Raw genomic sequence first — 144,179 nt, 5'->3', positions numbered from 1 at the left:
TCATTGCAGATGCTCCAATCATGCCAGATACTGTTGCTGATGTTGCTTGGAATGCACGGTTTAGTTCCTCTAATGCAGCTAATGGATGCTGAGCCATCAACAACCCTAAAACTGTTTTTACTTTGTCAAATCTATCCAGCAGACCTCGTGCTTTCACTGCTACATTTAATTTTTCATTTTCTAATTCGGACAAAGAATCAACAATGTTACTGTAGTGATCATTAGCACATGTAATTGCAGATAGGCGGCACAACCAGTGTGTTGGACGCAGTGGGCGGATGTATTTAACTGGACCATTGTGGCTGTCTGACAATACAATATTTTCAAAGATTGTCTGACCTCTGAAGCAAGACACCGAGTTCATGTACCCACTGGATAGAATCTCGAATACATTCACAAGCTTCAACTGCATGTTGCATTATTAAATTAGCTTTGTATGCTCCGCAGTGAAAAAACAAAGCTGACGGTTGCTTCACTATTATTTTTGCCTGGCATCCACTGTACGCACCGTTCATGTTAGCGGCTCCATCATAGGTTTGTGCTCTTAATCCTGACAGTGGTAAATTAAGTCTAGTCAGTACATAAAGTATAGTCGAGGATATTGTTTCACCTGTTGTATTGAAAACACTGTACAAACCAAGAAATGTCTCATGGACGTCAAGGTTCTCATCTACGTATCGTACACATATTGCTTCCTGTTCGGCACCTGTAACATCTTGAGTGCCATCAACCATTAATGCAAATATTTTACTTTGCTGCACTTCGTGTTCTATGTTCCTCAGTATTTGATGGCCGCACATCTCCATTATTTCATTCTAAGCCTGGGGTGATGTGAATCTGGTTTTCTTTGACAAGTAGGCCGTCAACTCAGGATCTTCCTCTTCCAGGAGCTTCATTAACTGCAGGAAGTTCCCCTCCGTATCAGTATGTCCACGTAATGCTAAGCCTAGACGCAGTAAGAAACGTAAACTTCTGAATATATTGGCATGACTTCTTTTGCATTCTTCCTGCTGCTTCTTATTTCCATCATGTAACTGGACAGTCACTGGAGTTACATCAAGTGAACCTTCTGGAGATATAGTCAATCTGTGCTGAGAGGTGGATTGGTGTTCGTTGAATTTCTATTTTGCCTTTTTTCAGTTACAAAAAGCAGTGGATATAAAGGTATACTCCACTGGCCTCTCAAATTTCTCTGTAAAAAGGCCTCTATTTTCCGCCTTGGCACAGTGAAAGCATATGACTTTTTGAGTCTGATTGTCGAAGTGCAGCCATGGGAGCTCATCAAACCACTTGCCCTGGAAGTTGATATTTTGAGATTTTACTTTCTGTCGTAGTATTAGTTGTGCGTCTGGATGCTATGGCTTTCCACACTGTATCTGTGGAGTGTTAGATTTTTCATTACTGCACAAATTTGTTTCACAACTATCTGGTGGTTCATGATGTGCAATGGTTGAACAAGCATTTTCAGACTCGTCCTCTGATGAACATGGTATTTCCTTTGTATGGCAAGTTTCTATTTCTTTGCTTGAGGTTGTTAGATTATCTGCATCTACATTGTCACTTGTAGTACTAGTAATGGCTTGCAGAACTGTCTAATATCGGAAAGTTTCAGACACTTGCTTGTCATAATTGGAATTTGTTTCCGGGATGACTCAACAGGCTAAAATACAGTCTTTATTGAAAAACTTTAACGTACAACGAACGAAGATAGAACATAATAGAAGTAGGACAGAACTGTACAATGTATTTAAGTCGAACGCGCGAACCTCACAGTGACTACCGAGCTGACTGACGGCCTGGGCATCGCTGGGACAATAATCTGTGCTAATTACAACACAAGTTATTGCAAGTTTCTCGAAAAATACTTAAACAATCACAAATATATTATATTCCTGTTAAAACTCATCAAAAGGCAAACACGTTGTGATATAATGTCTATAAGCACGTCTATTAAATAAAAACACCTAAACAAAAACAAGCAATACAATTCGAGTTGAGGCTTCAGGCCGTTGAAATCGCTCCTTTTGTGTTCTAATTATACAAGAAAATACAATAGTTTTACCATCTATGATAAGAGAATATATTGTTCTTTTACCATAAATCACCAGCACTTTGTTAGAGGGTGGTGATAATCTGAAATTTCATGGATTAATGAAAGCCACAAACACAGGTCTAATGAGCCCTGTTGTAAAATCGAGGATCAGACTAAAGGGAGCGGAGGGGGGTGATGTAGGGCGCGTCTGGGTCCGAGCGGCCCGAATCTGTCGTTAACTATACACTACACGTACACTATGGTCAGCGACTTCGGCAACTGAGGAGAGTAAGGCGTTCGACAATAAAACCGGCTAGACATGCATAAGAACAAATGGCGTAGGAAACCCGCACAATATACACATAAGATTGATGCAGCTACAAGTTACAAATGGCCTGTCATATCTAGATCACAGGAGTTTACGCTTGGTAGTAATATTTTCGAATTTCTTGCTCTGTTCAATCTGTTGTGATGAAAATTTTACTTGATCTTACACTACGTACAAGACGTAGGTAGATTCTGTGATAGTGCATGCAAGCCTTGCATGTATACTTAGACCTACTGACTGATACTTACAAACTATCGCTTAGATCGAAAAGCTGAGAAGCACGCCTATATTAAAGATGTACATTTCGGCTGCTGAAAAAGCCTACATCTAGGCATAATTATGTAATTCGATTGGTAAGAACAAAACAAAATTTGTAGGCCTGTGATGCAATGAAACAAATCACAGACCAAACTGTAGGGGGGGGATGATTGTACGCACCATACCCTCCACCTAAAATAAAGGGGGATTTATCCCCCATCCTCCTAGGATCTACGCCCCTGCTCGTAACTGTTTACTGTACAAACAATACTAGCCACAAATTGGATATTTAGCAGCCTGACAACAATTGCTTTCATTTCAGACGTGACTTTGTTCAACAGGTGTCTGTGAAGATGTTGTCTCTGTAATAGAGACCGGAATGTTAGAAACCTCTTTCATCTAATATAGGAGTGCGAGAATGTTTGATGTAAGTTAAAGAACATTATTATATTGGTGCAACAGTTAACTACATCTTACAAGAGAAGTTCAGAGAGTGTGACTTACATGATACAAAAATCCCTGGAATATCAGTTTACGTCTTTTATTTATTTATTTAAAAATTGAAAAACGAACAATATACGTATATGTAAGTTGGCATAAAGATATATGACAACTTATATATTTATATATACAAAAAATAAAAACAACATTGTTATGAAACTGAAAAACCAAAATTATTCCTCTGTTATCTCGTTGTTATCTTTAAGTCATAATGGATGATGTCTATAACCACAGCATCCAGAAGCGTTCGGGCTATTCATTTATGAGACAAGATCAAAACGTGATGTCAAAACTAGCCACTAACTTAGGAGAATCAGTTTAGTGCTGGGAGTTGAGTGTTTGAGCCCATAACGTCCGGCATGGCCAGGTGGGTTAAGGCGTTCGACTCGCAATCCGAGGGTCGCAGGTTCCAATCCCGGTAGCACCAAACATGATTGTCCTTTCAGCTGTGGTGGAGTTATAATGTGACAGTCAATCCCACTATTCGTTGATAAAAGAGTAGCCCAAGAGCTAGCGGTGGGTGGTGGTGACGAACAATGTCGAGCAAAAACAGAAAGTTGTCGGACGAATACGTACACTATGGATTCACGTGCATAACGGAACATGATGGGAGTCGGCGTCCTCAATGTATGATTTGCAATGCCAAGTTTAGTAATTCTAGTCTAGCACCAGCAAAACTAAGAGAACACTCCTTAAAGCTGCATGGAGATGTGAAATACAAGAACACAACGCTTACTGAATTCAAGATAAAGAGAGCCAGGTTCGATGAAAAGGCGCTTTGTCTGTTCTCGGCTTTGTACCCATCGACAAACCGATCCTCACAGCATCGTACGAAGTTGCGTACTTGATCGCAAAGCAGGACAAACCACACATTATTGGTGAAGCACTCGTAAAACCAGCTGCGTTGATGATGGCGAATATCATGCTGGGAAAAACTGCTGAAAATAAGTTATCCCAAATTCCTCTTTCAAATGACACCATCAGCAGCAGAATAGATTACCTGAGCGATGACATTTTGGCTCAAGTAGTTGCAGATCTGATTTCAAGCCCAGCAAAATTCAGCCTTCAACTCGACGAGACCACCGACGTTTCCAATCTAAGCCAGCTTGTTGTATTCATGCGCTGTGTGAAGAACGACGAGATAAAAGAAGATTGTTTATTTTGTAAGCCTCTTACAACAACAACTAAGGCAGCCGACGTGAAGAAACTTGTGGATGACTTCTTGAGAGACAACGATCTTTCGTGGGATATGGTTTCTGCAGTTTGTTCGGACGGAGCTCCAGTCATGCTGGGACGAAACTTTGATTTTGGTACACTGGTGAAAGCCGATGCACCACACATCATTATAACGCACTGTGTTCTGCACAGACAAGCGTTGGCAACAAAAATCTTACCTTCAAAATTGGTAGAAGTATTAAAAATTGTAGTGGAATATGTGAACTTTGTGCGAAATAGTGCCCTGAGGCACCACATTTTCAAAGACCTGTGTAATGAAATGGGCTCTGAATTTGAGGTACTTCTGTACCATTCTAACGTTCGGTGGTTATCCCGGGGAAAGGTGCTGAATCGCGTTTTTGCCATGCGTGTGCAATTAGTCCTGTCTTTACGAGAGCACCAACATTGTTATGCTGATTGCTTCGAAAAGTCTGAGTTCGTTCTCATTTTGGCGAACATGGCCGATATCTTCAATGCTCTGCATCATTTCAATCAACAGATGCAGGGCGGTGAAGTCAACATCATTGAAGCGGAAGAAAACCTGAAGGTTTTTCAAAAAAAGCTACCGTTATAGAAACGACGAACAGAGAATGATAACTTCGCAAACTTTCCCCTGCTGGACGACTGTGTAAGTAAGATCGAAGATGTGTCTGAAATCGAAGACATTTCTGTACCCGGGGAACTGAAGCAAGCAATTGCCATGCACTTAGATGAGCTCGCAAAATCTTTCGATGGATACTTCCCACCAGAGAGTCATATCCAGCATGGATGAGACAGCCGTTCACGTTTAGTGTTGCGACAGCAGATGTCAATGATGAATACATTGACGAAATCATTGAACTTCAGCAGAGCCAGGTTCAACAGCAACTTTTCAGAACAACAACGCTCTCAACGTTTTGGTGTCACCAAATCGTAGCGTACCCTCTTATTGCTAAGAAAGCCCTTGAGATACTCATACCGTTTGTTACAACGTATCTTTGGGAGTAATCCTTTTCGAGAATGGTGGACATAAAAACGAAGAAAATGAACAGACTTTGTTGCGAAAATTATATGAGAGTGGCACTTGTCAAGGTGAAGCCGAGCATTTCTGAACTTGTCTCTGAAAGGCAACAGCAAAAGTCACATTGATTTGCAACAAATATTCATTGAGTTATGTCTTTGTTTTTGTGTGAAATTTGTGTTTTGTTGGTTTTGTTCTTTGAACACAGTGATATTGTATGCAACTGATGCATGGTTCATTTTATGAATAATAAAATATCTACTTATGTTCTGAATTTGAAAAAATCATATTTTATTTTTCCAATTACGAAGGGTTCAATGAATGCAAGTACGAAACTTCCGGGGTTCAGTACCTTCAACAAAGTTAAGAACCACTGCTCTAGTCTTACACTGCTAAATTAGGGACGGCTAGAGCAGATAGCCCTTGTGCAGCTTTGGGCGAAGTTCGAAAACAAAAAAAAAACACAAACAAACAAACAATCTTAGCGATAAGTCTCGGGACTTATAACAATAGAAATCTGATTTCGATACCCGTGATGGGCAGAGCACAGATAACCCATTGAGTAACTATGTGTTTAAAACTAAACAAACAAGCAAACAAATTATTGTTCCTCAAATTCAGAATTTATGTAATCTTTATAAGACATAACTAAGAAAGAACTGTTCCTGCTCTTATTGCAGTATTGTTTTAACTTACAGTGTAAAATTATTAAAGAAAGATCTAGAAAACACTTCCATTTCATTTTAACACTTTTTATAGAGAGAACAATATACTATGCGAATTCATTAATATGTTTGTGTAGGTAGGCTTAATCACATAAAAACTAATGATGATTTAAATCCCATTATGTATTATTAGACTGAAATGAATTTCCAGTGACGATCATGTATAATAACATTTTATTTGTACGTTACTTATTATATAATGCTGCCAAAGAGAACCAGACTCGTTATCCTATTGTTTTTATTACTACTACAATGCAACACTCCGCCAGCTGAGGCCTTTTGCATTTAAAACACTTAAGTAACTCATATGAATAACGATTTAAAATGAGTTAAACTTTATGTGCTCTAACTCAGCGAGGCTGAAGAGCTGTGCTGTTGAACAAAAGCTTTTTAGGCAATTTCAAACAATAAACAGTGTGTATATATAGTTGAAATGCTAATCTATATGTGTGTACTTTTAGTATTGGAAACACGCAACACAACGGTAAAAACACGAGATGATTTTAATTATCATCAGTTTTGCTTGTTTGCTTTTCTTCAGTAAACTGGTTGGTTTTCCTTCAGTATGCTAGCTTGTTTACCTTAAGTATACCGGCATATTTTCCTTCACCATGCTGGCGTGTTTACATTAAGTATGATGGCTTGTTTTCATGGCCACCTCATTTCATAACAACATGTGCACTTTTCTGAGTCTTCGATACGAAAATAAACGCTTCATTTTCTATGTTTATAAATCTTGTTGTTGTTTTTGAATTAAGCACATAGCTACTCAATGGGCTATCTGTGCTCTGCCCACCACGGGTATCGAAACCCAGTTTTTAGCTTTAAGTCCGCAGACATACCGCTGAGCCACTGGGGGGCGTTTATACATCTAATTACGTGAAGAAAACAGAAATGTAAACGAACTGAAATATTTGGTTTTAGGTTTTGCTAAACTTGCACTTGAAATATTTTCCAACAAAAGTAACAAAATCTTACGTTGTATTATTGTTTGTTTGGAATTAAACATAAAAATACAAAATGGACTATTTGTGCTCTGCCCATGACGGGTACCGAGAAATTGTCTCTAACGGTAGGAGTCAACAGACTCTGTATCATTGGAGGGCACCTTACTTTGTAACTTACCTTATCACAAAGTAGTTTTGACATAGAAAGAAACACTAAGTGTAATCACACCTAATTACGACATGTATCCGGTTTACCTGAGCAGAATAAGTTTCAATAACCGCTAATTATTCGGTAAATTTTCCAGGTATATGTTCTTCTCCAACATTATGAAACGTACACAAACCATAATAACTGAATTATACCAAAAATAAGAATAAATGAGTGTTAGAAGTCCGCCGACTTACAACTGTGCAATTTGTGGAGCGAGACGATAAGATAAATGCTTGTTTGCTTTAAAGGAAAGCTATGTTGGACTATCTGCTGCGTCCACAACGGGGAATTAAGCTCTGTATTTTAGTGTTAGAAGTCCATAAACTGACCATTGTTCCACCGGAAGACAACAAAATAAACAGATTAAATACAGAAGAAAACTACGTAAGTTTTTTTTCATTAACTTCACAATGGTTGTTCCCTTGATTTTTCCATCATATCTTAAGTGCCACTGTAACGAAATTAGCTCAAGTTGACACTTTAATTGTCAAGATGCTATGATGAGCCATGTATTAGAACACTTCTTAGTATCTACCTGTCTTCAGCAGAAGCACTTCTAACAAGCTGAATTCCTTTCCATCTTTTTCCTCAATTCCTCGACAAATACACACATACGTTTAACTTCAGACAACTATGGATACGAAATTCGTATCGCTGATAGGGCTTTAAGGTGAAGCTGTGTGTATGAAAGTTATGGTTACAAATTGTTCTTTTCATTTGTAACTCCTAAACAGGGAATTAGATGTCATATTTGATTGTTAAAAAAAGGGTTAGACTTTAAGCAGAATGGTAAAATTATGTTAACTTGGGCTTCCTTCATCTTCAACATAAACGCATACACAACTACTAATATTAAAATCATACAGTCCCACAGGTGTATTATAAACACATTCAACTGTAATATAACTCAGTCTCGTCATTTATCTGACGGATATGTGTAGAAAATCCAATATATTACTGGCGTGAAACACCAGCATCCAAAACTCTTCAAGATGGTGAAAATAGTGTACACATTCTTCCATTTTAAACTGTGCATTCCCTTGTCTCATGATTCTCCTCGGTGGACTCAGCAGATAGTCCGATGTGGCTTTGCTATAAAAAAAAAACACACATACACCCTTGTCTCATATTATTGAACTTTTGGTTGTTTACCTGGAATGTGGAATCAGTTGTGTCCTAGTGATTAACGTGTCAGGCTGCGAATCTAAGAGACGTTATGCTGCTAAAACTGTTTCGTTCAGTATATACTCTTTATATTATGCACGATAATTCAGTAGAGAGATTTTGCCAATTGCCTAGCTTTAACTACAGATTTAAATGGTACTTTCAGAACAGTAAAATACACATTATCATGAAGCAATCTCAGTGTAGCTGATCGAAAATCACGACTCAGAAGAGGTAAACAAACCAAAGGGCTGAAACGAAGAATCAACAAAGCTGGAAGAGGGCGTTCTTTACAGATGATTTCACATTATAATTGTTTGGCAAAATGAATAATAGTTTGTTTGATAGCAAAGAAGAGGACGGTTCCACGGTCAACGTACAACATCTAGAGTGGTGTATACCAGGTAACCAATGCATGTTTGGGCTGTAATTCAGTCCATGGTATTGTAGTTCACACATCTTTGGTGGCACCTTGACGGTTAACAGGTACAACACATTTTTTGCCTCTCATGTCATGTACTCAGAAATAAGACCTGTTGGACAGAAATTCACCTTCCAACAAGAAAGTAATTCCAAGCATTTAGCAAATATGATAAAACTACACCTAAAAGTAAAAGGAAGCAGTTGTTACATTTGCAGTCATGCTTTGATTGCATAGAATTACGATTTGTATTTGGCAATTAAAAAGGTCAAACAGCAACCACACAAATTGGCTTAATTAAAGGCAGAATAATGAGCGACACCTGGAATACCACTTCACAATCAATCACTGATAAACGTGTGGCAGCAAATAACAAGACATACCAGTCCATATTAAAGCTTATTCGATTTCAGTTTTGATAAATTGGCCACGTAGGTACAATTGATAAATATTTCTGTTTTTTGTATATGAAGAACCTGTGTGTTTTAATAATTATTTCCAATACCATATACACGTGCGTGTGCTGTTCATTTCAATCTCTCTTTTTTTCTTTCTTACCATACATATAAAAAATATAAATTTAAAATGTAAATCTGTAACAAATTTTAAAGTAATTTTTGACTGTTGAATTATTAGAACAATACCCCTTTATTGTTTCACAATTATTAAAGTAAAAAAACAAACTCAGATAGATTCCAAATTTATTCTAGTGTAGGTCACTGGGGAGAAATTGCTTTTTGACATTATTTATTTCTAAACAAAATTAATGTTTTACCTCTTTAGGCCTGTCGTGGTTACTCAAGGGGGATTTGTTTGTTTGTGTTTTTGGAATTTCGCGTAAAGCTACATGAGGACTATCTGCGCTAGCCGTCCCTAATTTAGCAGTGTAAGACCAGAGGGAAGGCAGCTAGTCATCACTACCCACTGCCAACTCTTAAACTACTCTTTTACCAACGAAGAGTGGGATTGATCGTCACATTATAACGTCCCACGGCTGAGAGAGTTAGCATGTTTGGTACGACAGGGATGCGAACCCGCGACCCTCAGATTACGAGTCGAACGCCTTAACCCACCTGGCCAAGGGGAGAAATACAGCTTCTCCTTTATATCGGCCAGCATGGCCAGGTAGTTAAGGCACTCGACTCGTAATCTCAGGATCCCGGGATCGAATCACCGTCGTACCAAACATGCTCACTCTCTCAGCTTTGGAAGCGTTATAATGTGACGGTCAATCTCACTATTCGTTGGTAAAAGAGTAGCCCAAGAGTTGACTGTGGGTGGTGATGACTAGCTGTCTTCCCTCTAGCCTTACGCTGCTAAATTAGGGAAGGCTAGTTGCAGATAGCCCTCGTGTAGCTTTGCGCGAAATTCAAAACAAAACAAACCTTTATTTTCATTTTTCGCGTGATAACAAAGTCAAATTACAGCACTGTCATCGAACTGGTACCTAAATTTACTTTATATTCTTCTGAAAATAATACAAGGTCATTGTCGATAGGTCGCAGTTCGAGGAGTCGCACATTTCTGTATGAACAATGCCCATAGTAGCACAGCGGTATGTCTGCGGGACTTACAATGCTAAAAAGCGGGTTACGATACCCATGGCTGGCAAAGCACAGATCGCAATTTGTGTAGCTTTATGTGTAACTACAGCTAAAACAAGAAAACCAACTGTATGAAACGGCATAGAAGTGGCAGGATGATTAGTATTAAACTGTCTCGGTTGTTCCATTAACTTTATTTTTTTTATCTAAAGCTCTTAAACGTGGCTTAGCTCTACAGTGGGAACACCATAATATTTCATTTCTCCCTCCATCCAACGTATTATGATAAAATCCTGGTCACAATAACTCTAAAGGCAGTTTGTTGTTGTCCAAAGCAATCACATCTTTACTTAATCAATTACTTCTGTTAAATCATTAGAAGAAGCTAAACCACACCCAACTGTCATTAATCTTCAACTCTATTACCACTTCTTACTCAAACTACATATTTTCTTCTGTGTTTCAACAATAATGTTTCTGACAAATCACCGGAAAATTCTCAGTTTAAAATCAATTTGGATTTTTCTTAAAACGTGGAAGAGGCTAATATTTCTTTTCTTTTTTAGTGCACAGATGAAGCGAGATTTGTTTTTTAAAAGGACTGGCAGAAGATTCTCTATTCTAAATATTTTACAAATGCAACATTAATAGTGGTGTATTTCCTATAGTAAACACAGCGATAAAACTTCAAACCAAAAATAAGCTAAATTATATTTTTATAAGGAAAATTCTGTTGATATATGAAATTTTAAAAATAAGTTTTATTGCTATAAATAGTCATTTAAGTGAGTTTTTTTGTCGTTTAAAAAAAAAGAAACACGTGCAACTCACGAGAAAGTAGACGAAATTTTCACAAAAGCATGTTAAGTTTTTGAGAAAGAAAGTCATACTTCTGAGAAAATAGGTCAGCTTTCTCTAACCAGTTCGCATTTTTGATAACCTAGTGATCAGTATGGAGGGCTTCAAATCTATTGGTTCAGAGTTCAAGGTGTTTATGGCTCTGTGTAAGCTCCGCACTTTCATCTTTGGGGCATTATAAAAGTGACAGTTAATCCTGTTATTCGGTTCAAACACCCAAAAACATCTTTTTGGCGGCAAATGCTGTTACCAGGCTATCTTTCTCCTAGTCAGAATCTCATTATTAAAAATAGCTATATCTGAAATCTACAAATTTCTATCCTTACCATATATTGGGTACAAGAGAAAGTAAGTCATATTTCTTCCAGAGAATAAGTGTAGTATTTCTAATGAAAGAGGTCGTATTTCTTTAACATAAATTGTAAAGAAGTGTGTATTTTAAAGTATACGGTTTTTGATAAATTTAAATAATCCAGCAACAATATTACAGTGTGTATTACTTGTTTAACTTAGATCAGAGAGGCAGTATGTATTTCTGAGATGTCAGAATCAGGAGTACTACAGCACCCCTCTTTTTACATATTTAACTTATATAGCAACTATAAATTATATTATTATATCAATATTCTGGGGATATGCACCCAGATACCCTAGACTGATCTGCCTTTGGCAGCATGGCATCTGATTGTGGCAGCTCCTTATACTTTCAGTATTTTACTGTAAAGTATGCATGTCTAGCCAAGCAGCCCCAATGTGTAATGCCTTCCTACATAACTGTGTTTTCTTTGTGCCTGAGAAACTTCAGTCACTAAGCAAGTGTTTTACAATGTATGGCGCTTGTTTAACATAAATCAGAAAGTGTCTGTATTTTACAGTGAATAAGATTTGTTAAATTTGGATTAGTGAGAAAGAATATCTCACAGTCTGGTGTTTGTTAAACTTGGATCAGAGAGAGCTTGTTAAACTTGGATCAAAGAGAGCTTGTTAAACTTGAATCAGAGAGAGCTTGTTAAATTTGGATCAAGGAGAGCTTGTTAAACTTGGATCTAAGAGAGCTTGTTAAACTTGGATCAAAGATAGTGTTTAGTTTATTAGGGTTTTAACTCGAATCAGAGAGAGTTTTTAATCTAAAGTATGTAGCATTTGTTAAACTCGGAACAGAGAAAGTGCTTGTTAAACTTGAACCAGTGTGTGTGTAATTTACAGTATGTAGTGTTGGTAGATTTGTTGGAATGAAAGAGTTCATTTTGCTGTGTGCTAAGTTTCGAATATTATCTGATTCAGAGGAATATTGATTTATCAGAAATCATTAATTATATTTTGTTAGAAAAATTTCAATGATCGTAATATCCACAACTGCTACTTATATAGATCAGATATAACACGAGACACAGTAAATTTTATATCTAATTTAACATACTAGTCTAGCTAGGACTATAAAATGTCATAAAACAAACATTTATAACACTTAATGCGCATTTTGTAATAAGTTGGCTCCATTGGATGTCACCGATATTCTCTTTTATAATCCAAGTAATTTTCCACAAAGTTAAGCCAGTTTAGAAACTTAAGTTAATTATTAGTTCACATACTAAGCTGACTTTGCAAAATAATCCACATAATATATAATGAGAAATATACTAATTTTTCATCAATACTGTAATTAAATTAACATTAAAGCAATAATCAAATATAACCTCCTTATAAATTCCTAAAAAAATAGTTATTTCATTTACACGCTAGCCCTCCATCCATAGTGGTATGTCTACATACTTCAGCTGGTAGAAACCAGGTTTCGATACCCATGGTGGGCAGAGTACAGACAGATATTTATCTAGCTATGCGCTTCACAACTCGTTGTGCTCTCTCTGACTTCCCTCTTCCCTAAAAAGCACAAAATGTCTACATTATTATCGTTACAAACGGGCTCTGTAGTTAACTTAGTTGTTTTTTCTTTAACTTGTAATACTTTTTAACCAACAGACATAAAAACTGCTTTTTTAATCTAACTATAGCGGTATTTATATCTGATCAGAGAACTGTTGAAAAAAATAGTTAATGGTTATCTATACCACAGATGAGGTTTTAGTTTCACGAAAAGACACATGGTGATAAGTCGTTTGAAATATATATAGCGAACAAACGTTTCTATGAAACACCTTGATCATGTTTAGGGGAGCTTATAGCCAGAATTATGAGTAGTAATTTTTGGTACTATTACTTTAGCCAAATAAATCCTAAGAGATACTACTTTTAATGTGTGTTTTTCTTTTCATCTAAAATAAAACCTTCATCCAACTGAGGATGAAATTAAATCTCAATACACAAAAAGAAAACGTAATATAAGCTTCGGCCATTTTCTCAAGAATATCTTCGCGGAAAACTACAGGTGAAAGCCATCTAAAACTACAGGAAAGAGCCATACAAAACCACAGGAGAGAGCTATCCAAAACAATAGGTGAGAGCCATCCAAAACTAGAGGGGAGACCTATCCAAAACTACAGGGAGAGCCATCCAAAACTACGGGGAGAGCAATCCAAAACTAAAGAGGAGAGCAATTCAAAATTTTGAATCGATGAACTAGAGGGAAAGGAGTCAGTCAAACAACACTTATCGCTATCTTTTGGGCTACTCTTATTAAACTGAGTAATGGAATTTGACTATCACTTGTATAACACACCAACGGCATCAAACTGCATTGCGCATTGGTTTTTATTGATAACAGAAGGTGAACCATGAATCATCGGAGTTACAACCCTAACAAACTTAACTCTAGGCCACGCCAGTCTCTCAAAGTACAATATTGTCGTATCATATTAACTTGTCTAAGCCTTAAACTCTTTAGAAATCACAATCAACTTAATAGAAATTCACAGTTGCGATACAAAATCCTTAAAATAATAAAAATCTGTTAAAATTGGTACTTTGATACAAAACTAAAATTAGAGAGCTTCTTAACCAGTGTACGGTTTCGCATGTGGTAGTTATTTTTTGTGAGCAATTACTACAGGCCTTCACCTAAATAGTTTATACAAATTTATACCTATACTAACACGGTAGATTTTAAACTAGCTTGATAGCTACCGATAAGCATTTATTCAAATAAAGATTTAATTCAAAACCATAACGGTTTAAAATAATAAAGTTATAAAACAAAAGTTCAAAAGAATTAATTCGGAAATCTTACGTCGGAGTCGATTTGATGTTTACGTCAATTTTATTTTGTTTAAAAAAAAACTGTTATGCAACTTCAACATTTCATGTTTATCATGCAAGGTTGGTATGTGTTTCACGAATGAAAATATCAATTTTATGAACTTACGAACTAATGTTAAAAGAGAGAATGTATAACAATATATTTGGTCTTTACGATTTAAAAACACCAGATTTCTTTCATTGTGATTTTTCTACATTATAATTATTATCGTTGTTATTATTAATTATATCATTTTTTTTCTTGTCTGCATATACTTATTGACTTTCTTTGCTAACTTCTTAGATGGTTCTATTTATTTATTTATCAACTTTATTTTCTATTATTTATTATAATACTTTTACTGGCTTCTTTCAGTTGTAATTTGTTTCACTTTTTATAAATTATTTTTCAACAGCTTATAAGTCGGATAACCTCTATTCTATAACTTACGTTTCCTCACATGGTATTTCAACAGAATTTTTTACAAAGAAATACATTAGAATACAGTTTACATGTATTTTCTGGTCAATAAATTTACACAATAAATAAAAATTTTTGAATTTATTGTTACAGCTAATTTTAGTGTTGGTGATTCTTACAGGAGAGCTAATCGATGCGCCAGTAGGAAGAGCTCTTTTCACAATCGTTCATGAACAAAATATTAAAATTTAACTCACATTCCTTTCCCAAAAAATAAAGCAATCTATTTTTTAACTTTTTATAATTTCACAATTCTCAATACGTGCGTTAAAAATTGTCTTCTATTGTAAAATATACTTTAACGAACACAAAAGGAAAGAGACCCAACAATTCTTCAAAAATTGGTTTAAGATTCCAGTCCACAACCAAACATAATCACTTATGGTAAGTACTTTTTATAACTTGGGTTTAAATTTTCTATGCATATCAGCTTACGGTTGTTTATAGTGTTTTCGCATATTCTGACCACAATTGTAAAGAATGTTTGAGTTGTTAGACACAAATTGCCTTTAGATAAATAGGTAAAAATATAATAACATTATTTACAAAACAAACATTCTCTCGAGTTTTTATTTTTGTAGCTACCCAATTAACTTTCAGTGAAGTAAAATTTCGCATCTATTTTCAGTGTTTATATTATAATGTTTTTTTCTCAGTGCAAAGCTACAAAATGGGTCATCTGCATTCTATTAACCATGTGGAATCAAGTCTCGGATTTTTACAAGTTTGTTGACTTGCCGTTGAATCTTCGGGAAAGAAGGATATTTTAATTGTAAATACAATAATTAAAGTTTCTTTGTTTTGTCTAAATGCACAAATCCATCATTGTTCATCTGCGCTGTAACCTGAATCTGATTGAACGTTGAATTTTGTTTTCTTTGTTTTATGAATTTCGCGCAAAGCTACACGAGAGCTGCCTGCGCTAGTCGTCCCTAATTTAGCAGTGTAAGACTGGAGGGAAGGTAACTAGTCATCACCACCTACCGCCAACTCTTGGGCTACTCTTTTACCAACAAATAGTGGGATTGATCGTCACATAATAACGGCCCCACGGCTGAAAGGGCGAGCACGTTTAGTGCTACCGGGATTCGAAACCGCGACCCTCAGATTACGAGTCGAACGCCTTTAGCTATCTGGCCATGCTAGGCCTACGTTGAATTTAAGTGTTATTTGCAAACAAACTTTCCGCTCGGCCTGAGAAGTATATAACGTACATATAATTTACGTGATACGGCAAAAAATATATTTTTGGCAAAAAAAAATTGAAAATCACCCTCACTGACCAATAATATTTTACCAAGTCTCTTAGCAACTGTTTACCAAGGTCTCTCAATAAAGTAATGTTTATTCAACAACAGTAAATGAGCGCCTTTTAGTTTAACTCTTCGTCATGTTTTTGTTTGTTTGTTTTTTAATTTCGCACAAAGCTACTCGAGGGCTATCTGTGTTAGCCGTCCTTAATTTAGCAGTGTAAGACTAGAGGGAAGGCAGCTAGTCATCGCCACCCACCGCTACCTCTTGGGCTACTCTTTTACCAACGAATAATGGGATTGACCGTCACATTATAACGCCCCCACGGCTGAATGGAGGAGCGTGTTTGGCGCGACAGGGATGCGAACCCGCGACCCTCAGATTACGAGTCGCACGCTTTAACACACTTGGCCATGTCGGGCCTCTTCGTCATGTGTCAATGGTTTGGTTGTTTTTTTTAACACCTATAATATTGCCATTAATTGAAGTATAAGAAATTTCTCGTCCATAGGTTATGAAACTTAGTATTCTTAAGTACTGGATATCAGAATTTCTTCCAGTGAAGTAACAACTAACTCTAGGCAGAAATTAAATTCGTAATTCCACTTGTCTGACTTTCCTTTTGTCAACAAGTTTCCATACAGACAATCTGTCTTCCCGTTTTAATCATTAAGAAACCGAACAACGACACTTATTTTTATCTTTTATATGATCGTTATTTACAAGATTACAAGAATATTTTATGTTACTCGGTTTCTGTATTGCATTAAATTACGTTGATGATAGTGAATTATTTCTCTCTGCTGAATTTTTAAGTCAAAGTTTTCTCAATATATTTTCATCGTAAAGAAAGTGACGACCTTTGTGTACAAACATAATAGCTTTCAGCTTCGATAAATCAACCTGGAAATATAATATAAAACACGTTTGTTTGTTTTTATCAAACGTTTTTGTGTTTTACTGTTTGTTTTGTTGCTGAGCACAAAGCTATACAGTAGACTATCCATACTATGCTCACAAAGAGTATCGAAGCTCGGTTTTTAGTGTTATAGGCTTTCGAACTTACCGCTGAAATACTGGGAGGCGTTGTTTTTTAACTCATAAAAGTGACGGTTTAAGAATAATCGAAATGATTGACGTTATTGGAGGTTTCCAAGATTAAGTTAAGTATACTAATGGGATTTTAATCAAAGAATCTCATTCTTCTTAATGTCTAGTATCTTTAATTTGGTATTTTTATATACTAATTTAGAGTCCTACTGAATAGGGTTTGTTAATTATTACAATTTGAAATGGTCTGAAGCTGAGTTAAATTGTAACTTGAATTTAGAAGTTAATTAAATATCGATATTTATGAAATATATGATATTTGTCAACAACATTGATACATACAGCTTTCTTACTTGAAAAGTATTTTTAATATATACAAAGAATAATATAGTTTATAATAACGGTTATTACAAACAGTTGTTACAAATAATAATTTATATACGAGAGTTTTACAAACTTACATATAATATACTGAGTCTTCTATCCGATCTGGAACTTCTTTAATATCTTATTGATGGTTCACGACGAGCGAGTAAATTCTGAGTTGATATCAGTACAATTCACTTACCGGCGAAATAGCTAGCTCTTCACTCATCACTCTTGAGTTCTTCTGGAGTTATGTGATGTCTTTAAGTCCTAAGTTAATCCGCTGAAGTTCAACGGTTTGAAATATTCGAAATCTATAAACGTTCCTGGTCAAATATCTGTAGTTTTCCAATTAATAATCGTTAATCACAATTACAGCTTCCGAGGTTTATACCATATCAAATGTATATAATGTCTCTTGGCACGTCGGTTTAGAATCGTTAGATGGAGTTCTCGAAATTTTAGTCGACAGCAATACTGGCACTCACTCGTGTTTACATACACACGTAGCACATTGTTGACTCTTACACTCAAGAATTTCCTGCAACTTTAGTGAATAGGCAGAAATTTCGCAATACAGATTTAACAATATAAGTTACATGTATTTCCATATATATATTTATCTGAAACAAACATCAATATTAAAATAAATATGTAATAGAATATCTGAAAAAAATAAGTTGGGTTTTGTTTTTGTGAGTGTTATGTTTAGAAACGAAACCGTTTTATGAGTTGAATCACAAGGGAAAGAAGTACTTAAATTAGGCTTTTTTTCTATAAAAAAAATACAATCATTAAAGAGATTAAATCAGAATAATCCATGAACTCCTAAATTTATTTTTCATCGTGTATAAATTCAAATAAAAATATCTAAAAAGGTGTCTTTTCGTAGAAACAAAACTGTGCTAATTGGAGTAAGAGCTCTTATTTTAAACAGTATGTTAATCCTTCTATGTTAAAAAATTCAGCATATAAGAAAGATCGACAAAATTAGGACCAATTTTGAAATACTGAAATAAACTTCACAGAACTAAAATCACGACAATATACTAATCACAAGAGAAATATTATGATTATGATTTCCACTTTTTATAATTTAAACTCATGTATTTAATACTTCACTGTGAATTTTAAGCGCATTATGTTTCTTCTTCCAGATCTGGACACTAGTTTTATGGATTTACACAGCAAAATTATACAATAAGATTTTTGACGGATTCAAACCAACTTCTTGCTATATGTACATTTTCGCACAAAACCAGAAAGAGTTGTTTGGGCGTTGTTTTAAATTTATGACAAGAGGATAGGTGACTCATGGGCTACTCTTATCTGGTTGAATACTGAGATTTGACTTTTAATCTTATAACACATTCGCGGTCCCATGGTTGGGATAGAGTTTTTTTGTGATAATATTATGTAAACCACGAATCTTCAGATTAAAATTAAGGGCATTATGAATCCGCTTCAGTAATTTGCTATACATGTATCGAATGTATCAAGATGGATTGAATTGAATTATGTATTATTCTGGCCACAGCAGATCGGTGTGAATTACAGTGGAGCGCTATTAAACCGCGAAACCGCTTAAGCCGCTGTAGCAAGTCTTGTGAGCGAGGATTATCGAGGTCGCCATTGTTACCGAATCACACCTCTCCATACATTAAAGTTAATCCGTGAAAAAAGTGATCAATAATTAAAGTATTATTTTTAATTCGATAATCCGATATAATGATCACACAATGGCCCGGATGAGGCTCCTCGGCGGAGCTGTTGGCGACTTCGGCTTTTCAGTCACAAAGGTTTAAGCCGCGGACCACTTAAGCCGCGGTTACGCAGGTTGACCCCCCAAATACCGCGGCTTAATGGCGCTCCACTGTATTTACCATCCTGACTAAAATGGATCAGTTTAAATTATGTATCTTCAATGCCAAGACGAAGATAATTTATGTACTAGACTTGCGATCTGTAAACCCAACCATCAAGCATGTTCGTTTCATTAGTTGTGAGGGTGTTATAATGTACCACTCAATCTCGCTATTCCTTGATAAAGAGTAGTCCAAGCATTGGCGATGGATAAATTAGGGACAGTTAGCGCAGACAGCTATCGAATAGCTTTGAGCGAAATCAAACAAAAAAGTGAACATGCCAAGAGGGGCCAGTTAAACTTATGTACTAGTCATCCCAGAATGAGAAGGTTTGGATTATAAAGCACAGTTAAGAAGTTTATTTTTCAAGAACAAGCTCACTGGTGTTATTTCATTACCAGAATGAACCAGTCGTTTCGAATGTGACCCTATTCACTCGTAAAAATTCGGCGTGTTAATTAAGCGAGACTTTCGAAGTTGTCAGAACGTTGTATACGTTGTTCATTCTTAATTGTTAACTAACTAGAACAATATAAGAAATGTGAACACGATGCTCATCCCTTTATAAATTCACCATGTATAATTCATAATAAATCTTCATTGCAACTTCAAAATCACTGTTTTAACCGTTAATCTATTTCAGAAAGACGAGAACATGAGCTTTAACCGATCTTAATGAAAAGCATAACATGTTTTAAACTTAAACAACTCTATTACCTATGCCACGTGGATGTAACTTGAGAAACGTAGTCAGAGAAATAAGCACAACTCCAGCGAAAGAAACAAACTAAGATATTATTCTCCACGTATCCACTTTTGTCAGTCTGATGAGCACTGAATAGAGCTGATGAACAAGACTTTCGTCTGGATATTAGGTTGATAAGGAAAAAGTGCATGTTTGCACCGATTTATTTTATCAAACTACCGCTAATGTTTGATTTGTGGCAAAAGCAAAACTGTAATTAGGAACTGCAAATTACCTTAAAATCTTTACATTTGACACCGGCCACAAAGTATTTTATAATGGTTTTTAATTACATTTATATATAACTCTTACAGATAAAGGAGAAAAAAACATTTTAAAATTTCGTGTTTTTTGTTTGTTTTAATCTCACACAAAGCTACACGAGGGTTACCTGCGCTAGCCGTCCCTAATTTAGCAGTGTAAGACTAGAGGGAAGGCAGCTATTCATCACTACCCACCACCATCTCTTGGGCTACTCTTTTACCAACGAATAGTGGGATTCACTATCACTTATAACGGCCTCACGGCTGAAAGAGCAAGCATGTTTAGTGTGACGTGGATTCGACCCCGCGACCCTCGGGTTACGAGTCGAACGCTTTAACCCATCTGCCTATGCTGGGCCATCTCATATTCAATAAGACTTAATGAGGCCATGATATTTTCCCTTCCATCGGACAATTATATTGAAACCCAAAATTCAACGTTCACAAAGTATTTAAATTAAAAGCTTAATAGCTCAGAAAAATGTTGAGTTGCTAACTAGCTGCTACATTTCATAAATGTTACTAATTCTTCAACAGGTTTAGGTTAATTTTATATTGGTTTAGCATACCAATTATCTTGAAGCAAATGAACCAGAATTTACTTTAACCGTTTTTTAGTGACTATTCATAATGTAACGTTTTAAGAGTATGACCCTTCCCCCAAGTGGCACAGCAAGAAGGGGGATTTACAACGCTAAAAATTGGTTTTCGATACCCTTGGTGGGCAGAGCGCATATAACCCATTGTGTAGCTTTGTGCTTAACTTCAAATAAACAAAAAAAAGACAGTCATGGTGTACCTTTGGTTTCGTTTAAGAAACAACACGAAGCTTATTAACATCTTAAACACATCCATGTGTCCATACTTCTACTGCATGCGAAACGGTCAGTGGAGAGAAAGGATAAATCAACTCTCTGAAGCACGGTGTTGTAAGACTACGGAAGGAGAAAATGATGGAAATTATATTAATATTTAGTTGATTTATTTTTAAGCTAATAATAATTTTTGACAGAATAAAAAACTCTTTGCTTAGGGGGGAATTATTCCTCCAAAATTAAATACTCCGTGCCAGGAAGCTCGACATTTTTCTTTTAAACTTGGGCAATAAAATTCAAACGACAAATCCCATAATCACAAACTGAGACTAAATCACTTTTTTCAGTCCTTTGCCATTGCGTAGGTTGTTAATCATATACAGATATTATTCCATCACATTAATTCATATTTTATCTGCACAATCGACGAACTAAAACATTGATATGTTTCTCCAACGTTACACTGACAACAAGAAAAATGTCATTTGAAATTTTAGAACACGACCCTGGTAGTTGTTTTCCTCTCTCTCTTTCTCTACTTACTAGTTTCTACTAATCCAATGAAACGGACCAAATACAGATATATTAAAAATTACTGAAAAAAGTACAATATACATGTTATATCATGCTTCAATGAAGATTACTATATTACAATGATTTTCTGTTATTCGTCCATTTTTCACCCATTAGACACAACTAATCGTGTGAAACAGTTCTTGTTGACATTTGAAGAAAAAATAATTGAATGTACTTCAACAAATATTTGGCTACAGATGAAACTAAATGACAAAAGACTGGTGACTACTCGCCAAAGTCACTGGAGACGACTGGCTAAAATCTGAATAATGAAATAAATTACAAACTGGTCACTAACATAATTAATAGCAAGAGACGTTTTGCTGGTAACAAAAGTAACTGGAGTTCAAATGTATGTTAATGAATGACCAGTTAGGACGGAAACTGAGTGATGGGAAATTATCATTTGATTGCTGAAAAAATAAATTACAAATGACAGTTAATTGATTCCAGAGAAAAATAGAGGCCAAGTAGATGCTCAGTTAGAAACATATACGAGGTCTGTTCAAAAAATACGCGGACTGACGTCATAAAACAAAATGTACTTTATTTAGAAGTTACAGGTCTGGGACCCCTTCAAAGTACTCCCCCCCCCAACGCACACACTTATACCAACGGTGTTTCCACTTGTGGTACGCTTCTTTTGTAATGTCCTCCAGCTCCTTCGTCGCATTTGCCTTAATCTCGGGAATCGTCTCAAATCTTCTTCCTTTCAAGGGTCTTTTGAGTTTGGGGAATAAAAAAAATCGCAAGGAGCAAGGTCAGGTGAGTAGGGGTTGGGGAAGAACAGTGATCGAGTGTTTGGCCAAAAACTCACGAGTTCTGAGGGCTGAATTTCGCAGCAACGCGGTGCATCTTCAATTTTTTGGTCAAAATCTCGTAACAAGATCCAACTGATATCCCACACTCTTCAGCAAGCTCCCTGACAGTCAGACGTCGATTTGCCCGCACCAGGGTCTTGATTTTGTCGACGTGTGGGTCGTCAGTTGACGTGGAAGGACGTCCAGGACGCTCATCATCTTCAATGAACTGTCGACCATCCTTAAAACGTTCATGCCACTTGAAACATGCCGTACGCTTCATAGTAACATCACCGTAAGCCGTGTTAAGCATAGCAAAAGTTTCAGTCGCAGATTTTCCAAGTTTAACACAAAATTTCACAGCAAATCGTTGCTCCTTCAGGTCATTCATTCTGAAATCCGCCAAACGAAAAAATCGCACTTCACTTAAAACCGCGTAGCTAATACACAAATGAAGATATCTGCAATCGGGAAGTAGCGGCGTAATCAGCTGATCTGTGCGAACCTAGCGACATCAAGCGGATTCCCGTGGAACTAACTGGAGCAGCGCAATTCAGAGAGTCCGCGTATTTTTTGAACAACCCTCGTATATTGAAAGATTCTCAACGTGTCACCGAGGAAATGAAATTACAAAAAACAAGTGAATGATTCTTGACGTATGATGAAGATCAAAATAGCTAACAGATTAGAAAACCGAATTAGCAATTGATCAGCTAGGAAACTAAGTGAAAATAAGCAGAAAACAGTAAAACATTGAAGTAAACAGTGACCAAATAATTGATTGGTTTAAAACCGAATGATGAAAAATTAGCAATTCATTACTAAGGAAACTAAATGAGAACAAGCAGTTAACTGGTTATTAAAGTGAATGAAGACCAAATAGATGATTGGTTTAAAATTGTATAATGGGAAATTATCGAGTGGTCTCGTATAAAATTTAAAAGCCAACAGTCTTATAATAGTTAAAGGAAACTAAAAGGTTAAAATGTCTGGTTGTTTTAGTATTTTCAGTTAAATAAATGGAAAATCAAATGTATGATTACTTTAAAACTGAATGACGAAAAATTAGCGATTGATCAGCTAGGAAACTAAATGAGAAATTGTTTTTAATAGTAAATGGAGATTAAATAGATGATTAATTAAAACATTCTCAAAGCATTTAAATTGAATGTTTAATTAAAAATCATTAGATGTTAAACTTTACGTAATATAAGGAAAAACAAATATTATTGTGGTGATAACAGGAAAGTTTTAAATTAAAATACGTATAGTATTTGCTTCTAAATAATTCATAATTTCGTCTCACAATTGATCATATTCAGAAAATTATATTTGAATTCCACCTGTTACTTTTGCTTTTTTTAATGAAACAATGCACCACATTGTTCTGAGAAACAACTTAAACAAAACAATGGTTGTACTCTCGCTTTTTCAAGTTAGAATTGTATTGCATTTCTGAATAAAGTTCGAAACCCTTGAAGTCTGTCCCTAAAGGCCACTACATTTATTCAAAATAAGTAGCTATTATAAGAGGCCAAGTTCAAACTCCTAAAACTGCCTTCATATTTTAGTTACTGATGCATTTAAAAGTTAAAGTTAATTCGGTTAATCTGCCAAGAGTAAGCTGCGGTTGCTATTGGCGGGTTGTTTTCCTTTTGTTCATCAGTTCTCCCTTTGGATCTCGCATAGTGGTTCAGAACTTAGAATCCTATTAAAGGGTGTACGATAGATTTAATCGTAGGTTCTACGATCAATAGCAGGAGCAGTCTGAGTTGTATTTACCATCACAAGAGATAAATGTATTGGTGGCCAATAACTCCTCAACGTGGCGCCACTTTACAGTTATCGCATGAGATGGAGAAATATGCAAATTCTTGGAATTCTGAATGTTATTGACTGTGTAGAAGATGAAAGCAGTTTGTTTTTTTAAGGATAAAATGTTTACAGCTTCAAGAGAGACAGGAATGACTATGAAATGTCAAGATACCAAACAACGTAACGTCATACTATGAAATGTCAAGATACCAAACAACTTAACGTCATATTTGTGCTTTTATTTATGATTTTAGAGAAAGTCCATTTCATTCAATTCGTTTTGTTTTTAATTTTCATTTATTTGAAGTAGGTATTTTTATTTCATTTTATTTATTTAGTAGTAAGGTCGTACATTCAATTTTTTTATTGTGTACATTGTGAATTTTGTTACTGTTTTCCAGCTATCTAGTTCTTTACATCACACATTAATCCTTCTGTTGAATAAGGGGCCTGGCATGGCCTAGCGTGTTAAGGCCTAGCCGTCCTTAATTTAGCAGTGTAAGACTAGAGGGAAGGCAGCTAATCGTCACCACCCACCGCCAACTCTTGGGCTACTCTTCTATCAACGAATAGTGGGATTGACCGTCACATTATAACGCCCCCACGGCTGAAAGGGCGAGCATGTTTGGCGCGACGGGGATGCGAACCCGCGACCCTCAGATTACGAATCGCACGCCTTAACACGCTTGGCCATGCCGGGCCTCTACTTGAAGCAGTAAGAAACACAAAAACCAAATCTCCAGGTGAAGACGAAATACAAGTCATTCTTTTAAAAAAGGGCACTCCGAAATTGTTTGACCACCTGAAAACACTTTTTAATCTATCTCTATCCTCAGGATACATCCAGGTTTCTTGGAAGCTCGCTAATATATTAATGTTCCATAAGGAAGAAAAGCCAGCAAATAAACCTAACAGCTACCGACCAATCAGCCTGAATAGCTGTATAGGCAAAATTCTCGAAAGAATAATCAGTAACAGACTCTCCACATTCTTGGAGATAACATCACAATTATCAAAATAACAAAATAGATTCAAAAAATTTAGACAAACGACAGATCATTTAATTAGATTAACCGAAACTATAATAAATCATTCAATAAAAAAGAATGCATTGTCGCTTGCTTCCTTGATATCGAGAAAGCATTCGACACTGTATGGCACGATGGTCTAAAGTTCCGAATGAATGAAATGGGACTACCGCATGGAATTATTCACTGGCTATCTAACTTTTTAGAAAATAGAAAGTGTAGAGTGAATGTTGAGGGTACCTTTCCTGAGTACTTTACTCCACATGCTGGTGTCCCTCAGGGAGGGGTGGTTAGCCCTATACGCTTCATCATGTACGTAAACAATATACCATTGAAGGATTCAAATCATGGATTCTCTTCACAGTTCGCAGATGACGTGGCAGTCTGGAAAAGTGCCGCAACACCCACGATAGCAGTCACTAACATACATCCGCAACTAAATAGAATAAGTGAATACTGACAACAATATAGAATAAAAAAAACACAGCAAAAACACAACTCGTAATCTTTACGAAATTGACAAAACACAAAAAACAATAGCCAGAAATATATATGAATGTCACACTACTTCAGACTGTCCCATCGGCAAAATTTTTAGGTCTAACCTATGATTCAAAATTAACTTGGATTAATCATATCAACGAAATTAGAAATAAAGTCTGGCGAAGAACTAACTATGCAAGGAGTCTAACTGGTAAAAGCAGTGGAGCATCTACAGACAACATACTAAAAATCTATAAAATATATATTAGACCGGTAATAGATTATGCAGCTCCAACATGGATAACAGTAAGCAATAAAATAATTAAAACCAAACTACAAACAATACAAAACACACTCCTCACAACTGCATACAGAGTTCCAAGAACTACATCATCTCAATTAATACACAGATATTCGAACATACTAACCATACCAGATAGACTCCTACATAGTACAATAACGTACTTCGATAAGAACTGGATGAAAAATGAATTACAAAGCGAACTAGATAGGTATCTTACACATGATGAAGTTAGTCCTAAACATCTCTCCCCCGTCAATTTATATTTTAAACATGAAAAATAAAAATAAATAAATAAATAAAAGTAATAAAAATGAATTAAAAAAAAAAAAGTGCCACCAACAAACTTGAAATTGTGCGGATAGAGCAAAATAACAACCATATGTGTACCACAATACATGGACATTGCCCTGAAAAGAATCAGAATAATATTCAGTTCACTCTGACCTAAAAATAGAATAATTACAAATTTCAATACTGCAAGACCACATAAGTACGGGGAGGAGGAAGAGGTCAAAGAGAATCTGACCCTCCAGAGTATGAACATATCATACCCAAACACCGAGAGCGTGTTCCAGGATAGGATTCCAATCCTCGGCTCTGAGATTGCGAATAAAGTACCCTAACCACCAGGCTTTGCCAGTCTCTAAGTGGTAATGAATGTAAGTACAGTATCATAAAACTAACACTAAAAGTAAATACAATATCATAAAGGCAACGACGAAAGCTAATACTGTATCACGGAACTACATTTAGATTCTTACTACTGTTTCAGCTGAGAAATGTAGATATTTACCGATTCACAACTTTCACAAATCGCTCATTGGCTCATCAGCGGATATATAACAGCGTTGAACGGAGTTTCAATTTTTATTATAACATTAGGTCACATCAGCTCCATAAATACTTATTGACCTTCACGTGGTTGGTATTTCTGGAAATTTCTTTCAAACTCGCACGAATTGCATTTTTTGATCACCAGCCGCGAAAAGGTCTAGAAGCGAGTAAAAATACTGAAGATCTTGTTGTTGTTTTCGTTGTTGTTGTTTCAATAATGGGAAAATTCACCTTGTCCAATATTGCCTATCATTGTCGACATAGTTTACCCTTGTCAGAAATAACAACTGTTAGTCATCTATAGATAGACATGTCTGCCTTAAGTACTAAAATGAGCTGTTCTCTTATTTAATCTTATTCAAATAAAGTGTTTGTCTCTCGGATTACAAGTAGAGTGCCTTAAGAGTGCCTTAACCACCTGGCCATGTCGGACCTCGGGTGATTAAAGCGCTCGACTTTCGATCTACGGATCGTGGGTTCGAATCCCCGTCCCACCAAACATGCTCGCTCTTTCAGTCGTGGAGGCGTTATAATGTGACGGTCAATACCACTATTCGTTGGTAAAAAAGTAGTACAAGTGTTAGCTATGGGTAGCGGTGATTAGCTGTTTTCCTTTTGATCGTTCACTACTAAATTAGGAAAAGCTAGCGCAAATAGTCCTTGTGTAGCTTTAGGCGAAATTCAAAACAAACCAAGTCAATGCTCTGAAATTAGGAATATTGTCTAAGTACTAGTATTAGTTGGCCTGTCATGACCTGATTATTAGAGCGCTCTAGTTGTATTATCATTTTTTTTTAAGTTTCGAGATATTACCGTGTATTTGTAAAATCGTTTGTACTTGGTCGCGCATTCTGGGCATGCATGGATCAGCACTGAACGTACCTAACAGTGAATAGAGGAAGAAAGATTCGCGATCCGTTGCACAATAAAGCGCTCTGCGCTTGTAAATGTGCTATAAGAATGGCGGTTACATTTCACTGTTCGATCAATCAAAAGTAACCCACCAGCAGAATACGCAGAAAGCCCTTGTGCAACTATGCACGAACATTTAGAAACAAGTATATAATCGATTACGCATCCAACTTTCTACTAGAGCAAATATTCAGCCAAATAAGTTTACATTATAAAGCACCGCTCTTCTGTTTAAGATGAGTTCGTTCTGAAAGCAGTAGTTTAATCTCCCTTAAGTCATAACCTTTATTTTTGAACTTACTTCACTGTTAATTCTCATAATCATCTCTAAATGAACAATCTAAACGAGATCATGAAAAACGCTATGGTCCGGCTCTCACTTTACAGAGTTGGTATTGTAATGTATTTCTGAATACAATTAAAAACCCTTGTAGCCTCTAGAGGCTATTAAATTTATTCAGAGCCATAGCTATTATAAAACACCAACATCAGGATTTAAAAGCTGCCTTCAAACTTATTTAAATGCAAGAAAGGTGCATGAGTTGAATTTTAAATAAACATTCAAGTAAATAGTTCCCAAAGACGTAAGCTGGATAAGTAACGACGTGCTAGTGTTTCATTAACAGTCTCATATTCACTGTTTAGGGACAATGAACTTCAGTGTAATAAGACGCAATAGTGCTGTTATTTGAAAAAAACTATGTATAATTATTCTGATCTTAGTTCTATAGAGCAATAAGTGTAAAGATTGCTGTTTTGTATTCTAAATTCTTACAAATACATAGATTAATATTGAAAATGAAATTCACGAAAAGAATGATTTAAGAATGTAAATAAATAAACTTACCGGTTATTCAATTTCACTTTAATTTATTAAATATATTGACAAGTATATTATACGATTTCATAAATAATCGCTTGAAATATATAAACTAAACTTACTTTATACATAATAAACATGAAGAAAAGTTTTGATTAGGAGTTAACTACTGGTTTGTTCTGAATTTTGCGCAAAGCTACTCAAGAGCTATCTGCGCTAGCCGTCCCTAATTTAGTAGACTAAAGGAGAAGGTAGCTAGTCATCACCACCCACCGCCAACTCCTGGTCTACTCTTTTACCAAAATAGTGGGATTGACCGTCACATTATAACGCCCCCACGGCTGAAAGGGCAAGCATGTTTGGCGTGATGGGAATTCGAACTCGTAACCTTCAGATTACAAGTCGAGTGCCTTAACCACCTGGCCACGCAGGGTCAATTTAGGTCATATGTCAAGTACTGGAAAAAAACGTTAAAAGAAAACACACGTTTGTTTTTATTGGCATGAGAATCGTATAATGATAGTTGTGGATCGAAAAGTCCAAGGTTCGAGCTTACGGTGTACCACTAAACACGTTCCTCTCTCTTTAGTAACGAGCTTGGTATAAAAGTTAGTCCATTCCGTTATTCGGTTAAGAGAAGGTTGCGTATGCTGCTGACGGGTTGTCCTCCTTTTGTTCAACAGTTTTAAATTAAGGTCGGCTATAAATAATACTTTGGGCCTCAAGTTCGTAAGTCGTAAAATAGTGTTATGCAGATTGAAAATTCCAAGTACTTGAGTGCGAAACGATAATCACAGAATTTTCCAAAAATTGATGTATTTATTCGTAATATCCATATCCGGTATGACTTACATTCCTATAGCCCTATAACACCAGTTAATGTTTGTTGTTATTACCTTACGTTTCACTTTTATCTGGCATAACCAGATGGTTAGGGCGATTTACTCACAATCTGCATGTCACAGGATCGAATTTACGTCACCCCAAACATGATCGCCCTTAGAGTCATGGGGGTATTATAATGTTACTGTCAATCCCACTATTAATTGGTAAAATTAATTGGTGGTGTTGACTACCCGCCTTTTCTCTCGTCTTACAGTGAGGGACGGATAGCTCAGATAGTTCTCGTGTAGCTTTGCGCCAAATTAAAAACAAGCAAACAACGTTTCACTTTACATCTTCATGAGGGACGTACCAAACGCAAAACACAACAGACAATAAAGTCGTTACTGTCTCTCTACAATTACATCTCCAGTAAACAGTAAATCAATGAAGTTGATACGAAAGTAATGTTTTTCAACCGCAAGTCGAAGGACGATTGTCGGTGCAAAGGGTTTCACGAAGAGAAGCAAAAGCTGACAACATATTGATAAGTACATCGTAATAGTTTTTCGTTACACTTGCTAGTCATCACAATTCACCGCCAACTCTTTTACCAACGAATAGTGGTATTGACTGTCCCATTATAACTCCCCACGGGTAAATGGGCGAGCATGTTTGGTGGAACGAGGGTTCGAACCCACGATCCACAAATTATTAGTCGAGCGTCCTACCATCCAGTCATGCCAGACCTCCATTATTAAAAGGTTGGATATTAAACGTTGTGCATCATAAGGAAAATAAATCTCCTTTTTCACGATAAGAGGAATTTTTGTATTAAATATGTATACAGGATTTGCTTCTAAATTATTCATAATTTGTCCGCATGCATAAAAATTATATTTGAATTCAACCTAGGTTTTTTATGTTGATTTTTGTTTTTTAAGGGCAAATTCTATAAAATTGTATTTTGATTATTGTGCGATAATTTGGCTGGGAGGTAGTTAGAAAGATAACACTTTAACTTTCACAAAGTAAACTTTCTAAAATTATTTGTTGTTGTTTTTTAAATGAACTATCCGAAAGTTTTTTGCTGTCTTATACTTTGCTTAAGCAATATGCACCTCTACTTCAAACATTTATAAAGTAATATTAATTTTTACCTTGTAGTTTACTTAACCAATATAAACTTTACATAATAATATAGAATTCTAACTTAAACTTTACATACTATATATCTTTAGCTTAAGCTTTAAACGATAAACACATGTAGCTTAAATCTTACCAAACAATGCATACATCTCTAGCATAAACTTTACTAACCTAAGTGTATCCCCCTCTCGGCGGCTCAGCAATACATTTACAGGCTTACTATACTAATAATCAGGTTACGTACGATATTCGCAGTGGGAATAGCATAGATAATCTACTGTGCAGCTTTGTGCTTAATAACGAGATAAAGAAACTGACCTAATTAAATATAGGATATATAATATAAATTTCATAAATGGATAAAACTTGTGACTCATCATTAAGCTTAGAGTTTGTAAGAGGTTTGGAACTCGATCCTATAATAGTTTCATGTACATTTATCAACTCAGATTTTACTTATACGTTTCTAGCTTTGAAAAGTTAACACTTCTTGAAACAAATTTTAGTTTAATTGTTTGTTTCTTGTTAAGCGTAATCCTTCACGTTTCACTGTCTGTGCTGTTGACACTGCATGGGCCAAACTCTGAATTTTCGTATCATATTCTCAGCTTCAGTTATACGATTATGGGTTTACCTTTTTTAAAAAATACGTCAGAAAATGAATTCACAGAGTCTATATATACAATATTGTCCCCTGGTGGTACAGCGGTATTTTTTGCGGACTCACACCGCTAGAATCCAGGTTTCGATGCCGATAGCGGACAGAGTACAAATGGCCCATTGTGCAGCTATGTCCTTAATTAAAAACACCACAAAAATACTGTATTTTCAAAACCTACAAAATTGCCTGTATATCCACAAATCTTTAGATCAATTTCTAATAACTACACTATACTTATATTTGTATAAACCTCTCAGAACTGCTCCAACTTTTGAGAGAAACTGAGTTTATTTATAATAGGCGATCTTTTACTTCGCTTTGCTTTATATGATCACCGAATGACCGTATATTCGAAAATGAACTGGTTGAGTTTTAACTAGTGCCTTTTTTAATTTGGCCAGGCATGGCCAGGTGGTTAAGGCACTCTACTTATAATCCTAATGGCGCGGGTTCGACTCCTCGTCGCATCAAACATCCTCGCCCTTTCAACCGTGGGGGCGCTACAATATTACAGTCAATCCCACTATTCGTTGGTAAAAAAGTAGCCCAAGAGTTGGCGGTGGGTGGTGATGACTAGCTCCCTTCCTTCTAATCTTACACTGCTACGTTAGTAACGGCTAGCGCAGTTAGCTTTGCGTAAAATTCAAAACAAACATTTTAACTTACATATGTCTATCTGTTCTTTTCTTTCCTTTATTCTTCATTTGAAGAATAAAAAAAATCTGAAAAAAGTGGTGTTGGGTTTAGATATAAATGTTCAGACCTCGATGGAAACTGATAAACGTTTATATATATTGCACGTGTGTGTTGAATGAAAAACATTGATTATTCTGGTATTAATTTATACTTCTCGTATTGTTATAGTTATCAGTAGACCACGTGGGAAGAACTAATAAATACTGTTTTTAATTTTCTTCGTACTCTCATAAACAAAAAGTAAAAATACGACATTTCAAAAGATTAATTCTATTTTGAAAGTGATATAAAAACAAACTCGAAAATTATGTAATCTAAACGATTTTTGAAGCTTATAAGAAATAAACTTGTGTTACATTACTGTTATCCATTAAACGTTCTAATTTACAATAGCTTATACCAAACATTAACTTCGAATGTATCGAAAGGTACGTTATGATGTTGAAAACAAATATATTTTATCTTGAAAATGTAATCAATAATGATAATTCATCCTTTTCAATAACTTATTGTCAGGCAGTAACAAAACCTAAAATGAAACAGAAAGTGATCCTCTCTCAGAATTTATTATTTTGGTGTTGTGATATTTGCTGAATGATGGCGTCAGCTAATCTTTCACATTTTGAAGTCACGAGATCTTTTGTATTATAGTTATCGAGCCTGAAGTAAGATGAAGTTAGAATACCTGAATAATGGTGAAGTCATCAGATCAGTTGCATGCTAATGTCAAAAGATGCCCTGATATTGACGTCATAAGACCTGCTTTATGCTAGGATAGTGCAATAACACTACTGAAAGTCTATGTTACTAGAAATGTATTAGGTTAACGTCATTACATTTGCTTTCTGCAGATTCTATCAGACGTGCATCATTCTGGTTCGCATAAAAAATGTTGTTTCACAAGAACTGCTGCAGATGTTGTTTTCTTGTTTAAAAATACTTATAGGATTTGATTTGGTTCCTCCTTTGATGTTCATTTACTTACCAATACGTTATTAAAGAGGCAACAACCACTAAGAAATACTATGTATAAGACACTCGATACACATGTACGAAGAGTAAAAATAAAAAATGAATGAAAATGCACATGAGAAAGCTCTAAGAAACAAACTCTGAAAAGCATCACTACACGCTCTTAGAAATATCATGTTAAAATCATGTACTACACACAAAGTTAATGGTAAGTTCTAAGAGACGTAATGTATCTCAGAACGGCTGGTATGGGTATTAACACTTTTACTACTAACGCAGAGAACAACGTTTCGACCTTCCTAGGTCATCTTCAGGTTAGCAGGAAGGTCGAAACGTTGTTCTCTGCGTTATTAGTAAAAATGTTAATACCTAAATCAGCCATTCTGATATACATTTTTATTTTAAGTGAGGTTCTCATCATTAAGAAACAATGTTTAAAGCACAACACACAAAATGGGCTATAAGCATGAACTCCACACACTGCAAGCTCTGAGAACACGACATTAAACGCATGCACTGCATACGGAGTGGACGACAATCCTTTGGAATCATGCAAATGTAAACATATTCCATTATATGTAGATATGTTCCAAGAACAACCGTGTTTGAAAACACTATTGATATGCATGAGATCTTTACCATAATTGACATCAGACACAAGTAGAACAATTAGACTATTCCCAAGATCTCATATCGTGTTGAGAGAAAGCGAAAGTTCCATTTTCAATAAATTGATAAATTGTTAGATTCTGTGCTAGTGTTTTGAAATATAAAACTGTACATTAACGAACTTATTTAAAAATGAAAACATACTTTTATCGGAGAACAAACAGGTTACGCGTTTTAAGTATGTTAAATGAACTAACCACACATCATTTTATTAGTTCGACAACCAAACCTGGCATGGCCAGGTGGTTAAGGCGCTCTATTCGTAATCTGAGGGTTGCGAGTTCGAATCCCTGTCACACCAAACACGCTAGCCATTTCAGCCATGTTACGGTCAATCCCACTATTCGTTGGTAAAAGAGTAGCCGAAGCGTTGGCGGTGGGTTGTGATGACTAGTTGCCTTCTCTCTAGTCTTACACTGCTAAATTAGGGACGGCTAGCGCAGATAGCCCTCGTGTAGCTTTGCGCGAAATTCAAAAACAAACAAACCCTGATCATGCTGGACCTTGAAATAGGTTTACTTATGAAGTATTTCTGATTGAACATTTCAGTAATATCATATTGATCAATATGTGTGTGTTAATCATTGATTCATTTATCAGTCGTATCTTTTCAGAGTTTATTGAACACAAATACTTCTTGCTTATATAAAAGAATCATATCAGGCAGATAAATCCAGGCTACCAAAAACACATTTATTTTTACATCAATTTAATCATGTGGTGCTTTGTAGGATAATTTCAAGCTTTTAGAGATGTCATTTTCATGGAATTGTAGGGTTAGTCATTATCGTTTCCTGAAACAACTGTGGTAAGTTTTATAACATAGATGTAATGTAAATTGTTATTAATATTAGTAGTAGTAATAGTATCAACAATAGTATTAGTAAAATATGCTTTTGAAGTGGTGATACACTTTCCTTAGTACAAACTGAAGCACTTCACTTTCAAAATTCAATTCAGTTTTTAGTATCTACGCGTTGTTCCATTTTATCATAGTATCACAACTGTTTCAGCTTTTAATGTTTTATATTCTTCTATATAAATTGAGGATTTAGCATTAAATACTGCCAACTCCTCTGAGCCGGATAATCCTTTCAATTCCCTGAGTTGATACACTGGTATAGTAAAGTAAGTAAGATTGATGTATTCGGGTGATTGATTACGCAAGAGAAAAACTGCTTTCTATTACACAGGACATCTTCGGTTTTGCCTCAAAAGGCAAAATACAAACCCCCAAACACCTGAGACCGACAATAACTATAAGACACAACACTGGCTCCTCCCAAACTTTAGACTTCTTCAGCGGTATTGGACATTTGCTCTCTGGAAAAAATACCTTGGGCGTTACACAACTCTTGCAGAGATTCAGATTTATAAGAGTTCATGGTGTTCAACTGCCACAAAATATATCATCGACTTTCGTCTTTAAAAGCAATAGTATTGGAGAAGAAACTTTATCTGGCAAGAGGAAAATCCATGTCACAAAAGACATCCTTATTCAGAGTGACGTAAGAGAATGAAATTCCAACAAAGACATCAATACCCAAACATAATAGAAGAGTATTAATCTGTTCCCATACCACATACAAGACCCAAGATATGTGAACAAGTATTCAATTTTATTGTAGTCCTTAATGTGATTCACTTGTATGTATATACATAAGCAGAGTTTATGGTATTTCATATACCCAAAATGTAAAAAAATATATATATACTACTCAAATATTTATTTATTTTGGTGAAGTTTCAACGCATATTTTAATTTCGATTATGATTTTTCTTTATAATCCATGCCTTAGCGACATGAAATTTATTATTGGTTGACTATTGACAACTTAAAGTTTCTTTCTTTATCCCGTCCAAGCACTGTTTCTTAATGGAAGAAAGGGTGTGTTTGAATGTCTCCCTATTCTCCTTTTTACACGATAAGAGTATATGTGCTCCTTAAAATTAGTGTCTATAGTAAAACCCTTCATTTAGGTAGAGTACTTGATATTATATTTGCACTTGCAAAATTGCTTCAACCTGATATATCTGGATGGACTGGTTTTAACTGCTTTCTCACAGGGTAGTTCTCTCTAGATCCATTGTTCATTATATCCCAGTGGTAAATACTAGCTCAACTGTGTTTGGAATTGTCAAATATATTATTCAACACTGTTTCGATAACAAACTTGAGCTCGATGGTATTCCAGTTTTAACAAGATAATAGAGTAAACCTTCAACAGAAGTTCGAAAGCCAAATGCCTCATGCTCAATGCAAGTGAAGTTGGGCTATTTCTTTTTGAAATTTTGAGTATCGATTATATGCCACCATTTATGTGTAAAGACCAGCCTTTGTATAGAATCACTTGACTTTATGCAATATACACACATCTATAAAGACTAAAGTTGAAATATTTGTTAACATTTTATTTTTCTAGTTTCTTTTAGTCCTCTGTCAATTCATCATTGGGTATATTAGTTACTAAATATATTACTAATAACCAATATATGTGAACATTTTTAATGCCATGTCAAAAAATATTACTAATGTATTTCAAATATATATGTATATATACATTTATATTACCATATTTTTATATACAGTACGTTTTATAAAGCTAGTGCTAATGGCCGCTCAACAAGAGTAATCTGAGTTGTTTGTTTTGGTAATTGAATTATTTTTGTTTTTTCAAATACAACTCAGAGATAAGTCTTCCTATAACATTAAAGATCATTTATTACAAGAGAATGCTTTAAAACAACTGGAAAAGGATCTTCTTGTCCTCCCAAAGAGCGTAAACAGCAGTACAAAACATAATGCAGGCTATGCAAAGCGTGCTTAGTTCTTCTGAAGATTACTGTGAACAGTGTGTTCTATCGCGCATTTCTTCAAAAGTCGTTGTGCCCATCCATGTGTGTTGAAAATAATTTACTTAAAGCAAATCAACGGAGAGAAGAAGTGTTCTCACTTTTACGAGGTGATTGAAACGTTTGACTCGTATTCTGAAGGTCACGGGTTCGAATCCCCATCACTCCAAACATGCTTGTTCCTTCAACCGTGGAGGCGTTATAATGTTACGGTCAATCCCATTATTTGTTGGTAAAAGAGTAGCCCAAGAGATGGCAGTGGGTGCTGATAACTAGCTACCTCCCGTCTAGTCTTACACTACTAAATTAGGGACGGCAAGCGCAGATAGCCCGCGCGTAGCTTTGCTCGAAATTCGAAAACAAACACTTAGTGATAATCGATTGCAGCTGTCAACTCAGGGTACATTCTATTCAATTCCATCGATGAAGCTGAAGATTTGGAAGACCATATGAGGCAAAAGAAAAGAGATAGTATTCAACAGTAACATGGGCTTCTTCACAAGGCTTGTTATTGTTGTAGAGCGTAGAGGATACGAAAGATATTCTGTCCCACAGGCTTGGGAGCCTGTATCTCATGCTCTAGCCAGTACATATGATCAGACAATAACAAAAACAAACAAGGCGGCTTTTCTTCATTTCTTGAAGTGAGAAGCGGAGCTCCATCTGCTGAGACACTCCCAACGAAGGTTATATGGATCACAGATATAAAGGCCTTTATGGCCCAGTATGGCCAAGTAGTTAAACGCTCGTTTAGCAGTCTGTGTATCTGTTCGAATCCCCTTTACACCGGACGATGCTCGTTCATTCTGCCACGTATGCGTTATAATGTGATGATCAGTCCACTATTCGTTAATAACAGAGCAGCCGAAGAGTTGTCATTTTATGAAACGTATCTTTCTTGCTGATACACGAAAATCTGAATTTATTATAGACATCTTCTTGTCCTACTATCAGTATTAAATGTGTGAGTGCGCCACACGTACGTAAAGTGGGCAACAAGCGATCAAAGTATAATGGAGATGAACTGAAGGCCCTCATACAATTTAGTAGGTTTCTTGCATCTAACAAAAATAGAAAGATGGTTTTTGGAATTTCGCACAAAGCTACTCGAGGGCTATCTGTGCTAGCCGTCCCTAATTTAGCAGTGTAAGACTAGAGGGAAGGAAGTCATCACCACCCACCGCCAACTCTTGCGCTACTCTTTTACCAACGAATATTGGGATTGACCGTCACATTATATCGCCCCCACGGCTGGGAGGGCGAGCATGTTTGGCGCGGCTCGGGCGCGAACCCGCGACCCTCACATTACGAAGCGCACGCCTTAACGCGCTAGGCCATGCCAGGCAAAATAAGAAGAGATTCTTCAGTTTATTTTTATTTGTAAAGTACACACTTGACATGTTTCGCTTGGTTTCAGGTCATAGATGGCATCGTCACAGTTACATAACTACCAGAATTAAAGATTACACATAAAAAAACAGGTAACTTTAATTATAAAATTGTTCAGAGTCCATACACGGATGTAACTATCACAGAAATTAGTCTTTCAGATGAGATCAAAGCAACTGTATTCATGCACACTGGGAAAAAATTCATAAACAGGGCATACCTTCCTCAAATAACATGCTGCAAATGGCCAAGGGCCTGGTAGGATAAACGCGTCCCTTGGCTTCCCTTATATTACAAGTTATGGCTTTGTAAATGCTTTAGCAAGCAGAGAAAAAGTAAAGAGCTTTAGAATAACGGAAGAGATCCCATCAGTCTTCTTCCAAGCAATCTAAGCTTTGAAGATAACTTTGAACTTGATTTGGAAAACTTGCCATCCTTCAAACATTTTGTTTGTTGCCAGATGCAATATGCTTTACCGATGCTTTAAACAAAAAGCCATTACTGTTATAACTAAAATGTGTAAATTATGAGGCAGTAATTTACCGCTGGAACTTTCTTCCACGAATTAAACCTCCAATCCCTCCTTGGTATAGTTGAAGGGTGGGGAACGTTTGACTTATTGGATGAAAGGAAATCCAGCTTGTGAGAATAATCAATTGTCGATGTAAAATATCAGAATGTGTGATAAGAGGTCTTGTAAAAAACTGAATCTTTCATGCACAGACCTGTGTTGTCGCGTAAACTGTTCAAATTTACCTACACAGTGACAGAGAATAGAAGTAACAATGATGTATGTTTTCTTAAACTTGAATTTGTGCCCCCATTTTTAAACCGATACTGGAATCGCCAAATATTATTCAATCCAGGTCATCAATGCAACCCTCACGTTAACTAGGGTGACATAAAAACAAGCTATAATAAATATTTTAAACACAGAACAAGTAGGGTTTGAAAAATGAAAAATATGGCAAATTATCACGATGTATCAAAATTGGATCCATTTTTACTAATCAACGTGTAACTTTTGTAAAACCAAAATGTGTGAAAGTTATTAAAATAAGTGTATATGAATAGAAAAAATAGTGAAAAAATGTATGTACCCAGTTTATATAAATCATACAATTTCTGTGATTTTTCTTAGATTTTCGCAACAGCCTAAATGGCCTCAGCTGTTTGCACAGTGAATCCTTGTGTTTATATATATTTTTTAGCTTGTTTGCTTTTATCGTTTTGAATAATTACACTTATGCAATCGTTATTACCATCTAGCTATTTATTGTAAAACTATGGACTTGTAAAAACTTGAAGATTGGTTTGGTTAGTTTTGAATTTCGTGCAAAGCTACACCAGGGTTATCTGCGCTAGCCGTCCCTAATTTAGCAGTATAAGACTAGATGGAAGGCAGCTAGTCATCACCACCCACCACCACTCTTGGGCTACTATTTTACCAACGAAGAGTGGGATTGACTGTCACATTATAAAATCCCCACGGCTGAAAGGGCGAGCATGTTTGAGATCCGAACCATCAACCTTCAATTTACGAGTAGAGCGCCTTGACTACCTGGCAATTCTGGACTTTGGTTATTGTTATGCACAAAGCTTCTGATTTATGTTTTTTTCTTGAACTGAAGGCCCGGCATGACCTGCTCGACTCGTAATCCGAAAGTCGCGGGTTTAATCCCCATCACACCAAACATGCTCGTCCTTTTAGCCGTGGGAGCGTTATAATGTTGGTAAAAGAGTAGCCTTTCTTTTCTAGTCTTGCACTGCTAAATTATGGATGGCTAGCGCAGACAGCCCTGATGTAGCTTTGCACGAAATTCCAAAACAAACAAACAACAACCAATCAACTTACCGAGCCACTAAGGGTAACATTGAAAAACTTTATAGAATAATCTGCAAGATTAATAACAGTGAGCCCGTAGTTCAGCAGTATAAATCATAGTAACTCATAAAAGAAATTCTAATGTTGGGTGTGTATTTAATTTTATGCCTTTTCATACAGAGTTGGTAACGGAATTGATTGTCAATTGACTTGTATTAGAAACGTCTAAAGATTGCCTAATTGTATTAAGGGAAAATAACAACTTATGTTTTAGCTTCAGGTACCTAGGATTTCAACCATAGCTACATATATTATTGATGCAGCTATAACGCTACACTCTGAATGCTTCAAGTTCTCAGAGAAAATATTTATCCTACCAAACAAGTTATGGCAACAAATCAGCGATGAATTTTCTAAAGACACGATTAAAAATCAATATACAAGTTTGTATCGAAAACACCTCAAAAACACAGAGCAAAAGTTACTTTCTTTGTCTAGATATCTTTTGCAATAAAATCCCAAAGGTTGAAGGCTTTACTTCTAGCTTTTGAAGAGACAATAAATCTGACTCATCCGCTGAAATAATTTGAAGTTCACATCAAACATTGACTACCAAATTTGGACAAGGGACTAATCAATTCATGATATTATAAAAACACGTATATTCAACAAGTCTTGATGCAAAATGGTAATAATTCCATAACGGGAGTGCTTTCGAAAGTTTTTTTTCTTCAGAGACAAAAGAAAACTCATCAGTGAGATAATTGCAGCTACAAAGTTCTAAAACCAAAAACTAGACCCAAGCCATACAGATTACAATAGTCTTATCTCAAGCATCACTTGATGCTTTCTTCCAAGAGATAGTGTATGAAAAGGATACTATTATTTCATAAGTGGAGCTGTTCAGACTACAGTACATCACTATATGAAGATTTTATCCTTCCTCTACCAATAGCCAGAGTTCAACTCTTAACTTTCGGATGAAAAACACAAAAAATAAAACCCATGACATGAAGAAGAAATTGAGACTGACAGGAGAAGAGAGAGACAAGTTTGCAAACTCTCTAAGACTGCGACATGTGTACAAAAACAGCAAATAAAGCATGAATTTGGAAGAGCAGAAACTAAACTCTTTACGATAATAGTACATTGATACTAGTGAAGATATAATGCTGACTCACTATATTTCCACATCTCATTATCATATCTTCAGGATTTTGTGGTAAATCAAAGAACTACTTTGAGGAACAATTAACAACATTGGATTTCAGTAGTTACATATATATTACTTATCACAACAACAACTTCAAGTTTACATCCATGTCAGTAGAACAAAGGTCGTTGTGTGTATTGATGCAATAGGCACTTAAATTAAAAAAATGGATAGAGAACTTGTATATTTAAACAAATTTTTCTCTGCCAGATTGTGGTCAGTCATGTTTACAGGTGTTTCAAAACTCACTTCATCTCGCTAGATGCTTTTTGAAAAACTTGACACTTTAGCGACATGAATGATTGAACGGAAAGAGTCTGGAGCACTTATGTCAAATGTGACAATTTGTGGATTTTCATTTCCTTTGATGGGAGCAAGCGCACCCTCATGGCATGACTTTTAGTGTGTATAATGCAGTACCACAGCAGTAGGTCTGCAGATTGACACCATAAGAAATCGGATATCGATACTAGTGATGGGCAGAGCATAGCTAGCCCATTGTGTAGCTTTGTACTAAATTCTACATAATCAAATCAACTAGGTACCGTAAATACACGTGTCAAATTTTCTTTGTTACTGCCGTTGTTTGTTGTTTATTATTAAATTTTCTATTCTCGTCAAAAGAATCTATCATCAGTAATTTATTTTGATTCTGGTTCTTATTAGCAATTTATTAATTCAGTTTAATATTTTTGAGAATTTCCAGTTCATAACATTTGTGACATAGTACGTATTTTACCATAAACTATTTTTTAAAGAAAACATCGAAATTTTTGAATTAGTCATTTCTGTATTTAACCGATTGATGAAGCCCCCCTCTGCCTGACTTGCATCTTTAGAGTATCGTGGAAACGAGTGTGGGAAATTAGGTTGGTATACTATAGAAACTGTGTTAAATATAATTTATTTTAATTACAATTTAAGATTTGTTTGTAATGAAAAGGCTTTCTCTAAGGTAATGAAGATTAAAAGGTTGAACATCAAAATACTATTTACTGGCTTCTAACTTTCAGCATATTTTCGTATAATTGTACTTTTTAAGTTCCACTATATTAATCGTTAGGCCTAACCAAATTAATATACCATTCGTTGACACCGTAATTTGAATTTTAAAGTTGACACAAGCGTCATGTTGACGTTTGTGAATACTGTTATCTAAAAATCAAGCTTATTTAGAAACGGTCTTTGCTGTTAATTACCAGTGAGTATGAGACTTATGAAGATTTATCACAAATTCTCGGAAAAATTAAAATACAGTTAGATTTTTCAAATGGATGCAAATGATTTATTTTACCATTGAAATTATGTTGACAATTTGTTCGTCTAATTACCGAAATCGATTGAAAAGAACTTTCAAGGAAAATAGTAGCATTTTAATGTTCCATGGAATTTCTCATTAAGTATTTAAAGGAAGTTGTTTTTTTTAAGCATGTGAAACAACTTTATTATAACCAAAAATTCTCGTTCTTAAAAATTTTGTTATAAGAAGGAAGGAAATTGCTAAGTGTTCAAAAAGAAGTGTTACTGGAATAAATGAAAATTTCCCATATAGTATGGCGTCTGTAGTTCATGTAAGGATGTAAGCATATCTTGCAATGAAATTGAAGATCTTAATTTTTTGATATATTAAGTGTGAGAGTTGTGTTTCTGTACGAAAAGTTTGATTATGTCATTTGTATCTTGAATTAAAGAGAAAAGAAAGGTTAACATTTTAATTATAACTATTTGAGTTATCATCAGTAATTATTTTCTCTCAAAGGAATTTAGATAAAAATGGCAGAAATCAATATATAAATTTCTACAAAACTTTATCTATAGCTATGCCCCTGCTATGAATCTCCTCGAAGTCAGGAATCTCATGCATAGTTGTCTTGATGCCATAGTATCCACCAAAGGAGTATATATACAAGATATAAGAATATTTGTTCTTTTTTGTTTTGATTTCAGGCTCTTTTAGATAATTAGATCTGTGGTACTACCACTAGCTTTAGGCTAGAAATATATGATAAAACAGCAAAATATGATGTGTTAAATTCTACATTATAGGATAACAGGCAAATGCTTGTTTCCAGTCTCAGTTATTTACTCTTTATGTTGACATGAATGACCAATGAGACATAACCACAAAAAATATTACCACCCTCACTGAGCACAATTTTTTTATGCTAAATATGTAATCTTATATAATAATATGACAAGCTGTAAAAATTCCATTCTGCAACAACAGTGACTGGCTTAACATGTTGAAGCATATGTCAGAGTTGAACACTGGTGTTTATAAAATTTAAGTTTTAGTGAAAATTGATTTCATTACAAATATTTTTGTAAAAATACCTGATCTTTAAAAACTTACTTTGGGTGCTATGGTGCTTAGATATAGTTCTGGTGTAAGTTTTGTAATGGATGTAATAATTTGCATTTGGACTGTTTAGGAAATTTGTTTCACACTTTCAAATAAACAAACCAACAATGATATGTTTGAGAACCAATTATTATATGTATAATGTTGGTTAGTAATATTGTCTTTACTCCTATGGATATTTTTGTAACAGTGTGGAACAATGTATACCTTTGCTTTATCAGAATTTTAAACACTCAGAAGTAGGAACCATCACTATGACAACTGAAGCATTTACAGATAGTGGTCGTATTTTGAAGATGGAGGTTGATTATTCAGCCACTGTTGATGACAAAGTTCCTCAGAGTGAAAAATTAGCCAAGGTTAGTTTTCTTACATTTTTTTGCTGTAGTTATATAAAGTAACTGTAAGGCCTTAGAAAAATATTATTTCCATTATGTTACCATAAGAAATCAGAGTGGACAAATAAACAGTAACTGTTATTAGAATTTGTATATTTTGAGCAGTTGTCACTTTTATCAACACCCAGTCATACACAAGTTTATAAAAAAAAATGCATCTGATAATTTCAAGTTTCAAAAACTTACAAGGAAGTATTTCATATTTAAATGCTTTGTTTTTTTACTGACATCAAATTTTTGTTTTTAAATTAGTTTAGCAAAAAAATTTTGTTGAAAGGAAATTCCTTGAAAAGACTTGTTAGAATTTTTATATTACCCTATTTTGCTTCTTGGAAATTTTGTTTTTAAGGAAGGAAAACTTTCAGAAGCTTTGGACATTCTGCTGACACTAGAAAAACAAACCAGAACAGTAAGTTCCTTATTATTTTATATTTAATTTTGATGACCTAAAATTGTTTTCCAAGTATTTTACCTTTTACTAACATATTTAACACGTGAACTTTATAATTCAACATCAAAAAATATTTTAACATTACAGGTTTATCACTATGTTCTTCTATTATTTTCTTTATAGAATAAATAAAGCTTTTTGTGCTTTGATGGAAAGAGTTTCACTTGAAGATGCCCTTCAGTAACATTAAAAATATAAAACACAAAGGAGAAATTGTAAAACAAAAATTATTTACTGTCATCAGAAAAATGTTGCTTTAAAAATAAGAGACAGGCTAGGCTTAGTTATAATTAAAAGAACTTTAGGGCATTTTGAATATATACTCTGAATTTTATAAAAAAAAAAAAGTTTTAAACATTAATAAACATTTCATACTGAAATAATAAAAGCATTCTATTGTGTACGTTCAAAGCAAGAATATTTTATCATAATAGTATTTTTAAAATGTATATACTCTCTTTCATGTTTTTATGTTGTTTATGTAGAATTTAACCAAGTTTAAAAAATAATTTCATACTTGTAACTTTGTATACATTTCCCACATGTCTCATTTACCATCAGGGAGCTGACACACATTCTACAAGTAAAGTACTTGTGGCAATTGTTCGTTTGTGCTTTGAAGCCAAAGACTATAAAGTTCTTAATGAAAATATTGTTTTACTGACAAAAAGACGCAGTCAGATAAAACAGTCAGTAACCAAAATGATCCAGGAATGTTGTTCATACGTTGACCAAATGCCTGATAAAGAAACTCAGCTTCAGTTGATTGACACACTACGTACAGTAACAGCAGGCAAGGTATGTGCTCTTTCATACTTTTGATACACCTGAATGTGACGGTATACTTTAGTACTAATTGTTTACTTTTAACATGAACAGTTTTTTTACTGAAGCTAGTGAGTATTTTTTGAAGACCTATGTTTGGTTAAAATTTTATTACTAGATTTTTAAAATTTTCCAAAAGATTTAAGGTAAAAATATTTTGAGTTACATGAGATGTATTTAGGTACAATTACATCAGTGAATGTATCAAAATGTCTATTGCTCTTCAAATATGTTATTGATAAATAATTTAAACTTAGTTTGTTGTTTCTAATGTAATCCATTCATATAAAAATTGTAAATACCTAGATTTTCTAAAGTTTTTTTTCATGTCAAATAAATCAAAAATATCTCTCGAATTGCAAAAAAAAAAAAAAAATCATAGAAATATGAAAGAATTCATACAGGCACTTTCATATTAAAGTGATGTTAGTTTTTTGTTTTTTTCTGACATCTGTATGTTTAAGCAAAGATTGGTGAAACAGATACTTAAAAATTGAAACTTTATAGGCTTTTTATCATTTTATTAGTTAAGAGCCTTAATGCAATGTAATGAAAAAATAGAATAATACTGGTAGTTATTACAAGACCATCTTAACTATCCTATTTATGCAAATTAATTCTGTTGAAGGATGTACATGTATGCATAATCACCATTATAATGTACATAAAGCATTATTCAATTTTTTTGACAGAATTTGTTATTTTTGTGTTTGTTCTCAATAGATTTATGTAGAAGGTTATGAGAGAAAGGTACAGTTGATGTCGACTGTACTCACAAACTAGCAAAAATGAAAGAAGATGAGGGCAATATAGAAGAAGCTGCAACAATAATTCAAGAATTACAGGTAAGCAAATGTAATATGATGCATACTTAATATATTGCTGTGCTTTGGATCATAAAGGGGACTGTGGGCACTGAAATGTTCTTACTTTATTCTGCATACCCCCATTTACAAAGAAAAATAAAATTGGAAAATAAATAATTTGATAAATAACCACAAATGGATGACTTTTCAACAGTCCCCATCACAGTCAGTTTCTGAATCGATATTTCTCATTTTGCCTTCATTATCTGAGAAATCCTTATGGCAGATGTCTCCTTTTTTCATTCAAAAGGTATTATAGGGGCTTGCTGGCTTCCCCAAGTCAGTAAAAAAGTTACACTGTGGAGGCATTTTGGTGGAAACATCCTCACCACAACACACTAAACGCCTATGAATTTGAAGAGCACTGGGGATATACCCATCAAGGTTACTCCCTATGCTACCCTGAATTCCTCAAGAGTTATTGTTGAGAAGAACTTGAGGAACATTTCCAAGTTGGAGACTTACTGGTTTTTCCAGCTAAGGCTTTTTTGTTTTGCACCGAATCTTCACTTGCAAAGAAGGAATTATGCTTCTTGCTGTTTTTTATGTTTACATCACCATTTCCACCTGCCACAGTCAAGGCAGACTATCTGAACTGCAAGGTATGGCCATACATTCTCACCTTTCTCAGGTGTTTCTGGTGTCAGGGATTCGGTCACTTAAAGACATCATGTCATGATGCTTTAACATGTGCTTGTTGTGGTGACAAAGACCATGATGCTTACAAGTGTGAACTGTAGCAGTTCACAGCTTTCTTACTCTAGTTCTTACCCTAAGTGGGTGGAGGAGAAAGAGGTTCAACATTTGGAGAATGAACAATATCTCCTATCCAGGGGCTCAGAAGTTATTGTCCCTCACCTCATCTTGGATATATGCTGATGTACTCCATACCAATGCTACAGTGGGAGTGCAGACAGATCTCTCCATTCCTCTAACAGGGTAATTAGTAAAGCACCTGAAGAATCTTTTTGCTCTCCATTGTTAAAAGAATTGATGAGTCTACATCTGCTCCAGTTTCTGTCCCCAGCACTTTTTTTGGAGACTCCCCACATCAACTTCCTTTGGCTACGGGTTTGGGTGTTTCCTTGAGTCTGTTTTCTTCTCCAGGCTTGAAATACAAAACCATTATTCATTCATGCTCTCTATTGCTGGGAATCTTTGTCCACAAACAGAGACCTGCCTACTCATCCCATGACAGAACCCATAGAGGTTAGAAGACTTCCTATCAAAAAAGAAATAAAATGTGGTCAAAAACAGAAGTGCTCTTTCACACAGTTCTTCACATAAGTAAAAACACCCACTTAGATACAATAGAATTGTTGGTGTTTTTGTTTAAATGTAGATAACATTAAGGATTTGGTTAATTCTTACCATCCCATGTGCCTCTCCTTACAGGAAACGTTTCTGAAACCTGCCGATGCAGTCACCTTTTAGCAGTTTCCTTTGTACAGGAATGACAGATAGTGTGATGGACAAGTGCATGGAGGGGTGGCACTGCTGGTCAATTAGTATGTGCCTACCCTGTCTTTACTGCTTGATACATCCTTGGAGGCTGTAGTCATCCATGTTTCCTTGGGTCATGCCATCATTATTTACTCTGTCTACCTGTCTCCTGGAGAGAGTTAAGATCAAACCTTGATGCTTTTACTGAACAATTGGTGGCTGTATTTTTAATCCTGTGAGACTTTAATAAACATAAATCCTTCTGAGGTGGTGCTGATATTGATGAGAGAGGTTGTTTCATAGAGCATATACTCTTGGATCATAACTTTTCTTTTTTAAATACTTGTTCTTATGTTTATTTTCATGCACCTAGTCAGTCTTTTACTGCTATTGGTCTCTCTATCTGTTCCCCTTCATTTTTCTCTTACTTTTCTTGGAGGGTTGACAAAGGCCTATGGGGCAGTGATCATTTTCCTCTCATTTTGAAAGAGACTGGCCATGGTCATTGCCACCTGATCTGCATGTCTCAGTGGAAGCTGGAATGGGCCAACTGACCCTCTTTCACTGCTCGGTGTATTCCTAAAACCTCGACGTGTGTTTTTTTGTTTGTGTGTGTGTGTGTGTGTGTGTGTGTGTGTGTGTGTGTAGAATCCTGCCTCCCACTTAGCACAGAAGGCTCAAAAATTGGTGTGGGATACCTTTCCTAGGTATCACACGCTTTAAACCTCATCACTCTTCAGTGGTCTTGTGCACATGTTTGGCAGATAGGATATGAAAGCCAGAGGGAATCTTGGAATAAGTACACAGCTATCATCTCTGATGGCCAGGAAGTTGCTAATGCCCAGAGCATTGCTGATACTCTCAGCAAAAGCTTTTTTCATGCATTTAGTACTTCTGCTTCATTCCCCCCTACACATACACCTTTTTTGCCACCTCAAGATTTGGGCAGAGCAGTTGCCTCTTTTCCTTTGGGCTGAACATCTCTATGACTATAATTGCTCCTTTACACTTGTGGAACTCAAGCTTCCTCTTCATCCGTCTGGCAGTGCATCAATCGAACCTGATGATATTCATTATGAGATGCTGTGTCATCTCTCTCCTGCCTATCTTGATATTCTTCTAGCTGTTTTTAACCAGATCTGGCAGGAGAATGTTTTTTCTGATGCTTGGCACCAGGCTATCATCCTTCCTTTTTACAAGCCCAGGAAGGATCCTGAGAATCCTTCAAACTATAGTCCAATTGCTTTGATCAGCTCTCTCAGAGATAGTTAATGCTCATCATGTTTAGTTCCTCAAATCAAACAACATCATATTGCTTACCCAGTGTTTGGCTGTCATCACTGTGGACTACCTTATTTGAATTTAAATGTCGCTCATAGAAGCATTTCTCAAGCAACATCTTGTTTGTTTTTTTCACCTTGAGAAAACTTATGATTCACTACATGAAGGTATGGCATTTTGCCAAACCTTTATTTATCTGGGTTGTGTGGCCTTTTTATAAAGATTAATGCCATTACTGAAAAACTTCCCCTCCTACCTTTGCAAATGGACTCTTATCTCAGTGACTTCCACATCTGTGTCTGTCATTGAACATGAAGTTTATTGAGTGGCAGCTTCAGACTCCCCTTGTTTGTTTACTGAAGTGGACCACAGCAAACAGTTTTACTTTTTCTCTCTCTCTCTCAAATCATTTGGATGCATTTTTGCCATTAACAGGGTATTCACCCAAACCCAAGTTCCATCTCAGTGAAGTTATGCTTCCTGTGGTTGCTGAGATAAAGTTCTTGTGGTCCATATTTGAACACAACCTGATTTTTCATTCCACACATCAAATGTACAAGGGTACTGAACATTCTCTGTGTCCTCACTTCCACTTCTTGGGGAGCAGAACGATGTTATATGCTAAAGTTTTATTGTGTCCTCATTCAATCAAAACTGGGCTATGGGTCTCTAATGAATGGCTCTGACAGAACCTCAACCATTCATCATCTGGAGCTTTCCATACTTATCTAATCCAGAGTTTATACACTGAGTCTTGTGAACCTCCTCTTTACCTCTGCCATTTGCATCTGTCTTTACTGTATGCTTCAAAACTTCAATCCTTACCACAGTATCTCACCAGGCATTGTATTTTCTTTCCTCGGTGGGCCATGCTTTCTCAGAATGGTCAGTCTGCCATTGTTCCTTTTGACCTTCATGTCCAGGCACAGCTGGCTGAATTGTGTCTTTCCTTGGACGGCATTGCTGTCTCCACTGATCAGTCCATCCCACCATGGCTTATTACCATCCCCAAATGTGACCTTTCTTTGAGTCATATGAAGAAAGCAGATACTTCCAGTTGAAAGTACTGTATTCTATTCGCCAAACATCTTTCAAACTATCCTTTCATTTCCATTTACACAATGGTTCAGAGTCCCCTCTAAAGTTTCTGCATTCATTGCCAAATTGTATGCCATTTCTCTTGTCCTGGATCACGTACAAGTTATGCAGTACACAAACTATATTATTTATACCAACTCACTTAGCTCTCTACTGGCCCTGGAATTGTTTCACATTAGTTTTCATCCTATTCTCATGGATATTAAAAAACCAGCTGACAATTTTTCTTTATTCTCTACTGTGATCCAGTTTTTCTGGATACTAGGCCATGTCAGAATTCATAGGAATGAGCTGACTGATGCAGCAGCTGAGCTGAGTTTGTCTGCAGTGGTGCTATCAATGCCATACGTTTTCCATACATGGATTATGGCTCTCTATTCAAGGCTTGGATCACCCCATTTAGCAGTCAACTTGGAGTGAGAAATTTGATAAGCTTTTCTATATAAAACCTTCTAAAGGACTTTTACTGTCTTGTTTGTAAGGATTGAAAGGAGGAATTTATCATAACTGGGCAATGTATTGACCACAGTTTTTTAACTCATTTTTTCTTTTCTCTGAGACTGATGCAATATTGTGTGGTCTGTATGATACTAAAGTCATAATAGCCCACATTTTACTGTCATGCTGTTGTTATGACCATGAGCAACAGCACCATTTTAGACATGGATTTTTCACCTGACATTGGACAGTGTCATTAGCAACATGACACTGTACACCTTTCAAAGGTTTTTAATTTTTAAGGGCCATTGGGTTTTTTAATTCTATTTAAGTTTTCATCCAGTGTTGGGCTGCTGTTTTTAACTTAATATTCCTTTACACTTTATAATACTTTTACTGTTGTTTTATTTTTTTACCAGTTGTTCGGTGCAGATAGCCTAGTAGCTTTGCACCATAAAATTTCAAACAACAACAATTGTTTCTTTACTACTACATATGGCTGGGTAGTTAGAGAATTTACCAATTGATTAGAAACAATTTTAGTAGTGTAACAATTTTAACATTGTATACAAGTGCCAAGAAAATTATATGAATTGATCAACTGTAGAGTTCATTAATTGATTATATTTAACTAATATATTATTTGTGATTGAGAATAATATATCTATTTCTGCTTTCTTTGTTGTTCTTTTCATAATATTTTTCATTTAACCTTAATGTGATGGATATCTTTAGGTAAAGTAACATAGGATGAAGTTAATTTTTTTAATTCCAACCTGTTGTACATTAAAATATATCAAAAAAGTAGTACTAGAAAATAGGATTAATACCATTCCATGGGTTTCTCACTATAAATTTTTATAAGACTTGCCAAAACTACTGAATTTTTGTAGGTGAAAATATTACTTGGAGACATTAACTGTAAATCAGAAAATACTAAACATTACATTATCAAATTTTATTGAACACTGTCCTTGTATAAAGAGTGTTGCATGAGAACAGTTAGGTTGAGAAATAAATTGTCTAGAATTCTTAGTGAAAAATTAAGATATTTAAAGTATGTATTTCCCAAGCAGTTCAAATTATAGATAAATGTTCAGCTATCTAAATTAGTTTTCCTTATATATAAGGAAATAATAATAATATTATTTTTTTTTTTTTTTCCAAATTTTCAAAACTTCTGACTAAAATATAGTCTTGGGTACCCAAAGCCCTTCCATTCGATGTATGTAGGCCAGTATAATCTAGTTGTTAGAATTGTTGCCTCCCAAATTAAAGACCAGGTATTTAGTTCTACATCCATCCAGAGCCACCAAATATGTTTTGTCTTTCTGCTGTAAGGGCATTATAATGTTCTGGTTAATAGTTGGTGTCAGTCCCACTCTTCATTGTCTAAAGATTAATAAAAAAAAATTGGTGGTAAGTGCTGCTGGCCATTTTCCTTCCTCCAGCTCAGCTTTTCAAAATTAAGAATGATCTAATAGTTTACTCCACCTTCTTTGTAATGATTGTGTTATCTCAACCTGAAGCTAGAGAAACAATCTTAATTTAATCATAAAGAAATATTTTTAATATGTTGTACATTTCATGCTAGTATACAATGAATCTGATGTAACTGTTGTTGCAAAGACCAAAATTGTGTTTTTAAATTCATAACATCTTGCGATCCTCCAGAGGAACAGCTGTAAGTCTTTGGATTTACAATGCTAAAATCAGGGGTTCAGTTCTCTACTGTGGAGACAGCAGATAACCATGTGTGTGTGCACCTGCTTTAAAGTTTTCTTAAATTTTACAGTAAAAATGTTTTTGTAAGGTTTTTATCTAGTCATTTTTGTTACTCAGTATGATTATCTTGAGTAATATTATTTTTTTTGCAGGTTGAAACTTTTGGCTCCATGGAGAAGAAAGAAAAGGTAGAGCTTATTTTGGAACAGATGAGACTTTGTCTTGCACGGAAAGATTATATTCGAACACAGATTATTAGTAAAAAAATCAATACCAAGTTCTTTGAAGAAGAAGATACACAAGTAAGTGTCTTTTTAGGGGTTTCACAGTCAGAAAGTTAAGGAATGAAAATTTGGCAGTTAGATTTATTATATGTATTGTCTAAAATATCTTGCACAAAAAGACAGTGGCTTATAAGATGGAAAATTGTGTTTCAAATTGATGGCAAAAACTATTTTATTATAAAATTTGTTTCATCTATAATTGAATTACCAAAGATTATTTTTGCAGGAATGAACATACTTGTTGCTGTATTTTTATTTTATTTATTTGTATTGAATCATGTGTAAGCCACCTGCATCATTTTGCTCAGTTTAAGTTTTAGCTTTACTATTTTGCATCCGTTCTTGTACCTTTTCATTGAGTAATTAATTTTCAGGCTGATGCCCAAAAAGTGTCGGTTACCCACACAGGAATGCTTTTAGCAGCAACTTTCAGAGCCTATTATGTGTTAGCATGTGAGAGTATATGTACTATAATTCCTGAAAAGTATAACAAATGAAACACATAAGTAACTTACTTACAAAGCAATAAAATCATCTCCAAAGAATCGAAAGTTAGTGCTTGTCATCCTATGATCATTACCGTGTGGCAGAGGAAACTTTTTGGTAACTGTGGGGTAAATCCAATTTTGTCGTAGGTGTGTATAAATGTGTATTCATATATATCCAAACTATGCACCAAAATGTTTGTCATTGTAATCTTTAATCTATGCATGTCAAAGTAAGCATATCTTAACCTATTTCAGAACTACATTGAAATTTTAAATAACTTGTTTTTCAATGGATGTCAATAAATTTGGCATTAAAAAGTAATTTATAACTCAATTTCTTAAATATTATCCACAATTAATCCCCTAATTTCAAATGGAGATATTTAAATATATTGTCAGTCTTCACTTCTTTGTTACTCATTTAATTTTATACTTTGATCTTTCTGCTATAAGTTGTATTCTTTTTATTGTCTAAACATTTACAAACACAAACTATAAATTGTGTAACTTAGCATATGAAATTTTAACCTTCCATGTTCTTCATTTACTTAAATAACTGTAAATTTACCAAATGCACCAAAAAGGCTCCTTCCCTATTCTAATCATAGACACACACATATATGTAACCAATAGCAAGTGCAAAATGCAATATACAGTCCTGTTATATTCGTTTTAGATGTGTTGATCAGACTTGGCAACTTGTAAAATTAGCTTTATGCACTGAGTAAATTTGTTGTTTCTAGTAAGTATATTTTTTAACTTATTTTATAATTTAGTTAGAAAGTCACTTAAATTATAGTAGTTTTGGAACATCCTGTTCTCATGTTTATATAAGTTTTATGTTTTGTAATGCTTGTTTGAAAGCTATCGATTATTTTTTGGACAACAAGCATAGTGAGAAAAAAGTAGGCTCACTAAAACCAATTGCCTAAGTACAAAGTTCAATGCTTAAAGTAAGTGATAAATGTGTGTATGCTTAACTTACTGTTATAAATTTTTTTAACAGAAGTAACTAAAATGTAAAAGTGCAAACTTGTTAGGTAAAATAAAACTTCAAAAAAGAAGTTTTTAAATTCTCATGATAACTTAATCTGGGCTTAAAAAAAGCCATATACACATAGCATAGTGTGATTGTAATTTGATCGTTTGTTTACTCTAAGCTCTCATGCTGTGATATATTGCTTTTAACAGTCTAAAGCAGTGGTTCTTAATTATGTGAGGCCTGGTATGACTAGGTGGGTTAAGACGTTTGATTTGTAATCCGAGAGTTGCAGGTTCAATCCCGTCGCACCCAACATGGTCACCATTTCAGTCATAGGGGTGTTTATAATTTGATAGTCAATCACATTATTCATTGGTAAAAGAGTAGCCCAAGAGTTGGCAGTGGGTGGTGGTGACTAACTGCCTTCCCTCTAGTCTTACACTGCTAAATTAAAGATGGCTAACTCATATAGCCCTTGTGTAGCTTTATGCAAAAATTAAAAACAAACAAACAAAATTGGGTGAACAGTTAAACCAGGGGATTAATGACATCAGAATAAGAGTAAATGAGAATGACAGGGCAAATATGCATTATTAATTATCCAACAAATTCATAAGAAAAAAGGCATTGGTTATTATTTATTCTAGTTTTAGTTTGATGTACATCTGGTGCATAATAAAGAATTTTGCATTTTAATTTAGTACTCTTTGACTGGATGAATGAGCTGTTGTGAAAAACATGTACGAGTGAATAATGTTGGAAAAGTTTGAGGAGCATTGGTCAAAAGCATACTGTAAAGTAATAAAGCTAAAATAAAAAAGACAGATATGATAATGCCAGAAGCTGTAGCTGTTGCAATAAATAATTGTAATTTTCTTTTACAATCTGAAATTACTCAACAAAGATAGTTTTGTTGTTTTTTGTCACAGGTGGTGTCAAAGAACCAACAAAAACTTTTGATATTCATTTAGGAGTTTATAGAAGTTATGAAAACTCTAAAACAAGATGTAGTAGTTTTATTCTTAGCAGAAACAAGCTTAGTAGAAATACTTTATTCCAAAACGTGTACCATAGCTGCTTCTCCAGGTTTCCACCACTCTTTATCCAGCTAAATATTAACACTTGCTTCAGTATTTTATACCTTACTCAAATGCCTTAGGCAAATACTAATTTACAAATTTTTCCACCAACTTCAGTGTAACCTCTATCTAGGTACTGTATATGAGCACCTGATCTGGATAACTTAAACGCTTTTTCTCAACAAATCAATCAACATGGGTTTATATCAACAGAAGTGTTGTGATTCTTTACTAATTACATTAATTTCAAAAAGGTTGATGTTTCTACAGTTACCTTTTCCTTTATATTTATACATTAATTAACAAAGAAAAAAACAAACTTACCAGTGGGTATGAATTTACTGAGTTAATGTTTCTACTACAGTAGTCAACAAGAACTGTTCTTTTCCACCTCTGTTACATGGTATTTGTCGATGTCCAGGAGAGTGGTCACTCTCAGTTGAAGCTGTCTGTTATATTATCTGTCATGAAATGAACACGTATGTGGACCGAAGGTGTTCTGTGGCACTTTTTGTAAATGACTTGTAAGAATTTAGACTTGCTTATTCCAGTTCCTTCTCTTACTGGGTCTTCCTCAACAGCAAATCCTTTTGAGCAACCACCTTCAGCTCTTTCTCTCTTCAGTTGGATTTGTGAGGATTTTGGCAGTCTCTTCTGTTCAATTTGACTCTACTACCTCCACTGTCAGCAAAAAGGATAGCAAGTGAGTACTTGGTTTATCTTCCTCCTCCAAATATTTCTGTTCGTGTTAGGAGATTTGCTGCTCAGTTATGAGATGGGATAGCTATTCATTATCTTCTGTGTTTATCAGATCAACATACCTTGGCTTATACCTGGCAGGAAGAGGCTTGTTTAGATACTCGATGGATGAACCTCCTTTATTAGACCTCTTGGACTCCTAGATTGGTACCAATGATCACTTTAAACAAGTTACAGCTTTCTCGGATTTGTCTTACTCTCGTGACTGTCCTGAAGTATTTATCTTTAATCAAACTTTTGTCTGCAGCTTATCAACATTTCCATCAACAATTTGAGGACAAGTTGGGATTGTTTCTGACATCTATCTCGGTCAGGTCTGGTTTCCTAACTGGTTTGTTCTGGAGATTTATTGGGTAGAAACACTGCCCTCAAGGAGCTTCTTCTCTCCATTTCATGTTATTTGCTGGAGTTCTAAATATGTTAGAATCCTGAATTGATACTGCCTGTTTACATTCTTCTTTATTATTATTGGCTTTCCATCTTTCTGGTTCTAATTGAAGAGCATCAGCCCATAGTGATTCCTGACTCTTTCCTTCAGTATCCATAATAGGATTCATCTGTATTGTTAAGAATCTTTAGCTCAGACAGACCACCAGCAACAGTGTCAGTGACTATTTCAGGGACAGAGGAGTAATATGAGCATGATTACATTGCTTCCTGGACATCTGGTGGTCTTTCAGCTGGGATCCATGGGTGCTTCATATTCTGGCTTTAGGGTTGGTCATTCAATTTACATCACCTCCACCATTCTCCTCTCCACATGTTGCCTTTTCACCTCCAACACAGATTCATGGCGAGTGAAGCTTTATTTCCAGGCCATAAGAGAGTTGTTAGGCAAAAAGGCAGTTGAGAGGGTCGATCCCATTCTTCCAGGATTTTATTCTCCTTTATTCATGACACCGAAAAAGCCAGAAGATTGACATCCCCTCGTTGATCTATTTTGAATCTACCAATTTTTAGATCCTCCTCATTTTACAATGGAATATTTTCTCATCCTGTGATGGCACTTTACACCAGAGCTCCAGATGACCAAGTTTGATGTTTTTAATAATTTTCCCATTTTCCCAGAGGTTTCTCAGGTTTGTGCACAAAAGTCAGGTGTTACAGTTCTTGGCTTTTCTTTATGGTCTTGCATCACAAATGCATCTCTTCAGGGATTATGATCTTTTCTTTAATATCAAGAGTTCCAAGGTACTTGGGCAGAAGACAAATCTACCCTTCAAATCAACATTGTTGATCTTTTTGCAGTATGTCAGGCAATGGTACAAAGTCTGTCTCACTTGAAAGGGAAAATTGTAATGATACATTCTAGCAATTCCATGGTTGTATTTCAGATTTCTCTGCAAAGGAGCATGCATTCTCAAGACCTTTGTTTTTATATCTTGGATCTTCTCTACTGAGCTCATTTCCATTGTATCAGTCTTTTAGCATGTCATGTTCAAGGAGTGGTAAATTTAATAGCATATCACTTGTCTCAACCCAGTCAGATTCTTCTGATGGAATGGATGCTACATTATGAGGTTTTTCAATGGATTTGGTCTGAGTTCAGGTCTCCAACAGTCAATGCCTTTGTGACTCATTAGAATCCTCAACTGTACTTGTTTTGGTCTCTAATACCTCATCCTCAAGCATTGGCAGCTGATATGTCCAGTCAGGACTGGGTAAGTTTACATCCATATGCCTTTCCTCCCAAATCAGCTATTGCTCTGGGTTCTGAGTGTGGTTTCAATTCTACTCCCAGGCAAGTTCTCTTGCTTGCACCTTATTAACCAACTCAAGTGTGGTTTCCACTTCTTCAGTATCTACAGGGACGTTGACCTCTACCTCTATCATATTGGAAGTTTCTGTTGAGACAACCTCGATTAGACGTGTGTGTATAATTATTATTTACAGTCAGTAAAATATATATAGAAAACAATGATCTATATTGTCTTTCATATTACAAATTTTTATTGTGCTTGTCACTCGTATATTGTACTTTCTAACCTTCATTGAATCTTACACCTAGAGGGGGTAGGCAGATTAATTGTTTTTAAATAGAACTTCCATGGGCCAGGCACCTAGGATTTTCTAGAACAGTGGTTCCCAACCAGGAGTGCTCGCACCCCTTGGGGGTGTGAGATAACATTTGTTTTAGCCACCTTCACCTCTATTCTTAAATAAATAATTACTGTGAAGGGTGCGAGAACATATTAAATTTTTTATGGGTGCAGGGCATAAAAAGGTTGGGAACCACTGTTCTAGAACCTAATTTTTCAAGTAATTCCAGATCATTTGTTTGGTGGTCAACACTGTCACCAAAATCTCATTGGACAAAGAGCAGGCAATTGCCACAACATTTGTGAAAACCGGATCCACAGCTTTCCGTAAAAGAGATATCAACGTACTAGTGACTTTCAGTAAGTGTACTAATCTTGTATTGACAAAGCCACATTAATACAGGAAAAGAAAAAAATGGCTTGTAATTCCAAAGTGTGTATGTGCAGATATTGTTGGAAATGCTCTTAATGTCTGTATGTTTGCAATGATTTAGACCCACAGGTCAAAATGACATGAAAAGCAGATGAGAAACAGCCACAGAGCACAAAGGCATGAAGAAAGAAAAAACGAAATGATTGATTACACAATTCCATTGAAGAATGATGAAGATGAAATATCTAGACACTTTTGAAGAATTCTTGGATTTCTTGACACTGTAGAAATGACACGGATCAAGTGGTACTCCAACAGGGGTTGGGACAGCACAGTAAGTCTACAGATTTACAATGCTAAAATCAGGGGTTCAATTCCCCTTGGTCAACATATCAGATAGCCCATTGCAGCTTTGCTTGTAGAAAATGTGCTCTAGAAACACTCCAACAGAGAGTAGGAACAATATCTATTCAATTTGGCAGTTCTTTGGTATCGAATCCGCAGTGACATCAAGCATTCCAATTAGAGAAGCTCAACAAAAGGCATCGAGTTTTGGGCTCTGGACAAGAACAATTGATTGCTTGCATTCTGCAAGATCGTATCAAAAATTTTTTGCACTGTGTTATACCCAGGAAATTCACACGGTTGTATAAACATGATTGGAAATGACTTTTTTTTTTTTAAGAAGTTTGATGTTACAAAACTACTCTTTACAGCCAACAGTATGCAATAAGTTCTGACAGAGAAATTTTTTTCACAGGAATGTTACATTTGTACTGCTGTGTTGTTCGATGATATTAAAAGAAGCGAAGGAGAAATTGAAGATTTGAGAACAAACTTTGAAAAGAACTAAATGTCTCTTTCATTGGCTGGAGTCTGTGTTTCAGCTAAAACCTACAGTATGATCTATCCAGCAATGCTGTAAGTGAGCTGCACTGAAAGCACTAGAGTACTATTGAGTAAGGTGATAAAAAAATAACCCACTCTTACCAAGGTCGAAACCTTTATCTCCTCTAAAAACCAAGAACAAGAATGTGAAGAAAGAGCAATGAATATAAACTATGGTTGATGTTAGCCTAGAGGCCAAGCAGGAAAGACAACAACATAATAACACATGTATATCTAAGTTTACAACTTTGCACTATGGGAGTGAAAAACTTGCAGTAGAGTCACTAAATCTGTTAATTTGTTTATAAAACTTTGTGTGAAATTTTAGTTCAACCTTAAAACTATTTTCAGTTATAGCTCACTCTGAAATGTTATATATTAGGGTCTGTCATACTGCTGAAATCCTATGTGCCTGTTAAATTGCACATATGCATTTTAAGATAACAGAAACTTATAAATTATTTTACTGAAATTGCAAAAGACTTCTAATTTATATCTTTCTTTTTTTAACTGAGCTACATGAAGATTTAAATTTTGATTCTTCTTGGACTATTGCCTTAATCATCACACTTCAAACTCTCCAGTGGTATAATGACTTTCTCTGCATCAACCATAAAGTAGAAAGACTGACATTAGTACATAGTTCAAATGAACACTTTTGATTGGTGAGAAACGTATTTCAGGTTAGTATGTTTGGCTTCTAATTCTCAAGTCTATTATAGAAGGGTGTGACATCTGTCAGGGGTTTATCAACAGTTATTTCATATGGCAAGGAAAGATTAATTCTAAGTTTAAAAATGATGTGTCAACAGAGCAATTAACATTGTACTCATACATAGAAATGTAGTGTATGTGTAGAAGTATTGAAGCTAGAGAGACCAAATTTAAGATCTGTGAAACTTTGCATCATGTGGTATCAGAATTGAAGTTTAAGAATTTTAAGGTTTCTTTTAAAATAAAGGAATCATAACTTAAATAATATAAAACTTTGAATTATAACATAAGTTTTGATACTTTTTGTTGGCGTACATTGATCCTAAAATTGCTTGATCAAATTTTGAATGTAAGTAGGTAAAACCTTGTCACATGCTCAGAAAAGGGAACCCCTAACTGTAGGGTTAAGTGGTATGTTACAAAAGTGAGACTTGTTTTTGGTGTTACACATTTTTGGACTGTTGATGTCAAGTAAATCCTAACAAACACATTTATATAAACAGGCTATTCAACAATCAACATTTTCTTTCAGTAGATAAGGAACAATGAATATTAACATGCTGAAAAGGAAATCTTTAAGTTATAAGTATGACTTTCTTATGAATTATATTTATATAATCATATTGGGCTTTTCTTATTTTTTTAATTGTTTATAAATTTACCTAAAATAATTAGATTTACTTTATTTTATAAAATATATCTAGATATATAAAACGTAATATATCACTTGGAAAAATGTTAAGCGTAACATATAGAAGATCTAAAATAAGCATTGCTTTACTTAACCAATGTTAAGGATGTAAGGTAATACCAAAATATTATGATGATTACTCTCAGAAAGCCTCTGTGTGCCTTATTAGAAAATGACAGGATTTTTCTTTTCATTAATACTTGGCCAATATTATAAAAAAAACACAAACTTAACTTACTGGAAATAAAATTGGTTGAGCTATTAGTAAAGCTATTGCAATGTATAAAACAAGTTGTTATTTACATCAGTAGTACACTATAAATGTGCAGGTTGGATTTATGCACCAAAGTACTCGCAATTGATAAATTGAAAACTGAAACAAAGCTGTCTTTTGTTTATATTATAATTTTTAAGAAGAAAATAAAAAATATGTATTTGTCATTGTTTTAAAGTAGTTCAAATCAAAGATAATTACTCTAAACCCCCAAGTCTTCCCCCTCATTGAGCATGTAATATACTGATGTAACACTAGTTAAATTTATAGTATATAGTAAGCAAGCAGTATAATAATTTAAAATGCAGCCGTAAAAGGTATTGTTCAATACTTTACAGTTTTTTAGATTTTTCTTCTGGCCAAAGGCTTTTCAAATATTGTCAGTATTGTAGGGTGATTTTTTTCTCTTGCCATCTTAAAGATACATGACTAATGATAAAATGATTTGCTTTTAAATGTAACTTCATACTTGACACTTTATTCAATATTTTTGTCACAAGTTTAATAATTGTCTCATGAAATCTTATTATGTAATTGTTGCACTTTTCCAGTTCATTGTTAGCAGTTAGTAACTGTAGATAAAATACTGTATTTTATGGATAACCTGTTTAAAAAAATTAGTAACAAGACTTTTTTTTTTAATTAACATGCATCATTATTATAACTGACCTGATCAAAGTAGTGTTATGAATCATCTTATCTTGTATAATTTTTTAACATAATTTAATAAGCAGGTTGTCTATAATTAATTGTATTTTATTACAGTGCATTTCACAGTGTGTTTAATTTTGAAATGGTATTTTTTGGTCTTGCCTATCTAATCACACTGCTGCTAGGCCACACCCTCAAATTTGTTTTTTGGTTGGTTGGTTGGTTTAGTGTTTATTGGCACAAAGCAACTGGGGTATCTGTGCAAAACGGCCAATAAAAAGTAAAATCAGTAAAATATATTAAAAGAAATCATGCTAAAACAGAACATAATCCAATTTTTGGATTAAAATCTTGCATAGAGTTAAAAAGACCAAGGGCCTATAAAAATGTAAAAACACAGGTGAGGTGGACAATGACACTGACCAATGTCAAGGGTGAACCCACTGTAAACATATGTTTAAAATGGTGCCACCACTCTCGTTCGTAACAACAGCATGACTGTAAGGTGTGTGCTATTGTGTGTGAGCTTGTTATCACGAATACCGTGGCCAGTCAGTTTTGAATATCGATGAGAATAGAGTGAGAACTGATGAGAAGCAATTCCAGGGCTAACAGAAAACTAAGTGAATTGGTATATATAGTACAGTTCATTACTGCATAGCTTCTATCTGATTCATGGCAAGAGAAAAATGGTGTACAATTCAGCAGTCAACACAGAAGCTGTAGAGGGGATTCTTTATGTAATAACTGTGGCAGAGCCCACAGAGTTGCCTGACTTTGAACCATCTGTATAAATAGGAATGGAAGGATGGCTCGAAAGATGTTAGGTACATAGAAGGTAGTACTTCCAATCAGGAGTATCTGCCTTCTTCAGGTGACTCAAAGAAAAATCACATTTGTGGATAGTAATTAGCCATGGTGGAATGGGCTGATCTGTGGCTACTGCTCTGTCATCCAAAGATGGATCCAATTCATTGAACTGCATTTGGATATGAAGGCTAAAAAGAACAATTGAAGATTGTCTATTAGGAAAAAGTGTGACCCACTAAGAAAGGAAAAATGCAACTCCATATGGGATGCTGTGGTAAAGATTGAAGTTTTGAAGCATACATTAAAAACAGTAGCAAACATGAAAATATAGAGGGAGTTCATGAGATTCCATGTACAGAGGTGCAGACTCTGGACCGGAGAAATGCATAAGGCCCCTGTGCAGAGCTGAAGCCCTTGATGATGAACAAGATCAATATTTTCAAGGTCGAGGTCCTTGCAGAGCCATAGACTAGAGATATGTAGTCCAGTTTTGATCAAATAAGGGCATGATATATTTTTAGCATGAAACATTAATCTGTCCCCAAGATGTGGTAGAAAGGATGTGGAGGATGCTCACTGCTTTTGTACACTTGACACATAGCTGCTTGATGTGTGGAATAAAGGTTAGCTTACAGTCAAAGATAAGCCCCAAGAGCTTTACCTCAGGGACCACTGTAAACACAACTTCACTAATATGAAGTTCATGACAATACAGCCAGTTACTGCTGCCACACAGTCATCTATCAATGGCTTGCACATGATGTTCTAAGAGAGAGGTGAAAGTAGACCAGTTGACCTGGTCCATCTTTCATTGAGGCATGCTGGGCTGATGGCATTGACCATGACTAGTCTCTCTCAAAAGGATAGGAAAATGATCACTACCCCATGGATTACTATTGGTCCTCAAAAAAAAGTAAGTGAAAAGTGAAGGGGAGAAGATAAAAAGGCCTATAGCAGTAAAAGACTTACTAGGTGCATGAAAATAAGTATAATAATCAGTATTGAAGACCACAACCTCTCACATCAATACTAGCACCACCCTCAAGTGGATTATATCCATTAAAATCTCTCAATAGTAAAAAGAGGGATGATAACCACTCGGTAAGGACATCAAGGCATGACTAATTATATTTGTCTTCAGGAGTCATGTAGAGAGAACAGATAGTGGTGGTAAGACCCAAGGAAACATGGATGGCTACATCCTTCAAAGGTCTATCAAGTGGCAAATACAGGGTTGGCAGATGCTAATCAACCAGCAATACCACCCTCCATGCACTGGTCCATCACACAACTTGTCATTTCTGTATGAGGAAAATTGACAAAGGTTGACTGTACCAGCAGTTTTCAGTAATATTTCCTCTAAAGAGAGGCACATGGGATGGAAAGAACCTATTAAATCCTTAATGTCATCTATATTTGATTGGAAACCTCTACAGTTCCACTGGATCAGAGTGGCCATTTTTATGTATGTGAAGGAGAATGTAGGAGAGATCTTCTGTTTGCATCCACATTTTTTTTTCTTTATTGGATCACTTCATGGATCCTGCCCTGGGCCAAATAGGAAGGTCTCTGTCTGTGGACAAAGATTTCAATGACTGAAGGTGTGAACAAATGGTCAATTTACTTCTCAGGGCTACAGAAGAGAATGGACCCAAAGAAATACCTGAAACTGAAGGAAGTGGAATTAGGCAGTTAATGGAAAGAGCAGCAGGGACAGAGATGGAAGTAGACATAGATGTGTCAGCTTTTTTTAATTATGGAGGGCACAAGATTCTTAAGATGTTTTGCAAACGACTCTGTTGGAGGCACAGAAAAATTTGGACACCCACTGTGGCAGTGGAATGGAGTGCAGCAGCATATGTCCGAGATGGAGTTGGAGACAATAATTTCCGTGCCTCTGGGTAGGTGATATTAAATCTTCAATCATTACACCTCTTTCTCTTTTACCAATTTAGAGCAAGAAATGATGTAGGGGGGGTGTTGGCCACTACAGTGAACACAGTGTGGTTACAAGTTGCACTTGTATGCATCGTGGTCTTTGGTCACTCAAAAACGTGGTCATTGTGGTGATAAACTGTTGACACTGGAAACATCTGAGAGGGTTAGGAATGTAAAGCCATACCTTGGAGTTCAGATAACCTGCTTTGACTGTGGCAGGAGGATGTGATGATGTAAACTTTAATATCAGAACATTGGTAGGATCCATAATTCCTTCTTTACAAGTGAAGATTTAGTGTACCATAGTAACACCTTAGTTGGAGGAACCAGCGAGGATCTCCAACTCAGGAGTGTTCTTTAAAACCCTCTCCACTATAACTCCTCTAGAAGAATTCAAAGTTGCATGAGGAGTACCCTCAATGGGTATATCCCCAATGGCCTTTGATTTCATGGAGTTTGATATGTTGTAGTGAAGATATTTCCACCATAATGTCTCCAGAGTGCAACTTCTTTACAGACTTCAGGAAGCCAGCAAGTCCGTCTAATCCCTTTTGAATAAAAAGTGGAGACATATACCCTAAGGATTTCTCAGATAAGGAATGGATAATCAGAAATTTAGGTCAGAATCTGACTGTAATATTGACTGTACAACAGAGTCGTCCATGAGTGGTTGTTTTCCAGTGATCTGTTTTGGTTTTTTTCAATTTTTTCATTTCTCAAATTTGAAAATTGTATACAAGCAGAATGCATTACATAATATTATGCCAAGTTAAACAGTACTAACTATGTCATTTGTAAGCTCATTTGTCATGTATTTGAAGCATAACATGTTTATTGAGTTATGATAAAGCTACAAAGGTTATCTGCTGTAGTCCCTAATTTTGAATTGCCTATCATAGGGAAGGCATCTAGCTGGCAGAACCCACACATTACCTATTTTTAGACTTCTCTTTACCAATAAATAGGATTAACTATCACATTATAAATCCACCAAGCTGGCGTAGCCTGTTGGTTAGAGTGATTGTTTTGTAAGTTAACAGTCGTGAATATTATATCTCTGAAACTGGACGTATTTACTCTTTATGTCATAAGGGCTTTGTGATGTAATGGTAAGTTCCACTGTTCATTGGTAAGAAAAATTAGTCCAGTAGTTAGTAATTCATTCTGCTGACTTGTTTTCTTCCCTCTGCTAAGCAGTTACAAATTAGGGACAGTGACAGACTACATAATTATCTTTGCCATAACTCAAATATAATGTCCCCACTACTGCAGGAGTGTGCATGTTTTGTGGGAACTGAGATTGAATCTGAATCTGAAAAATGATGAAATGATAAGAGTGGTATTTTGTGCACAGGTTGAAAGATGAAAATCATTAATAATCAGGAAATTTAATTTTAATTAGTTGATTATTCTAAACAAACCAGAATCAATGATAGTATGAAATCATAATTTGCAATATTTCAATCACTTGGAAACTGGATTGTCAGAGTAGTCAAAAATAGAAAGAATTGGAATGATAATCTGATTGACCTTAATAAATTTGAATTAATCTAAAATAATAGTAAAAAATCATTATGGCAGTGTTTTAGCTGGGTAATTATTCAGGTTTTGATAGTAGCAAAACAATAAAATGAGTTTTGTTAATTGTTTTACAAAAGAAATATTTGTAATTGTTTTTATATTTTCACATTTGCTTATTTTTTGTCTTCTCTACATCTAGATTTTTTTATGCACTGACCAATCACAATGTTTGCAGTTTAGTAAAAGATCACTGCTTTTTGATGTAGTAGTTTATGAATATCCCACCACCACACCCCACCCCAAAAAAAAGTAAAAATTGATATAAACATACTGATATAAGTTATCTTATGGGAAGTTCATTAAACATTCCAGTTAACAGTTTGCCTCAGATTTGGTTAAAAAAAATATATATATATAGTTAACTATTCTAGTGGCTTTATTTTTTATGTTGTATTTCTGTGAAATATTTCATTCTTGGACATCAAAAAATATATCTTAAAATAGGATTGCATATAGTTCTGAAATATCTAGTTTCTTTTGTTTGGTATTCAAGTTGTAGTTTCTTTGATAAGTTGCATGTATTTTCTTTGCCTTTCTTATTTACTGGAGTATTTTCTTTTGTAGGACTTGAAACTGAACTTTTATAAACTAATGATAGAAGTTGACCAACATGAAGGATCTTATCTTGCCATCTGTAAACACTATAAAGCTCTGTACAGCACTTCTAGCATTCAAGAAGATCCTACCAAGAAACATGAGGTAAGATTAAGTTTTATCTAAGGATAGTATGAAATTCTGCATGGCACTTCTTAAAGTTAAAAAAGATCCTACCTCAAACATATGATAAATTTGAATTTCATTTAGAAAATATAAATTTACATAAAACGTTCTTTACAATGCTTCCAGAAATGTACTACCAAAAGAGCATTGGTTATTGTTAAGCACCATCTGAAGGCAATATAAATTTTTTCTTAGCACTTTCAGCATCCAGGAAGATCTTACTCTAGATTCATTAGTTGAGATATCCCTTGTTCTTAATGGTATTAGAAAAGAAAGGAATATGGATCAGTTCAGAGTACTTGGACCGTTCAGAAAGAGATCTGCAAAAAATTGTATGCTAGCTGTGGTAAGTGTATTGCATTTTGTAACAGGTTAGAATTCATTAATGTGGGGATGTGGCAAGAACTGTCCATGTCTCGGGCAACAGTGCTTAACTGAGTCAAGAAATATCTTCTATGATATATCCTTTCAACAGTCAAGTGCCTTAAAGAACTGACAAATGAAACAAATGTTTCTACTATTCTATAGGAATTAATATTAATTCTAATCAAAACAAACTACTTGGATCAAAAGTAAAACACAACATAATGAATATGGCTAATTAAATACACTTTTCATAATTATAATTATTAGAATGCATTGTTTGATCAGTTGGGTTAAGTTGGTGGACACATCGCCTATGGATTTCTGTGTGATTAGTCTTTTGAAACAGGTACTGGAAAACTGACATCCTCAATCACAAGATAACCCATGAACATTCTTTAGGGAGAGGTAATGAGCTATGTATTTGACAGTCATGTAACTGAATATTTTTTCAATGAAAAATACACTGCAGTGATCTTCTCAAGATGCAGTCATCAAATAAAGCATGACTGAAAGAAATAGAAAAGACTAATGACATGGAGATGCTCAAAAATTCTTTTACTGTAATATACTAAACCTTTGTGTACAAAGCTTCCAGCAGAAAAGATCTCATCAAGAACCATCAGGGAAACTTGGTCTTCACTTGTAGAGAGTATAAATCTCTGCCAACTACTTTTGATATATAGGGCATACATTTCAAAAGCTTTCACAGTTTGGTAGTCATTTAAAAATAAAATATTTTAGAATAACAGTTTTAGTGTGATGACTGTGATAAAATATGGTTATTGTATTTACCACCGTCTGATTTCTTTATATGTACATATTCTCACTTTGTTATGAAATCCACAGTTAGTGGTGTGATATTTTTTTTTTAAGTAGTTCCAAGTGTGCTTTAATGTAAGATGTTTAGGAATCACTAGAAAGATCATTTAAAAAACATGAGGTTAGGCTAAATTTTTATGAATTTAGTAGAAACATTCCTGCATTTATGTAAATTCTTCCAAAAAACATAAGTAAAGGTAAACTCCATCAATGAGAATGTATAAAGACCTGTATAGCACTTTAACTATTAAGAAAGACCCTGTTAAGAAACATGAGATAAGGTTTAACACCTGTATGTGATATAATTTGTGCAACACTGCCAGCATCCAGAAACAATGAATTAAAATTGAAACTCACTTGTTCACAGTTTTAAACTCTTAGTTGTATTTGTTTGTACTCTAGAGGTTTACAGTATAGTTAGTAATAAATTAAAGTCAAAGGCAGAGATTAAAATGTTAATAAAATACTTAATTTTTCATTTTTTGTGTAATTAAACTGTAAATCTTTGTTATTATACTAAATGTGTTGTTGCATTAACAAATCAAGTTTATATTTTGTATGTCCAAGTATTATTAGGTACCTTTTTAAAGCTTAGCATGTTCCCACACTCATTTACATATTTTAGGTTTGAAGATATTAGGTAAAGAAGAAACATATGCTGGAAGAGAAATGAAATATTATGTTTGATTAAGCATCATAATTTATTTTAAATAATCTTCTGCCAGTACAGTAACTAATTATTAAAAAAATTAACTTCTGTATTTATAGGCATTGAAAAATGTTGTCCTGTACCTTATTCTTTCTCCATTTGATAATGAACAATCTGACCTGATTCATCGACTTAAAGAAGACAAAAACCTAGAAGAAATTCCAAAGTTTCGGTAATGTTGATGTTTTAAAGCTTTACAAAATTGTTCTGGATTGTTTCTCTTTAAAACCATAAAAGCATAAAACTTCTAAATGTGACTGATGGGCCTTATCCATTAAGGATAAATAGTTAGTAAGATCAAAACTTAATTGTGGGTTGCTTTTACCTCCTTTATGTCAGCACTACAATATTTATCCTGCTATTCATAGTGCACTTTGAATATATGTTGTTTTTTACATTATCAGTCGTAGTACAGTGTTTTATCTCTAACTCTTTCCAGACAGGTCATGGGTCAAAGGCCATGTCATCACCTTTGTTGACTTGTATTCAAACTTTTATTGAACCACTATTTTATGAATTTATCTTCCTAAGTTTTGTATCAAACTGTAGATTATGATTCAAATTTTCAAATTAATTTCTTAATTTACAAGTAAATATTAAAAATACCTAAAAATCTATTTTTGTATGTCACATGGTATGTTGAATGCAGCACTGGTTTAAATTAGGTGTTTGTGATGTCAAATTACAAAGTATATTTTTCTACAAATTAGAAACTCAACCAATATTGACAAGCTAGAATATAAAGTAAAAAAAAAAAAATTATGTATTCTATTTGCTGAGGTATTAACTGTATCAAACATAGTGGCCTCCATTCACCTCTTTCCATTTTTGGAAACTGTCCCTTACACACACACACACACACACACACACACACACACACACACTTCTGTGTATGACATGAATATCCAATCAAAAACACAGAATATCCTCTTTGTGATTTTATTAGTTATTTTCAAATATATTAGCATCCTGTCTTTCTTTCAAGAAATACCTTTGAGTTGGTAAGTCTTTAGTCTCTTAATGGTTTCATATTATTTTTAGATTCAGATACAGATTATTTATGAAATTTGATAAATTATAATTGAATTCTATGGTATCAGTGAAGTGATTTATGATTTTTTTATTATTCAAGCATGTGTGTTTATATATATATATTTTAGAGAAAATTAATACTGATAAAGTTAAGTAAGCAAACTCAAAAGGAAGGACTGCATTTAAAACAGCAAATCCAAACCTCTGACTAATTATATTAGTTTGTTATAACATAAAAACAAGCCAAAACAGTAATAAATTAAGAAATAATAAACAAAAAATGCTGCACTAAGTAAAAAGATCCCAGGGTACAAGTTATAATATGAGATGTAAAATGTACCCGGGGTTTTGGAGATGACTGAAGAAGTAGAACCCACATTGCAGTGGGGATACACTATCTGTCAGTCTTAACCTCCATTTGCCAATCTCACATAAAGAAATAAAGGAGTAGCTATATATATATATAGAATTAGAAATTAGGAGAGTGAGATGTGGGTGCTTGTGCCCATAACGTCCCACATCTATATTGCTTTTCATTGCCTGCAGCATGTTGTGGGAAGGTGACTTCTCTCCAAAGTAAAGAAAAAATTAATTAAAAAATAAGAATAAGAAAAATAATTACCATTTAGGGGTAAGTTTAAAACTAATCTTGCAAATAAGTTATACTAGAATGAAGAGTCCAATCCAGTTATCTAAATAAACTAGTATAGCACCCAACCACCACCCATTTATTAAGTCAACTGTGACTATCATGTTTTAAAGAAGCCTTTATGTGCAGCAAAGTGTACATCTACATAAAGTAGTGCCAAGTTGTTAAATGTCTTTATTCGCAACTGCAAATACTTATAAGAAATGTTTAGTAACATTTCTCTAATTTTATTTCTTTATATTTATTTAATATCTTTTTATATTTGGTACAGAATAGATTAATAATTTTATTTAAAGTTTCTTTATTAAATCCAGTTACTATTAATTTGTGTATTGGTATTTCAATATTACTGATAAAATATTAAAATTTGTTACAAATTTTACAATATCTGAATAATTGCAAAGTTACAATGCTTATAACAGAGGGGCATGTTACATTACTATTAAAAGAGGGTAAACCATAAATTGGAAAAGCAAAATATTTTCTTTTATGAAAAATATTCACATCGATATCTTTATCAGTTATTTTAATTTCTTTGGAGAGCCATCACCTTCCCACAACTGTCTGTAGACAGTGCAGTGAAGGGTGATATAGATGTGGAATGTGAGTTTGAGCACCCATATCTTGCTCTCCTAATTTATATTTCTGTATCTATTGCTACCCCTTTATTTCATTTCTTTATGTGAGACTGCTGAATGGAGGCTAAGACTGATAGACAATGTGTCCTCACTGCAATATGGGTCCTGCTTTTGCAGAAACCTCCAAAACTCTTTTTGTGTATTATTTTTTAAATTATTTTTCTTGGTTTGTTTTTATATTACAACAAACTAATATATATATATATATATATATCACCTATAAAAATGTTTGTTTCTCATCCCCCACATGTGAAATTCCTTAAGGCATGGCAAGCTAAAATAAGCAGCAACAAGTACAAAGGTTTTGATTAGAAGAGATAATTGTGTGCTTTATTTACTCTTCTTTGTCTTAAGAAAAATAAGTTTAAGAACCTGTTTGTAAATAGTAATTATCTATATACATATTCAATGTATAACAATTAAAATGTGACTGTATCCTACTAAATACTAGTCCACTAAAACACAACCAGGATAGGTCACCTTGTAAAAATTAAATTTCAGTTTTATATTATTGAATACAGTAATGCAAATGCACATGTGCCATGTCATTGTAACTTCTGTATTGTTAGTCAGGCACGGCTGAAAGGTCAATATAATAAATTTAATAAATATATGTAAATGTATAATGTTACGAAATTTAAGTTATTTAGACTAAACATTTATATTTCTGTTTTATGATCTTTAGTCATTCTAGAACGAAAACAATTTATATTCTTTCCCTAATTTTATATGGTGGTTACGAGATCAGTCAAATCGACTGAACCCATACAGAGATTTTTAGTGAAAATTACATAAAATATAAAGTATTTTCTTAAGTAACTTTTATTAAAACTATCTCAATATAATAAGGATTTTGCATGTGAGATTTGAAATTTTTTTGATGCACAAAAGTATTTTTAACCTTAAAATTACTTTTCATGCCAGAGACAATATGCATGAGAAAAACATTGTTTAACACACTGTGGGACTTAATTTTAAGAGTCTAATATTTGCACATATAAGTCTTGTAATGTTTACTGATAATCTGCCAAATTTCTTTATCACACTTACTGATTTAAAAGAAATAAATAAATTACCGTATTTTAAAGAACAGCAAAAACTTTGTGCTTTTAAGCTATCTATTTATAGCTAGCTATATAGTTTAACATACAGTGTTTAAAGTAAATGTTTTGTGCATAGATTGTTTCTCATCACATAATATAGCTCTTACAGTTGTTCACACACCCTTAGTTTATTGTGAACTGTTTTATATATTTGTTAATTTTTGATAGTTTAGGTTTAATAGGTTTTCTGCATGTATAATTGTTTCATAGTAGTGGAATATCTTAAATATGTCACAATTCTACTTAAATTAATATCTTTGTTTTTCTAGTTGAAATTTGTAATTGCCTAAGCTCATAAGAACTTTCAACAGTGATGTGTATGTCTTGTTTTACAGCTCAGTGATGTCAGAACTGTGTATGAATTATATTTAATATTTTAAAAATTGCATAAGTCACATAAAATTAAAAGGCTGAAAGATTATTTCACTGTATAAGAAGCTTAGTGAAATTAATCTAGAAAGCCAAAGAATGATGTAAAGCAATACATACATTTTCAATTTTTATTTTTACATTTAAAATCAATATTAAACAACTATTTACAGAGATCTGTTGAAACTGTTCATTACACCTGAACTGATTCGTTGGGAAGGACTTCGCCAGGGCTATGAACAGATTTTGAAAGAAGGAACCCCTGACTGTCCTGCTACAGGTGTTTTCTCTAAGGATGAACTGGGGAATAAGCGTTGGGAAGATATGAAAAATCGAGTAGTAGAGCATGTGTGTCTTTTTACTTTTCTTTCCCTTTTTAGATTATTTCTTGATTATGATTAACAGGCTGTAATGTATTTCATTGTTGTTGTTTTCTTCTTGTTCTTTCTTAACTTGAAAAATTGCAGAATAGTCATAAAAGAATTCACCTTGTACACTATTAACTACAATAATCCCACGTGAAGTACAAATACATTATCTTTACTGTGCATGACATTATCTGTTGTACATAATGTTACGTTACTGAATTATCAATGTGTAAAGTTCATCTAAGTGTGTGAATGAATAGTTTGTGGACAATTTATATTAAATATTTTAATATTTCCAAATTAAGATTTCAAGCATAAGTAACATAAAAAAAAAAACTTCCCTTTTGTAATATATTTTCATTAACTCATAATATTAAGTGAAAGTAAATTAATTCTGTTCAAATTTAGTTTTTTGTGTGAATAAATTTTGAGACTTAAGGTTCAGAAAATAACTATTTAGAAACTTTTGAAAGTGTATTGAAATTTTGTTTAATCTGTAGGTGCTTGACTCTTCATGTGTAAACATATTTCCTAATACAAAAATTCTAGTGATATCAATAAGAAATATGATTATATTAATTTATTTCTTTCCTTTCACTGTGATCGCTGTTGTGAGGTCATTCTTTTTGTTTTTTATAGAATATAAGAATCATGGCCAAGTATTACATGCGTGTTACCCTTAAAAGAATGTCAGAACTTTTAGAACTGTCCCCTGAGGTAAGTACAAAAAATACACTATATAAATGTTAAGATCAACTAAATCACTGTAAATCCCTAGTGAAATACACTAATATGGTTTTGGTTGATCATAATAACTTGATTATAGTATTTAACTTTCTCAGATGTTATTGGTTAAACTATTTAGAATTACTGATAATTTGGATACTATAGACACTAAAAATATTCAGTTAAAATTTGTAACTTTTTAATATGTTTATGGCCATCAGGAAGTGTTATTGATGTTTCACAATACAAACAAAATTAGCAAGTTTCTGTTTTTGGAGTAGTAAAAGTAACTACTATGAATCATTTGTTAGTTCAAATATACAGAACATAAATTTGAGTATAATAGGCCATCTATCTTTCATTTTAGAAAATAATAAGAAACTGTAGATTTTTTGCTAAATTTATTATATTTATGATTCGAAACAATTTATATATTGAACAGGAGACAGAGGAGGTGTTATCAAACCTGGTGGTTAACAAAACAGTTTGGGCAAAAGCTGACCGATTAGCTGGTATTATAAACTTTTCCCAGCAGAAAGATCCAAATGAAGTTCTCAATGACTGGTCTCGCAACCTCAACTCTCTGATGCAGTTAGTAAACAAGACTACCCATCTTATAAATAAGGAAGAAATGATACACAAACACTTACATGTTGAAACATAACAGATAACTGTGTAAACATTTCATGGCTTTCTGTCCTTTGCAATCTAACATTTGTGGCAGCAAATTCAGTTTTGTTGCTTAGGGTATTGTGAGTTCTGCATGCTCTTCAAGCCATAGTTACTGTAATTTTGCTCTTATGCTCACCTCTTTAAAAGAAATTAAAGAAACAACAAGTGTTAATTCAGTTAGATTTCAGTACAATAGTTTCCTTTGTAACCTTTCACTTTATTATAATGGAATAGATGAAAATACGTAAAACATGTTTTTAGGTTCTTTGAAATAAATCTTAAAATCTACTGTTACTAAAAACACGAAGTATTTTGAGCAAGTAAAAGAAAAATATTTTTATTTTTTCAATTTAAATATTATTAATCTTATTTGAGAAACATTTTATGAACAGTAATTATTTTGTTACAATATCAAATTTAAAATTGTGTATATATTTGAGGTTTCAAATGCTGTAAAATGTATTACTGGAGAAGTTTTCTAAAGAAATACATTGAAGGGAAATGAACTCTTCTCAGTATGGTATCACAGTGTTCAGTAATATTTATAATTTCCTGTTAATATAAATGATGAACAGTAAAGATGTAATTTAAAATCTTTTTCTGTTAATCTCAAAACTAAAATAAAACAGATAATGGTTTTTAACCCTTTTTTGCACCAGACATATATAAGGATACTAAAATTTAAATGTGATTTTGGAGGTTTTAAAGATTAAAAGTACAATACACAAACTGTATAAAAACATCGTCTGGCATTCTAACTTTTCAGAATCTGAGTTATACTGTCATCAATTCACAGACATATCTTTGCACAAATACATAACGTATATTTTTCCTTTGGGCATGTGTTGTTTCTACAACAGACCTGTACATTTCATTAAAAACTTGCGTCTTTTCATGTGTATACACTTAAGTAAATTCAGAATTATAGTCAAAATTTATTCTGCAAAATCAAGTTGGTTTAAAAACAGACTGTGCAAACTCGGTTATTATTTATATAAAACAAACTTTCAAAAAGGTCGTATTACCATATTCATACACTACATTCTTAATGTATGCCTCACACAATGATGTTATTCATGCGAGTGATTCAATGAACATGTCAGATTAACATTACTTCTTTGGGTTTTTAAATATTTTTTTGTTTCATGAACTCTAAGAAATAGCAGTTTATTTTTAAAAGTGTAAAACTGACAAGATATTTTATTAAATACATTAGTGAAATAATGAACTGACTTTTCCTAGCAACTACCTACATGATAGTTATTACTGTTTAAAATGTTTACCATTGGAAGAATACTACCATGCTCTTCTGATCTAAACTGGGTTTCTTGATGCACATGGCCGGAAGGTCTACATGATATGGAATATTCACCTTTATTTTTGCCATGGGAACTTTTTCACTATCCTCTCATATAACACACACGAGCCTTGCCATACTTGTCATCTGATCAACATATGCTAGACAAATTATCACTTAGTGTTCTTATTCTTTCTATCTCCATTTCCAGTATTTCTAGCATTTTCTTATTTCTCCTTTTTTCTTTCACTCTTTTTTGTAGTCATTCTTCATCTTTCTCTCTCTCTCTCTCTAGTCGTTGTTGTTTAACACACCCATTTGTCAAAATCAAGTCACATGGTTATATAGGCCTACTTATTTCCACTGTTTCCACGTTTTCTTCTATTACCGTGTAACCTTGCCTATGGCTCGCCAGTTATCAAATGTTAAAGTTGTGTTTTGATAGCCAATTGCTAATTAAAAGCTTTTGCTTGTACTTCTTCGTAGTATAAATATACAGTTGTGTTCGTACCTCCGCGTCCTGAGCAGTTTTTCCTCATAACTTAAAAGTATCACGATTAGGATAATGAAAGTATAGTTTATTATAAATATTATAATAACACACTTCTACATAAATTTTTATGTAAATTGAACGACAAATAACCAAACATATAAGGGGCAGAAAGTGTTCGTGCGTCTACTTTAATGGTCAGTTGTGTAGCCTTTCAGGTGAATTACTTGCCGCAATCTCTCCTCATAACTCTTCATGATCGTTTGACAGTACTCGACTGGTATTTTCTTCCATTCTTCTTTACAGAAGGCCTCCAACTCTTGCAAGTTTTTCGGATGACGCTGATGAACCCTGGTCTTCAACTCATGCCAAACGTTTTCACATGGGTTGATGATCGGGTGACTGCGATGGCCACTCCAGAACTCTTATATGGTTCCTCTGCAACCAGGATTGCACATATTTTGATGTGTGCTTAGGGTCATTGTCGTGCTGCAAGATCCAACGACGCCCAAGCCGCAACTTCCGAGCATCATTCTTGATATAAGTGCCTAATATATCAACGTACTCTTTTTTAATGATTTCATTGACGCGGTGAAGGCTACCTACACCAGAAGAGCTGAAGGAACCCATAGCATGATCGAGCCACCTCTGTGTTTAACTGTAGGGATGGTGGTCTTTGGAAGGCTTTGTTCCCCCTTATTACGGTAAATATTGCGAACATCATTGTGGCCGAAAAGCTCGATTTTAGTCTCGTCTGACCAAAGAATACTCTTCCAGTAGGTAAAGGGTTTATCTACATGCTTTCTTGCGTACCTCAATCATGCTTCTAAATGAACACGCTTTTTTAAATATGGAGTTCTACGAGGACAGCATGCTTTGAACCCAGAAGAGCGTAACATGTTCGTAACTGTAGAGGTGCTTACTTCAACCCGTTTCCCTTACCAGTTTCTGTATGTCACTACATGTTAAACGAGGGTTCCTACTAACTTCTCTGAGAACCTTCCTCTTGGTTCTCTCTGGAATTTTGGTGGGGAGTCCGGGACGAGGGAGATTAGCAGTTGATCCTGTAAGCTCAAACTTGGCAATTATGCTTTGAACAGTAGATTTCGGCACATTAAGTTGTGTAGCAATACCGGATATAGAAAGACGAGACTTGTATTTTACAATAATTCGTTTTTTTTAAATCACTACCGTTGTTTTCTGTTCGCCATGATGACCAAGCAGATAATGACGGAGACGGCGCTAAATTGCCGCAAGTACATCTTTTGCTGGCTAAATTCCAATAATTATGAACCCAATGTCTAATTCTGGAATGGTATAATGTAGTTTATTCGCCAAACTAAAATTTTTTTTCGGGAATATCAGTTTTTTCACGCGTTCTGAAATGTACGAACATTTTCTGCTCCTATTTTTGGTTATTTGTTTATAAACAGTTTATTTACATGAAAGTTTATGTAGATGTGTGTTAGTATAATATTTATAATACACTATATGTTTATTAGCCTAAACGTGATTTTTTTTTTAAGTTATGAGCAAAAACTCGGGACCTAGGGGTACGAACACTTTGTCGTAACTGTATACACTGTTGTTGTTGAGCTTAGGATTGTCCTACAATAGGTGCCTGTGATTTGAAATGTACAGCATGCACTCCACGTATTTTCAAAATATGTATGTTCGAAAGTAGTTTAAAGTATGTAGAACATATTCTTCACACTATAATAATCATAGAGATATCATGAACATTGTACGATTCTCTTATTCTTGACAATATCCACTTAGGCCTACTCAATTACTTTAGCATTTCAGTTGACAAGCCAAACTACCTATCTATCGCACTAGTATTTCGTGTATAATACAATGTGGTGCAAATTATTGTTGTCGGATACTGTTCTTCCAATAATCATCTGGTCCTCGTACTTTAAATATTGTCTTTCTTTTGTAAAGGTGCGCCCATACCGATTCAATTACTTCAGAAGCACACTTTGGCTTCAGTAAATTATTTTTCTACTATTAACCTTACTCTAACATATTGAACGTTAAGCCTATTACTTCTACTGCACTTAACTTCATGCCGAATTTTTCCATAACCGTGACTTTACTCTTCTGCTGTTGTTTTTGTCTGTCTGCTCTTTCCCGATTATCTCCTACTATTTGTTTATCACTAAATCGTCTACGCGATATATTCTCGACATCAATGAGTTACAAACACAATTTCCAATGATCGTCTGCTTTTAATTCTCTTTGAATATTGTATAATTGTTTTTTATTAATTCATAAAATAAAATATACAGTAAGCAGTCTCTTATATCATGACAGAGTTTTTAAGTTTTATTATGACAAAGAAATAAAAATAAACATTAAGCAGAAGATTGTTTAACAAATTTTGTATAAGACAAGTGATTCGTATCATATGATACTGTTAGTTTTGTACCACAACAAGCAAGCTAAGGTACATTTTAAGCATCCTCATGTTTTTTTTTACCAATTTAATGTAATTGCTTCTTTTAAAGTAAATAAAATGTTATGTAAAATATTTTTTAAACCAGGCAAATTAACATTCTTTTTCCAATAGGCAGTTCGCCTATTAATTGGATAGGTTTTGGTTTAAGTAAAAGCTATCTTTCCCAAGGGAAACTAGCAGCAAAAAAAAAAAAAAAAAGGATAAAACCATATTTGCACAAACTAAGATGATGCAAACTATGAGAACCAAACACCTTTGTTCTAACAAATTATCTTTATTTAAACACATCACACAAGTTGATTTTATGTTAAGTGGAAAAAACGGGGATTATCTTATTGGTAAGTATGTGGAGCTGCAGGGTAAAAAGTCTAAGGTTCGATACGTGATATCACAGAAACGAAGACGATCTTTATGGTAACCATACTGCTAGTTAACTGTTCTACTCCACCATAGCATGTAATTCAACATTAAGAATAGCTATACCTAAACCATAGGGACCTTTCTGACCTTGTCATATTCAAAATTCCACTTCTCAAAAAGTTGATCGTTATGAATAGCTTTTCAACAAAAGTAACTTTCATGCAAATATAATATATATGTATATAACTTATTTCGGCCTTAAAACATCAGGTGACGTTTAAGTGTAAATTAGTCGTGTAATATATTTGTTAGTATTTCTTGTGATAACGAAGTGTGTTTTTAATCTTTAAACGGCGGCCATCTTAAATTGATGCTGTTTAAGGGTTAAATATTTTGATGATTATATTACATTACTTAGTTTCCTTTTAAAACAAGCTGAGGAATTCGCTTCTCTTGAAGAGAACACTTCAAATGTGGGAAGAAATTGGATCGCATAATCTGCCTCTTTTAGAAACGTATTATAGAAAATAATGACACTTTTTTACGTTTGTTGAACTTTGAAATTAATAGTATCAGGCTGTTGCGTATAGAATATCGGGTTTTTAAAGAAAAATGTGAAACTAGTACATCTTTTTGTTGTTTAATTTATATAATAAAAATAAGCTCCTTGAGAGTCAATACATTTACGCCAATGAGTTGTAATATTTAAATGTCATCTATAAAAATCGGACATCCTTTGATGTGATGAAGTCTTTAGAGGCATTTTCAATTGACCTTTGATTTTTCCTTTTAAAAAAAATATCCAAATGCTTAAAAGTGACATTCTGTGCAGGAAGGATTTAATGAGTATGATAGATGAGGTAAAATTTCATATTGCAGTTCATTAAGTCTTTGGACAGTAATGCGTGAGGCATGAGGTCCAGCATTGTCTTCGAGCAGCATGGGTCCACTACGACTGACTATTACTGAATGTTTTCGTGACAACTTGCGATACATAATTTCAAGTTCACAACAACATTTCTCTGCTGTGATTGTTTCTCCTAGGTTTGAGAATGAATGATGGATCACACTTGATGACGACCACCAAACACTGACCAGAAATTTCTTAAGGTAAGTGTCTGGTTTTGGCATATGGTTTGGCGCTTCTTCATTGTCAAAACACTGTCTGAATCGTCGTCGATTGTCGTATATAATACATTTTCGTCACAGGTGATAATTATATGGAGACATGGATCTTTTTGGTTGCGACTAAGGAACAAATTTAAACTCGTCTTGTTTGATGTTTTTCAGTCAGTTCTTAAGGTACCCATTTATTGAGCTTTTTCGCCTTACCAATTGCTTGAAGATGTCAGAAAAACCTTTGAATAATGAAGAATAAGTTTGTCGGCAAGTTCTCTCACAGTTTGGTGGGTATCTGATTCAACTAAGGCCTTCAATTCTTCCTCATTAGACCCGGCAGGGCCAAGCGTATTAAGACGTTCGACTCGTAATCCGAGGGTCGCGGGTTCGAATCCCGGTCGCACCAAACATGCTCGCCCTCCCAGCAATGGGGTCGTTATAATGTTACGGTCAATCCCACTATTCGTTGGTAAAAAAGTATCTCAAGAGTTGGCAGTGGGTAGTGATGACTAGTTGCCTTCCCTCTAGTCTTACACTGCTAAATTAGGGACGACTAGCGCAGATAGCCCTCGAGTAGCTTTGCGCAAAATTCAAAAAACAAACAAAATAAAACATCTTCCTCATTAATGGCTGTCTGAAAGCGGCCTAGAGGCTCATTTTCAAGGCTTATGTCACCAGAGCGAAATCTTTTAAACCAACTCTGTACTGCGCGCTCATCAGTTATGCCACATCGAACATGATTAATATTACGTCGACAATCAACCAATATAATTTAATTTAGCTTCTGAAATAAGAAAAATAAAGAGAGTTTCAAATGAACTAGACAATATACTACTTCACGGTGACAACTTTACAATAATGCTGCCCTTTCAGTCACCCGAGCCCCCCAGTGGCTCAGCGGTATGTCTACGGACTTACAACGCGAAAAACCGTGTTTCGATACCCGTGGTGGGCAGAGCACAGATAGCCCATTGTTTAGCTTTGTGCTTAATTGAAAACAACAGCCACTCAAAATCGAGTTTCAAAATTGTACGTGAAAATTCGGCCTTTCATGTGTAAGAGCCTGGTACTTGCAAACCATATATAAATAATTCAAATTTATTAACATATGCTGACTTTTAACGTAATATTTGTGAAAGAAGGGGGAAATCCTCAATAGCTGTCGCACTTGAAATTCTTGTAGATAGGATTTGACCAAATTATGTTTTGTTTTGTTTTTTCGTTATATTAGCTATAATTTAGTGCGCCAGCAATACCAAGCGGTGGAGTGCGCGTCAACCCAATTCGATTTTATTACTTATCAGCATCTCTAACTGCATACCCTAAAATTGAAATTCTTTTAGACAGGATTAGGATAAAGTGATTTTTCAACCTTCGGTGTGGTCAGATACATATATCGAAAAAGTCTGACCTTGAAGGTCTAAAGCTGTAATTAGATCTCCAATCGGTAAATAGAAGACAGAGATATAAACTAAAAGTTTATACTTGAAACACTCAGCCGTTCTATGATCCTCGGCTAAAAATATTGTTCAATTATATTTGTAGTACTTTTTTACATACGATGGAGGAAATTGTACATTCAGAATGTTTTTAAAAATTGGAATTTCAACTGAATTTTCACTGAAATGTTGCACGTATGGCAGGTAAATGATGGTAGAGGTGGTGACTTTCTGATCTTTTCTTTCCGTCGTGGTCTTCAAGGAGTTTTTGACGAAGGAGGATGTGTAACCATTCTGTTTAAAACTCTACGATATTTTAGTGTTCTGCTTCGAGGGATATCTTATCGCAAATGGCTTCTGCTCTCTTGTTTAGGCATTGGATTATACCAAGTTTTATCGAGGTTGGATAATTGGACTGGAAGTGTAGGTTCGTGTGGGCGAGTTTTCTGTATACAATTGTGGTTATTTGTCTTGCTTGTTTGCTGATGAATATGTCAGGAAACGGTAGGCTGTTCTGTTCTACCATGGAAATAGGGAAGTGGATTCTTTTGTCTACAGAATTGAGATATTTTAAGAAGGCTGGTAAGTTTTCATGACCGTGGGACCAAATAACGAAGGTATCGTCAACATAATGTCTGTAGAAACTTGGATTTATTGCTGTAGATGAAAGGGTTCTTTCTTCAAAGTCTTCCATTAAAATGTCTGCTAGGATTGGAGAGAATGGTGATCCCATGGCTAGGTCATCTGTTTGTTCATAGAATTCCTCGTTGTATTGGAAATAGGTTGATTGTAAGCAAATGGTTGTTAGTTCCATTATGGCGTCTATTTTCATATCTGTTCTGTGTGGTAGAGAGTTGTAATTCATCAGTCGTTGTCTGGTGATGTGAAGGGTTTTTGAGGTTGGAACATTGGTAAATAGGTCTGTGACATAAAAATTGGCCATAATATCCTGGGAGTTGATTGTAGATTTCTGAGTTGTCCTATGAAATCTGTCGAGTTTTGAATGTGATGTTCAGTGTTTCCTCGTAGTGAAGATAAAATATGTGCTAGGAAGGTAACGAGTTGATGGTAAGGCGAGTTTCGATAACTGATGACAGGCCTTAGAAGCATATTAGGTTTGTGTACCTTAAGTAGTCCGTAAAACTGAGGAGGGAAATTTTCCTTAGATCTTAAGTCTTTGTTTAGTTTTTGATTGATTAAGCCTTGTTTCTTTAGTTTGTTCAGCGTTCTATTGACGAGTCTTTTTGTTTTTTCTGTATGATTATTGGTGATCTTTTTATATTGGTGTTTGTCCAGTAACTGTTTGATCAAGACTGATAATCCTACGTCTATAAATATAGTTCACAATTACAGAAGTTTAAAAACTGGAGGTTTCCAACATTTACAGTCAAAGTAAATAACCCACAACCTTTCTTGCAAACTCATTTACGCAGGACAAGATGACAGTTCATCACAGGTTAACCCCCAACTGACAACTAGTTCCTCTCACTGGGGTAAAGTAACTTGGTCAAGGACACTAAAGCATGACTCAAACCACCTTTGAACTCGCAAGCATCTGATTAGGAATTCAAAGTGAAAAGCTACGAAGGCAAGCTGTTCTCACTTTGATGTTTTAACTTAATAAAACTTCGTATCTTGCAATTCATTCTCACGATGCTGGGGTGATCTTTTCCAGCAACTAAGTGAAACGTTAAAGCTAACCAGTTAACAGTAGTGATTGAACCGCGTTCAGTAAATTTAACACAGCAACTCAATTACTCTACTACATTAGAATAAAGAACGTAATATTGTTTGTATTAAATAAGTGGTTTCTGCCTGTTTTATTTATATCTTCTGTACTTTTTTACAAAATAAATATTGATCCTCCCGTTATCTGTGAAATTCATTGGTTGTGTGTTGGTTAATGGTATTTTGTAAGAAGATACATATATAGCACCTTTTGATGTCGTGCGTTAGATAGAATGAACATTTGTTGTTTTTCTACATTTTTTTTTCTCATATACAACTATCTAGTCTGTGTGTAAGATTAACAAGAGAACGTTGTCTAGAAACGTGGCTAACTCCTTTCACGATTGAGTTGTGTGCTTTTTCCGTAAGGAAAATTGCACAAAACTAGAACAAACTATTTAAGCATATAAAGTATTGTTTGGTTTGTTTTGAATTTCGCGCAAAGCAACTCGAGGGCTATCTGCGCTTAAAGTGTTGTTCTCCATTGCTGGAAGCGAGGTATGACCTGGTAGTTAGGACATTCGACTCACGCAAACACAATCTGTGGGCAGGGGCAAATTGCAATTAAAAGACGAGCCCTAGAAATATCACATATTGCATACTGACCAATTTTGCTCCCTGCTGTAGATCGCGAGTTCGAATCCCCTTAATAAGCATGCTAACCCCTTTCACGCGTAAAATCGTTATAACGTGACGTTCAATAATTGAATGATTTTGTTTGATTTGTTTTGAATTTCGCGCAAAGCTGCTCGAGGGCTGTCTGCGTTAGCCATCCCAAATTTAGTATTGTAAGACTAGAGGGAAGGAAGCTAGTCATCATCACTCACCGCCAACTCTTGGGCTACTCTTTTATCAATGAATAGTAGGATTGACCGTCATATTATAACGCCCCCACAGCAGAAAGGGCGAGCATGTTTTGTGTAACGGGGATCCAAACCCGCGACCCTCAGATTACGAATCGAGTGCCATAACCGGGCCCATTGAATGATGTTTACTACTTGCCTTCTCTCTAGTCTATTGCATATAGCCCCACAGAGTAGTGATGTAGAAACTTTCTGAAACAAATCAACAGCTGGTCAAGTGTACCAGAAGATTATATTATTTAATCTTATTTATCACTTTAGATATAGAGCAAAACACTTATTGCTGTTTTTATATTTAAATTAAACCAATACTTTGACCTGGAATATATGGTAATACTAAACGTTCCTTTTTAATTTTATCGTAACTTCATTTCAACATGATACCTTGATCTATTATTGACACATGAATGAAACTGCTCTATTTATAAAAACGGGTTAAAACGTCTTTCAACTGCTATACATTTCATCAATATCAACTCAATATTTAAATCATCTTGTGTTGTTCATATACTCAACATTTTGTGAATGTAAGTGTAAAATGCAGATAATTTTTGAGTGTGAAATTATTCCTGGTATGGTTTAATAAAAGGGAAAAAAATATTTTCCTATAAAATAGATGTTTCTAAAAAATTCTGTTCATTCCCTTTCTCACCAATACATCTAAAAATGGCAAACTAATATTTTTCTCAATTTCATATGTAAATTGTATAGAAGGTTCTATATTATTCAAATAATTTGCAAATTCTGTTAATGCTTCAATACTGTTTTTCCACTCCAAAAATTATGTATTTAGCACAATGCTCTTAAAACGAAATAATCTGTAAAAATACATATCTGCTGTTATTTTTAACTTCGGGTTTGAATCCCCGTCGCACCAAACATGCTTGCTCTTTCAGTTGTGGTGGCGTTATAATATGACGGTCAATCCCACTATTCGTTGGTAAAAGAGTAGCCTAAGAGTTAGCGATGGGTAGTGATGACTAGCTGCTTTCCCTCTAGTCTTACACTGCTAAATGAGGAACGACTAGCACAGATAGCTCTCAAATAGCTTTGAGCGAAATTCAAACAAACAAACAGGCATCATTTATAGTTTTTATTTCAGATGCATTCATATATATATCACATAATGTGAAAATGAGGATCCTATAACCAACTCTTTATTTTGTCTATAAAAACATTACTAACCTGCAAAACCTGATTCGTAACATATACCTTTGTTAAACTGAGTATACGTAGAATTTCATCTACGGAAGTTCTATTCTGGAACAACGCATTTTCAAAACACTCAATCGCATCTTCAATTGGAACTTTAGTAAATAATGAAACGACTTCTAGTGAAACTAACAAATCATCCTTATTCAGTTTTATGTCCTTCATTTCTTCCTACAAATTCTATAGCATTTTTAACTGTATATTTATTTTTATTTATTAAACTAGAATAATCCCGGGCTATATATTTAGTTATTTCATAAAAAGAGATGCCTCTGATCAATACAATTGGTCTAAAACTGTTATTCATTTTGGAAGTGCATAAAATCTCGAAGTAATAAAATTAAAAGGAAGAAAAACAATTTTTAACACTTGTTTTGCTAATACGTGGTCCTTACTTGTACGGTTTTTATTGATAAAATACCTTGTAGTTGAAAGAAGTTTTAACCGAAATACTCTAGATAAAGCAGTTAATAAGATTCACTGATGTGGTAGTAACGGATCAAAGTATCACATTCAAACCAAATTACGATAAAAGTAAAAAGGACTTTGTCCAGTCTCTTTCTTTTTTCAAATTTGTTAGAATCAGATAACTCGTCCCCCTCTGGAACAGCGATAAGTCTAGGTATTTACAATGCTAAAATCAGGGGAATAATTCCCCCTCAATGGGCACTGTAGATTTCCCGATGTGCCTTCGCTGTAAGAAAAACACATACACGCCAAATAACTTAAATTCAGTTCTGCGATATATTGGTCATTCTTCCCGTTGCTTTCGTGGTTATTATCCGAAAGTTAAATCAGCGAACATGATAACGGAACGACTACTCCTAAAACTGTTGCAAAATAAATTTGACATTTATAGCTCATTACAGACGTTTCATCGCCTCGAAATACGTGTGCAGTTTTTTGTGTTTTCTCTGTCACGTGACAGCACCTGCTGATAATAAAAATATATACGTAGGTATTTTGTTCTTATTATTAATCCTTGCAATTGTCAGTGAAGAAAAGGGGAGGTAGAATGCAGATAAATATTTCTGGTGTATCTTAAAACTTATACGTTAACATTTTATACTATAGCGCAGTGCTGGATATAATTATTTATTAACCAAAATGTCGAATTTTGTGGCGCGGTGGTTCAGACTGTTAAATCTTTATTGTTTGTTTCTGTGCTCGGATATATCTTGGGAGCTTCCAGCAATGACACGTAAGTTACTTCTTGCGGAATAAACGTAATAAGTAGTATGATTAGTTTGATAAAGGTTAGATCACAAAATATATTGTAAAGTTGGAGGTTACTCCTAGTTCCTTTTATTATTTTTGTGTTGAATTTTCAAAACTTTATCCCTTCTTCAAGTTGGTCTCAGGATTTTCGAGAACATGGTATTTTATGAAGAAAGTGGTCCTTAAAAAAAACACCAGTGAATTAACTGATATATTTTAAAAGTAAAATAAAATAAATTCGTATAGCAAATTCGTTTTTCCCCTAACGAGTTTTCATTTCTGTAACGATGTAATAAAACCGTAAACATTTCACATTTTTCTAGATTGTGATGTGGATCGTGCATAATCTGAGCGATACGATAAAAATATAGCAATGTCTGCATCGCTTATATATGTTATTGTCAGACGTTAGTTACCTTACTTCAAGATGTATTCTTACGTGCTTTGTAATATTATTATACAACTACAATTAAAAAAGAAATATAAAGTATTTGAAGTAGTTCTATTCTGTCCTGCTTTATGATAAAACAATTTAAAAAATTACTTATTTTCAAATTATTCAGATGATTTTGCGACCAAGAGAAGTGAATGTATTGAAACTGATAAAGAAGGGCTATGCACAAAGTAAGAATTTATATCCTATTTTCTACTGTTTCTTGTTAGTGGTAAAGTGAAGGAGTGACTTTCTTTTTCTCGTAGTCTACTGTTTGTTCTAACACCATGATTCGCGTTTAATGGTTAATATAGCATTTTTATACTAACACAAGACATGAATACTAACTGGAAAACACTAGACGGGCTAATTGGCTGCCTCAGCCAATGAGGAGCTGATGTCAACGAAGTGACACCAGCAGGGTGAAAGAGACGAAAACGTCATAGTACCATGGAGATGTACCAAAAAGCGTGTTATCAGGGTATGAAATTTGGAGACGTCAGTGGATAGCTAAGATATAGTTTTAACATATAATTACGTCATCTGCATTGTAGTTTTCATTTTTATACTTAATTGTTTAAAAATTTACAAACGAAACCGTTATTTTAACGAGACAACTATTATAACTGATAAACGAATTACGTGTAAAAGGTTTTTATCACATATACTGTCTATATTGACAGGTATATTCGTTATTTTAACAAGGCACATATTATAGAACAACCAATAATTTATCTTACACATTTTACAGTTACCAGTCGCTTTAACTGTAAAACATTTATTAATATCAGTTTTTCGTTAGTTCTATGTTTTTCGCGTCTATAACTGATATATGGTGTAACATATAATTACCTTTCCTGAAAAGTTTTTAATGTTTACCACAATCAGTGCTTCGTTTTTATAAATAAAGGAATTACTTGTAGAAGATAGTGACATTATTATTCTATAGTTAGTTTGTTTTATGACTTAAGTATCGATTTAAATACACAATTAATATTCTGTAACATATGATTATAGTTTTCACTTCCATATTTAATTTGCCATAGATATATTTTTGTCCATTTTCTGATGTTTTATATGTTAAACACTTTTTGATATCGCTAGTTCAAATATTTTGTAGTTTTCATTTTATACTTACTATGTTGGGTAACATAGTTTTACATCTATTCAACCTGAATACAAGGATTATTTAACTTTCTAAAGCATCTATAATATAAAGTAGTTTAAACGCTTTTTAGTTTTGTAAGTTAATTTATATAACTATTTCGTTAAAATTTAATTTTAAAAGATTATATACACCATTGGCTAAAATTTTAAGGCCAATGAACATAAAGAAAAAATATGCATTTTGCGTTGTTAGACTCAACTACTTATTTGAGTAGAGCTTCGAAAGATGAAAATAAGAAAAGGGAAAATATAAATAAAACACTTTTTAGCATTTACTGGGGAAAATGTGAACATTATGGAATTAGCCTAAATACTAGCTGGTCAAAAATTTAAGACCATACAATAAAGAAGTCCTAAACAGGGTAGAAAATGCCCAACAAGAGGTCTCAGTAGTGAGTTGCACGGCCGTCATTACGAATAACTGCAAACATTCGCTTTTTCATGGTCGATATAAGCGTTTGCAGAAGGCTGGCTGGAATGTTATTCCAAGTGATGAAGATGGCTTCACGAAGATCATGCACTGTTTGGAATTGACGTCCATTTTCATAGACTTCCCTTGCTATCCACCTCCAAACATTTTCAATGGGGTTCAGTTCTGGCGAACACGCTGGATGGTTCGAAAGAATCACATTGTTCGCCATGAAAAAGTCCTTTGTCCTGCGGGCATTGTGGATTGCAGCGTTGTCCTGCTGAAAGATCCAGTCATTTCCACACAAGCGAAGGCCTTCAGTCAATAAGGATGCTCTTTTTAACATGCCAATGTAGCCAGCTGCTGTTTGACGCCCCTGTATAACCTGAAGTTCCATTGTTTCATGGAAGGAGAAAGCACCCCAGATCATGATGGAACCTCCTCCACTGTGTCGTGTAGAAAATGTCTCCGGTGGAATATCCTTATCGTGCCAGTAACGTTTGAAACCATCTGGACCATCCAGGTTAAATTTTTTCTCATCAGAGAACAAAACCTTCGTCCACTTTTCTACATCCCATGTTTGGTGCTTCTCAGCAAAGTTTAACCGAGCAGTTTCGTGGTGTGGAAGGAGGCGTGGCCTTGGAAAACGTTTACGGTTTTTGAAGCCTTTCTCTCGTAGATGCCGTCTTATTGTTCTTGAGCTGCATTCTGCGTCCGTAAGGGCCTTAATCTGGTTCGACGATCGGCTGGTGTCTTGCCGGACAATCCGTCGAATCCTCAACGCCGGCAAAATTTTATTGGGCCGACCATTTGAAATTCTCGTTCCATATCCCTCAGGGTTTTTAAGAGATTTCTAACAGCAGTTTTACTACGCCCAATCTCACCAGCGATGGCACGTTAAGAGAGACCTTGCTTTTGCAGCTCGACAATTCTGCCACGTTCAAACTCTGTCAACCTTTTAGCCTTTGCCATGTTTTTACCCAATGTAACACAAGATATGTCAGTGGGATATATTGACAACTCTAATGCTTGAACACAAATGACTAAATTTTGTTACGTGTTTACTGATTAACGCTTCGTTTTAGTATGGTTTTAAACTTTTGACCAGCTAGTATTTATGCTAATTTCACATTTTCCCTATTAAATGCTAAAAAGTTTTATTTTTATTTTTCCTTTTCTTATTTTCATCTTTCGAAGCTCTACTCAAATAAGTGGTTGAGTCGATCAACGCAAAATGCATATTTTTTCTTTTGTTCATTGGCCTCAAGATTTTGGCCAGCACTGTATTTCTCTACGTAAATAGTTATGTTAACCAAATAGAATTAATATCCTAATCTTTCTGTAGATATTTTAACAAATCTTTATACATATGTTAGCAGATCTCTACTAAAAGTAATTACACATAGATGTTCATTCCGTTTTTACCTGATAGTCGTTAACAGTGAACGTAAATTATTGAAAAGTATTCACATGCGACCGCCAAATGATGTGGACACTTCAACCCTACTGAATATTTAGTTTGACTCATCACAGTTGACAATATGTCGACCTTTCACTTAGAGTGGAGGGCTGATAGCATTCAAAGCTCAGTATGGCAGGAAAAAAATATGAAAGAAAAGTTGAACAAGTCAGTTATAATTCATAGAATATATCGCTATTTATGAGTGTCCATTCATTAGTAAGACATCAGTCTCGTGCATATATCTACACTATACACAATAGTGAAAGTAACTGTCTTAGCATAAAGTAGTTAATTTCTGTATAAACATCAAATTAATTGTAATTGTATAATGTCATAGACACTGATTTGTTACATAAATTCCAAAATAGTTAGCCTGAACTGACTTTCTTTGTTTCTACAGTTGTGTTTAACCATCTAATACAAGTCGCAATGTACCTTTGCAATTATCAGTATATGTAAATAAAATCACAAGCTCTGTCCTAGGCTGTTATCACATATATTGAAATATTTATTCACAAAAGATAAAGTATTAGATACGGGATTATGGTCTTGCATCAACTATTCAGATTTACATTTAATCATTCATAGTAAACTTGCATAGAAGGTCAGACAGTGTTGATGTTTGTTGTAAATATTAAACGTGAGAAACTTTTTCATCAATAGAGGTGATATGTATTATCCTAGCTATCTTCATCTTCTGGACTTATCTTCATTTGTTAAACATTATTCCGATTTTTCAGTGTATTTGCATCCGAATGTAATAATTTATGGTTCATCCAGATGTTCTAGCATGCGATTAGTCAAACAGAATATATCACGGTAAACAAAACATTCCTCAAAGAGATTCGAGCTAGTATGATCATATAAAGTTTATTTCATTTAGAAACACTACAAAACATAACAGCCACTTGAAATTAATAACTAACTCTGTTGACTCTCTCGTTACATCTTCGCTATTGCTTAAAAATAACAGCATATAAGGTCAAAGGTCTTAAAAGTAAATTCAAACTCTACATAGATTCAAAATAGATAATTAGTACACTGTATAAGAAATAAAGGATTTAAACATGTTAACATCATTTGTTCACAATCTGGAAATTTTACTTCCGTTAATTTTTGCATTTTCTTTTACTTAGATACCGTGAATTTCAAACAATTGTTTAATACATCATATTTTACTCTCCTTTACCAAAATTACTCGGCCTGGCATGGCCTAGCGCGTTAAGGCGTGCGCTTCGTACTTTGAGGGTGGGTGCGCGCCCGAGTCGCGCCAAACATGCTCGCCCTCCCAGCCCAAAAAAACAAACAAACCAAAATTACCAACCCATTTTTCTCATAATTATAACGAATAAGATGGAAGATAGTTTGTCTGTGATTGTTATTTTGAATTTCGCGCAAAGCGACTCAAGGGCTATTTGTGCTAGCCGTCCCTGATTTAGGAGTGTAAGACTAGAGGGAAAGCAGCTAGTCATCACCACCCACCGCCAACTCTTGGGCTATTCTTTTACCAACGAATAGTGGGATTGACCGTCACAGTATAACGCTTCCACTGCTGAAAGGGTGAGGATGTTTGGTGCGACGTGGATTTGAACCAGCGATCCTCGGATTACGAGTCGAACCCTTTAACCCACCTGGCCGTACCGGGCCTTGATTATTGACTTTCAAGTTCTATTTCTTACTTTATATGATACCTGACATAGGCCTAAAAACTATTACATTTCTTCAACAGAAAAAGAGGAATTAAAACAGTGGATCCCAGCCATCTGGGAGAGAATCGTGTTAAGTTTTTTCTCTGTGCAGCTACACTAATGGCTGGGATCGTATACATCGCGTTGTTTGCTTTAATATCCCTTCTTTTTTGTTTACGTATCGATTTTATCATGGTATTGATATGACACCTGATAAAATTCTCGATGTTTTATCAAACTCATATTGGCAGAATTTACCTACACAGATTTATCATTTCGATACTTATTTAAATATTGTATTTCATAATGAAAAAAAACTGAAAAATTAGATAAAGTCAATACTTACTGATGTATATAATGAAGAAATGTGCCATATTTATTAACACTATTTCAAGTATTAGGTAGAGGATTATGGTCCTAGATCGTTTGTTTAGCTGGAGTTATCTATCCATAGTAAACTTGAAAGACAGATGATCAGAGAGAAAAAGAAAAGGACAGTTTTATAACTAATGGTATAAAAATTAACAAAGAATAAACTGAGTATTGTGATTTTAGTGATGTAAATGCATTTATTACTATGCAAGAATATCACATGGCACACTGGTTATAGGTGTATGATATGTCCAGGTTTTGGTACATTATAATGTTGTATTCTGCTTTCTGTTTTCGATCTAGAATTCCAAAAAATGTTGGTTAAAACCACTATTGTTTAAAAAGATAACTTACCAAGATCTGTACATAGTTTAACTTCATTCTTCTTGAAAATGTGTTCATACACGTATAAATACTGTATCAACTTTGTTATATATTCAGTGATGTCGAGAAAACCCACTTGTAGAGAAATATATATGCAAAAACGGCTCGTTTGGGTTGAGAAAATATTTTACATAGAAGAGCGAACAACGTTTCGACCTTCTTCGGTCATCGTCAGGTTCACAAAGAAAGAGGTAACTGACCGGAAGCTGACCACATGTTTGAAAGGGGTTGTGTAACTGAGTGTCGGAATGTAGAGGGCGGTATTAGATGTTTGAATATATAATTTTATTTATTTTATTATATTAATACAGGTATAAAGGCGTTCCCTTATATTGGTTTATTTTGGGTTTAAGTTGTTGTATAAGTAAGGCTTCTTTAATTTTGCGTTTGTTTATGTTTGTTTCTTTATTTAGTATTTGAGTGTTTTCTATGGTTATGTTGTGTTTATTTGATTTGCAGTGTTCGAAAACGTGTGAAGGTGACTCTTTATGTTCTTTGAATCTGGTTTTCATTTTTCTGCTTGTTTCTCCAATATAGAAGTCGTGGCAGTTATCACATTGTATTTTATAAATAATGTTGGTGTGGTCTTTGTCAGTGTAGTTTTTACATAGTATAGACCTCAGTTTTGTGCATGGTTTTTGAATAAATTTGGTATTAACTGGAATGTCATATTTTGTTACTAGTTTTTGCCAAATGTTGGTTATTTGTCTGCTGATGTCAGGAATATATGGTATACAGCAGTATATGGTTTCGTGATTTTTTTATTCGTGAGGTATATTTACTTTTGTTGGTTGATTTTGCTTTCTGTCTAGGTGTGTACGTATAATGTTTTTTTACGGTTTGTGGAGGAAACTTATTGATGTTGATGAAGTATTGTTTTATTTTGTCTAATTCATCGTTAATTTTATCAGGCGAGCATAGCTTTATGGCTGTGTTTATTTGGTTTCTTAGTATGTTGAGTTTTTGTTTTGTTTCATGTGCTGAGTCCCAAGGAATGTATAGATTTTTCGGTGGATTTCTGTTTTGAATTGTGTGTCGGTTCTTGTAATTTTGAGGTTAAGAAATGATATTTGATTGCTTTCTTCCTGTTCACATGTGAAGTTAATGTTGGGATGTATAGAGTTAATGTGATTGAAAAAATTAAGTATGTGTTCTGTAGATTTGAATCCCGCAACCGTGTCATCTACATATCTGTACCAGTATAGTAGTGGATGTAATGCTGTGTTAATTGCTTGTGTTTCAACTTGTGTTATAAAAATATTGGCTAGAACTGGTGATACTGGGTTGCCCATGCTTAGGCCATTGTTTGTATATAGTTTTGGTTGTTGAACATGAAGTTTGTCTTTATCGTGGTGAATTCTATGAGGGTTGATAATTGGTTACTGGGAATGTCTGTAGTCTTTCTTTGTGAACCTGACGATGACCGAAGAAGGTCGAAACGTTGTTCGCTCTTCTATGTAAAATATTTTCTCAACCCAAACGAGGCGTTTTTGCATATATATTTGTTATATATTGTTGACAAGCGTAATGTATTTTACGTTGAACCATTAAATAGAAAAAAACATGTAAACAGTTGTTGTAATTAATAAAAATTGCCTTGACAAAGTATTTAAACTTTGTTGTTGTTTCTCATAATAAAATGCACGGTCTACAAGAAAATACATATCTGTTCTTTTACATGAAATCATTTAATAAATTCATCACATTTACTGTACAACATTTATAATTATAGAATATATTTTACAACCAAAATAAATTGTATGTTCATTATACGTAAAGTCTAATAATTTAATTAAAACTGACTTTGCATATCATCGAAGTTAACAGTTGGTAAAATTGGAATTTTCTTTTCTTTCGCTTTACATAACGATACAATACACTAAATGTAAATTCGTAGCATTCTATTTTTTTAAGATTTGACGGTCTTGATTGTTCAGTTGTTTAATTTTTTATTTTTTTTTTCGATTACAAGAGAGTTAAAAGCAGACGAATGTTAGAAGTCATATTTGTAACTCATTGATGTGTAGAATATAGTGAGTAGACGATTTGGTAATAAGTATACAAATATGACGGGATGAACAGGAAGCAGCAGACAGACGAGAGGAGAGATGAAAATAAAGTTACATGTTTTCGGGAAGTAGCTCGGCCAAAGTAAAGTTAGCTGCTGTAGGAAGGAAAGGCCTAATGGTTGATATAGGCCTAACGATTAATATGTTAAAGGGAAAGTAACAGTAGACAAAAAAGAAAGAAGGATAATTTATTTCGTCAAGTAAAATTCCAAAGTAATTGAACCGGTCTCAGTGGACTTTGAAAAAAAACAAAAAAAACAGGCGGTTCTCGAAAATACAAAAGAAAGAAAGAGAGGAGACGAGTATATGATGCAACCGAGGTAACTCGACGATGAAATAAGAGAATAATTTTTGGAAATTTTAGCGATAGTAATGAAGATAGTTCGGCTTGCCAACTGAAATTCTAAAGTAATTGAATAGGCCTGAATGAACTTTTGACAAGAAAAGAACTATTATATGCATAGGAAATCGAGCGCCCTAACAAACAAGCCATGCTATACCTGATTTAGTATGTATATGCGTCTAAACAGCTACGTTCTGAAGAAGAAATCTTGGTAAGTTATATTTGTAAACAACAGTAGTTTTAACCTACAAATGTGTGAATTATGGGTCGAAAACAAAATATAGCAACTTATAAATAGAAAATTTGGTGTACGTAGACATATCAAACTTCATTCATCAGTGTTCCGTGATATTCTCACATATTATACATGTATTTCCATAAGTATAAATAAAACTAAAATAGTTTCTTCGTCGTTGACCTATATACCGTTAGTTATAAAACTGTTTACCTCCTTTTTATCTTAGATAAATCTTACAAGTTTTTTATGAATGATTAGCTGTAAACCTAACCAATTGATTTTGGATTATTGTTCTTTATCTAATACTTGAATTTTTTCTGATAAATACGGTACACTATCATTCAGTTTTATTTCCATCATGAATTGCAGTATTTGAATAAGTGTCAAAATGACAAATCTTTTTATGTAAATTCTATCATTTTGAACTTGAAAAACACATCAATAATTTTATTGTGCCTAGCGCGTTAAGGCGTGCGCTTTGTAATCTGAAGGTCGCGGGTTCGCGCCCGAGTCGCGCCAAACATGCTCGCCCTCCCAGCCGTAGGGGCGTTATAATGTTACGATCGATCCCACTATTCGTTGGTAAAAGAGTAGCCCAAGAGTTGGCGGTGGGTGGTGATGACTAGCTGCCTTCCCTCTAGTCTTACACTGCTAAATTAGGGACGGCTAGCACAGATAGCCCTCGAGTAGCTTTGTGCGAAATTCCAAAAAACAAACAACAACAAAAAAAAAAGCTAAATTAGGGACGGCTAGCGTGGATAGCCCTCGTGTAGCTTTGCGCCAAATTAATTAGTAATATTAATAAATGTTTTACACATAAAACGATAGAAAATACAAAAACTATGTTACGCAAATTAAATATAGAAGTAAAAACTGCAATCACATACTACAGTATATTAATTGTATACTAAATCAAAACTTAAATCATAAAACGCGATTATTTATGTAATTATTTGTCTTATTCAAGTAACGGTTTTATTTATAAAAATGAAACATTAAGTATGATAAATATTAAAAATTGTTCTGAACAACTAATTGTATGTTATGCGATATATCAAATAGAGAATAAAAAAAGAATATAACTAATGAATTTGTGACATTAATAAATATTTTATACATAAAGGGACAGAGAGATGTAACACTAAAGTAAGTTATTGGCTATGATATAATATTTGCTTTGATCAATTAATAAGTCACTTCCTAATATGCACTCTTCCTCAATATCAGTTACTCCACCATTCATAAGGTATATAGAAGCTTCCTGCAGTAAAGATAACTTCAAACTTGTCTTTCGCTGAAACTTTATGTCTACTATTCGTATCAATTTCTCTTTCATGATCTTTGGAGGCAATTTTTTGGCTTTCATTAACAATTCAGATCGAACAATTGCAGCTGCAGAAGCAGTGTTAATCAGCAAGTTGCAAGGTTTTCTATCAAACAGTTCGTGAACTTGTAGAAAACGTTTCTTAAATGATGACATTCTAATTTAATTTGGGGTAGATGGAGTGTTTAAGTCCAACTAGTTCTTGTCTCTACCAGTGGCATAGCGGTATGTCTGCGAACATACAAAACTAGAATCCGGTTTTCGATACCCATGGTTAACAGTGTATAGCTAGCCCATTGTGTTGCTTTGTGATGAATTACAAACAAAAAACTAGTTCTTGTCTTTCCTATGAATAATTAGCCCTCTGTTGTTCCTTTAATTAGATTTGACTTTGAGAAGCATTCTCGGAATATTATCTCTTTGGCTGAATAGCAGCTATTGATATCTTACAATCTCGACCGTAATGATCATATCTCTCACATTTATATCAGTTTCCTCTGTTTAATATACCTTTATTCGACATAGGCTTTAGTCTACAATTGTTGGAAATATTTTCTGTCAAGGTATTCTCAAAATACCCATTTTCTTATTATCAGTCTCCGCCATTGTGTGCAGATAATTGCACGATTAATTCTTTCCTTTTTTCCTAGAATGTCGCACTTGTTTCAGTAATACTCAAGCTGATGGTATCTTAACTTCTAGATTTGTGCCTTTACTTGTTTATCTGCAACTTTATTGGATTCAAGTTCCATCATAAATTGGAATGCTTCCTTTAAAAATGTTCATATCGTCCGCTGATATGCCATCTATAAATTATTCATGTGCTAATTAATCCATTATCCAGATAAGATAATTGTTCACGTCTTTCCGTATCCTCCGTAAATTTGGCTAAGGTCCCTTCTTTCCTCAGTACCCTGCCCTAACCTTTGCTCTGAACACTTCCTGTTGGTGTGTCGCTCTGAACCTTTTGGTTGATAGTTGTTACAGCTCTCAGCAAGAATGGTATTTAATGTCATTAACGCTGGTCTTTTCAAATGGACAGAAGTATCAGTAACATGTTTTCACTATTCCATCTGTTCATTCTGGAAATAATCTCCAATTGAGTCTGATATGTTTTTCAGAACACTTTTACATCATAATTTGTAAGTCTTTGGATTGGTTAATGTTATCAGATTTGCCAGTGAAATTCTGGAATCTAATTTTTGTAGTAAATGGTGTCTGAAATTGGAACTCTTCAGTGTGTGCATAAAGAGGTGTCGCTAGTGCAATATTTGCATTTATCAATTTTTTTCTAAATGTCTTTTTTTTGTCACTGGTGCTGAAGTTTATTTCTACCTCATTGGTCTTGCTATTATAATATTTCTATACTTTACAGATGTCTTTATTTATTTTGTTTTTTACTTTGTTGTTGTCCTTTTGTACATCTTCAAACTTGTTGCTCTAACCATTCTGCACATCATTAATAGTTTTGTCGATCTTAACTTCAATCGTATTTATTTATTTTAGTTCTTGTTATAATATTACGACATTTTCGTTTAATTCTTCCAGTAAATTCCAACCTTTTATATCATGGTCTTCTTTCAGTTACATGCTACATTCTTCTACGTTTCTATCATTTCTTTAGTTTTCCTTACAGTTCTTGTTCTTTTTTAATAGGGTTCAATATGGCCTTCTGGTTAGGGCGCTTGACTTGTAATCTGGGGATGGCGGGTTAGAATTCCATCTCTGAACATGCTTTTAGTGGTGGTGGCATTATAATATGAAAGTCAATTCCACTTTTCGTTAGTGAATGAATATCCTAAGAGTAAGTGATGGGTAGTGTTGACTGGCTAGTTTCTTTTCAGTTATCATTAGTGATTTAGAGACTGCTAGCGCAGATAGCTTTCGAGTAGCTTTGTGCGAAATAACATTTTTTTTGGCTCTTTCTTTTTAATTTTTGAACTATTTTATTCTATTAAATTTTAAACTTCTCTTTGTTAAGTCATCTTGAAAGTTGAAGTTCACTTAAAGGTTTATTCTATTTGAAATGTTATTAGTGTCGACAATTTGCATATAAGTGAACGTAACTTGAAAAAACGTTTTTGAACAAATAAAAGTTACTTCGTTATTATAATGTGGATTAGTCTTAGCATTGTTTTGTGTGTTTTTTACCAAATAATTCAAACCAACCTTGCCCAACGACAAAATACATTTTAACATTGGTATCAGAAGCGTGATTTTGGTTAACAGAAATTTCAATAATTTGTTACATATCTTAAGTTACTGAGTAGCTTTTATTATTATTGCTATTATCTATAATAATTCAAAATTAATTATGATAAAAATACTGCCTTTATATTTAATTGTATCATTAGGATTTGTTACCGCGTTAAAAATATATTTCTATTGTATATTGTTAACAATTAGCCTCACACAAAAGTATGGGACCATCAATTACTGAAAGATCATTTGTTGTTCACTAAACTAGGAAACTGCATCAAATAGCGCAATTAATTCATCTTCTCAAGATTTGATTTATTTCTTATCTCAAGTGCAATATATTAAGTTTGCATATTTGCATATTAAGTTTATTACATTAATGGAAGTCACATTTTCTAGTCATTTTTTTTCTAACTCATCTCTTCAAGGCTAGATTTTTATACACCTACTTTGACAATCTGATAAAGAAAATACGCAAAGGATAACTTATCAATTTGTCAGATTGGTTACCCTTGTCTCACTGTTAACGTTTTAATTAGTCAGTGTTTCTGCTTTTAACTCTTGTAATCACTCTTGGGCAGTCCTATCGCGTATAATATGTTCACAAAGAAGTGCGCTTTACGTTTATAGGTTAATTATAACCGAATGTTCGGTTTATTTGTTGTTAAGCAAAAGTTACACAATGGGCTATCTGTGCCATGCCCACCATGGATATACATCCGAAGGTAGAAGTCAGTCGAGCGAATTAATTAGTGCGTAAAGAATTCACTGTGTCACAATACTGATTTATATTATAATTTGTCTACATGAATTTTAAAATGGCACATAGAAACGTCCGTCATTTGTTAGTTCGTTAATGTTAAACACAAAGCAACATATTGTGCTATCTGTGTTGTGCCCACCGAGGGTATCAAAAACAGGATTCTAGCGTTATTAGTCGTCATCCTTACCACTGAGTCATTGGAGTAGGGGTGACGAAGACACAAAGCCTCGCACAGCATAATGTGGGTTTAATGTCACAACTTACGATACAGTATAGCAGTTTACGACTAGTTAGTTGAAAAGTTAAAATAGCTCGAGATGTCTTCTTAGAAAGAAAATTTTAGAAACAAATGATGATATTTAGGAACGATTGGACAGTTTGTTTTGAAGTTAAGTACATAGCTACACAATGGGCTATCTGTGCTCTGCCCACCATGAGTATCGAAACCCGTTTTCTAGCGTTGTAAGTCCGCAGGCACATGTAAAGAGATATAAATACATACTTCAACACAACCAAGTTCATAAAAGCGAATGCATGATATAATTTCATAAACAAATGAGTAGCAATTTTTGTTAAGTTTTTCTATCAAAACAACTACACTGACATTGGTCACTTAAGGTAAGATATTTTAAATAGCTTAAAATTGTACTTTATCACTGAAACAGTAGGCCTAATTTAATCAAATTTCTATTGTATTGTAGGTGTTCTATTTTCATGATAGAAAATTCACATCAGTGTGTCGTGGAATGTCCAAAAAATACAGATATCTTGTTCAGAGACGGCGTTCAAGGCATTGGCTGGGTTTGTGTCTACCGTGGTAAGTGGAACAAACAAATATTCTTTATTAAATAAAGGTCTAGAAACAAAGTAATGTTTCGGCCATTTATATTGTTCAACAAAGCTTGGTCTTCTCTGTTTACATAACAGTTCGAGAAGAGATTACTTTATTTACTCTAGTTGTGTAAAACAAAGCTTAAAATTCGGTTCATATAATTATCATATAGCAAGTAAAGGAAATGTAAGATTCTGTATCATAGCTTTCTTCATAAGAAAGTAAAGTATCCGGCCATTTTGTTTTTCTTTCTTGGAACAAAATAAATTCAATACATAGTGGTACGAAAATTCAGTTATTCTGCCCAATAGAAGGTTATTAAGTATTAGTGGACAAAAGAGTAGGAAAATCTCAATTCAAAGTATTTCAATATTCAGTTTTTAATAATTACTTCAAGACAGTGTGAAGTCGAGGATTACATCACAAACCAGTAGCACTCTAGTGACAACAGGTCACAATAAGGCAAGGGAAAAAATTGTACAGAACATTGATCTTCATAAGAAATGGAACTGGGAGTACTGAAGGCATGTGCCCCATTCCAGTTTTGACCCAATAGAGAAGTGCCCTTTTGAATGAAGACTAGATATTACAGCACGGAATACCTTCCTAGAAATTGTCGAGATTAAGAGACAGCTGCATCTTTACATAACTTGTGTTTAACAGTGAGGTATAGGGATCATGGCGGCTAAATATGATGACAGTAGCAGCTGAGAGCCCAATATTTAATAAATATCTGCATGAGAACTGTTTCTACTAGATGGTGGACAATGGTGAGGCAGTGTTTTGCATGAATATGACATCCTGGATACATCCAGGCTGATGGAGTTCTAGTTTTACATAATAACGTTGCTTTGTTATTGTACATACTGTTTCCAAGCTCTGATATGTGGGTTCCTTGGCAAATAATGATCACGAGATTAAAAACAGCTGCAGTATCCCACCATTTAACGGCCTTTGCGGGTTGCCATAGTTTTTCTGCTGTAGATTGTGGATTTTCACAGGTCCATGTGAAATAGATGAAAGAGTGAAATAGAATGCAGTACACTTAGGTTTATCAACTGCAACATATGCCATAAACTCAAATGCAAATGTGTTTTATTGTTTTTGAATTCAAAATGAAGCATTTTTAACCCCAGAGCATATCATGTCATGTTTGTTTGTTTATTTTTGAATTTCGTGCAAAGCTACATTATCTACGCTAGCTGTCCCTATTTTAGCAGTGCAAGACTAGAGGGAAGACAGCTAGTGATCACTACCCGCCGTCATCTCTTGGGCTACTCTTTTACCAACGAATAGTGGGATTGACGATAACATTATAACGTACCCAAGGCTGAAAGGGCAAGCATTTTTGGTGTGACGGGGATTCTAGCCCTCAACCCTCAGATTACGAGTCTTGTGCCTTAACCACCTGGCCATGCCGGGCCCATCGTATGATGTGAAGGAAAGTAATAAACAAATATTTCTGTACAGTTTGACCATGATACGTTGGTCGATGGTACTTCATTTAAAATTCTGCTTATACCATGGATGGATTCTGCAACAAGGGTTTTAGTACTGTACATTACCTCTACAACAAGGTTAAACAACATCTATGAATTATGATTTTGGGCAATCAGCTATACTTTTTAACTTTCGAAACTATTTAATCAATCTGCTGATAGCAACAGCCGTGCATTGCCCATATCGTGTGTTGACACTGTGGTGACTTCTTCAGAATTGCAGACAGAAATATGTCCTACGACTGTCAGCCAAATCTAAATATAATTTTTTGAGGGAAAATGTGAATCCTTACCGAATTAAAACAGCTCAGTTTACATTTGTAGTTTTTTGTCCTTCAAAAATTTGAAGATTAATATAAGAGTAATAATCAAACAGTGTTAAAACTGTTATTTTATTTTTGCTATGATAACAGTAGTTACCCCAGCACCCTTGTGCTGACCTGAGGAGATCAGAGGATGTATCCTGGAGGTTACATAACTATTATGATCATTAGCAGGATCTACATATTAATACTATTTGACCTTAGTAATAGCATTCATTTTTGTAAGACACACATAATGTGCCTAGTAAGACCATCCACCTATAGAACTTTTAGGAAACTTTCTGACTGTACAAACATCATCCACTTTTGTAAAACATTTTAATATACAAATAAAATCTATAAACACAAGTTGAAATCTGTATGCAATCCTATAGGACTATCTACCTTTTTAAAACATTCATAAAATACCTAGTTATAACATCTGCCTATGGTAACAGTAACCACCTATAAACTATAATAACATCATCTGTTAATAGGAACAGGTATTAAACTATGATATAACCCCTCCCTAGCATAAATGCGCTCTCTAGTGTCCGGTTCCATTTAATAAAAGTAATCGCCATCTGTTGTCTGTTACATTAAATTTGACATATTGCGTAACAGTTGAGTAACCCTTTAGCGACACCTATCGATCTATTCTCATATGGCAACACCATTGGGCCGGCATCCTTTTAACACAGGAATAGTAGAATAACTACTGACAACCACAGAAGAAGAAAACATATATTATTTGTAAATCAAATAATAAAAGCTTTGTATAATATTAAAAGTAATAAAAATATTTAAACATTGCTATTCTAAATTGTTTTTATTTAGTGTTTATTCATAATTGAATGTCACGAAAGTAAACTATAAACTAAATCAAAATTCGATCTTCTATTCAAATTGGTACAATGTCCTACACGTCATTACTTACGATTTGTATCCTGAACTATTTCAGATGAAGACAAAATTATTGCAAAAGGTTTAAGTAGAAACGGCGTTGTGACTATAGTTCTCACAGTGATGGTCTCCTTCACATCCATTGGAGTGGTGATTGTATTTGTTTTTAAAAGAAGGTAAGTATTATGTTGCATACACAGCCTTAGAATACCTTTAATTTCTAAAAAAATGGTCAATTTTAACGTTCCATACGCCCTAAACGCTACGTCTTCAGATTATTACTCAAATCTTTTATTACAGTATTGTAGTTTTCCATAATCGTTCACTGTATGTATGGAAATCTAACGTATACAAGAGACGTATGTTAAAACTAGTTGATCTGCATGACTAGTTGTTTAATTACTTGAAACTAACGCGTTGTTTATTCCACGTAAATGCAAAGTAACGAGTTCAAGTATGTTAACTGCGCAACGACGTTTATTAAGCCCATAGTGCAGGGGTGGCCAAACTTGCTTAACGTAAGAGCCACGTATGATGAACACATATGTTGGAGAGTGTGTGTGTGTGTGTGTTTTCTTATAGCAAAGCCACAGTGGGCTACCTGCTGAGCCAACCGAGGAGAATCGAACCTCTGATTTTAGCGTTGTAAATCCGTAGACATACCGCTGTACATGTTGGAGAGCCACAGGACATGAACAAATATTACACATACATTTTTATTGTTACTTGCACATTTTGTTACATATCTTTTATATAAATATTAAAAAAATACATGTACGTAATAATATTTATTCATGTATGTAGTTTTTAAACTGTTAATTTGTATTAGTTTCAATAACCACAAAGTACACATGTTTTAAAACTCCTGGCTGATTATTGTTTTAATTATATTGAGCGTATTTAATATGGTAATGAACTACGGAAACATCCAAGAAAAGTACGAAAATTTGCATTTCATTAACATTAAATAAAACTGTCAATAATAAAAATAAAAGAGATAAAAACAGATATTTTTAATGATATTTAATTGTCTTAGTAAATATCTGGTCAAAACATGGAAGAAAATACGTAAAACAATAAAGTTAGAGATATGTTAATCAGATACCACTTTACAAAATTTTAGTCTTATCATAATATTTTTCTGAAGCAAACAGACACTGGTACAATTATTAAGCTATTTACTGCTAGTAGAGGTCTTGTGAGTTTCTATCTTGGTTGTGAGTCGTTGAAATTCCGGCTGATATGTTGACAAGGCTGTACGAATTAGCTCCGCCAGGTGTTGATTTGTAAGGATTGCACGACGCTTCGACTTCACAAACTTCATTACAGAGTACAGTGATTCACATCAGTATGTTGTGCTGAAAATTGAGATGAGTCGCACACTGGTTTTCTTCAGTTCAGGATATTTTATTTCTGGAACTTACTTCCATAACTCAACTATAGAATGGGATTTATAGATCATCTTTAGACCCAGGTCATCCTGTAGTTCTATTAGTTCCATTTCCACAGCAGATGATTCTGTAACTAGAGGTTTGAGAATTGGACAACCATCATTGATTACATCAACCATGAATGGATTTACAAGAAAGTCGAAACAGAGCTTCAGTTTCTGCAAGTCCTCAAACCTGTCTAGGAAATTATAAAGCACTTATTGTGATTTATCTTTGTATTCTTCCAGTTCGTGGTCTTTTATTTCGATATCAGGGAATGTATTCACTCTCCTTTCGAGATTGGGAAAGTAACTGAAGTTTTTGACAGTATGTCTCTTTCAAAAAGTCTTATTTTATTCTTAAAGCTGAAAATTGTCTAAGTAAGATCAGATACAATCTTATCCTTCCCTTGGAGTGCCAAGTTGAGAGTTTGTGGATGATTTATTATATCAGTAAGGAACATTAGATCTTGTATCCATTCATCATTGACCCCTTGGGAATAGGATCTTTTTCTTTTCTTCAAGAAAAGTAATAATAAGCCAATAGATCCACAAACCTATTTAAGACATTGCTGGTTGACAGCCACTTCACAATGCAGTAGAAAGAGACATCACTAGGTTTATCTTTAAGCTCTAGTTCTTCAATATATTTTTTTTAACTGTCGGTAGGTCTTCTCATTTAAGCGTATGAAATTGAAAATTTCTAGAACAAATCTAATAACAAATTCATACTTGAAGTATCTGGCTGCCAGTTGTTCACGATGAATGGTGCAATGAACAGAGAAAAACTCTGAAAAGTTGAGATCACTTTTCATAAGTGCAATTAATCCTGCATTTTTCCCCATTATTGCAGGTGCTCCATCTATTATAACGCTGACGAGTTTATCCAGTGGAATATCAACATTTGTTAAGGCTCTGTCAAGTGTATTTTTAATCTCAACACAATGAGTTTTTTTTTCTTTTAGTGCATTAAGTCCAACGTCTCTTTTTTCACAATTACATCAGAGGAAACATAACAAACAAATACCGCCAGTTGTGAGTTGTCTTGTATGTCTGTAGATTCGTCAAGGGCTAAGCTGAATGCAAGGAAATTCTTTAAATCATTTTGCATTTTGTCTACAACATCAGCACTGATCTGGGAAATACGTCTCTCTTTAGTACGGCGTGAAGCTGGTTTTGTGCTGTTATTTTCACTAAATTTTTGTGTTTTTTGGATGTAACACTGCAAAAACTTCAGCTGTATTCTTCTTAACAAATTCACTATCAAAATATGGGTGTTTAGCACGAGCAATATTCCATGATATAACAAAATTAGCTTCAGTCGTTGTATCAACTTCCTTACTGAACATTGTCAACAGTGTCTGCTGGCTATTTAGTGATTATTTTAACACAATTAAGTTGTTTTTCCGTAATTCTGATTTAAGTGGATAATCAGAACTTGTGATTTTTTTCATAGTAGCATTTCAAGTTACTGGCTTTATAATGACTGAGTAACATATTGCAGATAAGACACAAAGGTTTACCTCCTTTAACGGTGAATGCAAAATCTTCCTCCCACTCTGACTTAAAATTGTTGTTTTCATCTTCATACTTTTGCTTCTTACAATTGGATGACGCCACCTTTCTTCACAAAATTTTCACAGACACTTCTAAAAAATTAAAGTGAAAAGAAACAATAAACTTCAACACGCGCAACGCAACCAAACTCTACAGCGCCAAGAATCATACCAACACTCCACTAATTTCACTGCCCGCAACACAGCCACACAAGCCACAATCATACGATCGCAAACCACGCCCAGTAAACCTAATATTGTCAGCACTGGTTTGTATGATTACTGATTCTCTAGCACAATTCCTCTGTAATCCTTGTTGCTTCGAAATTTCTTTAATCCCTGACTCAAATTAGCATAAAAATTAGGATTTAAATTATTAAATATATTTGCTCACCATGAACATTAAACTTACGTTTAAATCCAGTGGACTCTCAGTTTACACCCGGTAAATAATTATATAGCTTGAAAATATTTAATTTACCTTTTATATTAGTTGTGATGCAAAAAGGAGCTCAGCCAACTTATTTCCGCGAGCAGCACATTATATGCCAAATAGACGCACGTGGCTCGCGAGATGTGGTTACCCCCCTACTATAGTGTTTTAAATAAACTATGTTTTCTTTTAACAGCTAAATATCACACAATGTGGAAAAGCATAATAAGCTATCTAACAATAAAAAAAGTAAGTATATGAATTAAAGGAAAAGGTGTAAGCCTGAGAAAACTATTATTCATTTGAGGCATCATGGGAAATATTTTGAGACACCCTTGGCAGTCAAATGTTTCATTCGGTGTTAACTGTCTTTTACACAAATAAGCATCAGGTATTTGTAAAACAAAGACGTATTATGAAATTCTTATGCTATTCATTCGCTACTGTAGGTTTGTACCCAAGCTCAAGACTTTATCATTATCGTTTGCTTGGGCGTTACTGACGAAAAGTGATATTCTTTAAAACCGATAAACTAGAAGAGCGTAGGTAATATAAAAGATATATCAATCCTTCATCATGTTCTTTTATCTTAATAACAGTTAAGGGTTACGAATAAAATTTGAATAACACCGGTTCGTTTTAAAACAAATTCACATCGGGCTATCTGCTGTGTCCACCACCTGGAATCGAATTGACATATCTTAGCCTCCCAGATGTTTAGAACATGAGGAATTGAATTGCGGCGAAACGTTTCGGAATGGCATTTTATCTCTTGAGAATTAAAGACACTACTTTTCCTGATCTACTGATTGTTTGTTTGTTTCCGTATTTCGCGCAAATCTACACGAGGGCTATCTGCGCTAGCCATCCCTAATGTAGCAGTGTAAGACTAGAGAGAAAGCAGCTTGTCACCACTACTCACCGCCAACTCTTGGGCTACTCTTTTACCAACAAATAGTGGGATTAATCGTGACATTATAACACCCCCACGGCTGAAAGGGCGAGCATGTTTGGTACGACAGGGATTCGAACCCACAACTCTCAGATTACGAGTCGAGTGCCTTAACCACCTGGCCATGCCGGACCTCCTACTGATTGGGTTCCCCGCTGGGACAGCAGTAAGTCTACGGATTTACAACGCTAACATCAGGGGTCGATTCCCCGCAGTGGATACAGCAGATAGCCCGATGTGGCTTTGCTACAGGAAAGCACACACCCAGACACGTACAACTTATTGGACCATTGTGCTGCTATAAAGTTGGTTACAATAAAAAGCTTTTTCGCAATTCATATTTAACCACTGATAAGATTTACTATAAGTGGTCAGTGATTCTAACAAAGCACAAGAAACCGCTAGAGGTCACTTCAAAATAATTCCAATGTTGCCTGAAAATGACAGTTTTTTTCAGCAATATATCTTTTTCTTAAAAGCATTGACCGTATCGTGAGAAGTAATTTGATCCTTTTATAAATGTCACCTTTTTTTATTATTTTACAGATGTGCTTCCTCAAGACTGTCAAGAGTTCTTGGTAATCGTAAGGTGTTTATTTATTTTCCAGATCCTTGTCCACCGAATTTAAATTTAATTTTCCAACTGCAACCTATCCGGTTTCACAAAGTGAACATCATCAGTCCAATATTTTACAAATTCACGTAGTAAAAGTGGTAAAATTGCTAAAACAAAACTACATTAGTTAAAAAAGACGGAGATGTTGTCAGACAATAGTCATGTTGTTAAAAGGAAATTTTAAAAATTGCCAAAAAAGTAATATTGAGGTAAAAAAATTTAACACCAGGGGTGACTAATTATATCAACGAAATGTAATAAATTTATTCATTTCAAATTATTGATAATTTCAAGAATAAAATATCTTCATTGCAATAAATGGTTCAAAAGACCCTACATGGTTCACTGGAGCTTCAATATAGCGACCTTACTCTTCCATTATTTTCAGTTACTTCTATAGCTATCCCAATAAAGTAGGGGTCAGTACCAAAAAATAAACCCCATTAAGTCCCCAAACCGTGGTACTTGAGCACCTGCCATGTTTGGTCCCATTAGTTTGTCAGTTCCAAATTCGGCGACCCTGCAAACATACTCCTAAATTCCCATCGTGCCTTTCACACGTATTTTAGCTTCACTTGGAAGAGGGGTCACGCCATATAGATCAGCTTGGAAGAGGGGTCACTCAGCTTGGAAGAGGGGTCACGCCATATAGATCAGGAAACCCCAAGTACACCTGACAGGCTTGTTTTTCTCATATCTAAAATTGTAGGAATAGCTCGTTAATAATTTCAAATTTGGATCCTCGACATCATAACCGTGTATCATAATTTTCATTAAGTAAGACTGATAATTGAGAACTAGTTTATATTACTTTTAATATAATTTTACGATATTTAGTTTAGACCCTTTAGAACTATAATGTGAGTTTCAACACGTAAAAAACAGTAATTGTGAACTTTCATTTTATAGTTGAATAATTTGATTCACAACTCTTAAAAAACAGTGAGTTAAAATTTACATTTTACAGTGACGTTTTAAACTTACAATTATCAAATTATACTTTTATTTCGAAGTGTTTCGGTAGTGTATATTTCTTAAACACGGTCATGCTGACACGAACCATCTGTTCATAAACGTGTTCTATCTCACTCAGTTTGTTCGTGCATAAATAACAAGATTAAACTTTTTGTATTATATTCTCTAGTTCTTCTCAAAGGATCGTGGAAACAAAATATTTGGTAGGTGCACGCGTTTTAAGTATTATTACATTTCAAATGTTTAGTAGGTTTTATTTAACTATTAAAAATACGTTATCTCTGTGATCATGAGCAGGCATAACTGCTATGTATTTTTTTAATATAAAACAAATAACACCTTTTTTCAGTTTCATACAGTACTTAATACGGAGAATATTTCATGTCATAAAAATTCTAAATAGATTTTACTGTTTCCTCTTTGTCAAAGCTATTACAGTATTGTTAGTTTCATATTAGAAGTCTGTAGCATCAAACCTGCTTTTTAAAATCTAATATGAGATGATATGGTTCTGAGTTTGACGCAAAGTAGTTGAATTATTCTAAACTTTAGTCTATCTGTATATCTATCCATTCATTCACTTTACTATCGACCTGTAAATCTCTTTATTAGTAATTTGACAAAATCTGTTTGTCTGTTTAAGACGATGACTGTGGGATAGGGCAAGTGGGCGAAGAATTCTGTAATCAGAAACTTTTAAACCTTCGGAGAAAGAAACCAGTAATCTTGGAAATTCTAGACAAAGCAAAGAATATCGAACAGGATAAAACAAATTCAAACAGGATTGAAAGGTAAACCCAAAAGTATGACTTTTATGATTTAATGTTTCAGAAGAAAGGGAATATTTGTGTTCTGTATATGTGTTATAAAAATTTAGTTTAGTTTAATTGTCTAGATTTGTTTTATTACCTAAGGCGCAGGCACTTAAACAAGAGAAGCAGAAGGGGCACGTTCTGTCCCACTTTGAATATTTGTAGCAAACGTTTTTCGCCTCATTTGCTTGTCAATTCTTTCTTACATTTACCCTCCCTTACTCTTAACAAAGATAGGTGCACGCGATCCAAAGTACAGGTAAACATCGATATAAAACGCATCGATAAAGCGCGATAATCAGTTGGGCGCGATGGGGTCTTAGGCCCCAAATTTTCTGGGGTTTCTACAGAGGCCGCCGCTTAATATTACCACTGCTTAATGTAATCAGCCGGTTAATGTGATCAAAAATCAAAAACCAAATCCACTTCAATCTTTTTGTATGGTTTTCACGCCGCATATTGTGATCAAACCCCGGCCTGCATGTAATAATTCCTGGCGCGAAGTAATGAATTCGATAAATTTCTTTAGAATTCTGCTTTTTACATTTAATTTCAGTCTTAAAATTGAGTTTAACAAATAAAAAAATGCTATATCATTGGTGTAAGTAGTTTTGTTTGTTTTTCTTTATTTCACTACAAAACGCGTAAATTTTGCATTACCGCTCACCCCGAGGGTCAAAAAAATATATAATCAAATCGGTATAAGGCGCAATCAGATACAACGCGGTCGAATTTTTTGGACCCCAACTAGCGCCTTATATCGATGTTTGACTGTAATTAGGTATTGTTGAGTTAAATTATCTTATCTTTAGATATTATAACTACCCTAACTGTTACTTTATCTCTATAAAAACACAGCATCATATATGTGTGTGTTAGGAGAGATAGTATTTATCTATCGGTATCTAGGTAGAACTGAACAGACAAAGCCAGGGCAACTTTATCGCTGTAAGCAATATTTCAAAATGTCGTCATTGACAGAACCCCTGAATCAGTATCAACATTAAACTTTACTGAACATGACATGTTGTTATTTGTAGCAAACAAAAACAGACATAAGTAGCAGTTCAATGAAAATAACGTACTTCCATTCTATTTCTGTAAAGATTACACAGCAGTCGTAAAGTTTGGAATATTTCATCCAGTAGCTAATATACATGATGAACGTAAATTTAGTCTCTGTAAAGACAGACATATAGAGCACTCAATAGATATGACATACTTCCATCCAATGAGTAATGTTTATTATTACTAGCCGACTACCCGTCGCGCCAGTGCATCAGATCTGCATGTGACGTATTCATGACGTCATGTCTGCACCCTGAGAATGCAGAAAAATTAAGTTCTCCGTGACGGGAAACGGAAAAATCGTGACCCCTATTCCAAATCTACATGCACATAGGATACAAATTTTACAAAGTTGGGGGTTGCACATTGCGTAATAGTTTTTTTCCAGAATCATATAAGCTAGAGTTCCATTATAGTATGAAGCCTAAAGATGCACAGTGGGCTATCTATGCTGCACTCCCTTTAAACATCAAAACCCAATGCTTTGCACTTCAAGTTCTCAGGCATACAAGCTGTTAATTTTTGTATTTCACGCAAAGCTACATGAGGGCTATCGGCGCTAGCCGTCCTCAATTTAGTAGTGTTAAGACTATAAGGAAGGCAGTTAGTCATTATTACCCACTGCCAACTCTTGGGCTACTCTTTCACCAACGAATAGTGCGATTGACCATCACATTATAACACCCTTACGGCTGAAAGGGCGAGTATGTTTGATGCGACGGGGATCCGAACTCGCGACCCTCAGATTAAGAGTTGAGCGCCCTAACCACCTGGCCACCACTGATAACCCAGTTTACAGTTGATACAAGCTGAGTCACTGGCATTTCCGTATAAACAGATATATATAATCAGTTCAACAGCCATGACATATCATTCCAAATCTCTGTAGAAATGTACAATGCAGTTCAATCAGGCACGTAATCAGTCTTTTAAAACTATGATATTAAGAAGTGCATTTCCATATGTGTTTACTGTTCTTAGAAACCTTAATATGAGATAACTTCAGTTACAGCTGAAATCTCCAAGTGATTTATTCCAATTAAGCTTTCTCAAAAGCTCAGTATCATTCATAATTCTAAATAAAAGATGAATGAATGAAAAATTAATGTACTGACCTTTTACAATAAATAACTATATATACATTTTTTCTGTAGAAATTTAACCATAAATAATGTTTCAGAGAAGTATCCCTCGGCTTGATTTCGATTTTGCAACTTTTAGAAGAACATGAAAAAAAGCTTAAGATAACCAATACATCACTGACCCCAGGAATGATTGCTAGACTGATGTCTTGGGGTGAACAAGTTGTGGCATCTTATGAAAATTTGTCACTGTTATCCAAGGATGATAATGGAGGCTCATTACAAAGCATTAAGGACAAGGTACTTACTTACACAACATTTGTATTTTGTAGTTATAATTCACAAAAGAAACCGAAATTGATATACTAATATATCCTTTAAAATTTTCCATATATAAAGCTGTGGTAAACAGAGATTTATTGTTTTACAAACTTGTTTTCAGAGAAGGTTCTAATACATACACTTAGAAACTTGTGAAACTACCCAATGATAAATTTGACTTCCATGAAACACTGAAGATTAGACAAATATAAGACTAAACATGCAGAGACCAAATCTGAACACCATTTAATTTATAACAATATATTATGGCCAGTGATATTTGTTATTACTGATTTACAACCATGAATAGGTTAAATATGTGTGTTTTATCAACTTCTGATTTACCTTTAACAATAACAGTTACTGGTGCTGTATGAATCAGAGTTTATTTTTATTTTCAGCTAGGAATATAGATATTTAATATTCTAAGCCTGTATAGTACCTCATGTAACACATTGTCTACACATTTGGGTAAGAAACCCCAAAATTCAGACATAACTAACCCTAATTTAAAACTGCTAACCACTGAGATAGAAAATAGCAACACCAACCACCTCTGCAGTTAAATCTTACCAGTATGGCAATGCTGCCTGTCCTTTTATAACATGTCCAAAACTGAATGTATGGAATTCATTCAATGGCATATCCAGGGTCTCAAACCCTGTATATCTTGATCCACAACTTTGCATGCTACTAATTACATCACATCCAACCTAGCATGAATAATATGCATATGGAATGTCAATTTGGAAGAAATATTAATCACTCAAAAAAGGTGAAATAATATTTCTGCTTCTTCACACAACAATAGCAGCCCAATGTATATCCAGACAATCACTTAAAACTGTAATGGCCAACTGGAGAATAAGTCTATTCCCCAACATTAGCCTTTGCATACTGGCATGTTGTGATTTGTTGGCACTTTTTAAAGTTTGTCACAAGCTCCAATCACCACTGGCATTGTTACCAATTTACTAACTTAAGCTGACCATCAATTGTTGCTCTAGTTAATTATAGAAATTGCACTTTCTTCTTGTGGTGAATCTGATGTGTTGTCTTGATTCTGTTTCTTCTGGCAGCATCATCTTTGTAAGTAGCTCCAGCTGCTTTATGCTGAGATTGTCTGCTGTTGAATATTAATGATGCACTGTTACTCCTTTGCAATGTACCCTATTTTATAACAAATACAGCAACTCTTCACCCTCTTTCTGTTTCTGGTCAACCACCTCTAGTTTCAACTTTAACTGGTTATTTTTAGACTTGCCAGTTATACTCCCTCCATATGCTTCCATATACTGTTCTGCCAGCTTGATCATACTGTCTACAACTTTTGACATTCTCTCCTTTAAAAACAAGGACAAGTTAATTGAGCATGTGATTATGAACTGTCCACACATTAATGGGCCTGCTAGTCCCTCAAAACTATTTTCACACTTGGTCATGTCAGTTCATCTAGTGAAATATCACTGTAGCTGTGCCTCAAACTGAAATACAGTTTCTCCAGTGTTATGCTTGACTTCTCTGAACTTCCCATGAAAACCTTTTTCTGTAACTTCATAGTATTTCAGTAAGGCAACTTTTAACCCATCATGGGATCTCCTGATGTCATGTCTGCATATACTTATGGGCCTTCTCTTGTTAGAAGGGAGCCAAGATAATCTGCCCAATCACCTTTGTCCCAGTTTTAAATTTGAGTGCATCTTTCATCTCTCTCCAGGAAAGCATTCATGTCATCTTTCTGTTCATTGGAATTGGGCAACTTGGGTCAACTGGCCTTGACCACATTGTCATTGTTTGGTCCTTTCTCTTTCTCTTGGGCAAACATGATCTCAATTTATGATCTCATTTTCTCTATTACCAGTCATTCCTCTCTCTCCTTTTCTTCCTTTGTATTCTTATTCATTTTCACTCTATTTCCTTTCTTCCTCTTTTCTGTCTAGTTCTTACCATTTTTTAAATAAACTCTTATAGTTTGCTAGCTATGAGCCCAAGACACACCCCTTTCTATCCATTTATCAAAATTTCTTGACATGGATATATAAAATGATTTGTAATCTAATTATTTTTGCCACCACTATAGTTGTGCATACATAGGCTTACTTTACAGCATTAACATCATCCTCTTCTACTGCCCTTTACCACTGTATAATCTTTGCTAGTTCAGTAATATCAGGTTTAATATAGGGCTGAATACCTTTACAGTAATTGTCTGACTCGTTGGCAATAAATGTCAACAGTAAACAGACAGCACATAATTCACTTGTTTCAAAATAATATATTCAAAACAAGTCAAGCATATGTACAAAGATTTATTACACTATTGTTTACTGCAGTTGAATCAAGAACTTTGAACAATTTACCTTACTGTCAAAAGTCCAGACATGCTGGTTCAGTTACTTTAGAACTCAACTGAAAAGACAAATTATTTCTTCTCTGCACTTTTATCACAGTGAAATCAGCAATAAACTTACTGACATTACCCCATGGGTTACAGTTGTATTCAGAGCTTTAAATAATTCTCTTTTATATCAAATTTCCACACAGGCTGGTTCAATTACTTTAGAACACCTTTTAATAAGACTAGTTACTTTTTTGATGTCTTTTTGTTACAATACCACTTTACATAATGTCTGTTATAGCTGAACTAATAATCATGCAGTCTAACTTCACTTTTGCTAACTTTAACTTCTTGCATTTTGTATCTGTATGTATTTTATAACAACAAAAAAATCTAGATATTTCTACCCCTCTAGTGACAGCAGCATTCACATAGAGAAAAAAGTTAAGAACTTTGAGTAAAATGATATAATATGAAAACAGTCTAGTTCAACAATTAAAGAGCATACATAGTATAAAACTCATACCAAGTTACATTACAAAATTTGTCATAACTGTCACTTTTATAATACATTTTTAACACTTTTGTTACTTAAACTAAATAATCATTAAATATTAAATAACTAAATAGTTCTTAAAAAGTTCTATATATCCAAAAATCTTCAACCATGTTTAACTTACCTTACATTAAAAGATGTGAAAGTCTTGTACTTAACTGCAAGCATAGTTATATAAAATATATAGTGGCATTCATGCATGTCAGCTGGTACAGAGGTTGTTAAACTATTTTAGCAACTTACTGGATAAGTTCACAGAAGAACTTTATGATATTAATCATCTTGATACTCTAGATATTCAGAAGTATGCATGAACAACAGAAAAAAGATAGGAGCTGAGAACAAACTCAGTAACTCAAGTATTTCAGAAAGTTTATTTCTTCCTTTTACAATTTACCTTTAAAGAAAAATCCACTTTCTGAAAGCATTTTGATTATTGGATTTCTATTCTAATCCAGTATCATTTTATTCCTCATTTTGAGAGTAGTTCATTAAAACTTTATTTTATTTTTATTTTTACCATTTTCACCTTTTTGATGAAGCTTGATGGTACCACATTCTGAAAGTTACTCAAATTGAGTAAACATGGAACTGATGAAAGCTGCAAGACATGTATAGAATGTCTCTACATCTCGATGCTGAAATGCCAAGGTTTGACAAAAATGATTCTTATATCTTATAAAGCTATCATACTTTTCACTCAAGCTTAAAGCATACATGTTGTAATAATTTAAATTTCATAAACATAATATAAATATACATCTGTTCAACAGTGAGCTGCTGTGCCAAATAAGGCTTAATTTGTAGACTTCAAAAATAAAAAAATGTTTTACAAATTCATAGCTGGCCCAGCATGTCAAAAGTTTTAGATTTGACCTCTTGTTGTGTTCTGCAAGGCCAAAACTGTACCACAGCTAATTATTTTTCTATTCTAAATACTGTAAGACAGTATTTACACTATTCCTATATTGGTTATGCACTGGTGATTTCTATTATCAAGAGATCTTTTTCAATTGTCATTATCTGTGTGTTTGATCACGTCTTTTATTTCACAGTACATAAAATCAAAAATGTGAATCACAATCATAATAATAATCTTTAAATTTAAATAACATAAAAGACAAAGCTGTTACTATGTTACAATTGCACATTATTAAATAAACAATTCACTAACAATTACAAAGAGAAAGTGATTTTAAAGCAGTATCTTCAAAAGTGTTTGATGTGTTACGTTTTCTTAGTTTCCTGTAAGTACACAATATTGTTTTATAATATTTGAACACAGTAACTTTCTATTCAAATGTTTAATTATTTTTACATTTTATATTTTTCTCTATTTTTGTCAGCCGCTGAGAATTATTGAAGTTCCACACTGTTATTCCAAGGAACCTGCACTAAACTTTGTCACAAAAATGGATGACCAGTTTAATTTTCCTTCCACTGATCTGTGATCTCTCAATAAATATATATAATCATTAATGTTTTTGAGATAATTACTTCTTCTTGTAGTGTCACTGATAGTCAACTCACTTTCTTGGAAAATGTAACTTAATGATAAAGCACATTTGTGTTTTGCTTTATCATTACGTATCACCAATATTTTAATTGTGTTCAACAAAAAAATTGTAAATGTAATCTTCATCTGTGTAATGTAAGAAGTGAAATAGATCAAAGGAATAATGGAACTTCTAATGAATAACTGAAATAAATTTCTAAGAAGTTATTTTCAAAATTAAAGCTACAGAGAAGAACAGCTTAAAAGAAGAGAGATGGGTCTTTGCAAAATGCATTTCCTGAATTATTGATTTATGCAATCATTGAAAACTCTATTGTAATTTTACCTACTTGTGGACTGATGTAAATTATAATACTGTAATTTTCTGTATTCCTTTGTGTGTCTTTATTCTATGGTAATAGATAGAACTGAATTATTAAACTTTTTCTAAGTCTTAATGTGTTTCAGACAGTGGTTACAATTATCTAGTAAGAAACTAATGGATACATCATATGAAAGAAGTCACTTTATTTAGCCACCATCAATTCAAAATCCTACTATAAACACACAACTGTGGTTTTGGCAACTTACAAGACATAGATCTAGCATTCTACACAAACTCTCATAATGAATGTACTGGCTAACGAGATGAGCTAGAACTTGACCTTTCAACACGTCTTCTACGAACTGGTGACCTAGTTCTTGACCTTGTACGTGACCGTCTTCTAATTGGTGACCGACGCCTTGGAGGCGACCTGTAAAACAAGTTAAAGTTGCTGATTAAATTTTGTAAACAGGAAAAACAAAAGTATTACAAAAAAGAAATAAGATTCTTGTAGTGGAAAGTCCAAAACATTCAAATCAGACAAAACAGTCCTCATGTTTGTTACTTTATTTATCTTCATATTATACATAAACATTTTTATATCAATTCTCACAACTACTCATGTTAATTTTTACATAATGTACATTATCATATACTATAGTATCTTCTTGTTGAATAACATTAGCATTGAAAGCTAAAAAGTTACAAGTATTGTGTAAACTTCAATAATACAATAATTATCAAATCATGCAATGCAACACTTAGAGCAATTTGGGCCCTCATATACCTAATTTACCCATTTTTGTGTCACTGTTCATGTGATTGATTAAGCAGAACTACATAAAGGACCAATTCTTTTAAGTTTAATTTTGATGTTAAAGATAATTTTGTGTGTGAGTGTGCATGAATAAGTGCAAGCAAAGCTGCAACTATATGTTTCAATACAAAATCTCATAGCCATAGTGTTAATACAACTGAAAATGTACCAGTTTACATATTCTTCCACACAAATTTGGAGACTGTTTTGGATATTCACACAATGCTACCACAAAAGCTACCTGCACAAGCTGTCTACAATCTTGAGCTGATAAACAATAAAGGAAACAGATAGCCAACAGCAACTACTGCCAAATATAAAGCCTCTAATCAAATTTGGCTGTCACCTAGTGTAATTTTTCAACAAAAGTTCTGAAGATTTACAGTGCAGCATGTTAACTAGACATGGTTTGTAGATTATCAATAACTTGTTTGAAGGATTACCTGAGAAAAATACTTTTTTCTTATAACAGATTTAAGCACACATCCAATGATTATATGCAAAATATCCCTGCCCATGACTTACACAGATTATAATGAGTAGGCACAGACAATTATTTATTAAATTTTAAAACTCAGTAAAACTATTTTAATTATTGTAAGAACTTTCTTCATTTAGAATATTTAATAACAACTTAATATTCTTCAAGTCACTGTTTTCTAAACTACTGCCACTTTGCAGTTAGCTGCAAACACACACACACAAATTTACCAAGAAATCTGAAAATTTGTCTTAGCATTACTCATTTTTAACCAAGTGTATGACTGTGTTACATTTCAAAATGAGAGTTATGAGCAATTGAAGGGTCAAACATTTATGAACCCAAAACCAAGATCAACAAAATTCAGCAATTTTCATCAAGCTATAACCTGTTTCTTTTTCCTATTGTATTGATCTATGGTTAACTAACATTCAAATGAATAGCAAGATGGATTACTGGATTTAAATGAATAGTGATGTCCTGAAACTTAATATATTTACAACTTTGGGTAACATATATATGTTATAAATATTTATTACTTAATATATATCTGTATTTTCCTTGCACATTGTAGCACGTAATTACGACCTTATAAATTAGGCAATTATTTAAAATACATGGAAAAGTAATCAAAGAGCTTCACATACATACAGCTAAAGTAAATATTGTAATTTCATAAACAGCAACACTAAAATTGCATTTATAGAAGTAATGATTACATTATAGCATTGCTAAACACTGTTATGATATGACAGTGATTATTTCATTTAACCCTTTCCCAGTGAGCTTAGTGCAACATACACAAGTTTGTCTACACACGTTAAATATTTGCACTATAACTCTTCTTACAGCATACATGTCTTCACAAAATTTGGTAGTCTTTTAATTTTTTTTTGGTATAGAAAAAATCAGATTTTTGAAATACAATATTTTCCTAACGATTTGTATGTGAAAATATTGATTGTTTTATTATTAGTCCAAGTGCAAAGTAATTCATGTTATGATTAACAAAAAAAATCTTCTCAAAATATTATTTATGTAATCTCTAAAATCTCCTAAATACATTTCAAATACTTGTTTTCAGTGAGACCTTATATTTTGTTACTTTCTATATCCTGACTGTGCAGGGTCTGTCACTTAACCAACCTCATGACCATCATAAAGAAAAGTAGGAAATAAATATAAATTATGGTTTTTCTTGTGCTCAAATGACTACATATTATAACACAAAACAATGTTCAGCCTAATTGTATTAAACCTCATAGCATTATATGTTGTTTTTGTTTATTACATTGACCTTCCAGTTATGCCTAGGTAACATTACATAAATGGCATTTTAGTGGAGCATTTGCACTCATGTTACTTTATCCAATTGTATAATACTGACTTTTAGTCTCACCTGTCTTGGCTGTTTTAGTATACTAGTATTTTGTATTCATTCACATTTCAATTATTATCCATTTAAAAAAAAAAGATCCCAGGGTACAAGTTACAATGTGGAATTATAAAGTGTACCTCAGGTTTTGAAGGTGACTGAAGAAGTAGGACCTACATTATGGGGAGAATACACCATCTATCAGTCTTAACCTCCAATTCAATAGTCTCCCATAAGAAATACACACAATCAGACAATAAATTAGGAGAACAAGATGCAGGTGTTCAAGCCCACATCTATATCATCCTTCACTGCTTGCAGATAGTTGTGGGAAAGTGACTGCTCTCCCAAGTCAGAATAAGAAAAAGATAAAAATGAGGAAATAAGGTACTACCATTTGGGGGTAAGATGAAACTTATGTCTTAATGTTAGTAATCCTGACATCCAATATGGTAGAGGCACTAATAAACACAACATTGAACCATATCAATATACTAAGTTTACTGTGACTGTTGTGCTTTTACATGCAGGTCAAGGTATACATCCACATAAAGTAGTGCCAAATTCTTAAATGACTATGTTTAACTAAAAATAATTATTAGTAATTTAGTAAAATTTCTCTGATTTTTATTTTTTGTATTTATTTAGTACATTTTTTATATTTATTACAGAATAGTTTAAAACTTTATCTAGAATTTCTTTACTAAATCCATTAATTATTAATTTTTGTATCAGTATTCCAACATTACTAATAAATTTAGTTCATGTTATAAATAAATATTTTTTATTTTATAAAATGAATTTGTGAAGTAATAGGGTGAAAAGTATTTAGGGCAGAACATGTGAGACATCTTTTGATATTATATTTTATCACATTTCCAGCAATATAATTACTATAACAAGCTCACTGGGTTAGTTTCATTTACAATATGTCACTAGTTAAGGCTATTATACTTAACTTCATACAGATTGAACAATATATATAAAGATTATTACTGTTTAGAAATAAATTATGAAACTTATTTTCCTTAAAATACAGAACAATAAATAAAGAAGTAAATTAAACAATTATCTCTTCTCGTTACAAACTTTGCACTCTGTTGTTGCTGGACATAGATTGCCAAGCCTTTTAAAATGTTTCATGTGGAGGATATGAAATTTTCTTTTTAGGTTACATATACATACAGTTCAATAACCAAAGAATTAAATATAATTATACTAATACAACAGAATTCCACTATAACATTATTAACCTTAGAAACTAAGCTGTATTTAGATTTAAAAAAAAACATGAAATTTCAATCAGACTAAAGACACAACTTACCTTCTTGAAATCTTGGTTCAAAAAAACGTGGTAGTCTTTGCATAGATTAAAATGACTAAGAGAACCACTAGGGGACATTATAAGCTGTTGACTTTTTATTCACAGGTTATATACTAAAGTGTACATAAGGGGCCATTATGTTTGATTCAATACATCGGCTATATCTCAGCAAAAGCAAAAGATACAAGGTTATTATTTTACATTCTAGTTTGTTAATATTGGTAATTGAAGTTCTTAATTTGTACAAAACTACAGGCTTAGTATTTTAAAATCAAACATTTAAAGTGCTGCATTCAACATACCACGTGACTCACTAAAAATCTATATTTAGGTGTGTTCTTTTAATATTTACTTTAATACTATATATGAGTAACTTTCTAAATTTAAAAGTGAATTGTAATATACAATTTGATTCCAAATTTGCTAACATAAATTCATAAAATAATAGATCAATGAACTTTTGGATGCAAGTCAACATAAGAAATGACATGGCTTTTCAGTTTTCCATGTGTAAAACGAATTGAAATCTTACAATGTCTCCCTAGTGGTTTCTTCAGCCTCTGTAAAGTACTTGCACAGGAAGCTTTTTTTATTTTTGCTATATTCCAAGTCATAAGACATTAGTGAGCTCAAAAAACATTTCTTAGACCCAAATCCTGTTATTACTTAAGCTTGAAAAATTATAATAGTATTCTGTGTTATTGATATAGTAATTTATAATTTTTTTGTTATTTCAATATGCACTTATAAAACCTGTAATTATTTTGTTCTACACCCTCCATATGCAGAATTTGATAAGGCTTAGCAACTCACAGCAAATAGCAAATGAGTACAAAATTTGGAATGAGAAGATATAATTGTTTTATACATTTATTTATTGTTTATGTTTAAAGAAAAAATATTTGAAATTTAATAACTTATTTGTTAACAATAACATACATACTATTGTATTATAACAAAATGCGACTATTTTATAAAATACTGCTCCACTAGAACACAGCCAAAACAGGTCACTTTGTACAGGCCTGTTTCATTTTCTTGGATATGGTAACATGAGTGCATGTTCACTGTGTCATTGCAACTTATGTAATGTTAGTCAGGCAGGGTTGAAAGGTCAATAGAATAATAAATATATATAGATTTTGAATGTTACGAGATTTAAGCCACTCAGACGAAACACTTGTGTTTTCATGGTATCATCTCTAGTCGTTTTTAAATAAAAAACAATTTACATTTCCTAAATTTTATGGTGATTACATATGCAGTCAAATCAGCCAAACTATACAGAAATACAATAGTGGAAATAGCACATAAAATACAGCTTTTTTCTAAAAACATCTGATAATTATATGAAGGGTAAAGATTTCACATGTGAAATTTTAAAATTTTCTGATACATGAAGTATTTTTAATCTGGCGCTATTAATTTCCTATGAATACCTTGTTTTTTTTATTTATGTGAAGCCATATTAAATTTTTACATTTCAATTGTGAAAATAGTTGCTTCTTACCTTCGACGAGCACGTACACGAGGAGGTGGGGAACGTCTCCAAGAAGGAGGTGGTCCTCTACGTGGAGGTGATGGTTGCCTAAGAGGTGGGGGTCGTTGTTTAGGTATCAACACTGGTGCTGCTGTAACTTCTTGCCCATCTATTTGACCTACAAATTAAACAAATTGAAAAAAATTCAGAGAATCAAAGAACAGTTATAGGCAACTGGATTCGGTAAATTATTCATATTTACAAATGTTTAAGTGTAACAAAAAACAGAACAAAGTACTTTGTTTATATAGCAACACTGAAAATATGACTTAATTCAAATTATTTCTAAAACAAATTACAATAATTTAAGAATTTTTTAATCCTACAGTGAAGTTCTTCCAATTAACATAACTTACAAAAAATCTAATTAAAATTATCATTATTTTTTACCTCCATCCATATGCTTCAGTGCTTTTTCAGCATCATCTGATTTTTCAAACTCAACATAAGCAAATCCTCTTGTTAAATAACTGTTTGGTCGAATTTTAGGCATATCTACACTTTTCACTGTTCCATATGTGCTAAAGATTTCCATCACATGCTCCTTAGTGACATTTTTGGTTAATCTACCCACATGGATCTTTGTAGGTCGTGGAGTAGGGCTACGCTTTCTTCTTCTTGGAGATGGTGACCTACACATACAAGATCCATACAAAGTGACGAGTTTGCCACCAACAACTTGTATTTGTAAAATATAAATTCTTTTATATTTTGTCAAAATAAGTAAAGAAAGAAAATTTTAAGGTTAAACATTTGTTAGAAATAAAAATTCTTTACACATAAACTTAATACAAAAGTTAAAAAAAATAAATCTGTAAATCCTTTACTTTTAAATACTATTTTCTTCAAAAATCTCAATGTGCAAATATAAGCTAAATATACACTACTGAGTTGCCTATCTTATCATAAAATGATGTTTTGTCTCCTAGTTTGAGGTAACAAGATATAGTGATAAGAATTATCACAAGTAAAAAGCATTTACTTATTTCAGTATTTGTTTTGCTGGAAAGCGACAGACCTCGTACAAAGTTTTATACCCAGGTTAAAACAAGCAAATCAAGTTCTTGTTCATAAGCACTATAACAAGTCATCTTTATCTCTTCTATGGGCAACACCACAAAATTGGTAAATATTTCGATTATTTTTTTAATCAGCTTATGTCATATAATTGTTACTTTATTCAAAGCTTAAATCATGAGACTTTATAATTAAAAGTCAATGTGTAATGTGACTAATTTTTTTAAGTGACAAATTGTATACCCAACAATGCCCTTGATGAAAGTACAATGAATCCCATGAAAGTCCGAGTAAAAATGAATTCTCAGTTCATAATGGTTTTCTTTTTAAAGCTCCTGTAATACACATTAAATGTCTTGCATTTAAAAGTTTGCTGTTATTTTAAGAAGATTGCACTCCTTTGTCTTTTACTCTCTTGAAATGTGTGGAAAATATGAACACATACTAAAATGAACAAAATATCTGAGGATTTTCCACAGCATTTATTCTCCAAGAAAACTGTTCTAAGACAGTAGAGATGGTTCAGGAGTGAGGAGGTGTAGCAGTCCAATTAAGGAACTTTGCACAAATGGCCAAGCAGCCTATTTCACAGTAGAGATGTGGTCAAGATTTATACTTTTTGAATTTGGTACAAGTCAATGCCTTAAGTTTAAACTGAATTTTGCTTCTACAAAAACAATATTCTACATAATAAAGTAAAGTGAAACATTTCTTTAAAAAAAAAGAATATTATGAAATACTTCTCTGATTCAGGTTTAAGTACTTATTCTAACTAGTACAAATGAAAAGTTAATTGTTATGAATTGAAAAAGAAGGAAAACTTAAACAGCAGCAGTAGCTTTATTCTCTGCACTGTAGCTGGATATTTTAATTTATATTTTTGTTAGTATGAAAAACAAGACAAAATATATGAAAATTTTATTTACAATATTTGACCTATTGCATTTTCTTTTAATGTTTGTTCAAACCCAAGTATTTACAGTATCTAATGCAGTAATGATATCAGTTATTTGATATTGGATATTTATGGAACTGGTATGGCTTAATATGTATAATTAGGCTTACCATAATTTCCAAGTCACAAACCAAGACACTTTTCAATTTTGATTACAGGTACCAGGATTGGTATAATAAAGAAGTGCTTTCATAACCTAACTCCCCTTATGCTTTAATGCTACCACAAAAAAAAAAAGGGATACTGGTAGTTTATACCTCTCACATTTATTTAAATTCAGCAAGGCCAGGAACATAAAAATTTCATTAATTTTTCACTGAACACTTTTTTTTGTGACCATTCATATTTTTCACTTGAATGAACTTTATATGGCTCCCTCTACCCATCAACTAATAAAATGAAAACTTAAAAGTATTTTTTGTCAACACAAAGTCAGGACTATGCAGATTTTAACATTTTCCGTTTATCCTTTTTGGAGTTCATGCCTTTTCATCAAAAACTGGGACATTCCAAGACAATTCAGTGTCAACCAGGACAAATTAGTAAACTGGATGGGACAATTGGACAGACCACTCAAACCAGGATGTTTGGTAAGTTTATGTATATTGCATATGTGTAGAATTCCTGTATCCAATTTTCATTCTCAACTGCACCTTGATTCACTCAGCAGAGCTGGAAAAATTAAGGAACTATGCTTTTTCAATTAAAATGCAATATTTAAATATAATTTTAACCTTTACATACACATTTACAAAACATATTCAGAAATCTCCAGTTATTAGCAATCTTCTCAGTCCTTCCCTGACTGAGAATCTAATTATTAACAAAATCTCCAACATAAAAGTAAAAAGTGTGGAGAGATAACATGTAGATCATACTGTATTTACTATATCCAGTGCTAACAATGCCTTTTTTCTAAATATCTGCACTTTTCAGGCCAGCTGGGACATGACAAGACATAGTTATAGTTAACATGTTATTTTTATTAAAAAATTACTTGACAATAACTATTACAATGTGAAGTGGATCAAGTTAATGAAATGTAATTTTTCATTAATCTTATTTATACATATAAAACCAAACATACATAATATTATGTATATCAAAATATGCACTTTACTCTGAAAGTGATTTACACTAATTTTAAAACTCCATCTGTTTAAGTGCTTTATAGCTACACAGAGTAATTTTGTTTTCAAAGTTTTACTATATTGACTAATTTTCTATAAAAACTACAAAAAACTACACCAAAATACAAATAAAATCTGCAGTTTGACTTGTTACTCATAGTTATGATAAAACTAATTACACTGATCTTCCTTGAATCATGCTTATTTGATTGAAATAGTTTTAGATTGCTTTTCACCTCTAAAATTTCAAACTTTAGTGTCAAAAGCTACACTGAAAGAGCAAAAATCCTTTGTTTTAATAATTGGTTAGTGATGTTACATTTACCTTGATGAAGGTCGTTTCTTCTGATCACGGTGAGAAGCTGAACGTTTTGGTAGTCCAGAAGAAGAAGATGAGGTGGATGATGAAGAATTAGATCTAGATCTTGAACGTGATTTTCCACTACTGCTTGAACTAGAAGAGCTTCCACTGCTAGAACTAGAACTACTTACACTAGATGAAGAGGATCTGGACCTACTGCGTGAGCTGAAGAAACAATAAAGAATTTCACATATTTTTCATAATAAAGAAATATTATTTACAATAACTTAGCACTCTAAATTAGTCATTTATTGCCTCCAAAATATTCCACAAATAGTGACTTATGTCATCTACAGCAAGCTTAAGAACAGCTATACACAACACAACATACTTGATGTAATGCTTAGCTCTCTAATGATTAAACTGGTTCAGTGATTTCTTTCAAAAAGTACATGAGGAGTAAATCACTCACTATATCAGAACTTTATCTGAAGCATTAGGTTTTACAGCTTAAAAATAACAAACACAATCAACCATTACATATCAATGAATTTAACACATACAGACAACTACAATGTTCTTAAATTATTAACATGTCACAGAGAAATATTAAAACAACAGGAAAAATCACAATAACATGATAGTTTATATCAGGAAGTTCAATTATTTATTAGCATTTGGCTATCAAAGTTGTTATATCATTCAACTACCATATGGAGGTCTCATGTTCAAATTCCAGTTAAATTAGAATTTTAAGTTAATTTTTTTATTAGGATTATTGTTTCTACACACTTGTTATAACACTTAAAGTTTTTGAATAATTGGAAAACAAAAACAAAATCAGAGATTGAATAAGGAGTAATATTATAAACACCAGTGACTGTGTAAAAAAAAAAAACATTTTGAATACCTTTTAAATCCAATGTTATTCTTAGTGGTTTTTATCTTAGTTATGGGGTTTTAAACACTTTTGTCAAAAACTTTATGAACATTTTTCATGAAAATTATACCTTTTTTGCATTTGCCTGTTACCATAAAAATTCAGTCTTTGCCATCACATTTAATGAATTGTAAGATCAGACATTTGACCATAATAAAAAATATACAGGTACAAGAGATGACGAAAGATATACAAAAAAGTTTTCATTAAATATTAGAAAAATGAGTAAATATTCTTTACATAATCATTAATATAAATTTTAAAAAAGTATTCAAAAATCATTTTCTTTAGATTAAATTTTGAGAAAAAGAATTAATCAGCATTTACTATAAGTCAAATAGTGTATACATGTAATACACATCTGTATCTATATCTATGATCAATAACTTTTTATGTGATATATCTTACAATTCAGAAATGCGTACTTGTCTTTATAATAAACTTCTAAACTTTATATTAAAACAAAAAAGGGCAATCAGTCAGTGCTTATGGTTCATAATACTGTATGCACAAGTATGTGTATTTTATAAAATGTGACTTCGGAAACTAATACCTGGTTGCAGATTATGCACAAATTTCTTTATCCTGCCATATTCAATCTAATACAAATCTGATCATTCAACCTTTAGGATATAAGCTGATTCAATTGTAATCAAAGTTATACTAACCCAACTGTTTTTTGTGACATGACAGTTAACTCAGAGTAAGTTGTATAATAACATAATCAGTACAGAATAAAAATAACTTTATTCACTTTTGACACATGTACTCCAACACAAACTTATGCATTTAACCTTTCATGCTCACAATTTTATTCATCTTAGCCTTACATACTTTATATGAATCTCATCATTTTCCACAAAATAGAGATTTAAAACTATACATATTACATCTTACTTTCCTCAAGTTAATGGTACCATGTATTCCCTATGGTTAATTTCTGGTGAGGTGGGAAAAACACAAAGCTGGGAGAGGAATGTAGTAATCCAGTTGCAGCCAAGTTAGTTTTGATTAATCAATCAATCATGTGGTGTTACATGTAGATAAAACTAGTAGAGGTACGTATCATTGGAAATGCATTTTCAGTTAAGGAAAATCTTAACTTTAAAGATATACTTACAATCTGCTGGAAATATAGCTAGAATCCCACATTAAGAAGGTGGACAGACCAGTGTGGGCATAATCCACACAGAAAGCCTCTGCATAGAACAGTATTGTATCAAAACAAAACTATATTCAGAACTAGTATATCAGGAATGGAACAGAATATGAGTAATGTAATCACGATCATAGACCAGCCCCAAACAGATAGCTGAGGTTCCATAAGTATGGTTTAAATTAGGGGGTCTCAGTCCCTATATCCCACCAAGAACCATTCTTTATAATGTAATACACACACACACACACACACACACTTTTGATTGGGAAGTATGCAATACCAAAGTGGAAAAAACTTTCTCCTCCATCTGAAGAAGTCCAAAAGGCAACACCTCAAGCTCAAAATGACAGGATCGTACATACATTACTCGATCAAAAGAACAGAACTCATCCAGTCTGAAATTATAAACATTCAGCCACACCACCCAACCAATTGGGCAAGGAGTATTCCACATGCCCCTTGAATTATGAAAAGGACGTGGAACCTGTGCTCAACCAGGGGCCTAGGATGGGACCACTACACATTCAGAATTATGAGGAGATAATGAATCTTGTTCCATAAACAATATACAAAAGCAGCATTGATCAAAGAGAAGGACCATGCACACCCCTACCAGATAGCATAGTGTTAAATCTGAACCAGAATTATAAGTATGCTCCTGTGATAGCTGATGACACTCCTACTGGCATTTGGGAAAGACACAAGGACTCAAGTCGGAAAATCTCCAACTTTACCCTCTTTCTCTGAGAGTTGAGGAACACAAACACCCTGAAGGAAAATCCTTTGTCTGTGACTGAAAACTGGATATGTAAAAGACTCCCTGAATCCACTAATAAAATCTGGGGTTGTTAAGCACAATGTGAAGCCTTGAGAAACAGTGCAACAGGTGAACCAAGTTACTTTGGCTTGACTCGTGATAGTCCATGCTAATATGGTATTACTACCTGGTAAACACCTAAATGATCTTGTGGAATACTTCTTTTCTACAGAACATGTTGCAACCAGTTGTAAAAATAATCATACTCTTTAATAGATTGTTTAGACAGAGTATTCATGATGAAACTTTGTAGAATGGATGGCAACTGCATGTTGTGGAGACACAAGTGTAGTGGACAACATTTCGAAAGTCTTCTGCCTTTCATCTTCAGGTCAGTGTGCGTACAAGGTGTTGTCAATCTTTTATAGTGTCCTGGCAGATTGTGGAGAGAGGTTGGATTATCACTGTTTCTGATTAGAGGAGAGACTTCCTGTAGATTCAACCAATGGTAACCACAGGTTACTCACCTCTGATCCAAAATCTCTAATCCAAAATTATACTGAAAGTTTAATAGTGTTAATATAAAATAATTTTGATTTTTCTTGTTTTCCAGAACTTGTCTGTGTTGATTATTCTAGTTTTCTACCAGTTTATTCTGTGTCCAGTTGACGTGGCATGCTCTACAATGACTGAATGTTGTTTTCATAAGTCTTGTACTATATGTTATTTTGTTCTTGTCACGAGTTTTCTCTGTTTCTCCAATGTATGTATCATTGCAGGAACACAAAATTTCATAGATGACGTTTTTGAGATTCTCTTTGTAAGGTCGCTGTTTTTTTTTTTACCAAAATGGACCTAAAGATATTATAGGACTTCCACCAGCCTTCTATGTTGAATTTTTTGGCTATGTGTTTCATAATTCAACCAATCATAACACGCTCTCCACAATCCACTAGGACACTATAAAAAACCGACAACACCTTACACACACATTGACCTGAAGACGAAAAGCAGAAGATTTTCGAAACATTGTCCTCTACACTTGTCTCTCAAAACAGGCAGTTGCTGTCCATTCTACAAAGTTTCATCAATAATCATATTGGTTGTTAGTGTGGAAATGAGTTCAAAGAAGCACACCTGTCTGGGCATTACCTGTCACAAAGTGGGATCCAGTGAAAACAAAATTTAGGGGACTGCCTCTTTATAATCCAGCAGATGTTATTAAAAATGGCCATGGGGTAGGGGAAAAACTCCCAAAAGAAAGCTTCCTAAGAGAAAAGCATCAGAACAAGTCTGAATGACAGCTAGTATTAAAGTCCTCCACTAGATAATTGAAATGGGCAGCAAAATACAAATGTGCTGAATTTGATGAGATGTTGGAAGATACTTTACCTGTAAAGACCAAAATATGCAAAAGTGGATATTTGAAATACTATTATTGAAAAAAAAAAAAAAAATCAAGGGAAATGAAGGATCCCATTGAATACACAGTTGAGACAATCACCAGAAAAGGAGGTAAGTGGGTCACATAGCACTTCCAGGCCTGACAGGCCAAAAAAATTAAAAAAATACAACTTATTGCATCAGTAACATACAGAAAGCAAAAGAATTGCAGAGATAGATATATCCCCTTCCGTAATGGCCAGAGACTTAGAAATAAGGGACCTATCACGATATAGCAGAACTTAAGGGAGAAAGTCCTAAAACATATCAACAACTACAACTTATGAAATCAACATGTCAGCAGCCACAAAATATACTACCACCAGAAGCAGTAAACCAAGACAAGTAAACAAAAAAGGAAGGTACAAAGTTTATCTATCCTATCATGTATTAAAAGAGTAAATATTCTAACCTTAACTAGAAGTTCAGGAAGAAGTAGAAACTAATTAGTCCATCCAACAAAAAAGTAAATCACAAAACACAATGATTAAATGAAGAAAAAGAATAGGATCCAAATCAGACTCATGAGAAGTTTACATAGTAAAGAAATGTGTCAGAAAACAGAGTCCAAATTAATAAAAATTGTAAAAAATTAAGCCTTTTTAATATGCATTTTAAAACATAACTAAAATATGACGCTAAAACCTAATAAAATTTAATTGTCTAACATATTTATAGGTGAGAAACAAAGCATTAATGAGGAGGAAAGTCAAATAATGCTGAGAGCATAAGTTTTTTTTTGGAATTCTTTGTGCCAATTTAAAACTAACTGTGGGGAGATAGAATTCCAAATGTGGCTTTCATTTGTTACAAACATCTAACTCAACTAAGCATAAGTGGCTGAGAAATTACCACACTGCATTTAAAGTGGACATGGCATCTGTCAAGAGCCCTAAGAAATTTCTATTTTCTCTCAATGTCCCCTAGAGATTGAAAGAAGAATGTGCAAACAGAACAATAAAACTAGATTCTACATGTAAACACACACACACAGTTTAGTATATACAACTAATTTTCAACTTACAAAATATAAAAGTTAAAACTTTGAAAATTGTGCATCAAACTGAAGTTTAAGAATTTTTCTTTTAGGTTTCTTTTGGAATAAAAGAATTAAAATTTAAATAGTATAAAACTTTGAAGTATAATGTAAATTTTAATGCTAATTTCATTGATATACACTGAGAGTAAGATTGTTTAATTAAGTCTTGAATGTAACAAAGTAAAAACCTCATATGTGCAGTATAGTGGTGCCTGTAATTATATGGTTAATGCTTACTTTCAGTGAAAGCTTGCAAAATTACATGCAGATACACAAAACATATAAGTTATAGTATGTAAATTACAAAAGTCAATTTGGAATCATAAACTTGGCTGAGGCCACTTTGAGAGAGTTAAAGGGCCAATTAATACCATATAAATACTAAAATAAACACCAACACTACATACATGTTATAGTTAATGACAACCACACACTTGTGATTGAAATTTCTTTCAAACTATATACATCTAACCTGTCACTTGCACTTTTACTATCATCACTACTAGAAGACTTTGCTCGCCTCTTTTTTTCTTTATCTTTGTCCTTCTTAACAACTGTCTTTGTCTTCTTGCTTGCAGAAGCCTTAGTTCCACTAGTGCTTCGATTCTGAGTCCTATTACAGTGTATCAAAAGTATACGTACATACATTAAAAAGTATCAAAAGTATACATACATACTTCCAGATACATACATTAAAAAAATTAAATATAAAAGCAAAAGCTGAAGTAAAACATTAACATCTCTTTCATTCAGGAATTTCAGTCCTTGTTACGCTGACAAACGTTAACTGAAATGATATACTAAAGTTAAAATACTTGATCAAAAAATTGCAGGTCATAACTTTTACTGAATAGGCCTAAGAAAAAGTGTTAATACTTTAGCTTTGTTTAAAACAGTTTGCAAGCATAAAAATATTGTACACTGAAATTTATGGTACATTTCTAAAAAGATGCTTCTATGAAACACATTAAAACAAGTAACTAAGATACAAGTATAGAGCAATACTATTGTATCATCATCTACAAGAAATAAGAGAAAATCAAATGAGACAAAAACCCATTCAGGTCACCCCTGAACAAAATTATTTCTTTTTTTAAAGCCACCTTAGATACAACCCTTCATATACAAATTCCTATCCAACAAAGTTCCATAACATTTTTTTAACCAATAGTTCATAAACCATGCTGTCAAGCAGACCATTTCAAAAGTGTATAACCAAAAACTGTTTAAGAACAAGTTTTCTTCTAAGCATGTAAAACTGAAACTTATTATTCCAAATTTGCATGTTTATCTGTACATCCATTTCATTCCAGCACTCAGAAAACAAAAAAAAAGTTGTCTAAGCCCCATAACAATTCTGAACACCTGAATCAAATTCCCCTGTAATTTTTACATGCTACAGAGGAAAAAGCAAACCAAAACTCAATGTCTCTCACTTAAACCATCATTCTAGAAGCCCATTGCTACACTTATGTGATGATGATATCCATTCTGTATTCAGATAACTGGAATAATGTAGAAGTTACAGTAACTTCTTTGTCTTTAAACTTAAAGATCCTGTAAGAACTCTTAAATGGTCTTTTCAACACAGCTAAGTGTTTTAAAATTTTATCAATAATTACATCTAAACCTTTTCCTTTTACAATTCACTTTCTTATTATACAATGAGTTTTTTGTTGTTTTTTATATACTTGGTTGTTTGGTTTGTGTTGGGAATATTTTTCTTCTTTGGGTTAGAGCTAACTATATGTGCTAAATAGTTAGGACTAACACTGATTAAAAAAATAAATGAATGTAAAATGTGAAACATATATTAAGTTTTGTTTGTTTGTTTTGGAATTTCGCACAAAGCTACTCGAGGGCTATCTGTGCTAGCCATCCCTAGAGGGAAGGCAGCTGGTCATCACCACCCACCGCCAACTCTTGGACTACTCTTTTACCAACGAATAGTGGGATTGACAGTCACATTACAACGCCCCCACGGCTGGGAGGGCGAGCATGTTTAGCAACGCGGGCGCGAACCAGCGACCCTCGGATTACGAGTCGCTCGCCTTACGCGCTTGGCCATGCCGGGCCTATATTAAGTAGATGTGTGTTTTACTAAATTTTCGAGTAGCAAACATATCCAGCAATGCCCTTGGTGAAAGCTCAACAGATCTGATGAAAGTCCAAAAATAAACTCTCCATCCATACATAAGGAGCTTTCTTTTTGAAGTTCTTGTAATGCACTTTAAATATCTTCTTACCTTAAAAGTTTTATTGGTTATTTTAAAAAGATTCTACTCACCTGTTTTTCACCTAAAACATACACAAATTTGCTAAAAATAAGCAAAATCTTTGCAAAAATTTTCAATAACATCCATTTTTTAAAAAAAGGTATAGCATTCCAAATGAAAAACTCGGCAGAAATGACAAAAAATTGCATCACTACCTGTTCAAAGCGGCCCATTTCACTGTAGAGATGTGGTGAATATTTCTACTATCTGAGCTTTGTACATTTAATGCATTAAGTCTAATAATAATCTTGAATTGTGTTTCTACAGAAAACAATATCCTACATCAAGAAGTAAGAATTATCATAAAATATACTTTAAGTATGAAATACTTCTCTAATTCAGGTTTAAGCACTTACTGTAACTACTATAAACCAAAAGTTAAATGGTATGAATCAGAAAAGAATGGAATTATTAAAACAGCAGCAATACCTTCATTCTCCAAATTGTAGCTGGATAATTTATTACTGTATACTCTGACTGTTATGGGAAACAAGCCAAAATAATGAACATTTTATTCACCATCTTTAACATGTAACATTTTCTTGCAACAAGTTCAAATTCATCTATTTACAAAAGCTACTACAGTGATAATATATGGATTATTCTACAAAGTAGTTTTACTTTCTAACATATGGGAAAGTTTAACATGGATATGGTCTGCTTTTGAACTACTAAGTTAACATGCCAAGACTGGTTTGCATCCGTCAACTTTTAAGGGAAAATTGTCCACAAACAGACAGACAGTTTTATCTGATATTTGATACTTACCACACTGGTATGGCTTAATATATATCATGCATATGCAAAGAAGAGACTTACTTACACACAAATTGATGTTTCACTTGGCCAGGAAAACCATCACACATTTCTTGAAACAATGTCACAAAATAAGAATGGCCAGAGAAATCTGGACATTGGGCAAATATAAATACCCCAAGTATGTAGTTTTTAACCATTCTTTAGCTCACTAGCATTTCTGTATTTATAACCAAATAATGTTCATGTGCTTTCTATCTAACAAAAAACATGCAAGTTTGAATAAGTTATAATTTAAGAAAAAATATTTTATAATATCCCCAGGTAATATATAAATAATAGTGAAACATACTTACATAATTGATTGATTCTAAACACACCGCCTAAAAATAATAAAAAAATAATAATTAGTAACCATGTATTAATTTCTAAAGAATATGAATTATGTAAAGAAAGTCTAAATTGGCATTATATTTTAAGCTGAATGCCAACAAAAGTTTTTTTTTTGCTTGTATAACTATTAAAATATAATTATGTTTCCCTTTAACTATGCACTTATTTACACTGAATTGTAATTTGTACATTAAAAAACAGTCAAGTACAAATAATAAAATATATCATTTCTACTAATATGCTACATTAAATATCAACATACTGATTGCAGATTACATCACAAGAAACTTCTCAACCTTTGTACTGTTTAATTACAGACCTGTACTCAAATTTTATGCTTCACTGGGTTGGAAAGTCTCCATTCTTTAGCTCATTCTCTAAATACTTCTTAGCATTTCATTATTTATAACCAAATAATTTTCATATGCTTTCTTTCTAACAATAAGCACTATGGCTGTTACAGAAAACTAATCAATTGTCAAGACAGGGGTTTCTGTGGATCACTCACTTAAAACCCTTCCTGCTAGCTTATTTTCTCTCAATGAAAGAGTATTCTTATTGAAGTTTACAAGAATATCTGGAAGATCAACAGGATTCAGACCTCTTATTTCTTTATACTATACTCTTCAGATAATAGGATGAGAGGACAAATGTTTCAGAGTTAGAAATAGCAGGCTAGGCTCCATTTAAGCTTTATTTTTTTAACATGAGTTGGCATTTTCCTACACTGAAAATATATTTTGAATAGATACTTACATTCTCTCACAAAATAGCTTTTCACAACCAACACTATCTTCTGTCAATGCAAATTGTCATCTCACGACACTAGCCTCCCAACTCCCACATCTGCATATCCACATCACATGATCATATTATAGAACATTGAAAGTGGAGAGGATGGGTAGGAAATGTGGGAAAAGGTAAGTATCAGAAATACATTTTCAATGTTGGAAAATGTTAACTTCAAATATATCTTACCTCTTCTCACAAAATAGCTAAAAACCCTTGGTGAACTGGTAGAGGGCCAATAACAACAACAAAAAAAAATCCCCTTTAAAAAGCACCCACAGAGAAACCAGGAGGTATGGAACCAAAAGAGAAAGCATCACAACTCCATAGTACACCACGCCAGTTCCGATCCAGGTATAAACTTCACTTTTATAAGTGTCACAAACATAAAAGATGAAAAACATGAGGTAATCCCAGAATATTTACGACTAATTAATGGGATTCTTTGGTGTCAACTTGCAAGGGTGCAAAAGACTTTATTGATAGTTTGACCTAACTCAACACCAGGCAGTATCTGGAATGGTACATCAAATAAGAAATAGGTACAGAATCACCTTGAAATGGAAACTGGTAGGAAAGAAAAGCTTCTGTGTCCAAATTCATCATCATTTGTGAGCATTTCCAACAAAACCAATGCCAGATCCACTGGGAACTGACATCCACACTAAATAATAATAAGGTGGAAAGTCCTGGTATGATGACATCTCCAGCCCAAAACCTGATGGCAATGGATATGGTGCTTCCAGTCTGTGGTTGGAGAAGGTTATCTGACTATATACAAATGGGAAAACATGCTGCATCTTACTATAGCCAACCTCAGATCCAAGAGAACCAACACCCATTAGACAGTAGGAAGAATAACTGCACACCTGAAATGCACTGGCAGTCCAAAATCTGGTAGCAGTGGGCATTTGTCATGTAGTCTGCAGTAGGAGGAGGGATACAGGCCAGATGGGAACATCTCCAAACACCAGACCCACCAGGATATATATTCAGAAGATAGTAGGTAGGAGCAACATCTCAGCCTGAGAGGCAAACTTCAATAATAGATATATATATATCCATGACATGGTGGAGTTCTTCAACCAAAACCCAGCAGCACCTGGAATTGTCTATCAGATCCACAGTAGGAAGACCAAGCCATCTACATATGATACTAATCATGATAGGGTCATTTCCAACCAAAACCAGATCTACCAGGAATGCACATTCAGAGAATGGCAGAAAGGAAAAATGCCAGGATAACAAAAAACAGTCAGATATATAAACAGGAATATTGCACAGAACTACAAGAGAAACCTGGCAATATTTGGAATGTATATCAAATCCACAGTAGGAAGTATGACATGCCAGTGACACCAGAATACTACAGTCCTACTCTCAACTAAGTGATATAATTCATCACTCAGAAGGACAGATATCCATGGTCCACAACTCCAGTAGCTAGGAACTGGTAAGTGGTAAGGACTCCAACACACCACTAGAAGAAGAGGAGGGATGCATTGGAGAGTCTGGAGGACTGAACTACCAGAGGCAGTGTAATAGGTGACCATAATACCCCATTTTGGAAAGCATAGCTACCTGATTGACAGAGTCAATCAACCAAACCCTAGCAGCATCTACAACTGTACACAAGGTACATGACAGGAAGAGCTACAACATAACTGAAATCAAGCATGGCCATAGGAAAAATAGTGTGAATTTTTTAAAAATATAGTATACCTGATCAAACACCATTTGCCAGAGTAGGATCCACAATACACTAGCAAAAAGAAAGAGCAGCCTTTACCAATACAAAAATTTAAATTAGTAAGGAAAATCTACACTAGTAGTTGAACACAAAAGCTGATAAATCCATGAGCAGAAATCAGCACACCTGTACCATACTACTGCCAATCGAGAAGTGATTAATGAGTGAAGATGCAGAAAGGGCAAAAATTACAGTACGAGTGGTATCTCACTCCAACCGATGGTGAACTTCTGCTTGACCATTTTCATATGGATAAACGAAAGCAAGAGGCTAGTGGCAGAGCATTGAACATTTACACTGATAGAATGCAGTACTGATCTATAAAAGCTATTTTGTGAGAAGAGGTAAGATATCGTATCAGAAGCCTGCATACTTGTTTTACCTGTCACAATTATTCTTCATACGAGTTAACTTTACCACCTTAAATAATGCACCTATCCTGTTGGATAAGGGCACAGAAAAAGTCAGCCTGTCTGTATTTAACCACTACTCATACATACAAGTGGATGGGTTAAATTTCTGAGTAATTTATAATTGAATTAAGCAAATGTTAAGTATGTGCACATTTTAAACAAGATTACAGCCAGTGGGCAGTTCTGTGGGATTAAGAAAATGCATTTGATTAGCTTGTTGGTTTGGTGTTTTATGGCACAAAGCAACTAGGGTATCTCACCAACCATCTGGTAAACATTTAAAATTAAAATTAGTAAAATTCATAAAAGGAAATTAAGATAAAACAAAGTTTTAAAAAACAAATAGCATTAAAACCAATTTTTACATCTAGTCTACAGCAGTAAGAGAAAAAACTACAGTAATACAAGTTGTAAAAGGCTTTCTGTAGCATAATTGTAATTACCATAACTCTCCAGGAAGACTAGCAGGTTAGTTCAAAAACCACCATTAGTCTCCTGAAGTTGGCCTTTCCAGTCCTGGTTACGAGTTATTTGACATTATGAACATTTTCAGAAAGTTATAAAAAGTTTTAAAAGACTTGTAGCAAAATTTTAATTATAGCTCATCAGGATGACTAACAGGTAGTTCACTTGGCAGCATTAGTCACCTGAAGTTGGCCTTTCCAGTCCTTGTTTCGAGTTATGTGACGTTACAGCCATTTTCTAATTTCAAATCACACTAGATGTACTTTGATTCTTATAAAGGAATCACATTAAAAAAGGTCTAGTGTATAGATTTAAAAAAATTTAAATAGCATTAAAAAGATTAATGACCTTTAAAAACTAAAAACATTCCCAAAGTGGAAAGTTTCACCATCACCAAAAACACTGTCTAATGTTATGGATAAAACCTTGGGATAGAACATGTTTAAAATGGTGCTGTCATTGAGAGTCGTAATGACAAGACAGTAAAATGTAGTTTATTGTGATCTCAGTGTTATACAAACAACACATTGGTGCATCACTCCAAGATAAAATAAAATGACAAGTTAAAAACCTGTGACCAAAGCATAGTCTAGTTAAAACAACTTCCTCTTTCCAATCCTTATGATAGCAAAACAGCCAAAGTCCAATAGAGGGTTTTATTTGGAAAAGCTTGTTTTCACCTTGCTTACTCCAAGTCAACTGCCAACTGGCATGGAGCTGAGCCTTTAATACAGGACCATAGTCCATGTATGGAAGGGGCACAGCAGTGATAGTGCCAGAGCAGACAGATTTAGCTGAGGTGTCAGCAAGCTTGTTTCTGCAAATACCAATGTAGCCCAGTATCCAGAAAAACTGGACAGAAGTAGATGTTACAGAGAAATGGGCCAGTCAGTTCTGAATATATGCAAAAACAGGTATAGAATTAACTTGAAACAATTACAGGGCCAATAGAGAACTGAGTTAATCAGTATAAATAGTGCAATTTGAATACTGGTTAGCTTCTGTGATTCAGGATGAGAGAAATGGCATACAGTTCAGCAGTGAACACAGAAGCTGCAGAAGGAATTCAGTGTTCAACCACCAAACCACAGTAAAGCCCACACAGTTACCACATTTTGAACCATCTGCATAAATAGGATGGTTCAAAAGTTGTTCAGCAAATAGCAGACAGTATTTCCAATCAGGAGTGTGTGCTTTTCTCAGATGACTTAAAGATAGGTCACATTTAGGGATTGTATGAAACCATGGTAGGATGGGCTGACCAGTAGATACAGCAATGTTATCCAAGGACAGACCCAATTCATCCAACTGCTCCTGGATACAAAGGCCAAAGGAACAATGGCAGATCATGTGTTCTGAAAAAGCATGGCCCACCAAGGAAGGAAAACACAACCCAGGTGGAATGCTTTGGTAAGGAACAAAGTTTAGAAGCATATAGTAAAGACAGTTGTGAACAGTACAGGTGCAAGAGAAGGTTCATGAGACTGTATATAAGCTCTGAATTGGGAAAATGAGGAAAGCCCCAGTGCAAAGCCAAAGTCCCTGATGATGAACAGTGTCCAACATCTTTAAGGCCAATGTTTTGGCAAAGCCATAGACCAGTGATCCATAGTCGAGTTTCAAATGAATAAGAGCATGATATATCTTTAGCATAGAACACTGATCCACTCCCCAGGTGGTGAAAGAGAGGACATAAGAGGATGTTCAGTGCTCTTGTACACTTGATCCACAGCTGCTTGATGTGTGGTATAAAGGTCAGCTTGTGGTCAAAGATAAGCCCCAAGAACTTTGTCTCATGGACCACAGGTAGCACAACTTCACCAATACGGAGTTCCAGATCAGGATGAATACCCTGTTGGAGGCAAAAGTGCATGCAAACTGTTTTACCAAAACCATGGCATCCCTCAGAAATGGCATTATCAATAACTAAACCAATGACAACGATTAGATAGAACAGGTTATTCATTTTAAATGAAATATAAGTAATGTACGATTTGTGAAAACAATTGTTTTCACCATGGAGAATAAAGAATTATAATGCAAAATTTGCAAAATCGCAGAATAAACCACAAGCCTGACATTTAGTGTAGTTTCTTTTGATGTTTTCATTAATGATACTTTTATGTTATGCATTTTTAAGCTAAAGGAATATTTTTAAATGAGAAAACACAAGGTAAATTTATTTAGGATTAGCAAATACAATAAACTAGGAGTTATGCAATGTTCAATTATTCAAATGGCAAACACTTTCATTTGTATGTATTGGTAAATATGTTATTACTCAAAAACACATTGCAGCAGTGTTCAAAGTAGAATATACCACATGCATGACTCACTTCTAGCATTGCATACAAGTACAAGGACTCCTTAGGTATTGAAAGCACATTATAATTATTATAGAAAAATTGAACTCGACTATAAACTTGGCTAGAAAAATATCTGTATCATTGTCCATGATACAAGTGCAAGTTGCGTTTCTATTAGTTAATGCTTTTGCTGTTCATCAGTGATTTATACTATTTTTATAGCTACATAACTCCTTCAGTAGATAAAGATAAATCAAAATATAAATAACTGATGAAAATAAAAATGTAACACCTCCCTAAAAATATAAAATGAATATTTAGATCAATAATATTTTTAAATGCACAGTTTTATTTATTTCATGTTATCAATAGTTACTTTTATTTCTTTGAATGTAAGGGCTTATGTGAACAGAGAAAATTAGCATGTTGTTTTAGAACAGGAAACATAAAATTAGTTTCACTCAAAAAAATAGCTATTTGATACATTTACACAATTTTAGGCACATAATAAACACAAACTCCACAACAAAAGAAAGCATGTTTAATATTTTCAAGAACAGTAAATTTTCATGAAGATGCACATGTTGTATCAAAAGTTATAGTGCAAAAACTTAATGTCTGAAAATCTGTAGACAAATATGTGTGTATATTATGCCAAACCTGTAGGAAAAGGTTTAAAGAAGACAGGGAAAGTAAAGTAAATGACAAAAAGTATTTCAATTGTAACTTGAAAAGGCATATTGCTAAAAACTGTTTTCAACAGATGAGAGGCACCTACAACAAATGTAGAAAATAAGTCACCCTCATAATGGGTTAGCTTCCCTGAACTAATTAATTTATGGGTACTGAGCAAAATGCCAATACCAAAGAAATGATACAATAAAAATTTGGCACAGCTCCTGAATCTCTTGTTAATATTAATATTAGGCTTAGAATAACAAATTACACATTGTAACTTAAGTTTCACTTTTATCCAATGTCTCTGGTAAATTGTAATATCCAAGGTGTTTTTATACGTTTAATCTATAACAGTGACTCTAATTTAAGTGTAATTTGTACTCGTAAGTATTAAGGGAATAATACACTATCACTATCACGCAGTATTTAAAACTGTCTATTGTGTCTACAACAACTACGTAGTACTTTAACATTAAAAACTAGTCTTAACTAAGCTAAATACTTATTTCACAAGTTCGCACTTCCTGTCAACCGTATAAAAAAACAAAACACTCCTATGTCGATATTTTACTTTTACTAAATAAAATTAAAAAATAAGTTTTACACACGGTATTTCATTTTGAATTTGTAATACAAGTAATAGTAATACTAATATTTACAATGGGAGCTTAGGAAAAAGAACAAAATGTTTTTAAAAATGTAATTATTATTATAGTATTTTGATGTTAAAATACCTTAACATTTATTTAAAAAGTATATAAACTTTGAAACTACATTTACATCAATTATTCAAATTAATTAGGCATAACTTACAATACTGTTCGTAAAAGCAACCCTTACCGTAACATGTGAACGTGCAACAACCACTCGAAACATAAAACTTATTCGTGACGACACACATATCAACCGTTAACAGGGCGAGCGAACCTTTGTGGCGTATTATCTTTGAAAACTGGATAAATCATGATTTATTTTTCGTAAAAGGTGTTAAACAGATCTATTACAAAGTATTGGAATCAATCTTGATAAATATAAGAGGCTGTAACACGACACAATCGTATCAAATTTTGAGAAATGTCTATAAAATTAATATATTAAACATAAAAAATAGCGTAAGATAAAAGTTGTTTTTTTTTTAGGTTTGTTAATTTCGTGCAAAACTACACAAGAACTATCTGTGCTAGCCGTCTGTACTTTAGCAGTGTAAGACTAAAAGAAAAGTAACTAATCATCACCATCCACCGCAAACTCTTGAGCTACGCTTTTACCAACGAATAGTGGGACTGACTATCACATTATAATGCCACCTTGGCTGAAAGGGCAATCATGTTTAGTGGGACAGGGATTTGAGTTCGCAACCCTTAGGTTTTGAGTCGAGCGCCCTAGCAACCTATCCATGCTGGGCCTCAAAATTCATTTTAACACTGAAAATAATGTAAAGGTATAGAGAAAATCTAAAATATGTAATTAAGAATGAAGACTTGTGATACAGAGAAGTAAAGGTTGGAAATTTATTTAAATATTTAATACTGAAAGTAAGAATTAGAAACTTTGAATTTTAAAATATATTTTGATCTCATGGTTATAAACACACAATGATAATAAAGTTATTTATCTAAATTTGAAATGTAATTCTGTAAATAGGTCGTGAAATACTCACCTAGCTTGACCCTCACTCTGACTCTGGTCAAAAACTACATTAACCCTTTCTGGCTTTCAAACACTTATACTTCTCGTACAGAAATACCATATAGATAATGAATGCACATTAATATAGACCTTTTCAGTTAGAATTATGTGACTAGTCAATAATATTGTCCAACCAGAGTCAACATACCAAAACTTTAAACCACCAAAGGATATGTACAATCACACACGGACATTTCTTTATGTTAAAATACTTTTACTTTAGAGCTGTCGCCTCTTACCGTAAACTCCATCGGACAAGTATACTGCAAGTGCCTTTGAAGGCTCCGATAAGCGTGCCAAAAGCTTACAAATAGAATTATTTTAAAATGGAGAAAATTCGGTGTATATTTCTACATACTAATTTACTTACGTTATGAATCTTAGAGATCAATAACCACAAAGTCTTACATTTGTGGTTTATCAAGATGAATTGAATATAGAATTACAAAAAAAAAAAACAAATGTAACTTAAAATAAGATTGACTTGATGACTTATCATGACTCCATGTTATGTGCAAAGCTGCACATATTCAGAACAAAGAAAAAAATCAGAATAAATGTTAATACACAAATGTGAAAATAATAATACATTTTATCTCAGAAAATATTTACCAAAATACAGAAGTAAGCCCTTTAACACAGAAATAAATATATACACACGCATATATATACCCAGTAAAAAAATGTCATTCCTGAACACAGAAATCATTTTTATATGTGTACTACTAAAACAGACTCTTTAACATAAATATAATATTTTTAAAAAACTCTTTAATACAAGTGCAAGGACACACAGGATACCTTTTAAACTAACAGAAACAAAAACATAATACGTTATAAATATTTACAGTAAAAAATACTAACAAATTTGCTTACCCTTTAGAAAGGACCATCAAACATACTACACAACAACAAAAATAGACAAAAGAAATTGCACTTTACATTTCGAAAAAGAAAATTAGCCTGTAGTATGGATTTATGATACATATTTAAATTGCAACTACAATATAGCTGAATCTAGAATGAAAAACCAATTTCTAATACATATTACAGCACCATGCCACTATCTCTATACAATTAAAATGGATTGTATGTCTACATAAGAAAATGAACTCTTCAACGTCAAAATTGAAAAGCAAGAGACAACAACAATAAATCTTCTAACATAAAATATTACAATATTTACAAAGAACCACTTTAACATAGGTATAACACTTAATAATCAAAATTATTACGAAACTTATAAGAAACCCTTTAATAACGAATTTTAATATATCACAAAATGAACCATTTAGCAAAGCGAATTAATATATAATTAAGATAAAAAATCTTAGAAAACAAAATCAAAATTAAACTACATTATCAAAATTTTTTTCAAAATCCAGAGGTACAAAATATACACATTACTATATCCCCACTTATCCAGAAGAGATAGATATAACATAGCCCCACCAAAGGATCCCTTAGTGTGGCTGCTGTTCCGCCGTGAGTAGCCACATTTAGTCTACATTATTTCTGTGCTTTGACCAATGCTCTTTTTATGGTCATCAAGTTATTTATCAACTGTTGTATGTTTTCATGAGTTAATCTCCTCCGCAATTGATCTCTATTAAGAGGGGCTTAAGCTTTTGTTCATTGTGCCCCCATCTACTGACAGTGTCAGAATTTGCTGGAAGGTCAGCTGTTGGTCTTGGATGGCAAGCTAGATGGTAAGTCTACTCTTGGCTCCTACTGGGTAGCAGTTCTTTTACTCTTCACAAACAACTCGTTGGTTTTATCTGCCGAACACTTCCAGTTTTCTATCGAGATTCTGGAAAATGAAGTTCCACAGATTAAAGCTACTTTGTCAACATCAATGATTAGGCTTCGGTTACCACTGGATTGTTTTTTTTTTTTTACCTTTTCTAATAAGGCTGACTTTACCACTTCTGCATATGTTATTGTCTCTATTTGCGGTGTTTCAGCTGTGATTATGAAGCAGGAATTATCTTTTCATTCCTCCTTGGTGTTTGTGTCTCTCAAAGATACCTTAGCTTCAGGAAAGTTTAGTTTATTTTGGGGATGTAGTATCAAGCTGAACGCACGCACACCTGTGGTGTTGTCAAAAGTTTGAAACAGGACACATTATGACATGGCATTGTCGGAATGGTCCAACTAATAAATGTTGCTCTACAATGAGTGCAAGCACT

At 33.9% G+C, this 144,179-nt stretch overlaps 4 protein-coding genes across 9 annotated transcripts; 2 read left to right on the top strand and 2 right to left on the bottom strand.

Moving 5' to 3' along the window:
- The first annotated feature begins 41,775 nt into the window (after positions 1-41,775).
- On the top strand, positions 41,776-73,847 carry Rpn5 (regulatory particle non-ATPase 5). Its single transcript, XM_076477226.1, has 11 exons — positions 41,776-41,925; positions 43,640-43,777; positions 44,166-44,225; positions 44,829-45,069; positions 45,849-45,937; positions 52,096-52,245; positions 66,059-66,193; positions 68,168-68,280; positions 72,073-72,247; positions 72,907-72,984; positions 73,436-73,847. The coding sequence occupies exons 2-11, from the start codon at positions 43,673-43,675 to the stop codon at positions 73,655-73,657; spliced, it is 1,368 nt and encodes a 455-aa protein (XP_076333341.1). The 5' UTR covers positions 41,776-41,925; positions 43,640-43,672; the 3' UTR covers positions 73,658-73,847.
- Positions 73,848-81,147: 7,300 nt separating this feature from the next.
- On the bottom strand, positions 81,148-81,774 carry LOC143236237 (uncharacterized). Its single transcript, XM_076474516.1, has one exon. It carries the CDS (start codon positions 81,772-81,774, stop codon positions 81,148-81,150), a length of 627 nt encoding a protein of 208 aa, XP_076330631.1.
- Positions 81,775-85,609: 3,835 nt separating this feature from the next.
- On the top strand, positions 85,610-116,262 carry LOC143237698 (uncharacterized). The gene is made up of 9 exons (XM_076477218.1): positions 85,610-85,835; positions 86,416-86,476; positions 99,405-99,520; positions 102,298-102,415; positions 107,156-107,198; positions 108,370-108,403; positions 108,844-108,991; positions 111,261-111,462; positions 115,724-116,262. The coding sequence occupies exons 1-9, from the start codon at positions 85,742-85,744 to the stop codon at positions 115,826-115,828; spliced, it is 921 nt and encodes a 306-aa protein (XP_076333333.1). The 5' UTR covers positions 85,610-85,741; the 3' UTR covers positions 115,829-116,262.
- A 121-nt stretch (positions 116,263-116,383) lies between these two features.
- Positions 116,384-142,379, bottom strand: LOC143237699 (uncharacterized). Of its 6 annotated transcripts, none has more exons than XM_076477222.1 (7): positions 142,361-142,379; positions 133,864-133,890; positions 130,948-131,088; positions 125,162-125,362; positions 122,125-122,366; positions 121,705-121,852; positions 116,384-116,627 (listed from the first exon to the last, which is right to left on the bottom strand). In XM_076477222.1, coding segments are annotated over exons 2-7 (849 nt in total). In that variant the 5' UTR covers positions 133,866-133,890; positions 142,361-142,379; the 3' UTR covers positions 116,384-116,512. The 6 variants fall into 6 exon arrangements, with proteins under 6 accessions (XP_076333337.1, XP_076333340.1, XP_076333338.1 ...); XM_076477225.1 differs by having other exon boundaries at positions 130,996-131,088; positions 142,361-142,378; XM_076477223.1 differs by lacking the exon at positions 142,361-142,379 and adding an exon at positions 141,142-141,259 and having other exon boundaries at positions 130,996-131,088.
- Between the last annotated feature and the right edge of the window lie 1,800 nt (positions 142,380-144,179).

The sequence above is a fragment of the Tachypleus tridentatus genome, chromosome 13 (assembly GCF_004210375.1).
Source record: "Tachypleus tridentatus isolate NWPU-2018 chromosome 13, ASM421037v1, whole genome shotgun sequence".
Classification (NCBI taxonomy): Eukaryota; Metazoa; Arthropoda; class Merostomata; order Xiphosura; family Limulidae; genus Tachypleus; species Tachypleus tridentatus.
The sequence above is the reverse complement of the archived record's forward strand: the minus strand, read 5'-3'. Positions and strand labels throughout refer to the sequence as shown.

Bases quoted from the DNA above. Each gene is read 5' to 3' on its own strand.
- Rpn5 (XM_076477226.1), top strand. From the start codon at position 43,673: ATGACAACTGAAGCATTTACAGATAGTGGTCGTATTTTGAAGATGGAG. The intron at 44,226-44,828 runs GTAAGTTCCTTA...ATTTACCATCAG, and splicing joins TAGAAAAACAAACCAGAACA to GGAGCTGACACACATTCTAC. The intron at 72,248-72,906 runs GTGTGTCTTTTT...TGTTTTTTATAG, and splicing joins AAAATCGAGTAGTAGAGCAT to AATATAAGAATCATGGCCAA.
- LOC143236237 (XM_076474516.1), bottom strand. From the start codon at position 81,774: ATGGCCAATTTTTATGTCACAGACCTATTTACCAATGTTCCAACCTCA.
- LOC143237698 (XM_076477218.1), top strand. From the start codon at position 85,742: ATGTCGAATTTTGTGGCGCGGTGGTTCAGACTGTTAAATCTTTATTGT. The intron at 107,199-108,369 runs GTGTTTATTTAT...TATATTCTCTAG, and splicing joins GAGTTCTTGGTAATCGTAAG to TTCTTCTCAAAGGATCGTGG. The intron at 108,992-111,260 runs GTAAACCCAAAA...ATAATGTTTCAG, and splicing joins AATTCAAACAGGATTGAAAG to AGAAGTATCCCTCGGCTTGA.
- LOC143237699 (XM_076477222.1), bottom strand. The intron at 125,363-130,947 runs GTTAGATGTATA...TTGTTTCTTCAG, and splicing joins AGTAAAAGTGCAAGTGACAG to CTCACGCAGTAGGTCCAGAT. The intron at 116,628-121,704 runs GTAAGAAGCAAC...CTTGTTTTACAG, and splicing joins CGTGTACGTGCTCGTCGAAG to GTCGCCTCCAAGGCGTCGGT.